Source organism: Chiloscyllium punctatum, chromosome 2 (assembly GCF_047496795.1).
Source record: "Chiloscyllium punctatum isolate Juve2018m chromosome 2, sChiPun1.3, whole genome shotgun sequence".
NCBI lineage: Eukaryota > Metazoa > Chordata > Chondrichthyes > Orectolobiformes > Hemiscylliidae > Chiloscyllium > Chiloscyllium punctatum.
The window spans coordinates 143762216-143867017 of NC_092740.1; the positions used below are offsets into that span (position 1 = coordinate 143762216).

The 104802-nt window shown below is 41.5% G+C and overlaps 1 protein-coding gene across 2 annotated transcripts; it reads right to left on the minus strand.

Moving 5' to 3' along the window:
* Window positions 1-20461: 20461 nt before the first annotated feature.
* mfhas1 (multifunctional ROCO family signaling regulator 1) lies at window positions 20462-102401 on the minus strand. Of its 2 annotated transcripts, none has more exons than XR_011963268.1 (3): window positions 99251-102400; window positions 29927-30150; window positions 20462-22287 (listed from the first exon to the last, which is right to left on the minus strand). XR_011963268.1 is itself a non-coding variant. In XM_072589250.1 (3 exons), the coding sequence occupies exons 1-3, from the start codon at window positions 102165-102167 to the stop codon at window positions 22283-22285; spliced, it is 3045 nt and encodes a 1014-aa protein (XP_072445351.1). In that variant the 5' UTR covers window positions 102168-102401; the 3' UTR covers window positions 20462-22282. The 2 variants fall into 2 exon arrangements, 1 of the variants encoding a protein (XP_072445351.1); XM_072589250.1 differs by having other exon boundaries at window positions 30028-30150; window positions 99251-102401.
* Window positions 102402-104802: the final 2401 nt, after the last annotated feature.

A 104802-nucleotide genomic window follows, 5' to 3' on the forward strand; every position in this document is an offset into this window, starting at 1 on the left:
TAATTTTAGAAAGTCTGCTCAATAATTAAATACTGAAAGAATGGAATCATACAATTGTAATGTGAAATGTTCAGTTCAGAGATGTTATCAGAAATAAAGAACTGTTATGTCATCAAAAGATCACACTTCAGTGCACCAGCTTTAACTTTATTTCTAACATGATACTGGGTAGGTATTATAGGAATTACAGCTTGCAAAGAACATTGTTCACATTTGTTTTTGAGTTGCTAGTAGCCGTGCCTAAACCTGGACCTTCATGTACAATTTGATGTGCTCGGTTCGGTGGAGGTACCTGTTATTCCGTTGAAGGTTTTGGGTTGAAATGCCACTCTGATGTCTTGAGTACATAATGTAGAATGAAACTTCAGTGTAGTCCTCAGGAAGTGATCTAGTTACTGAGATGCCATCTTTCAGAGGTGAAGCTAAACTGAACTGTCTACTGTGATGGATATTTGAAGAAAAGTGCCCTGATCAATTTTCTCCCAAAACCAAAAGATAGTTATCCAGTTATTTATTTCACTGTAGTTCATTGGATTTTGGCTGCTGCATTTCTATACCTTACAACAGTGGCTATATGAGCAAAGTCACCTTAGTCTCAGATGGTCACTCTCTGGTGGTGGTTTAACTGGAAGGTCACCACAATTCAGGCAAGGGATGAGTGAGAGACCTTTCTGGTAACCTCAGCTGGTGCAGGAATTGAACCCATGACATTGGTAATAAATCTATACCGCAAATCAGCCATCCTACTAACCAGCTCCCAGCTACATTACTGCATTTACTACATCATTCAGCACAAAGGTTCTGAAGTTGGAATTGACTTTTAATAAATGCAAATTCTTTCTCCCTTCTCTCCTTACTGAAGTTATCACGAAAAGCACGCAGTATTAGATTAGATTACTTACAGTGTGGAAACAGGCCCTTCAGCCCAACAAGTCCACACCAACCTGCCGAAGCGCAACCCACCCAGACCCAATCCCCTAGGTTTACCCCTTCACCGAATACTATGGGCAATTTAGCGTGGCCAATTCACCTGACCTGCACATTTTGGATTGTGGGAGCAAACTGTAGCACCCGGAGGAAACCCACGCAGACATGGGGAGAATGTGCAAACTCCACACAGACAGTTGCCTGAGGTGGGAATTGAACCCAGGTCTCCGGCACTGTGAGGCAGCAGTGCTAACCACTGTGCCACCCAGAGGCATCAGATGATTATAAATGGAATCATTGCAAATCCCTTTGCTGTTTGAGTGTTTTTACCACACCACCTGCTATTACAATCAACTCAGTAAATTACCTTCAACTACAGGGTCTATATTCTATTGCATTCTTATTTCTACATGAGCTTTAGTCTCTCGAAAGGTTTTCACTGAAGATGTTTTACTCAATTGTTTTTATACATAAGTAATCACATTTTTCCTGTCTACAGACAAGTAATTTTTTCTTGAAACAGCACTGCAATCCTTGGTTGCTCAGTGGGTTTGCTGCTCAACCTGAATTATTATCTCCAAGCCTATCTTCAACTCTATAGCTTCTAATTCTAATTCTAACCATAATTCTATCCTCAGCACTGTTGCTTCTAATTCTAATTCTAGCTGTAAGCCTAACCTTAACCCAGATATACATGCCACTAGTTTCTATTTCACACAATTGAATGTATTTAAGTTTAGAGTGACATGAAATGAAAATCATGGCTCTTAACCCGAGAGAGACTCCAAAACACTACAGGACTGTACAGAGAGATGAGTGTTCAAGTCTGTTTAAGGATTTGCTCTTGTTTATTGCTGGGAGGTGACTGACTGACCCTGCTTTATTCTGGCCTTCAAGGCAATTGGAATTTTCACCTAAGTGAAAGAAGATAAAAGATCAATTCTCCGTTAACAAAAACAAACACGTAAGTTAATATTAAATCCTTGTTTCACCCCTTCAGTCAACACAGGCTCAGTATTATCACCTGTCACTAAAACCACAGTTAATGTAATGCTTCCTTCTTTGACAGACCCATTTGTGGGAGACAGCAGTGACCTCACACATTTTTGCATTGTTGGGTTAACCCAGAAATGGGTAAAATCTTAAAATGGCAGTGTAGCATTTGTGCTCCTGTGTATCAAGTTCATTTCATTTTAATATTTTCAGATTAATACATGCTGTCTCTTTTACAATGAATAAAAAGTAAATGTGTTTACCGTAAATTTAATGAGGATGTGGTTCCACATTAGACTCATCTATCTCTACCTTGCATTTCTATCTAGTTTAAAACACTTCCAGGAGCATTGTCCCACTAAATTTGCCTTTTGTAACCTTGGATTTGTACTCTGAGAATACATTTGTACGTTTTTCATGATTTTATATGGTACTGGAGATTTGTCTTAAATTCTCTTTTTTCTTATTAGATTAGATACTGACCGTTATTCTGAACTTCTTACTTCTATTTACTTTTATAATCTATTACTGTGCTTTAGTACTTTTGAAGGTCTGTAATGCCAGACTTCCCATTTCTTTATTTTTCGAACTTTCTTCCGAAGAATTTCTACTTAAAATTCTTGGTATCTAAGATGCTGTACATCACTGTGACACTGTAAGTAGTGACTTGTAAACTTTTCACTGTACTCATGTGAATAACTGAATTCAATTCAACTCTGGAACTCATCCAGTGTGGTCATGATTGTGGTCAGTGTTTCATGAAAATCTCTTTTGTCTCCTCAGCATCCAGGGAACGTATCCAGCCTGAGAGTCAATTCCTCTTTGAGTGTCTCACCAATATTGTTCTCAGCTCTGAAACAGTATGTTTTGTGACTAGGTTTTATGCTGAAGAAGTTTGACCCCATAATCACTCCCTTGCACTCCTGAGGGAGTGCTACACTGTGGGAGCTGCAGTATTCCAGGTGAGATCTTAAGACTTTCCCTGCGCTATGACATGGACAGAGCTTTGCAATGGTCAGGAAAGAGAGATCAAATCTGGAGTGAGAAACAGCTCAAGGGAGTATATAGTTCGGGAAATCTGGAGGCAACATGGAAATTCAGTGAAGAGGGGAAGAGGAGCTTCTTTTTGGCACATATTCTAAGGTTTTTTTTAAACAGAATAAATTGAGGCTCAGGATCAGAGGCCCAGTGCAAGTGAGTGACATCACAGGTAAACTATAGGTTCATTGGTTGCTATAGCTACTAATTTGACTATCTATTATAGATTACTTTCAGACTGAAGATAAATAGGGGATTTCTCCATAGGCTACAAACCAGAAGATCAGTATGAACATTTTAAAAATCAAATTAAGAACTAAGTAATTAAAATAGAGATGCCAGGCCAGGTGATGTGTTGTACCTGCATGATGTGGAGCTTGTAGATCCCATTATGGTTCATAGTGACCACATCCGTAGCAAGTGTTGATTACTTAAGGAACCTTGGCCCAGAGCTGATGAACTGGAGTCTAAGCTTTGAACACTGTGACTCATCAGGGAAGGGGAGAATTACTTGGACGCTGTGTTTCAGAAGGTTGTCACAACCCCTTATATTAACTACCTCAAATTGAGTCAGCAGTCAGGGGCAGGAGGGTGTGAATATGAGTGAGGCAGGTAGAGGGATCTGGAAGATAGCGCTGAAGAAGCCTCAGCCCTTGAGTTTGTCTAACAGGTTTGAGATTCCCGCTTCCTGTATGGATGAGAGGAGAGATGTAGGGAGGATGGGCAAACTGACCAAAACACTTTGAGCCACTCTTAAGTCAAAAAGATGTACTATAACTGGACTTTTAAAATTGCACATTTCTGAAGATCAGAAAGTAACAAATCTCCAGGAGTCGCTGTAGCCCCCTAAATATTCTCTTCAATCCCAAATGTGTAACTATTTTATTATTAGGTTCTTAAATAACAGTCATAATGAAACTAAGCAGTGCACATTAAACTGAAAACTTTGATAAGTTAATGAGCAGCTTCCAAGAATTGAAATTTAGCAGTTACGATCCCCCCCTCATACCTTCATTTATCTTTTCTTCACTACTGTTCCTATTTCCCTTTACTTTAACAGCTGCTGGTAGAAGGCCGATGGATCCTGTTGAATGTTCCTCTGCTATTTTTTCCTGAACCAAAAATGAGCAAGAATTCTCAGTTCTAAAAGCAACAATTCTAATTACTTCGCAAACAAATCCTAAATTAATGAGGAACCTCTTAAATAATGAGAGGAATAGATAGAGCCAATAGCCAGAGACTTTTCCCCAGGGCAGGATTGACTGGTACGAGGAGTCATAGTTTGAAGATATTAGGAGGAAGGTATAAAGGAGACATCAGAGGTAGGTTCTTTATGCAGAGAGTTGTGAATGCGTGGAATGCATTGCCAGCTGAGGTGGTGGAAGCAGAGTCATTGGGGACATTTAATCGACTGCTGGCCATGCACATGGATAGCAGTGAGTTGAGGGCTGCGTAGGTTAAGTTACTATATTTTACATTAGGATTAAATCTCAGCACAACATCATGGGCCTAAGGGCCTGTTCTGTGCTGTACTTTTCTATGTTCTATGCTCTAAATATGAATAAATGGGACTGGTTTTGACTAGACAGATTATATTTTACATATTACATTACATTAATTAACATACACAAAACTCTCAACCAGTTGGGAGGAATCGGAAGGAATGAGCAAAAAACTCTGGTCAATGGGCTGAGGAGTGGCAGGTATAGTTTAATTTGGATAAATGTGTGATATTGAATTTTGGTAAAACAAACAGGAGCAGGACTTATACAATTAAAAGTAGGGCCTTGGGTAGTGTTTATAGAACAGAGAGACCTTGGGGTTCAGGTAATTCTTTGAAGTTTGTGTCGCATGCAGAGAAGGTGATTAAGAAGGTATTTAGCACAATTGCCTTCATTGCTCAGACCTTGAGTACAGGAGTTGGGACATTATGTTGAGATTGTACAAGACATTGGTGAGGTCTGTCCTGGAGGATTGTGGTGCTAGAAAAGCACAGCAGGCCATTCCTGATGAAGGGCTTTTGCCCAAAACATTGATTTTCCTGCTCCTCGGATGCTGCCTGACCTGCTGTGCTTTTCCAGCACCACACTCTTGACTCTAATTTCCAGCATCTGCAATCCTCACTTTCACCTCTGCAGGATTGTGTCCAGTTCTGGTCACCCTGTTATAGGAAGGATTATCATTAAGCTGGAGAGGGTTCAGAAGAGATTTAGCAGGATGTTGCTGGGAATGGAAGGTTTGAGTTGTAAGGAGAGGCTGGATAGGCTGGGACCTTGTTTCACTGGAATGTAGGAGTTTGAGAGGTGACCTTATAGAGGTTTATAAAATCATGAAGGTTATAGATAAGGTAAATGGCAGGTGTCTTTTCCCAGCGTGGGGAATTTCAAGACTGGGGGGAATATTTTCAAGGTGAGAGGAGAATGATTTAAACTAGGTAAAAACAATGACTGCAAAAGCTGAAAACCAGATTCTGGATTAGAGACAGCATCTGAGGAGCAGGAAAATCGACGTTTCGGGCAAAAGCCCTTCATCAGGAATACCCCAGATGCTGCCTGAACTGCTGTGCTTTTCCAGCACCATTCTAATCCAGAATGATTTAAAAAAGACATGAGGAACAATTTTTTTTTACACATAGATGTGTGGATGAACGTCCTGAGGAAGTGTTGGAAGCAGGTACAGTCACAACGTTAAAAATATATTTGGATAAGTACATGAATAAGAAATGTTTGGAGGGATACAGGCCAAGCGTAGGCAGGTGGGATTAGTTTAGTTTGGGATTATGGTTGGCGTGGACTGGTTGGACCAATGGGTCTGTTTCTGTGCTGTATGACTCTATGACTCGGGGCTGATGTAAGAATGAAGTTAATGTTGGAGTGGAAGGGCTGATTATACCGCTGTGCAATGAATACTATAATGAGGATGGAAATCTCACTTCAGAATCCTGTGATCCCTCATGTAAAGAAAACATTGACTGAGAACAACAGAGTACATGCATATTTGAGAGAAGGGAGCAGAAACATCACTTGAAGAGCTCCTACATCCAGCCAAATCATTTTGGGAGCAATTCCAAAGAGGGATGGTTAAAAAAAGGAAGGTCAGGACCCAAGAGGAACCTCACTTCTCTATGACTGCCACAGAAGTAGCAAAGCAAATACCAGGAACACATCATTTGTCCTTATTCATAGTACGAGAGGAAGTGCACGTCGTTTCTGCATGATAAATTACACATCAAATGACTCAAGTGGAACATAATTAACTGCTCACAGGATTAACCAATTTACAAGAGTTGGACAGTAGTTGCAATAAGGAGAAATTTGACTTTTCTCATGTTCAAGTGCCAATATTCAGTGATTATGACGGGTTAGCGAATCATGTAGAAAGTCTCTTTGTTAGAATCTTAAGGCCAGAATGCCTTCCTGAGGATGGGAGGATATTATGAGTAAGTGCAAGTTCATTCAAAATATTTTTAAAAATATTTCTTTCAGAAGGGTCAGCTCCATCACTGGTGGCAGCTAGAAAATCACTTACCAGTTCATTGCCATACTTCTTTCTTGTAAACAGATGAGTGTCTAAATATCTGAGAAGAAACAAAGGCCATGCTGAGTGAGGAATTAGCTTTTTGTTTGCAGATTAGTGTATATTTTAATGGATTGGGTGTTTCTAATGCAGGAGAGCAGCACCACTGTTAAAAATGGCTGCCTTGATCTATCTGCACATGCACAGCTTCACCCTTGATGTCATGCCATTCATTAAAGGAAGTCAAAAAGAACAGCTATTTAACTCAGATCCTGATAAAGAAGTAAAGAGAGAATGCAGATATTCTGGCATCTATTGTAATATTTTGCTTTGCTCTGAGGCAATTTTAGCTTCACTATGTAATGCAAACTATATACTGTAACAACACTCAAAGAGATAGCATTTCAGCTTCATTGTAAAGCAAATCAGATTTTTGCAACAGAACTAACTCCAAGAGGTGTTGCTGTCTGCTGCATCACCATCAACGTTTGGATATTAATCAACAGTTTCTTGATTTATGGACATCTCATCAAGTGTCGCTCAATTTTATGGAGATGTGGCATTGGCCAAAAACACAGCTATCACAGAACAGAGAAGGACATCTGAAAACTGCAACCAAGTGACAATTAGAAAGCATTTTTTCTTGGGACTTGGCTACCAATGATTCCAGAGCCGTGTATGGTATATGAGCAATATAGATTGTAGATCATTGATGTATGGTATATCAACAATGTATGTAAAATATATCAGCAATGTATGGCATATTAGCAATGTAAGTATGGTATATCAGTGATGTATTGTATATCAGTGATGTATTGTATATCAGTAATGTATTGTATATCAGTAATGTATGGTATATCAGTGATATGTGGTATATCAGTGATATGTGGTATATCATGTTGTATATCAGTGATGTATAGTGTGTCAATGATGTATATCAGAGATGTATGGTGTGTCAATGATGTATATTAGAGATGTATGGTGTGTCAATGATGTATATCAGTGATGTATGGTTTTTCAACGATGTATATCAGAGACATATGGTATATCAGCAATGTGTTGTATATCAGTTACATGGTGTGTCAATGATGTATATCAGTGACATATGGTATACCAATGATGTATATTAGTGATGTATGGTATATCAGCAATGTGTTGTATATCAGTGATGTATGGTGTATCAGTGATGTATAGTTTTTCAATGATGTATATCAGAGACATATGGTATATCAGCAATGTGTTGTATATCAGTTATATGGTGTGTTAATGATGTATATCAGTGATGTATGGTATATCAGCAATATATTGTATATCAGTGGTGAATGATATATCAATGATGTACATCAGTAATGTATGGCATATCAATGATGTATATTGGTGCTGTATTGTATTTCAGCAATAATCACAGAATCCTATCGACACAAAGACCACATGGTCCATCATGCTGCTACTTGCTTTGGGAGCGGATTTGTCTTCTTTCCACTGTATATCCACAATGGCCCGACAAATTTTTCCTTTCTAATTATATATCGAACTCCCTCATAAATGTTTTATGGAGTTGATTTCCAAACACCCTTCTAGGGGTACATCTGCTTCAATAGATCAACTGCTTCCAGATGTCATTCAGCCCATTGAGTCTATGCCAGCCATTTGAAAGAGGCATCCAATGTGTCCAATTTTGTCGCCTCTCCTCTGTGCTGAGATTTTGTTTGAAATGTATTGTGGAGTCTACTTCCAAAAACCCTTTTAGGTGGAGGACTGCTTCAATAAAAATGTACATTACTGTGAAGGTTTGTAGCTCAGGTTGAGGCTTAGTGTGTAGGTTTGATATCCAGACGTTTCATTACCTGGCTTGGTAACATCATCAGTGGTGACCGCCAAGTGAACCGAAGCTGTTGTCTCCTGCTTTCTATTTATATGTTTATATATTTATAAAACATATAAATAGAAAGCAGGAGACAACAGCTTCGCTTCACTTGGAGGTCACCACTGATGATGTTACCAAGCCAGGTAATGAAATGTCTGGATATCAAACCTAGCGAGCAAACCTACACCCTAAACCTCAACCTGAGCTACAACCCTTCACAAACCTTGCAAAAACGTACATCGATTCACTAGGAACAAGCAGAACACCTCCAAATTCTAGATTGATTAAAGCATCTGAACCCCAAGTTTCTCTGATCTTTATGTCCTTTTAAATACAGAGTGAATGCTTCTTCTGATATTTTGTTTCTGAAAGTGTACCATCTCATACTTCAAGCATTAAATTTCATTTAATTCTCGGACTTATTTGCTAGCTTGTCAATGTCCAGCTAAAGCCACGTATAATCCTCTTCACAGTTAAACATGCTCACCATTTTACATCACCTGAAAACTTTGATGTCTCCTTACCTGATCAAATAAATATATTTAAGGTCAATGGTTCTAACACTAGACTGATGTTTTCAAGCTTCCAGTTTGAGTAAGGTCCAGTAACTTCCAGTCTCTGTAATAGCCCATTAATTAACTTCCTAACAGTTCTCCAACATTTATTTTAACATAGACAAATGGACCTTCATTTTATCAACAAACCTGGTTTATGTCACCTTATCAAATGAGATTTTCAATCTGACGTGCAATATTCACAGCAAGGGAAGATAGAGTGGTTTAACATCATAAAGCGTTTGTTACACGAACATTTGTTATCAAGTAAATGAGATGCCAGTGGCAAAAAAATGTGTTAGTAACTACTGTTATATTCCAGACCAGACCCCCTCAAAATATATTAAGAAGGTTGCCTAGACCCTAACGTTTTCTTATTTTAAAGGTGCTGTGTTCCAAATGCAACTTGATTGGTCAAACTACTTGACATTAAGCAAAACACAATTTATTCAAATACTATAGTTAAGATGCAACAAAAAAGATTTTTGAATAACTTAACTATTGGAAAACATAATAGAGTAATAGATACAGTAACCATTACTAACTAACATCCCATAAACACACCCCTTGGCAAAAAGTCAAATTCAAAAAGCAGATATTGTCTCACATGCAATTCAGCAACCCAAAAGGAAAAATATCAAAAGAAAATTCAGAGATAGTGGCAGCCAGAAGACATTTACTGCAACTTCCAATCCTGTTGAGACTCCAACAGCAGCTGCTTAATGCTAAATCTTAAAAACTAAAACAAAATAGAAATCCTGGCCTGTGAGAGCTGGCCACACCCTTCCAGGCTGCTTCTCATGTTTCAACTTAAAAAAAAAACCCAAGTTGTTTATGGGCCTTCACTAACCAGCCCAATACCTCTGCCTTAAAACCTCTCTTCAAACAAGAAAATAGGACAAAATAACTTGTTAAAGTCACAGCATCATCACAATACAGGTCACAGAATTACAAATTAGCAAACAAATCAGACAGCATTTTCAAATGCAGTGAAATTGTGATGTAAAATGCACTATCTGAAAAGGTGGTGAAAGCAGATTCAATTGTAAGTTCATTAATTACATAAATTCCTGGAAAGGAACAAATCGGAGAAAGAGTATAGTCTAATCGGGCAGTTTTGTCAAAGATGTAGCACAGGCACAATGGGGTTCAATGGCGTCCTATGTTATAACATTTTATGATGTTATGATGTTGCCTTTTATCAATATATTATGTTCTGTCAATTAAATTTGTCCAACACCACTTACCTCACAATAAACTAGATAAGCATTTGGAGGCCCTTGTTTTCTGGTTGAGCATTAGTTTTGTCCCAATATAGGTAAATTAATTTGATTTAGTATTGTCATATGTACCTAGGTACAGTAAAAAGTTTTGCGTGCAGTACAGGCAGATCGTACCATACAAAGTGCATTAGGGTAATAGAACAGAGCAAGGATTACAACATTATGGCTGTGGAGAAGGTGCACAAAGAGCGAGAGCAACATTTCAGGATTTAGTCATGGATCAACTCAAACAGCAGACACTTAAAGCAGCATGTACAGTTTAGCGCAAAAACGCAAAAAGATTGGAATGCTCTTAATGTGAGGGACAATGTGTCAATATATTCTGAGTTATTGAATCACTAGAACTGTCTGTTCCCTCCCAATAATGGCTACCAACTGAGTGATTGATGATGACTAGGCATCAATAAAAGTTTTCACTGCATTGCTTAGATCAACAGGCAATAACTCCACTTTTATCGTGAAGTAATCCTTCATAGTTAAATAAAGCATATAAAGCGCATCTGCAATTCATTGGCTTGGTTGATGACAATCATTATGGACGTGGGAGGTGAGGGTGAAGGTTTGGCTAGGATTAGGTTCCTTTTGGAAGCTGGAAACTCAGGGTCACTTTGCGATGTGAGTTCATTTGTTAAGTAGCTGCAGTGGATGATGGTAGATTCCTTGAAATCATTCTGTGATTATTCAGCCCAACCACCAGGTGGGGCCCTTTACTAAAGGCTGAAGCTGACACACTGCATACCCCACTGCATAAATTAATTAAATGATTAATTTAGTTTTGTCTTCACCGATGAAAATGTAAACAACTTCCCAGAAATGTTAGGGAGGCAAGGGTCTTTTGGGAAGGAGGGATTAAAGGAGCAACAATAGAAATTGCTGACGAAACTCAGCAGGTCTGGCAGCATCTTGAGAAGAAAGCAGAGAGATGGCCTTTCGAGTGACTCTTCACCTGAATTGACTGTTGCTGGGAGACAGTGGTATTTATGCTGAAGACCAGTTTTGGGGAAGGAGGGGGATAGGGTAGGTAAGAGGTGAGTGGATACGTGGAGATTTCTGGATAGTAGCCCCAAGACAGAAGGAAAGCTGAATAATAAAAATCATAAGAGTCATGAGAAGGAGAGAATGGGTGACTGTGCTAAAGCAACTCATAACAGCATCAGGTGTTGTGGGTGGGAAAGATGGAATCAAGCTCTAAAATTATTGCGTCCTAGAGGCTGCATTGTCTGTAAGTGGAAGATGAGATGCTGTTCTTTAAGTTTATGCTCAGGCTCGCTGGAACACTGCAGCAGGACTGAGTCAGAAATATTGGCGTTGGAACATGGTGGTGTGATGAAGTGGTAGGCAACTGGAAACTCAGGGTCACTTTTACAAACAGAACATGGGTGTGCTGGAAAGTGGGCACCCAGTCTGCGTTTTGTTTCCCCAGTGTAGTGTGGAGACCACATTGTGAGTGGCGAATACAGTCGACTAGATTGAACGAACTGCAGTTAAGATGCTGCTTCACTTGGAAGGTGTGTGGGGCATTGGATAGTGAGGAGGGACGGGGGTGGGGGGGGGGGGGGGGGCGTGGGGAGAGGTAAACATTCAGGTGTTACCCCATCTATGTTTGCAGGGGATGGTGCCGTGGGAAGGTGTTGAGAGTGGAGGAGGAGTGGACCAGATCCTGACAGAATGTAGAGCAGACTCAATGGGCTGAATGGCCTAATCCCCCTCCTTTACCTGATGGTCTCTAATGCCCACATAAACTGCCTGGGACTTTTTATTCTGGGAGAAGCGCTGTGTAAAGACAAGTTGTTGTTGTCGAAATGGGAACGGCATGAATCTGATTTTCAATCCTTACCTCTGTAGGTATGAAGTGTTCCTTCTTCTGGGAAAGTGATCCAGGGCCTCAGCTGAACCAGGTGACCATTTTATAGAAGTGTCAACACCCACTCCAATGTGCCCTTCCGCTCCTGAAGAGATCGGCATCTCAGGATGATTAAAATGGATGCATGCCTAACAGGCCAGTCTGCATTTCAAACGGCCTGGTGGGTGTACACACACTCTTTGTGCCCTGTAGGAAAGGCTCTGGTTTATGGTGCAAATGCAGCCTCTGAGTCTAACAGCGATCCTCCAAAGGCTGCAATCATTCCCAGAGTGTGGCACGAGCAGAAAGCGCCCAGACTTCCCCTGCTTTGTTACAGTCTCCATGGGAACTACATGCCCCGCCACTCACTCACTCCAGGGAACAGGGAGCAGTCAACTCCAACCAGCATTCATTCATTCACATCCTGAGCTTTTCCACAAACATTAATTCAATTAACGTTATGTTTTATCGGTTATGACTGAGATGGTGTTTTTATTTTCTAGAATGTGGGATATGTTAGTTATGTACTGGAGATTCTGTGGATATTTATAAGGATCAGAGTTGGGGAGGGGATTGGAAAAGACACTGTCACACATGGAGAAAGTGAGGACTGCAGATGTTGGAGATCAGAGTCGAGAGTGTGGTGCTGGAAAAGCACAGCAGGTCAGGCAGCATCTGAGGAACAGGAGAATCGAAGTTTCATCCTTATCACACATATCCCTAAGTTTGAATTGAGTCTTTCCAAATTGCAGCTTTCAGTGCAGTATCGTCATTGCCCAGATGAAAGAAGGCACAGCACTTCATGTGAGCTCTTGACGTGATAGAAATTTAATTGAATCAGTACCTCAGTTAAGAGCTTTCTAAATTCTCCAGTGGTTCTGGAGTCTTCCTGAATTTCAGATTAAATCCCTTCTGCTAGTACACCCGCTGCATTGCTGGAGAGGTTTTAACCAAAGTAAGATCCAGTCACAAATTTATCTTCTTCCCCGTCCAGTCTCTCTCTCCTCCATAGGCATGAGATTGACGGCTCAGATGTCAGACTTGTTGAAAGCTCTGAGCTCACCTTTCCCATCTTACAGCATGGATGCAGGCCATTCATTGCATCATACCTGTGTCAGCAGCCATGCCTTTTGTTGAAAATTACTGATGAGCAAACAATAAAAATATTTACAATGTACAAATCACTTATTTTGATAAACAGCTCTCAATAGCCTGGAAATAAATAGTCATTGACCACAGTAAATCAGTAACCCGAATATATCCAATTAAAAATGCCACAGGACCACACGATAAATGAAACTTACTGCATTGTGCAGGGTTTGCATCGACAGTTTAAACCCCTGTTCTGATTTTATTGGTAGAAATTTCAAAGTTGTTGATGCTAACAGGTCTCAGCTGGTTTGGGATTTATCCAACAATGAAGCAACCAATCTTTTCTGAACCCATGTCATTTACAAAGGTCAAACAGTGACTAATGAAATCTGAGTACCAGTTGAATGGCACTCCCTAATTTTGGATGCTAGCTTCCTTGGCATGGCCCGCAGGCTGGATATCGTTGTTCCTTATAGAATGCATTGAAAATGGAATTTCAAATGATCTTCTAAGACAGAGAAAATAAATTGATGAAAAGAAAGTGTTCACAGCGGTGTGATATTTAGGAGGAATCACTAATATTTAAGTCAGAATATGCTTCTGGGGGATTTTTGTGAGAGATTTTTCAAATGTTTGTGCCACCAGTATGGGAAAATGGGAGAAAGGGATGCACAGAAAGTTAGAGGAGACAACAGCAGCATGGGTGTGGAAAAGAACAGCCCCTGTTTGGGTTCCATGAGACAGCTGAAGACAGTACAGCTGATGACAACTTTGAGCATTTTCTTTTGTGTCTGGTATTAACTGTAATCATAGCGTTTCCCATTGATCCCAGATTTGACAGCTCTCACCTGGTGCCACACTTAGTTAAACTCACCCTTGACATTGAGGACAGTGATTCTTACCTAACCTCTTGCAACAATGTCAGATTGAGGCTGTAATGGATCACATGCAGATTCTGAAGCTGAGCATCAATAGTTGGTGTGGCTTGTTTGTGTGATGAATTCATTGTCAGCCTTGGTTCAGTGGCATCCTTCTGACATCTGAGACAAAGAAAACTCCAAATTCTTGTCCTGACAACTTCAGTTTATACTCCAGAGAGACCTTTGTAATGCAGTACTAAAGGGAGTACTGTCAGAAGTCTGACTTTTTGAGATGACATTAAACCAGGGCTATGTCTATTCTTAGATGTAACACTCCCACTGCACCATTCATAGGGGAACAAGGGAAATCTGCTGTGTCTCAGCCAACATTACTCCTTCAACCAACATCATGAATGGTTGTTTGGTTATTCTGTCCTTATTATTCACAGCACTTAGCTATGCATGAATTTGCTGTCGTATTTCAGGACAGCATCTTATATCTGAAAATATACTATATTTGGCTGTGAAGTACCTTAGGTCATGAAAAGTGCTCTATCGTTGCCAGTTCTTCTGTTATTCCAACACTAATATTTGGAGGAAGCCTAATTAGATTTATGCATTAGATATACTAAGCAGTTATTTACTTCTGTGGGTAAATGCTATTGTCATAGGTGACCTGCAATAGCTTGAGGAAGGTGATGGCTTCTATTACCAATGCACAACAGCAGCAGGGTCTCGACAAAAAGCACTGTAGCAACTCACCATGTCCTTTTGACAGTATATTCCGAATTCACAATCTCTACCACCTGGAGGAACAAAGGGTTGCAGACAGATTGGGAAAACCATCATTAGTTGCAAATTTCCCCTCCATGCTGCACACCAACATGACATTAAAATATATCACTGTTCCGGAGTTAAAATTCTGGGATACTCTCTTCAACAGGGGTGCACTGACATCAACAGCTCTGTAATGGTTTAAGCAGGCAGCTCAACACCACCATTTCAATTAGGGATTAGCAATAAATCTTGCTCTGTCTGAAAGCTGCCACATCACATGAAAAGATTTTAAAAACTCTAGTGCCTGTTTATGTATTGTTATACCTTCTTTTATCATTGATGTGATTCTTAATCATTAAGATTATTGCTGCCCTCAACAATTTTTCCTAACATTCCTGTACATTTCATAACCTGGTATAATTAATTCATATTCATGACCAGTCATTCTCAATAGTGGCTGCATATTTTCCAATTTTAATTTACATCTATGGTTCATTCAATTAGTTTCCTTTAATCAATGTATTTGTATGAAAAATGCTTAGTTACTTCTGTTCTAATGTTTTACTCAGATTTCTTTCTCAGTCCTGTTTAAATTATGTTTCTGTTTTTAAGTTTTCCCTTTACGAGTACATAGTTTCTGACTAACTGTACTCTATTATTTTTGTTTATTTCTACACGTGCTTGTGCAGTACAAGCCAACAAAATCAAAGAATGCAAATGCCTCAGCTGAGATTGACCATAAGCATTCAATACCAGCCATATGCCAGTGCCCTTTGTTTCATGGATCTCAAAATCCTACAAACAAGAATTTAATATTTGCACCAAGTTTAGAAACACCCTTGTGCAATCTGGCAATTTTGGAATTAGTTATTCCCAAACCCAGAACAATCAAGGCAACCCTGAGAAATAAAAAAAAGTGAGGATGGTGGAGATGTGAAAAAAGAAACAGAGTGTAAGCAGATCTGGCAGCATCTACGGGGAAAGAAACAGAGTTAAAGTTTCAAGTCCAATGACACTTCTTTTGGAACTGAAGGAATCATATTGGACATGAAACATTAACTCTCTCCCTCCGTAGATGCTGCCAGACCTGCTGAGTTTCTCCAGAATTCCCAACTTTGTTTAAAGGCACGTTTAAGTACGTTCAACTTTTAACTAAAGTTTGACTTCAATAATAACATAATCATTAACAATATAATGTGTACATTTTAACATAACGTTCCACTGTTATTCAGCGCCTCTCCATTCTCAAGGACAAACGCGATGAGACAGAACAAGTGACAAGTTCTTTGACATTTGAGTGGTCTGAACCCATGGATTATTTCCCCATCAAACAAGTTTGAGGTTTTACTCATTCTCACTGTTTGTTTGACTGATTATGGTCACTTTAAACAGTTTCTGGATCATTCCACTGGCCAGAAGTTTTACCAATCCTTGTGGAATTGACTGTGTCACTGCCAGCACCTCGTGCTATCTGCCAGCTCAGACAATGTGTGGCACAGTGTTTCTGAGGTAGTTCACTGTCATCAACAATCCTTCATCTATACACCATCGAGGGCCTGTATGATGATCAGAGGCAGAGGAGACACTATTGTCAAGTCTTTACAGAGACAGTTGCTTTCTTTAACAAGAGTTTATTGCATGATAACAATTAATACAACTACAGTACTAATCAGGCATAATTATAAAGGACTCACAGGCAGCTGTACAGAAAACATTTATTCCTGATGAAAGCTAATGTGGAACACCCTGTCTCCACCCGAAGATTGTGTGACATGATCAGATTGGGTGGCTAATGAAAATTAAACAATATTGGCAGTAGGAAGTCTAGACTAATGGTATAGATGGGTGTTATGGGGGTTGGGGAAACACTCAATATCTTCCCACTGCTGTGTTATTTTCCCAACGGTATGGCAATTAGCAGATCACCTGGCCAGCAGGAACCCAACTGAAACAATTAAGTAGCCAATTAAGGGCAATGTCCCAGCAGGGCATGCATTTTGATCATTGTCATTCCCCCATAGCTTATTCCTTTAAGATGACACAAGCCACTGAGGCACCCTCGACTACAGCTGCAGCATCAGCACTGGGCACTGCTGAGGGAGTTCAAGCTTTGATTGGGCTGGCAGCTCCTGGGGCTGGGTCACCATCTTTATTTGAAAAATACTTTTCCATGAAGCAGGGTTGCCCCTGCTCCCCATTTGCAGCTCCGTATCAAAAATGTTTTTCTTCTCATTAGGATTATACTTAAAAAATTTAAGGAGAATTACTTGCTCCAGGTCAAAAACACTGCTGGTGCAGGGTTAACAAGTTGGTGCTTGGTCTTTCTTTAACTCAATTTCAAATAGATACAGATTAAGAGCTAGTGCTAAATTCACCAACACTAATGGACTTATTGTAACTCTGTACACACAATAAAGGCCACCCAAAAAGTAAACATTTGCAGGACCATGGAGGGATTAATTGGATAACTCTTTCAAACAGCTGCCAGAGGGATGACAGGCTGAACTTCTTTCTGTGCTGTAAGATTCTCTAATTTGGTTTACTGCTGTTTGCATTAGCTGGAAAAAGAACAGAAATCATTAAAATAAAAACAGAAGATTTTCATCAGGCAAGGAAGCATCTGTAAGGAGGTGAAGGTCCAGAATCCATTAAATATTAATAGGACTGAATGGTCAGCATCAAAATAAACAGGAAACAGCGGGAATAAGAAATTGCTTCCAATTGTCATGCAGAAGGGCTCTCACCAGCCACGTTTAATGTAGAATATGTCTGGTGGACAAATGACAAAATGATCCTTCACTGAAAGAAATGGAGCATCACAATGTGGGGGAAGATGTCAATCTCAATACAGCCAAGGGTGTTCGCCAAGAGCTTGGACTAAAAACATTAGGGCCTGGATTAAATATCTGATGGATTCACCACTGGCTCTTAGCAGACTCACTGATGTGTCTTGTGAAAGAAACCTGCTGCCCTTCGCAGGTCTGATGTACATACGGCACCTCACCCTATCACAGTCCTTCAGCAATTTGACAACCTCTTAACTGTTCTTGAAAGTGGTCAGTCAAATCAGCAGCTCAGTTGCATCAAGTATCTGCTGAGGATTCAAAGAGGCAGCCACATCACTTGCAGAGAGCAATTTTTGGGAAGGACAGTAAATTGTTGGCCCTGTCAATGAGAGTCTCATCCTGAGGTTAAATTTTTAAAAAACCACAGGGGGAATATGAAAACAATTGCACATGAAACAGTTTACTGCCAGCCCTGATCGTGTTAGAGAGAGGTAAGCTCTAACTCGTAGAGTTATCATTCAATGGGGACGGAATGAGGTCCTTGTTGGGAATACACAACCATGTTTTGTAATACCCACCATGCATTCATGAAGATTTGCTGATACTGCTGTCCACTTCATGAAGAATCAACCTTCTTACTTGAAGAATGATCAATTAAACGACACTATTGGAAGGATGTGATGACACTAGAGAGGGTGCAGAGGAGATTCACCACAATGTTGCCGGGGTCAGAGTGATTCAGCTATGAAGAGAGACCAGGTAAGACTGGGGTTGTTTTCCTTAGAGCAGAGAACATCGAGAACAGAACCTGATTGAATCGTACAAAGTTATGAGAACCATAGATAGGATTGATGGGGAGAAACGAAGAAACTATTTCCATTAGTAGAGGAGTCAATAATCAGTGGGCACAGTTAAATGTGAGGAGTAAGAGGTTCAGAGATTTGAGGAAAAAGGTTTTTGGCAGAGGGTGGTGGGTATATGGAACTTACTGCTTTAAAAGTGTGGTAGAGATAGAAACTCAAGATATTTGAATAAGCACTTGAAATGCTACAGCATATAAGGCTATGGGCAAAGTGCTTGAACACTGAATTTGAACAGACAGATTGACCGGTGCAGACATGATAGGCCTAGGGCTTTTTTCCATGCTGTTAAAATTCAATGAAAGCTACTGCACTATCAAGCAAGGAGACCAAATATATGCACAGGACTAACTAGAGTCTCATCAGAGCCCTGTAAAACTGTAGCAAAACCTTGTTTTTTTTTTCCTAATGTGATATGGAACACAAAAAGCATCCAAGGTAAGGGAATCCAAGATTCAAATGTAAGTGAAGAACGTATTGGTGAAGAAATAGTGCAGAAGAAATTAATGAGAGTAAAAGCAAACAAATCTCTTTGACCTGATGAATAATACCATGGAATTTTAAGCGAAGTAGCTAGAGATAGTAGATGCATTGGTTTGATCTTCCAGAATTCCCTATGCTTTAGGGTTTAGAAGATAACCTAGCTGTTCAAGAAAGAAAACACGGAATTACAAGCTACTTAGCTTGACCCCAGCAGTAGGGAAAATGCTAGAATCTGTTATAAAAGAGCAATTTAAAAACCATACCCTGATTAAATACAGACAACATTAATTGCTGAAAGGGGAGTAGGGGTTCACAGATCTGTTAGGAATTTATGATGACGTAACAAATAGGCTTGATGGGGGAGCGGTGCGGAGAAGAACAACCACGGGATTCTCAAAAAACAATCAGTAATTACATTTAAAAAAACAAGCCTGTGAGATGGAGGAGTAGTTTATACACACAACCATCTGTCCAAACAGCAGGTCATTTTTCATGATTGCATCTATAACATAGTGGTTTACTGCAAGACTCTGTGTTAGGCTTCAGCAATTTTCAATTTAGATCAATGATATAAACAAGGGGAGAGAGTATATCATAACCAAGTTTGAAGAAATATAGTAATAAGAACATAAGCTATGCAAAGGGTACAGAGGGACTGCAAAGAGATTTAATTAAGGATGTGCAAGAACTTGGCAGATAGAGTATAATGTGAAGGTATCCACACTGGCAGAAAATAGAAAAGCAGAACATTTTAAGTGGAGACTGTCAGAGAAATGTTGGCATTCACAAGGACCTGGGTGTTCTCATACATGAATCATATACATTCATGTACAACTTAAATACAGAAAACTAAGAAAGCAAACAGTATGCTAACCTATCATCTAGTTGGAGTACAAGAAAGAAATTCTGGGGTTTTTTTTTTTGGGGGGGGGGGGGGGGGAGCCTTGCTACAGCCACATTTGGAATACTGTGTACAGTTTGGTTTCCTTACCCAAGAAAGGACAGATTTTCCCTAGAAAGTGTGTGCATTAAGGTTCAACAGTGATTCTCCTGGGGAGTTTAGCATTCTGGCTCAGTCTCTGAATTAGGGAATGGCCACCTAAAACTGTGAGGAGATGAAGGGTTTTCAGAATTCTCTACCGCACAGAAATATTGATGCTGAGTATAGGTGAGTCTAAGATAAAGTAAACAAATTCAATTATCTGCCTTTCTTCTTTGAGACGAAGATGACCATGTTCATTTCCCAGTGTTGGTAGGAAGCTGCTTCATGGGGTCACTGCGGATGCTGATGTGTGTCTGGAAGCTTCTACTTCAAATAGCACAGGAGACCACTGTTGACCAGAATTTGCCATCATTGTCATTTCCCTGTGAATCTGATATGCATTTTTCAAAGGAGGCCATTCCACTTTCATTTGGTTGCAGCAGGTGCAGCAATCCTGTATAAGTTTCTCCCAGGACTCCAATTGATATCAAAACTCCCAAATGAAACTTTCAGAGTAGAATATGTCACTGTGTGATCCTTTGACTGTTCATTCATTAGCTCTTGGTCACAAGGTCTTTTGGGTGGGGGGTGGGGGGGGGGGGGGTGGGGGGGGGGAAGAGGGAGGGGCCGGTTTGGAATTCAACTTAATACATCCATGATTCAAAGGATGGCATCAGAGGACAATAGGATGACCTTCTGTTATATTGTAAAATCACAACCAGTTCACTAATGTTACTTTATCTGTCTATATAAGATACACCACAATGATCTGTTAAGTGGCCTTACATTCACTTTAGTTGCAAAAGTGATACTTTAGGGTAACAAGGGATGGATAACAAATATAGCTTTGACAGTCTCATTATATCCTGGAATAAATATTTAGAACAATGTTTATCAAAACAACTTTCTACAGCACCAGCAAACTTATGAACTTCATTCAATTGTTGTACATCATTGTGTGCCTGCGTAGCAGCGATCATAAAACTGAAACAGAAAAGTTTCCACTGATCCTTTTAATGTGTCATTTATCCAAGGTGACTTATGTGCAAATGTTTCAGTTCCATTGCAATAGTCATTTTATTAGCAACATAAAAATAAAATATTTGTAAGCTGCACTGATTTTACTTCTTCTCTTCAGATGTGTTAATTTAACAAAAATGATTTGTAGGTGCATAACTTTGAAAAGCCCTTTGCAGCAGAAAGTACTTGTCCTAATAAATTGCTTTATCATGCTCTCAGAATGTCCCCAAATGGTTCACATTCGATTGAATACTTTCTGAAATGCAGTGACTATTTTGTACAAAATAGTCAATTGTTCTCATACAGCAAGATCCCACAAACAGCAATCAAAACAATAACAGGCAAAGCTTTTCTTTGGTGATGTTCGTTAAGGGATGAATGTTGCCCAAAACAACAGGATAACTCCCCTACACTTCTCCAAATAATGTTTTTGGATTTTTCTCAATACTAAAAGACAAAAACATTTTAGAATATGATACTCCCTTGGCGCTATACTGAAGTGTCAGCTGGATTATTAGTTCAAGGTCTAGAATAGGACTTGAATTTACAATGTAGCAACTCAGGGATAAGGAGGCTCCCAGAGAGAAGGGAAAACATACTTCAACAGGGTACAGATAGGATGAAATAATAATGCAGGTGTTGTGTGTCGATTAAGACATTATTTTGTCAAGAAAACGCATCTTCCAAATGCTACTTGCTTACCAGGATTCCACTTTAACTAATAACCCTGAACAAATAAATGGAAACAATGGGACCTTGCAGCTTTAACCCATTCCTCCGTGTAGTGGAAAGTATGAGGAATCAGATCAGGAACAACTGGGACCTTGCTCAACTATTAACAAGGAGGACAATGCAGATAACACAATGCAAGTACGATTATTTTATCACACTGAGTATTGCACAGACAGTTCCTTGAAAGCTTTAAAATTAAATCTTTCATTAGGTTCAAAAATCAAAATTGGTGCTGATATGCTCTAGACCATCTATGCCTCAGGCTCGAGGGCAGAACAGTTGCATTTGGCATTTTATTCGAACAGACAACACTGAAAGTATGGCTTTAGTAAAACACTGCAAAAGAAAATCCCTGAAGAGCCACCTATTCCAAAAAATAAGTTGTGGAACACTGTGTCTGCGCTATTTGTTGGAAGAATGGGTGTATCAGGTCAGCTTGCTTTCAAATAATGAAATCCATGGAAGGACAACTTGCAGTGGACAGGAGAGCCTCTTTCTATGCTGTGCGCAGACAATTATTAATTCATTCATGTACAACATCTCCAATGTAGTGGGCCCATCATGGAACTGCTGCAAATCCATTGTTGAAGAGCACCTGCAAGTTAGCCATTTCCTTCTGCATATCCAAATAAACAATCCACAACTGGTCACGAACACTTCAGATCAGTGTCAACCTGTTAGGAGAACAGAAAGAATATGAAAATGAAAAAGTCATATCAGCAAACAGTCCTTGGGTTGTATTTACACCACAAACATAGCATTGGCACAAAGTAATTTTCAACCTGAGAATATTAGTTAATTTTGGAAAAGGCCACTTTTGTCCATCTATGCAGAAAGATCCTAAAGTCTCCTCTTAATTGTGTTTTGTTAGGGTTTCAAAGTTTTTGGCTATTCTACCCAGACTGCCAATCCTCTGCCCTAGCCACAAACAGCTCCCTCATTTTCATTGGTTCCGTGAGCAAAAAGTAGCCATGTCAGTCAGAAAATTTGTACCATTTGATCATTACTTCCTCAGATTTATTCAAACCAAGAGTAAAGAAGGAAGTCATGCTGAAATGGTGGTTCAGACCTCAACTTCAACATAATATGAAACTTTAAACATAACCTGACCACTTCTCACTAACATTAAACCTGATTTTATGAAGTGAACTCTACAAAACACAGTCACCATTATCTACATGTCTGTCCAGTTCAAACTCATTCATCCCACCCAGTTTCTACAGCAGCCATTAAAAGACAGAAGGCTTCAGTACCTATAAAAGAGAGTTTACGGTAAACTGATGAGCGGCTGCTCTCGCTAGAATACATCCTCTTGACTGGAAGTCTAAAGAATTTCAGGTCAAGTATAAACCCTTTCTCCACTGCAGGAGGTTCCTGATACAGAGCTGTAAGAGCCTGGAGCATCTACCGACCTAACTCAACTTAGAAGAACTTTGTGACCTGGTGGGTGATGGAAATCTGGAACTCACTACCCATAAAGGTGATAGAGATAGAAACTCTTGATATTTAAGAAACATTTAGACACAAACTTGCAATGCTGTGGTGTATGAGGCTATGGACCAACTGCTGGAAAATGGGATTAGAATTAGTCAGTTGGTTGTTTTTAAACCAACAGAGATGTACAGGGTCAAATGACCTTTTTCTGTGTGCTGTAGATCTCAATGGCTCTAACTCAGTGAGACTTCACAACCTTGAAAATGAGTTCAAAAAAGAACTTGTAATCACTTGGCACCTGCTGCACCATAACTAATTTCAAAGTACTTCACAGACAGTCACCATTGTTATTTAGGGAGGGACAGATAACTGAACTTGAAGATCCCACACACAGCAATGAAAAGGAAAAAGCATATGCAGGGAACAAATTAGATAGCTCTTTCAAAGGACTGACACAAATCCAATGGACCAAATCATCTCTTCTATATAATATGGATTGAAATTCTTTCAGCATCGTTGGTTGATAACTAAATATTGGGAGGGGTGCTGGCTCTTTATAAAATTAGTTATTATTTCAGTATGCTTCACCTTTCCCCTTTGTTGTTTATTTTAAAAATACAACCACCAGGCAACAAGAATGTCCACAAGCCTGAATTTATCAATGTCCCCATGACATTCAATATCATTGCCAACATTGAATTGTCCACAGTCAATATCCTGAAGTATCACTGACCAGAATCTGACCTGGACTAGCCATATAGGCTCAACTTACAAGAACTTTTTGACGTGGTGGGTGGTGGAAATCTGGAACTCGCTCTGACCTGATGTTGTAGCCAAAATATTTTCGATGAGTAACTCCCCTCCTAACTCCCACAAAGCCTGTCCATCATTTAAAACGCATAAGTTCAGGAGTGTGATGGAATACAGCCCACTTGCCTCGATGGCTGCAGCTCCAAAAACATTCAAGATGCGCAATCCCATCCAGGACAAAGTGGCATACTTGACTGATAATTCCTCAAATGGCTTCATAATTCACTCTCTTCACCAGTGGCAGTAGTGTGCACCATCTACAACATGTACTGCACCAGCTCACCAAGGAGTGTATCAACAGCACCTTCCAAATTTGCAACCTCTACCACCTGGAAGGACAAGGGGAGTAGATGCACAGGGGCACCATCACCTGCAATTCCTACTCTAAACCACACACCATCATTATTTTGAAATAGATCATTGTCCCTTCACGGTCATTGGATCAAAATGCTAGAACTCTCCCCCTGACAGCATTATAGGTGTTACTATCCCAGATAAACTGCAAAAGCTTCAGAAAGCCGTCCTCAATACCTTTTCAAGAGCAAGTGGAGATGGGCAATAACTGCTGGCCTAGCCAGTGATGCCCATATCATGTGAACAAGTACACAAACCTGTTGGATTCATGAAGACAGAATCATTGGGCAGCCCTGCTGTGAATAAAGCTGCAGCCTTTCTGGTCTGGGATGAACTGCAAGGTATTCCTGATTATACTATCAGCTCAGTGTGGCATTTATTAATTTTAGCTAAACAATTTAGTTATAACCTTCGAAGGGACAATGCATTGGAGATTGAGTCACTGGAACAGGAGTAGATCATTTAGCCCCAGGATTCATGATTACGGCTGATCAAACACTTCAATGCTTTTTCCCCCATTCACACTATTCCCATAACCCTTTACATCACTGACAGATTTTTAAAATATCAATTTGACTTTGACCATTACCAATGACTGTATATAGTACTCCAGGTGCAGTTTTAGCAATGTTCTATCCAACTGAAGAAAGGCTTCACCGTTCCTCTAGTATCAATGCTAACAAACCTATTAGCTTGTTGCATTTGCATGTTATTTTTCAGTGAATTACTGATGGCAACACACATCTACACTTTACAACATCGTACCAATTAAGAAATACTCTGCACATCTGTTCCTCCAACTAATGTGGAAAACCTCACATTCTTTTCAGATTATATTCCATCTGCCATTCTTTCCTACTATTCCTATCCAAATCCTCTTGAAGCCACTTTGTTTCTTCCTCAGCACAAATTCCCAGCTAGTATGGCGTCATCCCTGCATTTGGAAATATTATATTAGAGTCATACAGCACGGAAACAGATCCTTCAGTCCATGCCAACTAAGTTTTCCAAACTAAATTAGTCCCAATTGCCTGCATTTGGCCTATCCCTTGAAACCTTCCCTATCATGTATATGTCTCTTAAATGTTGTAACAGTACCTGCATCCACCACTTCCTCTGGCAGTTCATTATACATACGAACCATCTTCTGCGTGAAGATGTTGCCCCTCAAGTCCCTTGTAAATCTTCCTCCTCTCACTGAGGGGTGACTTTATAGAGGTTTACAAAATTATGAGGGGCATGGATAGGGCAAAGAGGCAAAGTCTTTTCTTTGGGGTCAGGGAGTCCAGAGCTAGAGGGTATAGGTTTAGGGTGAGAGGGGAAAGATATAAAAGAGACCTACAGGGCACCTTTTTCCACACAGAGGGTAGTACCTGCATGGAATGAGCTGCCAGAGGAAGTGGTGGAGGCTGGTAAAATTGCAACATTTAAGAGGCATTTGGATAAGTATGTGAATAGGAAGGGTTTGGAGGGATATGGGTCAGGTGCTGGCAGGTAGGACTAGATTGGGTTGGGATATCTGGTTGGCATGGATGGGTTGGATTGAAGGTTCTGTTTCCATGCTGTACATCTATATGACTTTAGTTTTGAGTTTGCCCATTCTAGGGAAAAGATCTTTGCTATTCATGCTATCTATTCCCCTCATGATTTTATAAACCTCTATAATGGTTACCTCTACGTTCCAGTGAAAAAAGTCCCAGTCTATCCAGCCTTTCCTTATAACTCAAATCCTCCAATCCTGGCAACATCCCGTAAACCTTTTCTGAACTTTCTCCAATTTAATAATATCCTTCCTATAGCAGGAAACCCTACTAAAAGTGGCCTCACCAATATCTGGTTTTATTTGGTAATTATTTTATTTGGTTCCATATTCAAATTATTGCTATCTACTGTGGACAGATGGGGCCCAAGTACCATCCCCTGCGGTATCTCACTAGTCACAACCTGTCAATGTGAGAATGACCCAATTATTCTTGCTCTTGGTTTTCTGGTTGTTTGCTAATTAATCCATGTCTGTACATGATCCCAGCTACGTTGATCTTTGTGATTAAGGGATTCTGAAAATGTTCCAGCTTCAAAAACCCAACTGGTGCAACAATAACTTTTTCTTTAGGTTTTCATATGTTTTGATCTATTTTGGTTTGAGAATTAACTTTAAAAAAGGCAACACACAGCACTAGATATGAAACTTGCATGCCCTGCCATTGTTGCTCAGTATGTACTCTGCACACAGAGTTTATGATAAGATATATTTGCCAGCTTGTACAGTGTATAATGACACCATAGGGAATTTCATCAGTTTGGATATATTATGCGTCAGAAGCACAACTGGCAGATGAAATGCAAACTTTAAGTCCACAGACACTCCCAGTATGTACACAGATGCAAGATCAAAGTAATTGAATCAGTCACAAGGGTGATAAGTATGTTTACTCTATAAATGAACAGATCAGAGAGAAAGTCACGCAAAACAAAATGATTTTTTTATCCATATGAAGAAATGATGATAACGTTCCTCACATTAACAGAACTTCTCAAGGTCTTGCTTGAAATACTCCAAGAAGTAGATGACAACAGAATACAACTGAATGGAGCTGATGTGCCCCACCTCAGAGTTTTCTATTACAATACAAAATCTGCAATATGAAAACTAATCAAATTAAACATCTAACAGTTAAAGAAAACAACGTAACATTCCTGCATTCCAGAAAGAATTCCCCAATGAACTAACCTACATTGAGCATGACGTCAGTGCATGTGGAAAATCAGCCTCTTTAACCCTGTAGCAATGCCTATTTGTGGCAGCTCTATACTGAACCTCAACATTTACAATGCAATAGGGACCCAACAAACCTAAAACTGAGAGAAGTAAGGGCCATGTTATGGAAATCACTGATTTGCAGTGTACAATTCATAGCATTCTGGGAATCCTATGATGAAACATGTACCTAGTTACTTCATTTCAAATGGGGAGTATATCAGTAGCAGCTAACTACAGTCCTAAATATACAGGAATAGGCCATTTGGCCTTTTACGCTTGCTCTACCATTTAATCAGATCGTGGTCTCAATCCCATTTTCCTGTATGTATTCCATAAATCTCAACATCCTTATCTTTGCAAAATCTATCCAACACATCAATGAATATATTAAAGACCCAGTCTCCAACGTGGAAGCAATGGACCAAAGGGCTTTTTCTGTGCTGTGGATCTCAGGATTTCTATTTCCCCAGAAGGTAATCATTGAGATTTCTATTAGGATTTCTATTTCCCCAGAAGGTAAACATTAATATCAACAAACCTCAAAAAAAACCCTTCATCATTGTCTCAAAGGGGAGATCAGTTTTTCTTAACCTATGTTTTTAGTTATTCTCTCTCTCACAAGCAAAGCATCCTCCTGGCATCCATTCTATCCCATTCTCAGAAATTTGTAGATTTCAATAAAATCACCACTGATTTATTCTTCTAAACTCCTTTGGAAATCGGCTTGACTGGTTCAACTTTTCTGTGTAAGCTTATTCCTAAAAGGATTATCTGAGTGAACCTTCACTGAACTGCTTTTAAAGCAACTATTCTTAAATAAGGAGACTGAAACTGTGCAAAATACTCCAGAAGTTGGCTTGCCAACATCCTGTAAAACTGCAGTAAAACCTCCTTAGTCACATTCCATTTCCCTCACAATATACAACAATGTTTCATTCACCTTCAACCAGTTGCAATCATATTTACAGTCTTTAGATGAGGGGACTGAATGTAATTGAGAACTCAGAATTGATCCTAGTAGCACAGTGCTGGTTACAGCTTGCCAACCCAAAAAGACTCACCTATCCATACTTGTTTAGCATTAGCCAACGCTTCCTTCAGATATTCACCTACGTTTCCATAGCCCCCAGGACTTTGGGCCAAAAACTGGAAAATGGTATTGGGGTTGTCAGATTTGTTGACTGATGAAGACATAATGGGGCAAATGGCATCGTTCTGTGCTGTAAACCTCTGAGTATGCCCTCTGAGCATCTGTGTTCTCAAACCTCAAGAAGAAATTGCAACCTCAAGAAAATCACCTCTCAATCTTTCATACTCCCACTAAGTACTGATTAAATATTTCTACCTTTCCTTAGAAGGCAATCCCTTCAGCCAAGAATCAGCCTAGTTACATTCTTTCAACTATCTCCTTTTGTAAGGAGACTGAAACTGTGCACAGTAGTCAAGGTGCATGTACCCTGAACAGCTGGAGCAAGTTTTCCCTACATTTGTATCCCATTTACCTTGCAATACAGGCCAATAGTTCCTTTGCCTTACGCATCCCTTGCTGTACCTGCATGCTAACTGTGTGTGATTCAATTACAAGGCCAAAAAGATCTACTTGTACCAAATTCTACAAACTCTCTCCATTTGCATAATATTCTGCATTTAACATTTTCTTAGATTATGTTTGATTTGCCAAATGTTTGCACTTAACCCATCTATATCCACTCACAGGATTGAATTTTATGAAAAAAATAAGGGGTGAAGCCTAAACTTGGAAGGTTCATCCCTCATTATGAGGGGGCAAGGAAGAGGTTAGGTTGTGCTTCACACATGTACATTTTGCTGTCCATATAAAGCAGCAACTGCGTCCTTTTACGTCCGATTTTGGTGATCATGGTGTGAGAAATGTGACGTGTGCGAATTGGACCAGACAGGATCAGCTCTGATCTTTGTAGATTCTTTGGAATAGTCATGGCACTCTTTTATAGAGATGGGATATCCCTTTGGATATGGCCCTGGGACACCTTTGGGAGACATAAGGTGCCCTATGCATTTGTTAAAATTAGAGTTAAGTATATGTAAGTAAATTGCAAAAATGTGTTGACTGTTCTGGTAATTGGAACTGTCAAAAGTGTCAAGATACATAAAATTTCTATCTTTTAAATATTGGAGAAAATGCCTGGAGCATTAAAAAAAAATCATTGCTTGCTACTTCACTCCATCTCTCATTACACGATTAGTGTTGCACAACTGATGACACAATCCTCCATTATTACAGTACAATCCCTGCCATTCCACACCTTAATTGACAGTTCCAAGTAGAGATGAACCCTCTGAAGTGGAAAATAAACTCCAATGCTTGTTTGTACATGGCAAGAGGGCTTTGAATAGAATCCCTACAGTGAGGAAACAGGCCATTTGGCCCAACAAGTCCACACTGACCTTCTGAAGAGCATGCTTCCCAGACCCACGTCACCCTGCATTTCTAACCTGCACACCCCTGAACACAATGATCAATTTAGCATGGCCAATCCACCTAACCTGCACATCTTTGGATTGTGGGAGGAAACAGGAGCAGCCAGAGGAAAACCAAACAGACATGGCGAGAATATGCAAACTCCATACAGTCACACAAAGTTGGAATTGAACCCAGGTCCCTGGCGCTGTGAGGCCAGCACTGAGCCACATGCCACCTTGGCTTTGGTGATGCTTTCATTGCAATTTATCAGACCAGCTTTTATTAGTTATCCTTTTTCTTGAGTTTGCTTGTTTTGAATTTTGTTTGGCAGCTAGAATCTGAATAATCAAACCATTGGATTGTGTTGAGATTGGAAGATCTACTCAAACAAAAACACAAATCTATTTTGTTTCTAGTTTAGCCTCTAGTTGGGAGGGGCTGTTACATTGCATCTTTGTGGGTGATGGGAGAGCACTGTACAAAACTGTTATTTTAAGCATACACACCCTACCTTATTCTTTCCAAAACCTTGTTGCCTGCCAAATAATTGAACAGAATTTTAAAGGTTTTGTTTTTGATGAAGACTAGCCCGATGGCCCACTGCTCACTTACAGCAGGGACTGATCACAGTGGGGGTCGGAGGATAGACCAAAGCCACATCCACTCGCTCACTCCCATTTTTGGGACAGATGATCTCAGTTACTCCTTCTGGTCTGGACTGGGTCAGTAGCTCCCCTGTTGGTAAAAGGAAGAGAAAAAGAGGTTCAATCACTAGTAGTGTTAAAATTCTTCATTTTAGATTGTACTCCAACTCACATTTGCAGAGTATTCACTTGCAGAATTAATAAATAATCCCCAGTCCAACTGTGAGATGAGCAGGAACAGTACCTGGAGCACCTATAGATTGACAGCATTTTGTCCTTAACTAAAATACTTAAACTTCTCTCATTGCCAGCTTGGGAAAGGAAACTGTCAATTACTCTGCAAAACAGCAAAAAATTAAATTCCGAATTGGGACTGTGATTCCTACTTTATGAGTAAATCCAACTTTGGTTGACCATTATACATCCTATTCAATTCTTCTTTCTATTATTTCAGAGTAAGCGGTCTTACTTGCGTCCCACCATTGATGAATGTTACAAATATCTCCACTGAAACAAGCGACTGTTGATTCATAGGTGCAGAATAGAAAAATGGCTGTCTTATGGGGTATTTACAGATGAGGGCATCTTAAATTGTTATTACTTTCGTTAGAAATGCACCATTGAATGGCTGACAGCTATCTTCTTGAGTTGAAAAAAGCACATTGTGGCTACATGCTCTTTCATCTTCAAAGAACAGGGGCCGGTGTATTAATACATGTAGCTTCCAGTCAGCACAAGCATACCACAATGTAAACCCAACTGACAATTCTGGACAGTTTTCAGCATAATTCTTTGCACACTTGGGATTATTCAGTATTGATTGTCCAATTGCAGAATTACATTTCACCTGCATTTTAAGTCGTGAAAGTACAGGCTGGTTGGGTCCATTCCGTACCTTGCCTGTTGCAAACAGTCAAAGGATTAGGCTCAATCTATCACTCACCAGGCATCCTGAGATAGGTGTTACTAAAATTCTTATACAGGGTCATTCTCTGTTATAATGCGCATTTCATCAATGCAAATTCGTTATAAAGTGATTGACGAATTGGAGACGCCATTTCTAAAGCATGATTTTTCTATAATGTGAGGTTGCACAAGAATGCAACCATTTCATTATAAAAGTACCAAATTTCTCATTTGGGAGACAGAACACGACTTGTGCTTCTACTGCATAGTAGTAAGATGAAATAGCTAGCTTCACTGGTTGCTCAAGACTTTAAAAATACCCGATCTTTCCAGGGTAATCCAACTTGGCACTTTTAGGATTAAAGGTGATAGCCTTAGAGACAGACATGAGTTTGTGTGCTCTTGTGAGAGCTGATCCAAATCAGGGTTACCATTATCCTGCAGGATGGCTCTGATGCTCTCCATACCACAATAAATGAATGGTTTGGATACTATTTACAAGGTTGCTGATAAGGCCAATCAGATGGCGCCTTGAACTGTAGAAGTAAAATTGTTCCACTTGTTTGTTTGTTTTAAGAGATATCTACCTAAGTATTTGGACATTTGCTCATATTATAAAATGTTTTTTATAGCTTAATTTATTAGGAAGAGCGATCTCCTTTCTAGATAGATTGCAGAAATTTGCAATCAAATTTCAGTGTAATCTTGCCTAACAAAATCTTAATACAGTACTTTGTCAAATTAAATGGTTGGAACCAACTTTTTCTCCAAACAACTCAATGTCAATGAAATGATAGAGATGTAAGGGCAATTGAACAGCAATAACCTACTTACTAAGAGTCTGATTCAATCACGATGTAATTTAGTGGTCCCATAACTCTCAATGCTTTGTTTGCTTAATATTGATCCTTGGTATCTTTAAAGGGCCAAGAAGCAAATCGATTGCAATGAAGAATACTGGATGTGATATTGGGCATCAAGATAAAACCCTAACTTGGGCTAATTGTGAAGGTGGGAATTCTTTGATGACTGTGAATGTGAAATGGAAGATACTCGTGAGCTTATTAATGCAGGCCGACTCTGCATGGAGATGAGCGTTTACACTGAGTACGACAGTGGTCTATGTGATTAACATGGGATGAGTTAAATCAACTTTCTTCTGATCTTGGGTCACGTGTAAATAGACCAACGGTGAGGAGATACCTTCTTAGAAAAAGGGGAAGGTGAATGTTTAAAAATCACACAATGGTGATCTGGACTACGTTGACGTAAAAGCAAAGTTCTGGACATGCTGGAAATTTAAAGTATAAACAGGAAATGCTGAAGAAACTCAGATGTCTGCAGCATCTGTGGAGAGAAAACACAGTTAATGATTCCAAATAGATATGATGATTCTTCTGAACTATATGGAATATGTTCACTTAGTTGCTCGTATTTATGGTAATTAAAGTATTGAGAGAACAATCTAACTATGGTTATAATACAAAAGGCTGTGGAGGACTAAGCACAGTGGCTCATTGTATGCTATTATTTTGTTGTAAATTTTATGCATATTGATAGAAGGTGAGAAGAGAGACATTTAAAAAAAGACTTGGAAGTGGTTTGCATGCTGGATGTGGGCACAATTACAACATTTAAAAGACACAAGTTCATGAATAGGAAAAGTTTGGAGGGATACGGAACCTGCAGCAGGCAAGTGGGACCAGTTTAGTTTGGGATTATATTTGGCACAGACTGGTTAGATCAAAGGGTCTCTTTCCATGATTATTGATTATTAGTGGTATGAAAAAGAGACTAAAAGTAATATTGAATTAAGTGAGAGTCATGCTGAAATTGCACAATGAGGTACTCAAACAACTATACTTGAAGTATGAAGAAGATCTGGTTTAATGAAGTCCTGATCTTTCATTATTAAAGCAGCATATATGTAGACTCTGGTGTTTAAAGCAACTGCATAAATTAGAACAAGACAGCACTTGATGGCTGAGATAGTTAAGTAGGCAATCTTTAGTAAAAGAATTCTTTTGAAAGGCCCATAAGTAAATGAAATCTGATGATTTGCAGAAGGGCAAACAAACTACAGAAAAGTTGATACATCACTGAATGATATGACTCAAGATACCGGATAGTTAATAGGAAATTTTGTACAAGGAATAATAAAACCAAACAGACTCAGCAACAAGAGCCCATTCCCAATCGAAGTAACAACAGTCTCTAGAACTACACCAGAACACCAGATAAATGAATTACATCCACTTATCTTGCAGTCAAAGAAATATTGCAGTACAGAAGGCAGCCAATTGGCCAATGGAGTTCATGCTGAATTCCAGTACTTTGTAAACTATTTTTTTTACCAACTTGTCTCCAGTTAGCCTGTATGCCTGTACATGCTAATCTTACCAAATTTCTCACACAGGGCTTGAACACATTGTAACTGCAAGATTATATTGGTTATTTTTCATTAGGTAGGTACAAACTCTGGTGGAAAAGAGAACAAATTTAATTTAAACTTCCATTCCATTTCACTCCCAAGTGTTTTCTAGTGATGTGTTAAAGTGACCAGTATGGGTACGGACCTGGAGTCAGATATAGTCATATCGGATAACGATTGGCGGGGAGTGGGGGGGCGGTGAGGTGTGTGTTCTTTTCATAGCCAAAACAGTAGAACATAAAACATACCGTTTACATGAAAATCCTTATAGAACATTTATAACAGCAAGCTGCCTTTTCTATCAAGTAGCTCAGTCAGTGAAGGTGACTACTGTTTAATCTGTGCGAGGGTTTCTCAAAATGCTGCTCTTACAGTTTGAAAGAAAGTACTTGCATTTACACAGAAGTGTTGAATCTCAGGCAGCCTAAAGCAGTTTGTGGCCTATGCGATAGGTTTTTAAATACAGCAACTATGCATGAATCCAGCAGCTAAACCTTCCACTGTAAGATTCCATCAAACAAATCATCTATTTTAGTGATGATGACAAGCACTAGATCTTCTTTGGGATACTGTAGTGATTAAAACAAGGACCAGGTAGATCTTATTGACGGAGATCCTTGATTGGCCCAGGTTAACAACCACAATCAGGCGGCTCTGGCTGACAGATATAAACAGGACGTGGGGTGTGGACGTTTGCACTCCCTTTTTGATTTTCTTAAAAACCTTCTCCTCTGCTTTTGGCTGCACTTCAGTCCCACGCTCCTGATCTTCGGGCACCCGGTACGGAGGAGGGAGGGCAGGTCCGAAGACCTCCTCGTGGGTCTGCTCCTGGGCCTGGCCAAACTGGCCATCAACAGGTCCAGGCAGCAAGCCGTGGAGGGGGTCGTTAGGGCCGACTGCCTGCCCCTCTTCCGGGGTTACGTTAGAGCCCGGGTGTCCTTGGAGAAGGAGCACGCGGTGTCCACCGACACCCTGGTGTCGTTCAGGGAGAGGTGGGCGCCGCAGGGAGTGGAGTGCATTATTTCTCCCTCCAACTCTATTTTGATTTAGTCCCTACCCTCCCCTTCACTGTTTTGGTCACACAGCATTGCCCTGTGGTTTGAAGGGCAGTGCTTGTCACTGGCCACTCAGGTGTTTTTCCTATCTTCCTGGTGGTGGAAATCGAATAAAGATTCGTGCACTTTGTGTCTTTCACTGTGTCTCACACCTGCACGCACACACCATGGGTGCTGGGGTAAAAATAAGCACTACCGCAGTTAGGTGGTAGTGTGGGGGTTAAATTAAAAAAAGAAGAAAAAAAAAAAAATTAAATAGGAATGCTAGAAAAAAAAAGAACAGGACTAAAAAAAAAGAAAAAAAAAAGAAAAAAAAAACTTCAGAGAAATCCTACACTTAATTAAAATAGTCAGTCATTATTAACAACAGCCAATCAGGCTAAAAAAAAAGGAAAAATAAACAGGACGTGGGGTGTGGACGTTTGCACTCCCTTTTTGATTTTCTTAAAAACCTTCTCCTCTGCTTTTGGCTGCACTTCAGTCCCACGCTCCTGATCTTCGGGCACCCGGTACGGAGGAGGGAGGGCAGGTCCGAAGACCTCCTCGTGGGTCTGCTCCTGGGCCTGGCCAAACTGGCCATCAACAGGTCCAGGCAGCAAGCCGTGGAGGGGGTCGTTAGGGCCGACTGCCTGCCCCTCTTCCGGGGTTACGTTAGAGCCCGGGTGTCCTTGGAGAAGGAGCACGCGGTGTCCACCAACACCCTGGAGTCGTTCAGGGAGAGGTGGGCGCCGCAGGGAGTGGAGTGCATCATTTCTCCCTCCAACTCTATTTTGATTTAGTCCCTACCCTCCCCTTCACTGTTCTGATCACACAGCATTGCCCTTTGATGTAAAGGGCAGTGCTTGTCACTGGCCACTCGGGTGTTTTTCATATCTTCCTGGTGGTGGAAATTGAATAAAGATTCGTGCACTTTGTGTCTTTCACTATGTCTCACACCTGCACACACACACCATGGGTGCTGGGGAAAAAATAAGCACTACCGCAGTTGGGCGGTAGTGTGGGGGTTAAAAAAAAACAAAAAAAAACAGGACATGGTCCCGTACTTCCCGCGGGAGCCTGTGCCCCACAACCTGAACCGCCTCCGAAATTTTAATTTTGTTCCCTTCAAAGATGTGAAAAGAAAGACCCTGTATAGACTGCTGCTGCACACCGTCCACCTCTTCTCTCTCATCCACCGCCCGGACACGCCTTGGCGTGCCCATTTGCCACCGGGCGGTGGAGATCCCCAGTGGAGGGCTCTCTACGCGGGAGTCCTCCCCCTTTCTCTCAGGGATCTGGGGTGGAGGGTGCTGCACGCAGCAGTCCCCTGCAACCGCAGATTGCGGTGGTTCACTGACTCCCAGCCCAACTGCTTGTTCTGTGGCGCTGTGGAGGCCGTGGACCATGTATATATTGGTTGTGGGCATTTGCACTCCCTTTTTGATTTTCTTAAAAACCATACCTCTGCTTTTGGCTGCACTTCAGTCCCACGCTCCTGATCTTCGGGCACCCGGTACGGAGGAGGGAGGGCAGGTCCGAAGACCTCCTCGTGGGTCTGCTCCTGGGCCTGGCCAAACTGGCCATCAACAGGTCCAGGCAGCGGGCCATGGAGGGGGTCGTTAGGGCCGACTGCCTGCCCCTCTTCCGGGGTTACGTTAGAGCCCGGGTGTCCTTGGAGAAGCAGCATGCGGTGTCCACCAACACCCTGGAGTTGTTCAGGGAGAGGTGGGCGCCGCAGGGAGTGGAGTGCATCATTTCTCCCTCCAACTCTATTTTGATTTAGCCCCTTCACTGTTTTGATCACACGACATTGCCCTCTGATGTGAAGGGCAGTGCTTGTCACTGGCCACTCGGGTGTTTTTCACATCTTCCTGGCGGTAAAATTGAATAAAGATTCATGCACCTTGTATCTTTCACTAAACAAAAAATAAACAGGACGTGGCCACTGAGGCGTTTTTCCTATCTTCCTGGTGGTGGAAACTGAATAAAGATTCGTGCACTGTGTGTCTTTCCTGGTGTCTCACACTTGCGCACACACACACCATGAGTGCTGGGGAAAAAATAAGCACTACCGCAGTTAGGCAGTAGTGTGGGGGTTAAATAAATGGGGGAAAAAAAAATCAGATGATAGCACTACTGCAGTTAGGCGGTAGTGTGGGGGAAAAAAAAATAATAAACAGGACGTTGGAGTCCGTGGACCATGTATATATTGGGTGTGGGTGTTTGCACTCCCTTTTTGATTTTCTGAAAAACCTCCTCCTCTGCTTTTGGTTGCATTTCAGTCCCACGCTCCTGATCTTCAGGCACCCGGTACGGAGGAGGGAGGGCAGGTCCGAAGACCTCCTCGTGGGTCTGCTCCTGGGGCTGGCCAAACTGGCCATCAACAGGTCCAGGCAGCAGGCCGTGGAGGGGTCGTTAGGGCCGACTGCCTGCCCCTCTTTCGCGGTTACGTTAGGGCCCGGGTGTTCTTGGAGAAGGAGCACGCGGTGTCCACCAACACCCTGGAGTTGTTCAGGGAGAGGTGGGCGCCGCAGGGAGTGGAGTGCATTATTTCCCCGTCCAACTCTATTTTGATTTAGCCCCTACCCTCCCCTTCACTGTTTTGATCACACAGCATTGCCCTTTGATTTGAAGGGCAGTGCTTGTCACTGGCCACTTGGGTGTTTTTCATATCTTCCTGGTGATGGAAATTGAATAAAGATTCGTGCACCTCGTGTTTCTCACTGTGTCTCACACCTGCACGCACACACACCATGGGTGCTGGGGGAAAAATAAGCACTACCGCAGTTAGGCGGTAGTGTGGGGGTTAAAATTTAAAAGACAAAAAAACCAGAGCTACACAAAAAAAATTAACACAGGACGTTGGGGTTAAGAGAAATTAAAAATAAAGAAAAAAAAGAAAAAATAAACAGGACGTTGCATTGCCCTTTTGTGAGGGGCACTGCTTGTCACTGGCCACTTGGGTGTATCCTTTCTTCCTGGTGGCAGAAACTGAATAAAGATTCGTGCACCTTGTGTCTCTCACTGTGTCTTACACGTGCTCACACACAACATGGGTGCTGGGGAAGATATAAGCACAAAAAAAAAAGAAAAAAATAAATAAACAGGAGTGTCAGAGGTTCGGGTCACTCAGAGCTGGCTCTTGAGGGAGCTGGACCAAAAACAAAAAGGACATTATTGCCCTTTGATGTGAAGGGCACTGCTTGTCACTGGCCACTCGGGTGGTTCCTTTCTTCCTGTTGGTGGAAATTTGAATAAAGATTCGTGCACCTTGTGTCTTTCACTGTGTCGCACACCTGCACACACAAAACATGGGTGCTCTGGGAAAAATATAAGCACTTCTGCAGTTAGGCGGTAGTGTGGGGGTTTAAAAAAAAGAAAAAGAAAAAAAATAAACAGGACGTTAACAGGTCCAGGCAGTGGGCCGTGGAGGGGGTCGTTAGGGCTGACTGCCTGCCTCTCTTCCGCGGTACGTTAGAGCCCGGGTGTCCTTGGAGAAGGAGCACGCGGTGTCCACCAACACCCTCGAGTTGTTCAGGGAGAGGTGGGTGCCACAGAGAGTGGAGTGCATTATTTCCCCCTCCAATTTTATATTTATTTAATCCCTGCCCTCCCCTTCACTGTTTGATCACACAGCATTGTCCTTTGATGTGAAGGGCACTGCTTGTCACTGATCACTTGGGCGTTTCCTTTCTTCCTGGTGGTGGAAATTGAATAGAGATTCATACAACTTGTGTCTCACATCTGTACACACACATGGGTGGTGGGGAAAAAATAAACACTACCGCAGTTAGGCGGTAGTGTGGGGGTTTGAAAAGAAAAATAAAAACAAAACAAAACAAAAACAGGGGTGTCAAACATCCTGTTCACTCTTAAAAAAAAATTTTCAAAAATAATAAACAGGACGTTATTGCCCTTTGATGTGAAGGGCACTGCTTGTCACTGGCCACTCGGATGGTTCCTTTCTTCCTGGTGGTGGAAATTGAATAAAGATTCGTACACCTTGTGTCTCACACCTGCACACACACACCATGGGTGCTGGGGGAAAAATAAGCACTACCGCAGTTAGGCAGTAGTGTGGGAATAAGAAAAAAAAAGGAAAAAATAAACAGGACATTTCTCTTGGGGATCTGGGGTGGAGGGTGCTGCACGCAGTGGTCCCCTGCAACTGCAGATTGCGGCGGTTCACGGGCTCCCAGCCCAACTGCTTGTTCTGTGGTGCTGTGGACCATGTATATATTGGGTGTGGGCATTTGCACTCCCTTTTTGATTTTCTCAAAAACCTCCTCCTCTGCTTTTGGTTGCACTTCAGTCCCACGCTCCTGATCTTCAGGCATCCGGTGCGGAGGAGGGAGGGCAGGTCCGAAGACCTGCTTGTGGGTCTGCTCCTGGGCCTGGCCAAACTGGCCATAAATAGGTCCAGACAGCGGGCTGTGGAGGGGGTCGTTAGGGTCCTGGTGTCTCTGGAAAAAGAGCACGCGGTATCCACCGACACCCTGGAGCTGTTAAGGGAGAGATGGACGCCACAGGGAGTGGAGTGCATTATTTCCCCCTCCAACTCTACTTTGATTTAATCCCTGCCCTCCCCTTCACTGTTTGATCACTCAGCATTGTCCTTTGATCTGAAGGGCACTGCTGGTCACTGGCCACTCGGGTGTTTCCTTTCTTCCTGGTAGTGGAAATATGAATAAAGATTCGTGCACCTTGTGTCCTTCACTGTGTCTCACACCTGCACATACACAACTTGGGTGCTGGGGAAAAAAATAAGCACTACCACAGTTAGGTGGTAGTAGGAGGGTAATTAATAAAAAAGAAAAAATTAAACAGGAATATCAGAGGTTCTGTTCACTCAGAATTGGCTCTGAAGGAGCAGGATCAGTGTCAAGGACATTTCATGTGTAAATAAAGGGAGACTTGGTGATAGGATATTTGCATCTGTGGAGTTATTTCACAAAGAAAAAAAATAAACAGGACATTGTTTGATCACGCAGCATTGCCCTTTGATGGGAGGGGCATTGCTTGTCACTAGTCACTTGGGTGTTTTTTTTCTTCCTGGTGGTGGAAATTGAATATAGATTCGTGCAAAGTGTGTCTTTCACGACGTCTCACACCTGCACACACACATGGGTGCTGGAGGGAAAAATAAGCACTACTGCAATTACGCGGTAGTATGAGGGTAAGGGGGAAAATTTTTTTTTAAAAAGATAAAAAAGAAAAACAGGAGAGGGAAAAAAAAAGAGAAAGAAAAATAAATAGGACGTTCAGCTCTGAGGGAGCTGGTTCAGCGTCAAGGACTCTCCATGTGTAAACGAAGGGTGACTTAGTGACGGAATACCGGCCTATGTGGAGTTATTTCAGTTACGAGAAAGAAAACAGGATGTTCAGAGAGACACACAGTCTCCGCATTCTAGGGACTGGCTCTGAGCTGGCTGGTCACAGCCCTGCACTGTGCACATATAAATAAAGGGTGACTTGGTGACAGGACCACTGTGCAGCTATTGCAGATACCAAGAAAACTTCAAATAGTACCCTGGGACTTATGAGAGACCAGAAGGAGCCTTGATTTAATGTTACAGCTGAAAGAAAGCACTTGTGGTTATGCAGCAATTTCTCAACACAGCAAAGTCAATATCTATCACTGTCCCGGAGAAAAAAACATAATTCCAACTGATGCTAGTGTTTTCTCAATTCTTATAAAGCCAATACCTTAACTCTGCCGTGGTTATTATTATCAGCCTATGTCTAGATTGGGACTAGAACACTCAGTCTTCCAATTTAAAAGGCAAGTGTCACAGTGTGACTGGGAATGAACTAACTGCAATTCTAATACAAGAGGGCTAAATGTTAGCTAGGATTATACCTCGAAATATCCTTCACTGGGCTTCCTTTGTACCGGAAACTGCAATGACCTGCTTAGGACTAAAGAGAAGTCTGATCCCTGCACCAAGCAAAGACAGCCATCACTGACATTCCTACCTCATGCAGTAATCAGGCCAACGACAATTACTCAAATATGGAATTTTTCCAAATGGCTATTAGAAAGATGTTGCCAGGTCAATTATCTAAGGGAAGCGACAACAAATACTTCCTGTATTCCCATAAGGCAAGGCACATTACAAACCATAGCTCATTCCATAATGATGACAGCTTTTAAAGTAAATTTCTCTTTAATAATGGGTGTGTTCCAGACAGCATATCATATTCCCACATCAACAAAGAGAGAGCTAGGAACTAGGGTATTCAGTGCATAAAAGCTTTTAACATATCTGATTTACCAACATTGATCTGGGTCAACAAAAATGCTTTTTTACACATGCAGATTGGACAAGTTCTAACTGGCTGAGAACTGACATTTTTCCAAATCCACAAGGTAACTACATTGCAGTCTGTTAAAGGAATCAGCACTCAAATAATCAATCACTAAACCTGGAATTAGCAACTATATAACATTGATATCAGAACCGCCTAGAAACTGGAGTACATTATTCAGGTTGACATTGGAGTGCTGTACTGAGGAAATGCTGGACTGTTGGAGGTGCCAGCTTTCTGATGGGCCATTAACTGAGAATTTATCTAACCTCTAAGGTGAATGTTACGATTTAAAGACGACATGGGGATTTTTCCTGCAATAGTTTCCTTCAACTGAGGTCAGCTGAGACAATGAGCTCATGTCTCAAGATTGGAGCTGGAACCCAGAAACTTCTGACTCAAGTGAGATGATACCAGTTGGCTACAGCTGAGCCCTGTTGCCTCAGCCTTCCACCCATTTACTAATGTATTTATTACATGACTAGAGTTATGAGAAAGACATTGCTTCTGATTTAGGATTATGAAGAAAGACTGAAACAATTCATGGAATATGAAAAAGTGCTGTGACAGTTCTTATATCAACAAGGTCTCATCAGAGGAACAATTAAGCAAATCTGTTTCAACTACCAAAGTGCAACATGTGGACATTTGACATACTAACGGTAGGCTGATTAATTCTTATGCAATGCTGTCATAGAATAAGTGATCCTTTGCTTTCAACAAGATACTTGTTTGTGAGCATAAACATTGCAATGTTATTTTAATTACAGGGCTAGTGTGCTTTTCATCAGGCAAAGTCTAATAGTAGCAGTGGAGAACTGCAGACAATCGCCATTTTAAGGAGCTCCATCAAAGCAGTGTGCTGCCAGATCTCCCAGTTCATTGAGGCAAAATTTGTCATTGCACTTGCTGACATGAAGAAAATGTCCCCACCGCCAACAGCGGTGAGCTAGAGACCAGCAACGCTGAAGTACTGATAGCGCCACCAGGAGCAGTTGCCTTTGCTGGTACTACAGATGAACAATGTTGCTAGAATCCTTGAATGTAGGGGAGAGACCAAACTTGTATTTAGTAATATCATTAATTTCTCCCATTTGAATATTATTTAAAGTTAGTACTATTGAAGTTAGTATCGTTGAGTTCAAGTAGGTTATTATCACTTCTAGATGTAAGCGACAGAACTCAAAGATCTAGTATCTCATTACTGGATCTAAGGTGAGCTACAAGCTTATCCTGACAGCTACCTAAAGGATATTGTATAAGAACAAAGCTGGCAAATCGAGACTATCACGACTCAAAAGTACAATCCAGCCATTGCTAAGAAAAGGTTGCTCTCAAATGACGCCTTGGTAACTATCAATTTGCTCCAACTGAATGGAGCATTTTCATAAATTCACTTATCCGCACAATACTTCATGCACCTTTTCAATCACTGCGATGCCAGTGTTTGCTCGTGCAATGGTCACCAGGAATAAATATGCACACCGTGTATGCTTCTTGCACTGTACTTGTGCCATTGGTCATTTCCATTGCTCACAAATAATCATTGACTGTGCAAAACTTTCCTTAAATGCAATACCAGTGAACAAAAAAAATTCCTGTAATTTATTTCTGAGTTGATCAGCACTGCTGCAATATCACTACCAGAATTTGCCAAATGAGGTACACATCATCAAAGAACCCAATGTAAAGCAGCACGTGACCAGCAGTCAGTTGTGATGTGGAGGTGCTGGTGTTGGACTGAGGTGGACAAAGTTAAATATCACAGAACACCTGGTTATAGTCCAACAGGTTTATGTGGAAGTAGTAGCTTTCGGAGCGCTGCTCCTTCATCAGGTATAGCAGTCAGTTAGTGCGATTTGAGTTGCTGCTGTTACTGCAAGTATGTATTTGCTGAATCCCTAGTGCAGACTAGTCTGACAGGCTAACATGTAATGCATATGCATTATGTTAGTTGCAAGCTTCAGAGTGGATTTAGTTACAGTTTACCAATTGTGTGTCTCTGACTGGTGAGTTTTCTTAAAAAGCCAAAAATGCAGTTTTCTTTAAAAGGAGTTCCAGAAGGCCAACCAATGATAGAAAACATTGTAGCTGCCTTTCAAATGGCGTGCAGAGGTGAATCCCCACAGTCAGAGCTCCTAAATCCTCAGAGAAGATCAAAGAAAGATTTAGCACAGCAACCCATTAACAGTCAATCACAAACACTCAGAGCAGGAAGTTGACTTCAAACTCCTGAAGCCTCTTTCCTATGAAAAACGGATCTGCATGTTTAACAACTGCTGTCAAAATGAATTAACATCTTGAATACCTGAAGTTTGAGGCTTGGGTAGTTTACGGTGGGAGATCATGTGACAAAACCTGCAGGAATAGGCAAAACCAGAGCTGGTAACATGAACCCTACAGCTGAACAGTACCATTCCAATCTGGGTTCCCAGCTGGCAGTTTTCCCAGTAGGATACATCCTGGTAACATTAACTCCATATTCATCTCACATTGGTGTATTGTTCATAATGCAAGGTGACAGAACACCTACTGAAAAAGTTCTACACAAACTACAGCTCACAGCATGCTGCAGCAGGGGACGACACCCAATCAGTTGTGAGTACCAGCTCACAGCATGCTGCAGCAGGGGACGACACCCAATCAGTTGTGAGTACCAGCCTTGCTGCAAGAGGAACTGGACCCTAGTCTTGAAAAATGGAGACAGTCAACACTTATAAAGTGGGAAATGTAAGCTTATGCACTTTGGCAGCAAGAATAGAGAATCTGAATGTTATTCAAACAAAGAAAGACTGCAGAAAGCTGAAGCATAGAGGAATTTGAGAGTCCTTATGCATATATCACATAAAAGGCTGGCATACAAGTTCAAAGGTAATAGGGAAGGCAAATGGCATGTTGGCCATTATTTCAAAAGGGAAGGGAATGGAGTATAAAATTAGGGAACAATTTATTAAACCACATAAGGCACCATTAGACCATACCTAGAATAACCTTGGTTCCTCTTATCTAAGGAAAGGTGTACTGGCATTGGAGGCAATCTAGCAAAGGCCCACTCGTTTGATGCCAAGTATGGAGAGACTTTTCTCATGAGAAGAGTTTGACTAGGTTGGACTTACAGACACTGGTATTTGGAAGAATGACGCAAGACCTTAATAAAACACTCAAGAATCTTATGGGATTTGAGAGCGTAAATGCAGAGAGGGTGATTCCCTTTGTGGAAGTGCAGAGGATCAGAAACTATAATCTCAGTAAGAGGCTACCCAGTTAGGGCAATGATTGGGAGGAATTGCTTCTCTCGAGTTAGTGAGTCTGTGGAATTCTTTGTAGCAGAGGACTGTTGAAGTTGGGCAATTAAGTACATTCAAAGCTGAGCTAGACTTTAATCTGAGATAGATTTTAATCAGTAAGGGAATCAAGAGTCATGTGGAAAAGGAAGGGAAGTGAAACTGAGGATTGTTGGATGAGCCTTGATTTCATTGAATGGCAGAACAGGCAAAATGGCCGACGTTTGCTTCTATGCCTTACGATCTTCCAAATGATTTCATAAAAATTGGGTTCCATGACTAAAGGGTCAAATCTCAATGATCTCTTTCTGCACTGTAAGGATTCTATAACAATAGGCATTACCACATTACACAGAAAGTGCGCAAAACACCATTGCTCTAACTCTCCATTCCTCACTTCAAAATAAGGACTCAGAAAACGTTACTCAATTACAGAACTTGTGAGTGGACCATTGTTCAAATTACAGCAGAACATGAAGCATAAAACAGTGTTTCAAACCCTACTCTCTGGAGACTGGAGAATGAAATCTTAATGCATTGAGTAGACACTGCACTGTTGATGGTCTGTTCATCATTGCTCTAAGGAGACTTCACAAGCTTGGTTACAAATTTCAATCTACATTTTAAACTCAAGACTCTAGAAAACCCAAGTGCCACACAAAAAGCTTTTTTGATCTTCTATTTATTATCAAGCTGCCAGCACATTAGCTGGAATGAAGCATAATCCAAACAAGCTGGAACTTGTTCAGTCTAAATTCGATGTGAATGATTTGTCTGACTGCAATGATCTGTTGCAGCTTTTATTGACTTCGTGTTGCTAAATCTAATCTAATAAAATTGCAACAATGCTGGTTAATGGAACACCGTAAATTCATTGCGAATCCCTCAGTATGACTGAGCTTCGATTCAGCAACAAATTTACCCAGTTATCAGGAGCAGCAACTCCACAGCTTACAGAATAGGTAGCTCAAAGCAGTATTGCCAAATGTAAGGCAATGAAAAGCTAGAACTGGAGAAATGTTAAAATCTTGGAACGTTGAAGGACTGAGAGACAGCTAAAAGAGAGATGTGAGGCGGTAGAGGTTTGAATACTAGTTTCAAATTGAAGGTGTCACTGGACTGGGAGTCAGGCTACGTCAGTGAGCATGGGGAAATGCGTGGATGGTACTTTGTGGGAAACAAGATTTCTCCTACCTTTTTACCGTATGTACGTACAATGCTTCTCTGCTGTATTGAGGGGGCGTGGAAGATCCTGTTGTAATATTTGATATCCTAGCCAAGACTTATCATTCAACCAATACCACTGCTTATTTATCTCATTGTTGTTTGCATGTCTTTGCAATTTGGCTACTTCATTTTTCTATTATACTTGACAAATAATTGGTTGTGAAGCACTTCTATATACTTGGATGTCACAAAAGGCACTATAAAAACGCAACTTGTCTTTTTGCAAATACATCCACAATGTGAATCCCATCTCTCTTTGATTTTGGACAGACTCTTTCAAAGAACTGTCACAGGTAGAACGGCCGTTTATTTGTCCTGTAACACTCAATGATCTTGGTAGTTATTTCCACAGCTCGTTTCAGCATTTGAAGACCAGCATCTGTATCCCTGAGCAACAATACCAAGGACGACTAAACATGAGGCGTAAACCTGGTGCAACTGAAAAACAACATTAAATGCTTGCCAAAAGGAGAAAGCAGCAGACAGACAGCACAAATCAATCCTACAACTAACAGAACAAATCAAAGCTCAACCTTCCGGCCTTAGCCAGTCACTTGAGGAGAAAGCACCACAAATCTCTCCATCTTCAATAATGGGGGAGCACTACACATCAGATCAGTGTGAAAGATTGAAGCATCCGAAACTATCTTCAGCCTCCTAGGATGTTCACCAATCTTTAGACACTTTCATCCATTCCACATGATAGAGAAACAGCCAACTGTACTGGATACAACAAAGGGCACGACAATAGTGCTGAACTTGTCTGTTCCAGAACTTGCTGCACCCAAAGTCAAGTTGTTCCAGTACAGCTACAACACTGGCATACACAGAGTGAAAAATTACCAAGTTGTACCCTATTCACAAAAAATACCAGACCAAATCCAAACTACCCCATCAGTCTACGTTCACTTGTCAGTAAAATTATGGAACAGGTTTGGTTTGAAACACACAATCATAGACAAGTGTTTGTCCTATTCTACTGTAGTTCAGTAACCGCTACCATGAGAAAGATATCTTGAATTTTACTTCAATACAGTCTTCGTGATGAAAGCATTGTTGTGTTGCACTCTCAAAACTGAAGGGATGGTCAAATGAGCTATCAAGTGGTACTTGCTCAGCATTAACTGCTCATTGATGCTGTTTTGGTTGCAATAGGACCACCTAATGCTTGAACTATTTACAGTCTTGGTCCAAACATGCACAACCCAGCTGAATTTTTTTTTAATCCCTACTCTCTATGTCTTTCCAAATTTGTTGAACTTTGCGAATGTTAACACTGCACCTTTTATGATCAGAAGGGCCATGTAAAGGGAGTCACGATCTTAAAGGATCACCAGTTCTTGAAGATACAATTCAATCCAACTATAACGACACTGACAAGTTTTAAATGAGGTAGCGCAGAGGGAACAGTTTTGTGTTCTTGCAGAAGAATACTCAACTGGTTTTCTGAAGAACCATGGGGACCCTCAGGTATAATTTCCTGTTCCTTTGGATCTCCTATAGGCAGCATCCAGACCCTACATCAGGAATGAGCCATCATTTCAGATTAGCCTCTGCTGCACTGATGCCAGCTCACCCTGCAGGGTAATCATGCTGGGAAATGCATGCTTCACAGCCAGAAAACTTGATTTCCTGGCTCTAATCCTCAGCCAAAACACATTGCGAGTCATCATCACGATTTGAATCACAACCACTGAAAGATGGAGTTATTCAATAATCAGGGAGTGCTCCATCCTGCTTATCATCTACTTTGACCCAAAGCATGCAATTGCTTCGATCAAATAGCATTATCAAATCAATAGTTCTTCTAGTATTCGCACTGCCTGATCATACACAGCCTTCATCTTGAGGTCAGTCAGATGACAGTCTATCAAATTAACCCAGCTCATTGTGGAACTCTTCAAAGTCAGAGGATCATGGACTCAATTCCCACTTCAGAAAAGAGGGGACATAACCCAAATTGACATTTCACTACTGTATTGAGGGAATGTTGCATTCTCAGAAGGGTCACACTCTACACGTGGTCATAAACCAGCCTGCTGTCTCTGATGAACATAAAAGATCCTATGGTGTTATTTTGAAGGGTAGGGACAGTTGCATCGTGTCCAGGCAATATTCATCTCTCAACAAATGCCAGGCTCAATATTTCATTGTTAGGTGTGTTTTAAGACATTTAAGTTATACGTCTCAACCATTTCCTGTGGGAACAAGTTCCACATTCTAATCACTTTCAGTGTGAAGACTTTCTCATTTTATTCCCATCAGATTTACTATTTTATGCTTGCTCTTAACTTTACAGTCTCCCACTCCTACCCTGTCCAACCCATTCATAATTTTAAAAGACTTTCATTGGATCGTTTCTAAGCACATTGTTTTCTAAAGAAATCTTCCACCTGTTCATCTGTTCTCAATAGGTGGAATCCCCCGATTCTGGTACTGTCTCTAAGAGCGTTTTTGCATTTTCTCTTGTACTTCCATGTGCTTATAGTCATAGAGATGTACAGCACAGAAACGGACCCTTTGGTCCAATTCAGCCATGCCAGCCAGATATCCTAACCTAATCTAGTCCCATTTGCCAGCACTTGGCCCACATCCCTCTAAAACCTTCCTATTCATGTACCTATTCAGACGCTTTTTAAATTCCATTGGTAGAGAAACCAGAATCATATGTAGAATTTCTAAGTGTGATCTGACCAATATCCTATACAAGTTCAACATAACTTTAGCATGTTTAAATCTTATTGCTTGAGAAATAAATCTCAGGTTTGTTTTTTTAATGCCTGTGCTGACAAGAAAAGCTGTTTTTAATGATTTGTTCACATGTAACTAAATCCTTTTACTCTATTCAGTTTTTACCAAGATGTGTGTCAGTGAAATATATCTAGCTTATCAAAGTGCATAATTCCACATTTTGTCTACATTAAAGTTTGCTTGCTATTTAAATTCCCAGTCTGTAAAGTTCTAATGTCTACTTGCATTATGTTACATCTTTCCTTAGTGTTAACTATGCCTCCCAACTTGATACCTTCTGCTCATCTTGATACCATGTCATTTGTTCCCAAATCCAGATTATTAATCTTAATTATGAAGCACTGATTCTTGGGGAGGACCATTTTCTATCTTCCTCCAATCTATTTAACTAGGTTGCACCTCTTCTCTCGGCTTTCTACTGTTAAGCTAATTTTCGATCCATTCAGTGCCTTATTCACATTCCCTAACTCCGCATACTCTAACCTTTATCAAGGTGCAACTTAAAAAATACCATTTTTTAATGAATCCAGGAAGGTTACATCTACTGCATTAGCCTTCTCTGTTCTTCACGTCACCTTTTAAAATAATCTTATTAGGTCAGTTAAGCATGAACCAGCCTTTGAAATTCTGAAAAATTATTCTTTATTATATTTTGAATCTGCTATTTTGAGAAGCTATTTTCTTTCTTTCTATCACAACTGCATTCAAATTTTTAAAACTCATCCGAAGTGCATTACAGTTTGAGAGATAGCACAGATCCAGCCTCCTTCAATGCTATAGCAATTCTCAGATTTGTTTCTCTTAAACTTCATTGATTGCCCTTTTAATGATTTCCACTCTACCTTGTTTTTAAAAAAATCCTGGTTTAGCTTTAATTTCAGCCTTATTTCCTCATAACATTCTTTTTTTCTAATCAATAATGTCAAAGTTGTCCTACCAGTGTCTTGGACCCTTACATTGCAGAGTCACTACCCTCCTGCTCTTAAATTTAACCTGTTCTGGTCCATTATCCAATATATGATCCAGTGATTCTTCTTTCTTTGGCCTTTTTATAGTGTTTCCCTGTTCCCAATGAACTTCAGCTAATTTACTTTGAGGGGGGGGGGAAGGGATTATTATTCGATACCTGCTATTCACCTTGTTTTGTAAATTTCTTCATTTCATTTCCCAATATTTGATCGAAAGTAACTTAATCTATACAGTTCTGCATCTCCAGCACCAAGTTATATTTAACTAGTTAAATCACATTCCTTGTTAAATGTGCTATTATGGCAATAATTAGTAGCCAATTTCTTTTCTATGTAGCCAAACTCCAGTCATTTCAACTATATCCAGACCCTTCTATAGTTTATCCATTTTGCTTTGAATATTATGAACACTTCTGTACATTTCATTCATTCCTGTGTGGGTAGGTCATTTACCGTCTATGACTTTTTGACATCTAGCCATTAGAATTATCCTTATCCCTTTAGTTTGTCCTTTGCTCTCTTTACCAGACAGTTTTGTCATTATTAGCAGCTCCCTCCTAAACAACAGTCAACACTTTATTACAGTCCTAGATATCTACCATGATCTTAGTCCCAGCCCATTCAAATGCAACCCACTCCAACCATTGAGCTCCTTTCAGTCCTAGTACTGGTACCAATATTGCATGATCTAGAACTCCTCTTTCTGAAACCACTTCTGTTGCCAGATGTTGACTTCCCTAATCCATTTGTCTCTTTACCAATTTGATCATGACTCAACTGTCCTGAAATTATTACTTGCTAAACCTAGCTTTTCAATTTAGCTCCATAGTACATAACTTTGATTAATTACACTTTACTCTTCATTCTTAAGGATCGTGTGGCACAGTGATGACTCCAGAGATGTATTATAACACATCTAAACAGATTTATTAAAATAATCATTCCTCACTTATCTTTTTCTATCCTGCTTACTCTAATATCACTCCCTATCTTACTCCTTAATGTTCCTTCTAGTTTAATCATACTTTCGTGATTAAACCCACACAAGTTAATTTTCTACCAAGTCGGAGTCCAGTATCCTGCGCATTCCAGTTCTGTTTAATATTATACTTTTTCAAACCACTCAATTTAAGTAGATTTATTGACTATTTCAGCAATATTTTGAGGCAGAGAATACCAGTCTAGCCATTCTATATATAAAAAAAAGTTCAGACCTTCCCTTTAATCTTGTTCCGATTCTCTTAAAATGTATTCCTTTTCATTACCATCTCAGTGAATGGTAAAAACAGCATTTACTGCTTATTTAATCAAGACTCTTTATGAACTGGAAGGCCTCAGTTAGATAACTTCTCAAACACAAGTGAAACACAGTGACTACTCTTACTAACCATAACTAAGCCATTAATTTAAAGTTTCTTGTGTCAAAACTGAAATGTTTCACATTTTAAAGGAACACTCTGCATCTGTGTACTTGGAGAAAAGAAGAATGTTCAAGTACTAGCTCATGTGATGACAAATTAATATTGCCATTACAAGAAATCAAACTTCTGAAGTGGATCAAAACATTTCTATAAATCATTAGATAACCAACTCAAAATAAAATTGCCAATTCAGAGACTAGACTCAGTCAGTTCTTTGTTTTTAAAAAATCCAAAACATACTTGGCCTCCATTAACCACTTCGGTTACAAGACTCAAGACTGAGAGAGACGCTCCATTCACAGGCACGGTCTTCATCTTTTCAAAGAGTTATCAGAGTAAAAATTAAAGCAACTCATCCCACTTCACTTCAACAAACTGTGGACTAAAATTAGGATAAAGAAACCACATTTCCCACATCCTACAGCAGCAAGAGAATGGGCTGTCCTGTTTGTACTGCAGTTATTCCAACTGCAAATGTTGCTAGGACATTATATCTGATGAAGGAGCAGCACTCCAAAAACTAATAGCTCCAAATAAACCTGGGCGATAACATGGTATTGTGTGACTTTTAAACGTTATCCACCCAGTCCAACACTGGCACACCCACAACATTATACACGAGGAAACCTCTTGATTCAGTGTCCTGGTTAATCCCAGCTATGCTTGTGGAAGCTTTGCTGGCTCTGATAGTTGGGTCATTGACTGACAGATTTTCCCTATAGGCTTAAATATTAGAATAGGAGGCAGGGATGTTGTACACGTGTAGAGTGGTGTTGAGACAGAAATAGAGGACAAAATAAGACCATAAACAACAAAAGCTTCCTTCATTCTGATCAGATAAATGCTGTCATTTGAAATGCTATTAAATACTTTTAAAGTAGTGCAAATTGGTTACCTGTGATTTTTTGCATTTCACAAACATCTAGGCCTTTGCCTCTCTATGCAAAACTGCACTCCAATAACATGCTGCTGTTATTAGTTTCCAGGTTGCTACAGTAAAGACTGAAACATGGTGCCCTTTCACCATTACCACTGGATCTACTTCAGACAGCTTTATCTGAGAAGTGACCTGGTAAGATGCCGAAATGTTAGGGTCTCACAGAGTAGGTCTTTTGCCAAACTTTTTATCGTGACCTACCTAATGGAAAACTGGCATCCTCTCAAGGAAACTCTCGGCCTTCGTGTCGGCCCTGCAAACATCTGGGGCTTGTGCCAAAATTGGAAGAGGTGGCTCACAGACTAGTCAAACAACAGACTGACACTCAGACACCAATATCACCATCCTTGGGCATGTCAAAATGGATTTTAAAAAAGGGGTTACTGTCAACTGCAAACGAATAATCTGTTCATTATCCTCAACTTCAGTTTCACTTACTTCAGACATCATTACAGCCGAAGTTCAAACATGAGCAAAGACTCTAGCACCAAGGTGCAAGTGACATCCTTGACATCAAGGTAACACTTGATTGAGCTTGGCATCAAAAGCCCAAGCAAAACTGGAGTACATTGGAATCAAGAGGAAAACTTTCCGCAGTTTGAAAGCATACCAAGCAAAAAAGGAAGATGGCTGTGGTTGTTAGACCAGCCATATAAACCCTGTGGCCACATCAGACAAGAACAAAATTAAAGTTAACTTAGTGCAAGTAACAGTTGAATAGCTAAAATATGTTTTAACTTCAGGAGTGCTGTCTATATGAGTTCTATATGCTGTCTATATGAATACTTGTCTATATGAGTTCAGCTCCAACCACTCAAGGAGCAACCAGACGGAAGCATCCTGCTTGACTGACACACCACCTTCAACATTCATTCCCTGTATTGTAGCAGCAGCATGCACCACTACAGGAACTCACCATGGCTCTTCCAACAGGGGTGGCATGGTGGCTCAGTGGTTAGCACTGCTTCCTCACAGTGCCAGGGATCTGGTTTTGATTTTACTCTTGGGCAACTCTCTGCATGGACTTTGCACATGATCCCTGTGTCTGCATGGGTTTCCTCCTACTGTCTAAAAATGTGAAGGTTAGGTGGATCAGCCATGGGAAATTGCCTATAGTGTCCAGGGATGTGAATTAGCCATGTAAAATGCAGGTGTAGGGAATGGAGGTGGGTCTGGGTGGGATGCTCTTTGTAGGGTCAGTGTGGACTTGATGGCCGAATGGCCTGTTTCCACATTACAGCACCATGCAAAACCCACAATTTCTATCACCTTGAATGACTAGGACACACTTATCTCCCGGTTCGCCTCCAAGCCACTCACAAACCTGACTTAATAATGTATTGCCATTTCACTATGGTTGCTGGAATTCCTTTCTCTGTAGGAGATCAAGGAGACAGCTGATCATCACCTTCTCCAGGTCAGTAAATGCTGGAATAGGTAGGGATGTCCACATCCCATGAACAAATAAAAGTATTTGTCAATTCTACAAAGAAGCTGTTCCTTATTCAGCTATGATGAAAATTAAATCTAACTTGTTCCTTCATACACTGGTTCCTGCTATTAGTCCAGTCCTAGCACTAACAGTTGTCACTTTCAAAATATATAGAGTCATAGAGGCGTAGAAAAGTACAGCACAGAAACAGACCATTTGGTCCAACTCGTCCATGCCAACCAGTTATCCCAACCCAATTTAGTCCTAGCTGCCAGCACCCGGCCCATATCACACTAAACCCTTCCTAGTCATATACCCTTCCAGATGCCTTTGAAAAGTTGCAATTGTATTAGCCTCCACCACTTCCTCAGTTATTTCATACACGTACCATCATCTGCGTGAAAACGTTGCCCCTTAGGTCTCTTTCATATCTTTCCCCTCTCACCCTAAACTATGCCCTCTAGTTCTGGACTCCCCCAACCCAGGGAAAAGACCTTGTCTATTTACTCTATCCATGCCCCTCATGATTTTATAAATCTCTATAAGGTCAGCCCTCAGCCTCCAACGCTCCAGGGAAAACAGCTCTAGCCTACTCAACCTCTCCCTATAGCTCAAATCCTCCAACCCTGGCACCATCCTTGTAAATCTTTTCTGAACCCTTTAAAGTTTCACAACATCCTTCCGACGGGAAGGAGACCAGAACTGAATGCAATATTCCAACAGTGGCCTCATCAATGTCCTGTACAGCCACATGATCTCTCAACTCCTGTTCTCAACACTCTGACCAATAAAGGAAAGCATACCAAATGCCTTCTTCACTATCCTATCTACCTGCGACTCCACTTTCAAGGAGCTATGAACCTGCACTCCAAGGTCTCTTTGTTTAGCAACACTCCCAAGGACCTTACCATTAAGTGTATAAGTCCTGTTCAGATTTGCTTTCCCAAAATGCAGCACCTCACATTAATCTGAATTAAACTCCATTTGCCACTTCTCAGCCCATCGGCCCATCTGATCAAGATCCTGTTGTAATCAGAGGTAACCTTCTTCACTGTCCATTATACCTCTGATTTTAGCGTCATCTGCAAACTTACTAACTAAAGTTCTTATGCTCACATACAAATCATTTATATAGAAATGATGAAAAGTAGTAGACCCAGCACCGATCCTTGTGGCACTCCACTGGTCACAGGCCTCCAGTCTGAAAAACAACCCTCCACCACTACCCTCTGTTTTCTACCTTTGAGCCAGTTCTGTATCCAAATGGCTAGTTCTCCCTGTAGTCCGTGAGATTTAACTTTGCTAAACCAGCCTCCGATGGGGAACCTTGTCAAATGCCTTACTGAAGTCCACATAGATCACATCTACCACTCTACACTCATCAAGCCTCTTTGTTACTTCTTCAAAAAACTCAATCAAGTTTGTGAGACATGATTTCCCACGCACAAAGCCATGTTATGTTGACTATCCTAACCAGTCCTTGCCTTTCCAAATACATGTATATCCTGTCCCTCAGGATTCCCTCCAACAACTTGCCCATCACCAACATCAGGCTCACTGGTGTGTACTTCCCTGGCTTGTCCTTACCACCCTTCTAATAGTTCAGCAAGGGGTCCAGCAATCACTTCCCTAGCTTCCCACAGAGTCCAAGGACACACCTGATCAGTTCCTGGGGATTTATCCATTTTTGTGTTTCAAGACATCCAGCACTTCCTCTTCTGTAATATGGACATTTTTTAATATGTCACCATCTATTTCCCTACATTCTATATCTGCCATGTCCTTTTCCACAGTAAACACTGATGCAAAATACTCATTTAGTATCTCCCCCATCTCCTGCAGCTCCACACAAATGCCACCTTGCTGATCTTTGAGGAGCCCTATTCTCTCCCTAGTTACCCTTTTGTCCTTAATGTATTTGTAAAAACCCTTTGGATTCACCTTAACTCTATTTGCCAAAGCTATTTCACGTCACCTTTTTGACCTCCTGATTTCCCTCAAGTATACTTTGTATTGCCTCTTTATTTGTTTAAGGATCCACTCTATCTATCCTGTCTATACCCAATATGTTATTCCTTTTTTCTTAACTAAAACCTCAATTTCTTTATTCATCCAGCATTCCCTACACTTATCAGCCTTTCCTTTCACCCTAATAGGAATATACTGTCTCTGCACTCTCGTTATCTCATTTCTGAAGGCTTCCCATTTTCCAGCTATCCCTTTACCTGCGAACATCTGCCCCCAATCAACTTTTGAAAGTTCTTATCTAATACTGTTAAAATTAGCCTTTCTCCAACTTAGAACTTCAACTTTTAGATCTGGTCTATCCTTTTCCATCACTATTTTAAAACTAATAGAATTATAGTCACTGGCCCCAAAGTGCTCCCCCACTGACACCTCAGTCACCTGCCCTGCCTTATTTCCCAAGAGTAGGTCGAGTTTTGCACCTTCTCTAGTAGGTACAGCCACAGTTGAACCAGAAAATTTTCTTGTACATTCTTAACCAATTCCTCTCCACCTAAACCTTCAACACTATGGCAGTCCCAGTCGATGTCTGGCAAGTTAAAATCCCCTACCATAACCACCCTATTATTCTTACAGATAATTGAGATCTCCTCACAAATTTGTTTCTCCACTTCCCTCTGACTATTAGGCGGTCTATAAGACAATCTCAGTAAGGTATTCCATGTTTTCAGATTGGGATCTCTGAAACTTCAGGGGCGATAGGTGGTGCCAGAGACATCTCTCCAAGGCTCCTAAAACGATTCTCCATTTGTTGGTTAGGAGTACCTTTTTCTTGGGACCAACAGGAACATTCCTTTTCAATCCTTTCACGGTTCTGTAAAATCTCCAAACTTTTTGTGATTTTGTAGTTTGAAAGCATGCCTTGCCTAATGTTATAAACAATTAAAATGTTTCTTGATTGTTTTAATGAAAATTCATTGTAAGATCAATCTTTCCTCTTAGTAGGAATTTCTCTTGAGCATACAGCAGTCATTTTGTGACATAACAACACTCGAGAAGTAACCAAATAAACCTAACTTTGCCCTTTTGACAATTTTAAGTTTATATGTCTAGCTCCCAATCTCCAAGCATTGGAAAGCAAATTCATTACTTTATCTCATCAAATGCCTCAATTCTCAACATTACTGAATCTCATGACCGTCTGCTCTAACAATGTAGTTTCTGCAGCCTGTCGTCGTACCTAAAGATTCTCAATCCTAGTATTATCTTAAGCTGAATCATCCAGCACACTCTCAATGGCCTTGACAGCCTTCCTAAAGCAAGATGCTCAATTTGTCATTGTTCAGTAGGTGCCACTTTGCAGATGATCGAGAATAGCCTGACAGGGTAGTAGTCAGCTGCGTTGGATTTGTCCTGCTATTTGTGGATAGGACGTACCTGCAAAATTGTCAATTGAATGCCAGTGTTATAGCTGTACTTGCACAAATTGGGTACAGTAACGCTAAGTTCTGAAGCACAATTTGAGAGTACTATAGCCAGACTGCTGTCAGGGCCCGTAGCCTTTGCAGTACCCACTACTGACAATCATTTTTTGATATCATGTGGAATAAACTCACCTGGCCGAAGACTGGCATCTGAGCCTGGGAACCTCAATGACTGAGATGGATCATCCTCTTGACACTTCTAGCAGAAGACAACTGCAAATGTTTCAGTCTTGTCTTTTGCACGGATGTGCTAGCTCATCAATTGTTCATGATGGTGATATCTGTGGAATTTCCTCCTCCAATGAGTTGTTTAATTGTCCACTATCATTCAAACTGGATATGGGAAGATTGCAGAGCTGATCTGATCCTTTGACTTGGAGGTTGCTGAGCTCTGCCTGGTGCGGTTCCTGGCCTGCCCTCCTCTAAGTACTGGAAGGCGCCAGGGAAAACAAAGTAACATTGAAAATGCTAAATTGACAGGAAAATATCCCACAAATGGACTGACAGCTCACAGCTCCTCCGATTCCTTGTAATAAAGCAAAGCACTATGGATGCTGAATATCTGAAACATAAAAAAGAAATTGCTGGAGAATCTCAGCAGGTCTGGCAGCATTTGTGGAAAGATAGAATAATTTTTTCAAGTGCAGTGACCTTACTCTAGCAATTTTTGGTTTACTCTAATTCCTCATCATGGCTTTCGCTCACAGTTCACAGCACTTTCACTACATGGAAGCATTGTACACCTGATCTTCATTCTGAGCTGTAATCTATCACAGCCATCAGGGGTAGCACATTGGACCTCAGGTTAAGTGACAAGGCGGCCATTCTCACAGCAGCAAGAGCAGCCATTTCCTCAGAAACCTGTCATTCTACAGGAGAAAGCAAAGTAGGCAATTACACTTCAAGGGTGAACAGACAGACACCTTGTTTCTTGGTCATGTCAGGATGGTGTTTCATGAGGCTCAGGGTCTAATGCCAAATGGTGTGAGATATTTGTAGCATACTGGGAGATAGTCCTGGTGATCAAACTTTAGCAGGAACTGTCAAAGTCACCTTCATCCTCAGCTTCCTCGTCTTTGGCTCCTTACAGGGCACCACCAGGGACATGGGTGCACAAATACAAAGGACAGGGCGACTGATAACTGCTTTCACAGGGCACGCTATTTTGTACACTTTGCCAATCAGAATGAGTTGGTTCACAGGTACTTGCATTGCTTGCCACTGGTAACAGCAGTCACATCTGCACAATTGGAGCAAAAATGACACACCCCAGATTACCCAGGAGTATTCATTAACCTCAAGCATTTCCACTCCATCACGCTACAGGTGGCACTCAGCCACAGAAAGACATCCATTCAAAAGTAAAATGCAGCAGAAATCTGAAAAGACCAAATATTCTAGAAATACTCAACTGGTCTAGTAAGGCCGATGGACAGAAAAATAGCTAATATTTCAGGTTTGTGATCTTTGAACAGAACTGGAAGGAGCTAGAGAGGTAACAGGTTTTAAACAAGCATGTGAAGTGGCACAGTGTAGTACTCCTACCTCTGAGCCAGGAGACCTAGGTTCAAGTCCCACCTGCTCGAGGTGTGCAATAATATTTCTGAACAGGTTGATTAGGAAAACAAAATGGAGGAAAAGAACAAAAGGGATGGTCTATGTTGAGTGAAGACAGGAGAGATCAGAGATGTTATGGTAGAGATGCGCTAGTCAGCCAGACAGTTGCCACACTGCTTCCATTCTGAATCAGCCTATCCTCCTTGATCTGCTCACACCTTGAAGCAAAACTCGTCTGAAAAAGTATAATGTGGATGAATGTGAGACGAGCCATTTTGATCGGAAAAACAGGCAGGCAGATAATTTCCTGAATGGGGTCATAGAAAAAGGGGGAGGTGCAATGAGACCTGGGTGTCCTTGTATATCAATCACTGAAAGCAAACATATAGGTGCAGAAGGCAGTGAACAAAGCAAACCTTTATAGCAAAAGGATTTGGATACATAACAGGGTGTCTTGTTGCAACTGTACAGGGCTTTGGTGAGACTACACCTTGATTACGTACACAGTTTTGATCTTCTTATCCAAGGAGAGACACTCTAGCTATTGGAGAGGGAGTGTAGTTAAGGTTTAACCAGACCGATTCCTGGGATAGCAGGACAGACATACAAATAGAAACTGGATCAGTTAGGACTGTATACACTGGAGTTTGAGAGTGAGAGGGATCTCATGGAAATCTATAAATTTCCAGCAGCACGAGACAGGGGAAACGCAAAAAGGTCATTTCTGAAGACTTGAGAGTTTAAAAACAGGGGACATGGTCTAAGGCTGGCCATTTCGGACTGAGATGAGGTAACATTTCTTCACCCAAACTGGTGAGCCAGTGGAATTCTCTACCACAGAAAGTGGCTGAGGTCAAAACATTGAATGTTTTGAAGAAAGGGATAGATATCATTCATCGGGCTAAAGGGATCAGAGTATAAGGAGAAAGCAGGAACAGGATAGAGTTGGATGATCAGCCATGCTTCTAAACTTACAGCTGGCTGCTTGCAAACTAGAAATACTCACTGAAACCATGACTGACAAGGAATCCAACCTGAAAGACCTTTCAATGATACACTGAAAGCCAGAAGATAACTAGACATTACTGAGCAAGACATCAGGATGCTCAAGTTCTGCTTCAGGTATGTGGCGAGATCTAGATGCTCTTCAGTACACAAAAACCAGTGTCTCTAGAACAGCTCAACATGGTCTGGCACAACAATCTGGACCATCAGAAGGAATGAGACACACAGTAATGATTTTCAATTTTCTTCTGAACTGGTTGCACATGCTTAAGTTTGAAATGCCCATTTTATTGTGAGGTCCTTACCTCAACAAAGTGAAAGACTACAAGCAGATTCCTCTAAACTCAATCACACCACTATTTCTAGGAGTGTTTCTTATGTACTAAAGTTGAACCCAGCTAATGCCCTCCAATTGGATGAAACTAAGCACAATTAATCTAACAAACATGGTCAGGGAACAGGCTTTAAAACTAGCAGGCATTTAAAGTAATATGTAACTTTGATTTTGGCTAAAATGTACCTACTATTGGTTCAGAGAAGGTTAAACAGTGGGATAGGAGACTGGATAAGGAATGTCAAAGGAGGCAGTGAATGGTGAGGAGCTGTCTAGCAGTCGTCTTGAACTCCAAAAACCAAGCATCCCTGTCACAACTAGCTCCATTGCTTAGTCTTCATGTTCAGCAAGGCATTCATTGCAAATGAAAAGGCCTCATGCTAGGAAGCAGCCAAAGGATAGCAAATCAGGTCAGTGGCATATACAAATAATGTGGTTTAAAAAAGAGAGAAACTTCACATTCTCACAGCGTGTAAACCACCTATATACAACGACAAGGTTGTACGTTCAAATGTCATTTCAATAACTTGATCACAAGTTAGTATACAAATCTTTACTCTTTTACCTGGGATGTTTACAACCTCAATAGCTTCAGCAGTTCAGATCTCTGCTCTGGATACAGAATTGCTCTTTGTCGCCGACCTCTAGGTTTTGGGTCTTATGAGCGCCAGAAAAGATTTTGTCTGTGTCATGGCAGACTTGGTCGCTTGGAGATGAAGCTACACGAGGTTTTGATTGGGAATGGGTGTAGATGTTCTCCATGGAACAGAAGGTAGCTAATGCCACTTAAACTTTCAATAAAGCAGGGAGAGACAAAAGGAAATTTCAGGACAGACAGCTCAACCAGTGACGAAAATGCTGGAATTCACTATTGGTGACATGAAAATATTTAGGCAAAGTTAACATTAATAAAAAAAAACAAATCTGGCAATGTTTTTTGGGAAGGTAACTAATAGGGTAAATAAAAAGGACCCAGTAGATTGCCAATAGGCATTCAACAAGGTGCAACAGAAAAGGTTCACAGACAGAATAGAACCCAGAGTTAATAGCATAAGGGATTGGCAGAGAGTAGGAACATACAGGCATTTTCAAGTTGGTCAGCGATAGCCAGTGGAGTGCCACAGGGGCAATGATGAGCCTTGGTTATTTACTATTTATATTAGATTTTGAAGAGGAGATCTAGGGTAGTGTCCAATTTTGCTGACAATACAAAGCTAGACGGGATGGAGACATTTTAAAATAGGGGGCAGAGTCTAAATGCCAATTTTTGAGGCCTGATTCCCATTCCAAAATACCCAGCAAAAATACAGCTGTTTTCCTATTTTAAAACCTTGTAATATGAACAGTTCACCATCTCCACTCTCACAGCTCTCCTTGCTCTCTGGAATCACAGCAATTTTCAGTCAAAACCGGATCACAATGGGAACAAAAATCAGGAAGCAATGCTCCAGGGGAATGCAGTCATGATGGGACCGGGCAGGGGAGTGGAATTGAGATTCAAGATCAGTCAGAATCTTACTGAATGCCAAAGGAGGCCTGAGGAGCCAGATGGCTGACCTCTGCCCCACTTTGTTACTTTCTTATCACAGAACCAGAGAGTGGCCACAGGGGCCTGAAAACTGAGCTGGGGCAAAGTGAGCTCATTACCTCATTTAAATTCCATCTGCTGCCCAAACTAACAGTGTGGTCATAACAGTTGACCTTTACACAGTGACTTCACACAAAAAAATCTTTCAGGATGCCTTTGAGGGACAAGCTATATTTCAACGGTGTTTTAGTGAAACAAACCACAAATCACATGCCCCAAAATTCATGACAAACTATCAAACTTGAATACAGTAAAAGGTCCAAGAACTTCTAGAAGATTCTTCCTTAATCCAAATCCACAGGCAGAGAGAGTAAGAGGGAACAGTTAGGAGTGGTGATCCAAAACTTGCACAAAACAAAAATCTGTCAGTGGAGATAAAAGCAGCACACATTGTTTGAATTACAGTGAACATGTTCTTACAGTTGATTGGAATGCTCCATTCCAGATGCCAGATTCAAAGTTATGGATGTGGTGCTGGATTCCACTACTGTAATCATGAACTCCACTGATATCCTGCTCAGCCTGGGAACTCAGCCAGAAAATTGAGAATATGCAATAGTCTTCTGGAAGTTTTTTGAGCTTTTACTGTAAATGTGCATGACCGGGTTAGCAGAACCTGGATTATTTGATCAGCTGGTGTAGGGTAAACCCTTTCAAATCCAGTAAATGCATACAAACATAACTAGTGTGAACATGCTTTAGGTTGCCGTGTTTTATTAAAAGTAGCAAATCTTGTTTAACTATGCAACTCCTAGTTTTGAATCACAGTCAGAAATAACAGAATTGCTGGGAAAGTTTTTTTTAAATGATGTGGGTGCTTTGAAAAGGCTGGCATTTCTTACCCATTTTTATCTCCTCTCAAAAGAGCGAGACTGGGCTGCTTTCTTACAGAAATCTGATAGAACACAGCGGGTTACCAGGTCCTTCAAGGGTTCAAATGAGACTAAATTCACATATCTGACAGGATAAGCGGAACAGATTTTCTCCTTTAAAGTGATAGAGCTTACAAACAGTGTCACAGTTCAATTTGCCAACTTCTTGTTTCCTAATTTTTAATAACTGAATTTATGCCTTTAAACTGCTGTGGTAGGACTGCATCTCTTGCTCACTGGATTATTAGTGCAGACCTCTTAGAATTGCTAGCTCAGCAACATATGATAACCTGAAAAGCATACTTGCATTGACATTTACCAACAGCTAAACCATTCGAACCCACTCCACTGCTCATATCAGTATCTCAAAGTTCCAGAGGTTCACCTCAGTTCCAAACAACACCCACTTCTCTGCTTCTCAAATTGTCACAACATAATCCTCACAACATAAATCAAAAATATTCAATAAACGTTGGGACAGCTTTTAAAATGGACTGTGAGCACCACCTCGCACATTGTCCAATGATCCACTCCCATTCACTCTGCTCTATGTTTGGCATTGTTTACTTGTGTGAAAATTGACTGCAGAGTTTAAAACAAAATTTACTGGAGAAAATTGACAAGTAGATATACATTTTGATAAGTGTCGCAATTTTGAGTCACTCAGTCCTTGCTGACTTACTACAATTACTGCAATCTTTCCAAATCTCTTCAATTTTGCTATGATCCACAGGGTAGCATGATATAAATTGAGTCCCGCTTTTCCCAGAGTTGTACCAAATCGCAACACAGGAATTAGGAGCAGGTATAGGCAATTCAGCACTTTTAGCCCACTCTGCCAGTTAACATGATCATGGCTGATCTTCTCCTGGTCTCAATTCCACTTTCCTGTCTGCTCCCCATAGCCCATTATTCCACTTTTCATCAGAAACATATGTATTACTTTCTTGAATGTGTAGATTGATTTTGTCTCCACTGCACCTTGGAACAGTTGAGCTCTGCAGATTCACAACCCTCAGAAGTCGTTTCTACTCAGTTCAGTTCTGAACCTACCTCCTCTCACTCTATATCTATGACCTCTGTCTCACAAAAGGGGAGCATCTGTTCAATATCTACCTTATCAATCCCCTTTAGCATTTTATATACCTCAAATCAGATGCCCCTCATTCGTCTGAGCTCCAGAAAGTACAAGCACAAGCTATGTTACTTTTTTGTGAAAGGTACAGTATATATACCTCAATATACCGAACTTTCACATTGAGGTTGATAGAAAGCATAGACCAAGTTTCTGTACAGAGAAAAAGAATTATTTATAAGTGACTGGATTATAGCTACACAAATATAAATTACTGGTTTATAGCACTATTAGTTAAAATTCTAATCCCCTTTTACACACACAGGGGAAATAGATGATTGATGGAGGTAGAGAAAAATGGGAAAGTCAGTTCAGTAGTCTTTGCTTCCAGATTCCAACGGTGAGATAACCTTACTTCAGCTAGCCAGGTCCTTGGTGTTCAGATCAATTTCTCCGAAACATTCCTCCAGTTTGTAAGTACAGAGCAATTGATTCACTTGGAAAATGTTTCTGACCTATCAATTCTAAAGTCACAGCTCACATGCAACTGCTGCAGGAAAAGTAATAGAGCTGAAACAGAGTTTTCTTCCACCGCAGAGAACAGGCATCTCAGGAAAACAACTACATGCCCATTAGTCTTTTCTTTCTTTGTCTCTTTAAACTTGTTTTCAGTTCCAGCCTGCTCAGTTAGCTGAAAACTAATCAGCTTTCCTTGTAATCAGCTCCTTGGCTCCTGATTGTCTACAGGAAGTCAGTCTCAAAAAACAGAATTCACAATAGGCATCAAATCCCTTACTGTGAAATTTTACAGCCATGCTGGTAATTAGCTGTTTTTAAAAAGAATTATTGCTCATTGGAGTCCACAGTTTTTAAAAACAAAAATAAAAAGACAAGATTATCACAATTTATCTGTGCAGTAAGATGTATTTTCCCCACAAATTAAAACTGGGCAAGTTAAAATAGGCAAAAATACTTATACAACTTCAAGCTAACTGTAAATGCAGCAAAGTTTAAAATTGTTAACATTGATTCGTACAATTCTGATAACTTACACTTTTCTGCCTCCTGTAACTGGGCTGTCTTTTGAAGTTGTAAAATAATGTTAACATTCCCTGTGCGTCATCAGCTCCCTCTCCCACAGATCTGGTCCACAGCCTCTGCTAATTTTTAATTAACATGTCAATCTAACAAATGTGGGGCTCTGCTCTGGACTCTAATCTGCAATGATGCAGTAGAAGAACACAAAGCCCTAAAGCAAGATGCAGCACAAGCATCACTACAGAGAAAATGTCTTATAGCAATTGCAAATATCCAGGAAGACATCAGCACTTAGCACACGTGCAATCACACAGGCTTTCACAATGAAACAAACCAGCTTGTTACAATCAGAAGAACTAAGACTTTAAACAAAAGCCTGAAGATTCTGGATTAGTGGTGCTGGAAGAGCACAGCAGTTCAGGCAGCATCCAAGGAGCTTCGAAATCGACATTTCGGGCAAAAACCCTTCATCACTGAAGATGCTAGTAGAAAATCTCAGCAGGTCTGGCTCCATCAGTAGAGAGGAAGAAACGAGTTAATGTTTCATGTCCACTATGGCCCTTCTTTGGAAGGTTAATGGTAGATTGATATGACTGAGGAATTCTCTATTCTACAGAAATAGTGGCTTCTCCAAAATTAACTCCCCTAGGGAGTTGCAATCATCACAGTTCATTGCCACTAGAATCATGTTAATTTGTCACACAACTGCCACTTATAGCTTCCTGCAAATATTTCCCTTCGTATATTGCAGTAAAATCCAGTGGATAACATCTATTTCCCGAATAAAATATTAATAAAATAAATACTTATTGCTAGACTGTTATTTGTTCCATGTGTTTTCATTTCCAACTGATGTGTCAATCACGATATGCTGGGTTACAAGTCACAAAATTCAAACCACAAGGTCTTAAGGACTGCATGACCTATATGAACCTCTGACCTAGGGGACTCTGGGTAATGCAATAGTTGTCCACATACACATAACATTTCCCTCCTTGCAATGGTGGTGGTGGTATTGACATAGGACCAGTAATCCCAAATCTAGGGTAATGATCTGGGGACATGGGTTACAATCACACTGTGGTCGGTGGCAATATTTGAATTCAAATACAAAAAACTGCTCTGATGGTGACCATGGTAACTAGTGCCAATTGCCATAAAAACCTATCTGGTTTTTTCACCCAATGCTCTTAAGTGACAAAAACCTGCCATCCTTTTCTTATCTGACTCTAGACCCACAGCAGTGTGGTTGCCTCTTAACCCTGGGCAATTAAGAACAGGCAATAAATGCTGGCCTTGTCAGCAACGCTCACATCCCATGAATAAATTTTTAAAAAGTACAAACTCTACATTTGGAGTGTTGTACACACTTTACCAAGGGGGGCATAATTACAAAACCCTCAAGGTTATGCTGGGTATGAGGATCTGAAATCTGAATAGAGGGTGAAGTAACTAGTTGTAATCAGGAATAACCATTTAAAACATGTCCTTACTAACATAGGCAGCAATAAAATGGATTCTTAATGCAAATAATATGACAAAATGGTTTCTCTGCCACAAATTGACAATTCTGCTTAAAGCTGCATAAAATGGCTTCAACAAAGATTAGCAGACAATGCTTCCTTTACAGCATAGAAATAACTAGAAGATAAAACGTTACTAGCCATCCTAACTGACCTTCAAGTGCAGGTTCAAAAACTCTGTTCATGAGATAAGAATGGCTTAAGTTGTGGAAAACAAGGTTGGTTCCCAGGAAATATCTTTGGGCTAAGATGCTGTCAATGAAGTCATTTAATTAAAATTGATTGGAAATTGTTTGAATGTGCCCTGTGATTATGCCCTGTACTTCTCTCAAAAAAAAGTATAAAAAGTCTTTGTCTTAAGCAATGTGCGCAGTTTCTCTGAGGAACACGGAAGTGTTTCACCTGCATTACTGGACAACCTGTGCCTGGCCGATATTCAATAAAGTGTGAAATCTTACAGAACTAGACCAAATTGCTAGTGTTTACTGACCGATCATGGAACAGAGAGACGCCCCCCACGGATCCAGATCTTCACATACAGGCATTCACATACACAACATCCATGGATTACACTGCATTTGCCTGTATTCAAAATATTACACTGCATCTAAGAGTGGGTATGTTTGCGTGGGCGGCAGGGTGGCACAGTGGTCAGCACTGCTGCCTCACAACGCTAGAGACCTGGGTTCAATTCCCACCTCAGGCAACTGTGTGTGGAGTTTGCACATTCTCTCCGTGTCTGTGCGGGTTTCCTCCGGGTGTGCTGGTTTCCTCCCATAGTCCAAAAATATGCAGATTAGGTGAATTGGCCATGCTAAATTGCCCATAGTGTTAGGTAAAGGGGTAAATGTAGGGGAATGGATCTGGGCGAGTTGCGCTTCAGCGGATCGGTGTGGACTTGTTGGGCCGAAAGGCCTGTTTCCACACTAAGTAATCTAATCTAATCAGATGTGATTTGCCTGTTAAATGATGACGGCTGGTACAATGCTTTTCAGACTTTATGGTAAGTGTTAAAATGCCACATTAAAGATGGTTGAAGCATGAGAAAAATCTAATATAAAACATTTCTGGAGGAGGATTTGTTTGACTAAAAAGTAAAAACATTAAGTTGAACTTCAGTTTCACTACCGTGCAGTCATGTGATTATCTCAGTCGTGTGCCATATTAACTTTTCATCTTGCATAATTGGACTGGAGGCTCTGTATTTCATGCATGTTCTGAAAAGGCATGCCAATTATTTACACAGCTCCACCGCTTCAATACTGACTGTAGGAATGGACTGAATATTAATTAGTTAACGCTCATGCTCTAATTTGATCAAATTTGATAACACTGATACTGCAAAACTGACTACTTGCCAGATTGTTGACTGGTTAAGTATTTCTTTTCTATTCATTCATGGGATGATAATGCTGGCTAGGCCAGCATTTATTGCCCATCACTAATTGCTCAGAGGGCAGTTAAGCATCCACCACATTGGAAATTTGCGTTGCAGATGTTTCGTCCCCTGTCTAGGTGACATCCTCAGTGCTTGGGAGCCTCCTGTGAAACACTTCGGTGATGTTTCCTCTGGCATTTATAGTGGTTTGTCTCTGCAGCTTCCGGCTGTCAGTTCCAGCTGTCCGTTGCAGTGGTCGGTATATTGGGTCCAGGTCGATGTGCTTATTGATTGAATCTGTGGATGAGTGCCATGCCTCTAGGAATTCCCTGGCTGTTCTCTGTTTGGCTTGTCCTATAATAGTGGTGTTGTCCCAGTTGAACTCGTGTTGCTTGTCATCTGCGTGTGTGGCTAAGGATAGCTGGTCGTGTCGTTTCGTGGCTAGTTGGTGTTCATGGATGTGGATCGTTAGCAGTCTTCCTGTTTGTCCTATGTAGTGTTTTGTGCAGTCCTTGCATGGGATTTTGTACACTACATTGGTTTTGCTCATGCTGGGTATCGGGTCCTTCATTCTGGTGAGTTGTTGTCCGAGAGTGGCTGTTGGTTTGTGTGCTGATATGAGTCCTAGTGGCCGCAGTAGTCTGGCTGTCAGTTTGGAAATGCTCTCGATGTATGTTAGTGTGGCTAATCCTTTGGGTTATGGCATGTCCTCGTTCCGTTGTCTTTCCCTTAGGCATCTGTTGAAGAAATTGCGGGGATATCAGTTTTTGGCGAATACATTGTAGAGGTGTTCTTCTTCCTCTTTTTGCAGTTCTGGTGCACTGCAGTGTGTTGTGGCCCTTTTGAACAATGTCTTGATGCAACTTCTTTTGTGTGTGTTGGGGTGGTTACTTTCGTAGTTCAGGACTTGGTCTGTGTGTGTGGCTTTCCAGTCTACCTTTGTGGCGAATTCTCCGTTAGGTCTTCTCTGTACTATTACATCTAGGAATGGGAGTTGGTTGTCCTTTTCTTCCTCTCTAGTGAATCGGATTCCTGAGAGTGTGGAGTGTGTCAATAAGCACATCGACCTGGACCCAATATACCGACCACTGCAACGGACAAACAGAAGCTGCAGAAACAAACCACTATAAATGCCAGAGGAAACATCACAGAAGTGTTTCACAGGAGGATCCCAGGCACTGAGGATGTCACCTAGACAGGGGACAAAACGTCTGCAACACAAATTCCCAGCTCAGCAAACAGAACCACAACAACGAGCACCCGAGCTACAAATCTTCTCACAAACTTTGATCAACCACATTGCTGTGGATCTGGAGTCACATGTAGACCAGACCAGGTAAGGATGACAGATGGCCCTCCCTGAAGCAGATGGGTTTTTCTGACAATTACAATGGATTTTTGGTCATCATTAACCTCTTAATTCCAGATTTTTAACTTGAATTCCAATTCCACTATCTGCCACTGTGGGATTCGAACCCAGATCCTCAAACATTACCTGGGTCTCTGGATTAATAATGCCACTAGGCCATCATCTCCCTAATTAGCCAAATTTTGCTGATACTGCAAAACTGACATAAAGCTGCCAACATGAAACACATCTTCTCCACCCCATCTCTCTCTCAGGCTTCCAAAGGGTCCATTTCCCTGCACAACACCCTAGTTCATACTTCAATCACTCTCAAGCTCTCCTTGCCTTTATAAGGCAGCTCCCCATTCCCCATTCAAAAGCAAAGATACAACACCTGTCCCTTTTCCCTTCTCACTGTCCTAAGATCCAAACACTCCAAGCAGAACAGCAATTTTACTTGTATATATTTCAAATTTATTATATTGTAAACACATTGGAGAGAACAAACATTGATTTGGCAATCACTTTACAGGGAATTCCTCTATTCGGTCCGCAAGCATGACTTTGAGCTTTCTGTTGCCTGACATTTTAAATCTCTATTTTGTTTTAAATCCACTCAGACCTCTGGCCTTCTCTACTGTTCCATGAAGCTCAATGTACACTCAAGGATTTTGAGGTATTGCTTTAGTTTTGACAACCCCAACTACGTGATTTTTTTGTAACATTCAGTTGCAAACTAATGAGTAAATCAAAACTAAATAGAACACAAGATGCTATATAACTGGCAATATTGAAAGTGACGCTACTGCAACAGGATAATGATTATCACTGCTTGTGGACAGAAACAGTCAACAAGTTACAGGAGGACATTAATAAACTTACAAATAATTGGGAAATGAAGCTCAGCACACATAAATGTGATGTAGTACATTCTGATTGGCAGATAGGAAGTTTTTTTTAAGTTGTTCGTTGGATTTGGGTACAGCTGGCTAGGCCTGTATTTATTGCCCAGAGTTAAGAGTCAATCACATTGCTGTGGGTTTGAAGTTACATGTAGGCCAGACTAAGTAAAGATAGCAGATTTCCTTCCTTAAAAGGACATCAGTGAACCAGATGAGCTTTTCTTGCAATAATCAACAGTGGTTATGTGGTCGTTATTAGACTAACTTTTAATTTCAGTTTTTTTTAAAAATTAATTTAGATTTCATCATCTGCCATGACTGGATTTGAACCCATGCATTCAGAACATTAGACTAGGATTCTGAATTAATAGTCCTATGATATTAATCAAGTGCGAAAACAGTCCAAATAACTATCAAAGTGCTCAGCAGCAGCTCCCTTTATCTTCCTTCTGAACTGATCAATCCAGAATTTCTGAAGCATGTTTGTGGGAGGGCAACGATCACGTTTAATTGATAATTGGTAAAAGAAGCTCCGATAAGCAAATTTTCTGGCAATTACTGATTTAACGCAAAATGTAGCTCAGGAGGAAATTTTTTAATGCTCCAGAAAGCAAATCCAAATACTGTTGCTTCACATGTGAAGTGGTTTCAACAAGAACAGTTCAATTTGAGAAAAGTCACACTGACCAATCGTTGCTTGGATCATAAAGCAAGAGATTGATCACAGACAACAGATTAAAACATACACAAAGCACCAAAAGTCAGAGAATAATGAGGAGACACTACAACAATAGACCTATTGGTCTCAATGGAAACAGATTTGGGGAGTAATACTGGTTTCTGTTATGCTCAGCAGGAATGGGAACTGTGGTTAATGGTCTCTGGAGGTTTCATCATGTGACCTCTTGCCCCCATCATCTTTGCTCCACAGCTCACCATTTGGTACTTGATAATCCTTGATGTCCTTGCAGCACCCCATGTAAATATTGTGGTCACAACAGCATATCAGAGGCTAGGCATTCGGAAGCAGATAAATCACCTCTTGTCTCTCCAAAGCCTGTCCACTATCTACTAGGCCCAAGGAAAGATCATGATGGAATACTCCCCATTTGGCTGGTTGAGTGTGTGACAATAAGGATATTGTGTCCTTTGTTTTGGAAGAGAGATGCCAAACTAGCTATTGAAGATGGCTTAAATAAACAATTTAGGAGGCTTTCAGGTTCTTTTTAAAAACTTTAAACAACGGAAGCAGCTTGAATGGGAGTAGCCAGCTCTCTCAGACCAGGCTTTCTAGTTTTTTTCTTTTAGCTTTAACAGTCAAAAACTGTTTTGGGTGCCAGAAGAGATGGAAGCTTCAGTGAATGATTCCTAGCTGCTACTTTCTCAGAAATCTCTCAATGTTTCCTCCTCAATTGGAGAGCTGAATGCAAGAATCTGTGCTTGAATTTGCTATTTTGTTAAGGGATGTGCTGATGGGAAGTTACTATATGGGAACAGTTAATTAGTAATTGGCACTGTATTAATTATTCGGTTAAGTTTTGCAATAGTTTAACTTATTCTAAATTCCTCTTTCATTTGTTTGTATTTTAATTATAGTGCTTGAATAAATTGTGTTTTGCTTAACGGAGAGTAGTTTGACCAGTCACATCCCATCTGGAACATGTACTCCACATCTACATTTAAAATAAGAAAAAGTTAGGTTGTAGGCTACCTTCTCAAAATATTTTGAGGGGGTTTGGTCTGGTCTGATCTGATCCCATGACAAATGCAGCTCCATCAACATGAAGTCTGACACCACTCAGGCAAAAGCAGCCCACTTGACTGGCATATCAACCACTTTCAACATTCATTATCGATGCAGTATAGCAGAACGTACTATCTACAAGGTGCCAATGCCACAACTCACCAGGCTCCTTTGACAGCACAATCCAAACCTATAACCTCTGCTAACATCTAGAAGTGCAGCAGATGCATGGGAATGCCACTACCTGCAAGTTCCCCTCCAAGTCACTTAGTATCCTGGTTTGGAACTTCATTGCTGTGCCTTTAGTGTTGTTGAGTGAAAATCCTGGAATACACTTCCTAACGGTATTGTGGGTCAATCTACACAAAATGGAGTGCAGCAATTCACAAGGCAGACCTCACCACCTTCTCCAGGACAATTAGGGTTAGGCAGTAAACGCTGGCCCAGCCAGTGACATCTACTTTCCACATGAATAAGAAAGTCCTACCTTCCCATACACACGGGAAAAAGAAGAGACCTATTGCCTGATGGTACGACTATTTCCATTCAAATATTAGAGGCCAATTCCCAAATTCCACATCATTTTCAATGTTTTTGCAACATTGACAAAAAATGTTTAACGAAAATGAAAGTTTTACAATTTTCCTTTCAGGCTCCTCTCTGGAGAATCCTGGAAATTATCCATCTTTATTTCAAGTGTAAAGACTGTTATTGCCTAAATTTGCTGCTGTGCTTCCAACATCAAAACTGTGATAAAATTTCTTAAGTGTACTTTAGGACATCCTGCAGTCATGAATGGCACTAAATAAATATGAGTTATTTCACAACATTAAAACAAAACTTCAAATACACATAAACATGCCATTTTAATAACTGTAGGAAACACACTAAGTTAAAATCTCACCCAGAATGCCATGAGAACAGCATCTAGAAATTCTGAATAGACAAGTATAATTGCAAATAGTTCCCAATAACTGAGAATGTAGGTAAAAAGTCACACTAATTCATATGACTTGCAACGAGCCAGCGAGTGCATTAAGGACATCTGCACGGTTGCCAAGTTTTGATTTAATTGGATAAAGAATTGAGCAAATTTCCATTGCTGATGTTCCCTCAGAGAGGGAACATGTATCAAATGAGCCAAGACAGTATGAGAGATGCTCAGTGTCACAGACTGGTAGATAAGTTAATGCTTGAATGAAGAATGTTTCTGATGTCCTTATTGCACCATTTAAAGGCAAATAAATAGTGAACAGCACTAAAGCATCTTGATTCAGAAAGGATATAAATCGCATTTTAAATAGGATGTTGTGGTTATGGTATCATTCTAGTAATCCAGAAGGCTTCAGCTCAATTCTCAGCATGGGCAAGCAGTGAAGCTAATCAAGTAATTTGTGCCTGCACCAAAGTAAAAACAGATAGTAAAAATATTGGATTGTTATCAAAAGAGTATTGGATCATTATCATTCTTCAGGGAATAGAACCAGATAGCACAACTCAGAGTGGCCTGTATGTGAATCCAGTGGACATGAATAATGTAAAGAGAATATTGTGAATGATGACTTTTATAATAATGACTTTTATAATAGTAACTTAAAGTTGGAAGGTTCTCTTTCTTTCCGTCTCCCTTCTCTCTTGACTTCTTTCCCATAAAATTGACCAGATCATTGTTTAAAACCAACTGCTTCATTCTTGTCCTACATAAAAGGGAAAGGACACTCCTTCCAGCCTGGACCTTCACATATCCCCATTCCAACACATCAAAAATTGCAGCGTTGGTAAATAGGGAGGAAGATAGCCTTATATTACATAAGGACATAGGCAGGCCGGTCAATGGCAAATGAAATTCAATCTGATAAATGTGAGGTAATGCATTTGGGCAGCACAAGTCAGTCAAAGGGATACATGATAAATGGTACGACCCTGGGAAGCGGTGAGGACTCGAGAGACCTGGTGTGCATATCCACTGGTCCCACAAGGTATCAGGACAAGCAAACAAAGTGTTTAAAGAGGCATTTGGCTTACATACCTTATTTGCCAAGGCACAATTTAAATCCACATTATAGGAGGCATGTGACAGCACTGTAAGGTTGAAGAGGAGATCAAGCAGGATGTTGCCTAAGCTGAAAAGTTTTAACTACGCAAAGAGATTTGATAGATTCAGGTTGTTGTCCTTAGAGCGGAGACCGAAAGGGGACATAATCGAGATGCATAAAATTATGAAGGGTATAGATAGGGTAGACATGAAGAAATCTGTGCTCCTGATGGAGGAATCAATGACTGGGGGCAGAAGATTTAAGTTAAGGGGCAGTAGATTTAGAGGAGACGTTAGGGAGGGAATCTGGAACTCAATATCTGCAAGGGTGGTAGAGGCAGAACCCTCATAACATTTAAGTAGTATTTAGCTGTACACTTTGTGATGAAAAGGTATTAAGACTATAAGCCAAGTGCTGAAAAATTGGATTAGAATAATGAGGTGGTTGTTTTTGACCATTGCAGACTCAATGGACTGAAGGACCTTTTCCTGTGCAGTAGATCTTTATGATTCGATGACATCACAGTCAACTTAATGCTCTCTGGACAACTAGCAACAGGCAATAACACAGCCTTGCCTGTGTCACCCATATCCGAGAAATATATAAAAAGGCACAAGTATTAGCCTCACAACTGGGACCTACAGGATTTATTAAGAATTTACAAGTTACAAAATGATCACATTCACTGCAAAATACATCACTCTCACTCAAATCCAATTTTTTACATAATAACAAAGAGCTCCCCTCAGAATGCCTGACAAGAAGAAATTTTAATTTGTACACAGGTTCCTTCCAGTTTTATCTGACTAGTCCACTGAGGTAGTTAATCCTTTGGCTTAGTGATAGTATTCAGACTCAAGTCAGAAGGTATAGGATTTGAATCTCACTCCAGACAGTCCTTGCAATGGACAGCAGAGTTCCAGGTCTGAAGTCCTGATTGATATTTAGCATGAAACTTGCATCTGAAGAATGGCCATTGTGTGGACTGCATGGCCCATTAATGTCATGTCAAACCCCCAGGTAATTCACCTTATCAGATAGTAACAGATGATACAGCTATTAAAAGAACATTCGCGTTACAGTAACATGAATGTCCTTTCTACAGCAGTATGATCTCTTACCATCTGATAGGGTGAATTACCCGGAGGGCTGGCATAAGGGATAATGGGTTCTCAGAGTCTATAGTATCAGTCTATAAATCCTTCCACTCTGTTCTCCAAGGGATGAAAGAGGATACAAAATTCCATTTCTTGCAAGATTCTTGATTGTAAACTTTTCTTAAAATTTCCAGAGTAATGTTTTACAGTTTTACAAGGAGGGGAAACACTATTAAATCAATAGATCACCCTCTGGACTATCCCCACCATTTCAAAGAATTAATGTCTCAAACCTTGCTATGAAAAACCCTAGAGAAAAGTCATTGATGTACTAAGTAAAATTTTGTTTACTGTCGCTTTTCTTTTTGACTACCAATTATTAGCTATAAAAACATTCCAGAGGGCCCCAATTAAAACAAAATAACTTAACTGGGCTGGGGGGGGTACTGTTGGAAAGTGGGAGGTCATATGAATAAGCCTCCAGGAATATATCTAACTAGAGTTGACGTGAAAGCATTCTTTTACAGACAGATGTCAAAGTTTGACATGTACCAGATAATATAAAAGATTCTCACAGAACAAGTTCTTCAGGAGCCAAATTGCAATATCCTCACTGTTCCATTGCTTCTCCCCAAGAGAGACATGGATGTTTCTCATCAGAAGTGCACGGTATCAGAAGAATCCGTAGAATCACAAGGAAATCAATGAAAAACAAATTGGTCTCAAAAGTTCCTTATACTGTATTCATTGCAAAGACTGCTCTGTCAGCAAAGTTTGACAGGAAAATATAAAGTTGGTCTGTTGGATTGACCCTGAGCAAGAGATTTTAGCTTTGATGAGTGACACACAGGCAGAGGAACTCCCAAGAAAATGATCTTCATTGATGTTGGGTTCCACAGGCCATTTAAGAAAGGAAACCTACTAGCTTAAATGAGAAATTGAACACTCCCATCAATCAGAAGTTGGTCCTAGCATCAACGACAAATGGACAACAATTTCCTGTGTCAGATTTCCTTAGGAGTAGGACATTATAATAAAGATACCTTGAAATGGTTGAGCTGTGTAATTTGTTGACAGTGTATCAAGTTTATTCAGGGCATTCAATGAGAAGGCAGCTCTGGTCATCAGTGCTCCCAACAATCTCTCACTGTTCTACCAAGTGATAAATGCACAAGTTCTGTTAAACAAAGACTAACACTTAAAAAAAGGAAATGCTGCCAAAGCATTTTACTAGTATTAAAGAATTCTGATTAATAAATGGATTTAACAAAGTTAACATCAATCTGACTTCTGGTTAAAGCTGAATAAACAAAGGCTATTTTCCCTGGAGTGTCGGATGCTGAAGGGTGACCTTATAGAGGTTGGTACAATCGTGAGGTACATTGATAGAGTGAATAGTAAAGGTCTTTTTCCCTCAGTGTAGGGAAGTCCAAAACTGGAGGTCAGAGGGTAAAGATATAAGAGGGACCAGAGGGGTAATTTTTTCCAAGTAGAGGATGATGCGTGAATGGAATGAATTGCCAAAAGTTACAATTACAACATTTAAACAGCATTTGGATGGGTACATGAATATGAAGTATTTAGAGAAATGCTGGCCCAATGGGACACCCAGATTAATTCAGGATATCTGGCCAGCAGTGACAAGTTGGACCTTAGGGTCAGTTTTCTTGCTGTACAACTCTATGATTCTGAAAATAACAAAGTGCTGGCAAGTAACTCAACGCGACCTGTGAGGAAACAGAATAAGCCCATTCTGAAAAGGTGGTATGACCTAGCTTTTATCCTGATAACAGGTCAAAGTTAATGTGGTAGACAGCATATTTTCTCAGTCAATGATGGCTATTATTAATGTTCATATTAATTGCAATTATTGTGTATTTTTCCTCTAATGAAAGGCAGTTGTATCTTCATCAGTCACCCTCAAGTATCCATGTACTTTATTTCAAATTTGAGTAATGGAGTTCTGGAAATCTGTTAACTTTTTGGACAGCAGGAAGGAGCTGGAGATAGTGTATGAAGGTAATGGTTCTGAAAGCATTAACGTTGAAAACTGCATTTAATCACCACTTGATCCGATGCTGGGTGGAGAATTAGGATTCTAGCTCAAGATATTGATGGGGTCAGATTTGTTACCTACAACTCCTGATAATATTAATTATGTTTAACTAGCCAATGTAACTCGTACCTATTTGTTATTATGCAATAAACTACACGTGGTATGCCTGGAGCAGAGACTCCTAGTATTATCAAGGAAGCTGTGGAACTCTGGGCTCCCAGTTGTTGTCTCAATAGACGCGGAGTGGGGACTCCTGGTCATCAGGGAGGTAGCAGCAGCAGGAGAGCAGAGGACACCTGGTTGCAGGGCAAGTGTGGATTCAGCACATGACTCAGCAGAGGCAAGGTGGGCCCAGCAGCAAAGAGATGGCACCTTAAGAGTGGCAATTCCTACGATGGTGGGTCTGGCACAGGTGGGAGAAGTTGCATGGCACGGGTCACTGGTGAACTGCCTCAGGACTCAAGGTAGAGGCGGCGAAATGAAGATATGCTCTTTTTCAGTGATATGTTTTCACTCTTTATTCTTAAACTATTCAAAATGGTGCCAGGTTGTGGAGATAATTGAAGCTTTTCATTGAATTTTACTGAATTATTCATTGCAGAATGGAAGTGACAATAAAACATTCAAGTTCAAATGCTGTTAAGGAAGATAAATGCAATGCTTCTTTAGGATTATTTTTGTGTTCACCCTCGGCTACTATTACCAAATGACCTTTAGACGCAGTACAGAAAGGAAGATTTCCCCATCAGGTATGTGGCACAGCATCCACTCTCTTCACCACTGACACTCAGTACATACTGCTGCTACTAACTACAAGATGCACCACAGAAATTCACCAAAAATCCTTAGATAGCACTTTCAAACCCAAGATCACTTCCATCTAGAAGGACAAGGGCAGCAGATTCAGTGGAAACACTAACACCTGCAGGTTCTCCTCAAAGCCACTCACCATCCTGACTGGGAAATATATCAGAGCTGAAAATGTGTTGCTGGAAAAGCACAGCAGGTCAGGCAGCATCCAAGGAACAGGAGAATCGACGTTTCGGGCATAAGCCTCGAAGAAGGGCTTATGCCCGAAACGTCGATTCTCCTGTTCCTTGGATGCTGCCTGACCTGCTGCGCTTTTCCAGCAACACATTTTCAGCTCTGATCTCCAGCATCTGCAGTCCTCACTTTCTCCTGGAAAATATATCACCCTTTGACAGTGAAGGAATGGTCAAACTCCCTTCATAAGGGCATTGTGGGTTAACCCACAGCACGAAGATGGTGGCGAGCTGTTTTCAAGGACAACTAGGGACAGGCAATAAATGCTGGCCAGCCAGTGGCATCCACATCCTGAGTAAATAAAACAAAGGGGACTATCCAAAGCATTGTTATTATGTGAAAGAGTTGAAAAAAAAATTGGTAGGAGAACTAGTTCACAACCATAGTGACTGGTTCTTCAAAAAAAATGCAACTGGGTTTGAATTTTTTTAATGCAAAGTCAACATGTAACATGAAAGCAAACAATTTGCAGTTACAGCCAGTTGAGGCAGTAATTACTACTGTAACATAGGGTAACGGAGTGGCCAATCTATGTGGCGCAATGGCATAAATGACCAGTTATTATGTTTTAGCCCCATTAGCAGAATCATGATCTTGATCTTGACATAGGGAGGAATCCCCTGCATCTCTTTGAAAAGTGCTATGGAGAGTTATACTTCCTAGGTTATGTGCTCAACTAGGTCTGCCTCACCACCTCGTGGTTCTTATGTCAATCATTTGATTTTTTTTATGGGTTTTTTTTCCATGAACACAATTTAACATGGATTGGCAGATGGTTTACAGACCTTAATGGTAGCTTACTGAATTCCTAATTGACCAGAGATATATTATAAAAACTACATTATTGCATCTGAAAATTCTAGACAACAATCAATAATCCTCTCTTCCACTTTGGATGTGCTCATGGCCCCACCTGAAGAGGTGGACTTTCTTCAAAACCAAGACTCTGGCAGCAAAAGGCAGAGGCTGCAGACCCTGGGCTCTGAACACAGGATGCTGGTTAAAGGGGAAGGTAAGGGTGAGTTGCAAAATCATAGATGTTTGCTGGATCACTAAATCCTTTTCATAAGGAAGTTGAGAAGTTAATACAGGTACACAATCCTTTATCGGAAATGCTTCGGGCCAGTTGCTTTTCAGAATTTTTCAGATTTTGGAAGAAATGACGTTTTCACAGTGAAATCAAAAAAAGTTACCTAACAGCAGATGCACGTGTGAATAGCACGAGTGCTGAGACACAAATGACACTTGCCAATGCTGGGCCACGCCACCAAGTCACATTTGTGACGTGGTTTGAGTGGGTGTGGAGTTGGGTCACCTGTTCACACGCCAAAATGACACTCCACACTCCCCAAAAAAGAATTTCAGATTTCGGAGCTTTTCAGATAAAGGATTGTGTACTTATATTTATCCTTTCTGGGCATGTTAGTTAACAAAACATAACTTAATTATAAATGCATACTCATGTATGTCAACATGACCACTACAGCATCTCCCCAGAGTCGGCAACATTATGGGAACAAGTCTGATCATGAAACATGAACTTTCAGACTTAAGAATGCTGTACATCTCTTTATTATACATATCAATTAGATTTCCCAGGAATAAGCAACTTGCAAACAATTTATTTCTGACTAAAGAGACAAGAGTACTCCATACACCATGACACTCAAAATATTGAGCTTTCAAATGTTGGCTGATGTGCTGCTTTTGAATGGTTTTGGATTCAGTTTCGGTATTAAGTCATTCTGGTCAAACTCTCTTGCAGCGGAGATAGGGAGTTCACACCCAAGTCAAACGCACAGACAAAATGGGTTGAAAAAAGTAGAGTGGCAAGTGTTTGGGTGACTGAACTAGACTGCTCAGACGGAATACATTCTCCATCTTAAAGTCTTATATCTGCCCTTCTTATATTTCCATCCTAATTTCCTCATTTCTAACTCAAACTGCCTACTTAAATTGGTCAAGCTGTAACTATACATTCCTGTCAGTAATGACACTGTAACATAACTCCTGATGGAAGGGTATTACAAAGGCAGTTTTCATAATTAATGGAAACAGGAACTTACAGGGGGATTATTGGCAGGAAGTGCAATTTATGTCAGATTTTTAACATACCACTTTGATACATGTACAAAATGCTCAGGCTATTATAAGTAATATATACAGATTTTAAACATCGGCAACCATTCAAAACCATGTTTAATAAAAGATTTGTTGCACTAATGATAGCCAGTTTGGAAATTATTTTTAGCTTTTATATTTAGCATCCTAATTTTGTTAATGCTGAAAAGCAGCAAGACTCAGCAGTTTGCAGAGGTTAATACAAAAGAGCCCTGGAACCTCCTATAAAAGGAAGAAATAACTTGGTCTGCAACATATCAGAGCTGTGAGACATGGCCAATAACTGCATTGAGACTGTACGCCAGGCCCCTAAGAGAGAAACATACCTAATTCAAAGAGGCACCATACAGCAACTGAAAAACATTCAACTGTCTTATGGCCACCCAATTTTCAATTAGCAGCAGTTACTTTCAACCATTATTAATATGATCTCAGACACCCAAGCTGCAGTATTTTTTCTCGAATTCATGTCCAAATGCATTTGTCTTGAATAATTCCCTTTTCTCTCAAATCTCCTCTACTTAAGTTTCACTCTTGTATTCATTATCAATGTTCACCCTGTGCTTCCTGATATCTCACTCATTTCTCTAAAAATGTTTTTTGCAGTGACTGCAGCTTTCTCAAAACTGTTACAAGTTCTGGACCATCAGGGATGAAATAATTATCATGGCAGCCAGCTGGAAATGGAGCATCTGGGGCAGCAGATTTACTAACCCCTGCTGCTGGCTGGTTTAATTTCTGCTGGTAGCACTCTCTTTCTTACTCTCTCAAACAAGGTTTGAAGTCAATTACAAAAATGGTCCTTTATTACCAGTGGTTTCTTTCAATGTAGCTACCAACTCTCACAGACTACCAACTACACTGCATTGTGTTGCCATCTCAGTAAAAGTTGTTTAAGAACCAAATTGCAAAGACATTGTACCTCTGATATAGAAAAAAATTATAAGATGCTTCACAAAGGCATAAAGACAGAGCCTAACAAGAATACTTTAGTTCCAACAATTTGCGTTCAATATTTCTTTCGTTATCTTCTATGGCATTTGTAATATTTACTTAAAACACAAATAGTTTATTCATTCTTTTGATTACTTTGCTCAATTATGAAGATAATTATAAAAAGATTCATCCTTGCTCCTGAAAAGCAAAAATGCTAAAATGTCGAACATCTGAATAATAAAACTTGTTAGGACTCTGCAGGTTCGACAGAATCCGTGGAGAGACACAGACAGGGTTAACATTCATCACCATAATTAGATTAGATTAGATTACTTACAATGTGAAACAGGCCTTTCGGCCCAACAGGTCTACACCGACCCGCCGAAGTGCAACCCACCCAGACCCATTCCCCTACATTTAGCCCTTCACCTAACACTACGGGCAATTTAGCATGACCAATTCCCCTAACCTGCACATTTTTGGACTGTGGGAGGAAACCGGAGCACCCGGAGGAAATCCATGCAGACACTGGGAGAATGTGCAAACTCCACAGAGACAGTCGCCTGAGGGGGAATTGAACCCGGGTCTCTGGCACTGTGAGGCAGCAGTGTCACCGTGCCGCCCACAAATTGTTAACTCTTTCTCTCAAAAGACCAGTCAAGAATTTCCAGAAGTTTCTATTTATTCTGCCTACTTCACTTCACAAGCCACATGTAAATCTTTGTGAAACATGGCCCAGATGAAGCAGGTCATTGGTGAGAGACTCCAAGAATCAGTTACTCGAACAAAGGATCAAAAGCCATAGTACAAGCAGTGACTGGATGTGATCAAATTCAACATAGCAATACTTTTTATCTTTAGATAAAACTCACTTAGAATTGCCCAAGCACATAAATGCAAAAGAAAAGCTCTCCGCCCCAGGTTATTCCATTCTCTCTTCATAAATGGACCAACATGTTCAGCTGTAATTGCTGCAGATTTTATAAAATAATTTGTTCTTAGGGTGCATTTATTGCAGTTACGTTGGTCAAGTGGACACGAGAGTCAACCATATAGGCTAACTACTCCAAGGAAAATTGTTGAACAGATTGGATTTATATGACAAACCAATTTTTGTGATAGCTTTCCACTGGCGACAGCCCATAGAGAAACACTTTTACAGAGTTCTGTTGCCCAGCTTGGTGTGATGAGATTGCACACTGATCACTGGATTACCAGGCTATGGCACCTCCATACTATATTCAACCAACAGTTTACAGAGGATGTTTAAACCAAGACAGGTGTGTGGAAGTGATCATCTGTAATCAGTCTTGATGGGCTGAACGGCCTAATTCTGCTCATATAACTTACAGTCTTTATAAGCCTCAGATGAACTAACTGAGTAGAAAATGGGCACAGACCACCACAGTGACAATATATTTATTGATCACTGGCTACAAGTTGGAACTTAGCTGAGCCAATATTCAGAGATGAATAATTAGACCTCAGGACTCCAGTACAGACTGCGCTTCTAAAGCAGCCAGAACATGCCAGACAGCTACCAAAAATGGTTAAAACAATTCCTAGCATAAGATGCCAACATTATCACTATCACTCTGCATTAACAAACACGACTCTCACTTCCACATGCAGTCATCAATCATCACTGATCAAAACATGGGCTGCAACACAACCAAATTTAGTAAGACTCCATACAAGAGTTTAGATCACTTGTCAGAGCAGGACTTGAAAAATTACATCGAAAGTACATGTAATTCACATTTGGAACGAAGGATAAACACAGCTCCTTGTAGTCAAAGCGGGATGTGAAACACTACTGTAATCCAAAAATTCACAGTTGTAGACAAGGTGGTGACATAATCAAGGTCTTGAAACGACAAAACGGTTTTGATCAGAAACTTTGAGAAATTATCTGCCCTCGTGCAGGAATTCAGAACAAAGGAGCACTATCTTTAAATTTGAGCTAGGCCACTGGCACTGAAATTAGAAAGCACTTTGTCATACAGAGGGGTGTGAAAGTCTGAAGATTTCTCCTGCAAAATGGTGTGCTGATATGTTCAGCTTCTCAACTGCATTAAAATTAGATTTCTGTTTGTTAAAAGGTATAACATTAATGTCTAGTTGAATGAGAAACAAACTTGATGGTCTATTCCTGTTTCCTACTTTTGACAGAAAAAAGCAATTCAAGTATATCAATGTTTCAATTATATTGTGTGTTGTCATTTGTTCATTTCTAAGAACACCATCCACAAGGAGGCTTCATGGTAATTTTGACAAACACATGGCAGATGCAGTTTAATATGGCTGTGTTAAGTGATACACTTTAGTGTTGAAAACAGAAGGAAGAATATTATTTAAAGTTATATATTATGGATATACAAAGAGATCTGGGTCACCTTGTGCACCAGTCAATGAAAGTTGACAGCCAGGTACAACAAGCAATTAAAAAGGCAAATGGTTTACAAGAATGAGCCATGGAATTAATAGCTTGCCAGATGAGGAGTTTTACAGGACTCTGGGTCTGTACTTGAAGGATTGGTGGTGGAGGTGGTGATTTCGGGGGTGGGGGAATCTCACTGAAACTTAGAGAATACTGAGATGCCTGGACAGAGTGAATATGTCAAGAAATGTTTCCACTCGTAGAGAGTTGAGCACCTGTGAGCATAGCCTCAAACTGAATGAGCAACCCTTTAGAACAGAGATGAGGAGGGTTCCGTACCTAAGGGGATATTTAGAGACAGTGCAGTGAACGCTCACTCGGCTGACTTTGGGCATAGCCGGAGAACTGAGGGAAAAATTGATCAACTGGCCTGTATTTGTGGGTGCACTGTGGCACAGTGGTTAGCATTCCTGCCTCACAGCGCCAGAGACCCGGGTTCAATTCCCTCCTCTGGCGACTGTGTGTGGAGTTTACACATTCTCCCCGTGTCTGCCTGGGTTTCCTCCGGGTGCTCCGGTTTCCTCCCACAATCCAAAAATATGCAGGTTAGGTGAATTGGCCATGCTAAATTGCCCGTAGTGTTAGGTGAAGAGGTAAATGTAGGGGAATGAGTCTGGGTGGGTTGCGCTTCAGCGGGTCGGTGTGGACTTGTTGGGCCGAAGGGCCTGTTTCCACACTGTAAGTAATCTAATCTAATCTACATAAATTTCTAATCGTGCTGGACAGATGAAATGCAGAGAGGATATTTTCAATGGTTGGAGAGGCTACAACTGGAGATAGACTATTTCATAGAATCCCTACAGTGTGAAAGCAGACCATCAGTCCACCAAGTCCAAACTGACCCTCCAAAGAGCACCCCACCCAGACCCTCCCATATCCTATCCCTGTAACCCTGCATTTCCCATGGCTAATCCACCTAGTCTGCACATCCCTGGACACTATAGGGGAGTCTAGCATGGTAAATCCATCTAACCCGCACATCTTTGGACTATGGAAGGAAACTAGAGCACCCAGAGAACACTGTAATAATGAGCAAATTCCACACAGACAGTTGCCTGAGGGTGGAATCGAACCCAGTACCCTGGCATTGAGAGGCAGCAGTTCTAACCACTGAGCCAACATGCTGAATAGGCTTGTGCTTTTTTCACTGGAGTATAGGAGGTTGAGGGGTGACCTTCGAGGTTTATAAAACCACGAGGAGTGTACTTAAGGTAAATGGCAAGTGTCTTCTCCTGAGAGTGTGGGCATATTTTTAAAGTGAGAGGAGAAAGATTTAAAAAAGACAAGAGGCAATTTTTTTTTGTTTAAAAGGGAGTGGTGCATGTAAGTATCGTGACAACATTTAAAAGACATTTATGAAAGTTCATGAATAAGTAGTGTTTGGAGGGATGAGAGCCATGAACAGCCAGGTTGGACTAGTTTACCTTGGGATTAAGGTCAGCATGGACTGGTTGGGTTGAATAGTCTGTTTCTGTGCTGTATGACTACAATTTATAACACATCAGATTTTGTCCTTAAGCTGGGAAAAGCACAAACTAGCAGCAGAAATGAAACCTGGATGACCATGACCCCACTAAGCAGAATAAACACATCTCTTAACAGTAGGCAGGCTCTGATTGCAGACAATATCTAGATTCAAATTTCGCAATTGATGCTTCTCCCAATGTTTAATCGAGTACATGAAATGCTGCTAATCACTAGTTGGAAGGACAGCAGTACACAGAATCAGAACATTACTAACTTCAGGTATTAAGATTTGAGCTCACTAAATCAACTCTAGCCAATGCCCCCAAATTGTACTTAATTGCTAATCTCAAGATCACCTCACATTCTGAACTGCAAGATTTTTGTTCCAATCATTCGGACTGACAGTTATTATCAGTTTTGTGCTGTGCACTAATATCAATTCGTAACTGAATTGTAGTTCTATTGGACCAATGCATCCAGCATGAGTTCAGTTCTACTGAGCTGAATCTCTATTCCAAAAAGGGAAGAAATTCCTCATTGGTTTTAAATGTGCAATCCTTTATTTTAAGGCTATGCCCACTGGTCCTCGGCTCTCCTAAAAGGGAAAACAGCCACAGTCCAGTGGTTAGTTATTTGTTTTAAATTTGAAAAAAAGACAGACCTGCAATCTGCCACCTCAGGACATCTAAAGCATTTTTAAAATGTTGCAAGTGCAGCTGAATTAGAACTAACAATATTAAAGTCAATGGGAATTACGGGAAAAAATCTCCATTGATAGGAGTCATATCTAGCACAAAGAAGATGGTTAAGATTGTTGGCAGTCATTCATCTCTGCGGGGGTTCCTTAGGTAGTGTCCTAGGCCCAACCATCTTCAGCTGCCGCATCAACGATCTTCCTTCTATCATAAAGTCAGAAATGGGGATGGTCAATTGTAATTGCACAATGTACAGCACCATTTGTGATTCATCAGATACTGAAACAGACCATGTGCATATTCAGGAAATCAGGGCACGATCCAACTTTGGGCTGACAAATGGCAATTAACATTTACATCACAAAAATGCTAGCTAACAATCAGCTCCAACAAGAATTACTCTAGCCACCGTCCTTTGACATTCAATGGCATTATCATTACTGAATCTTCGACTATCGACATTCTTAGGTGGAGAGAGACAGAGAGACAGAGACAGAGAGAGAGAGAGACAGAGAGAGAGAGAGAGAGACAGAGAGAGAGAGAGAGAGACAGAGAGAGAGAGAGAGAGAGACAGAGAGAGAGAGAGAGAGAGACAGAGAGAGAGAGAGAGAGAGAGACAGAGACAGAGAGAGAGAGAGAGACAGAGAGAGAGAGAGAGACAGAGAGAGAGAGAGAGACAGAGAGAGAGAGAGAGACAGAGAGAGAGACAGAGACAGAGACAGAGAGAGAGAGAGACAGAGACAGAGAGAGAGAGAGACACAGACAGAGAGAGACACAGACAGAGAGAGACACAGACAGAGAGAGACACAGACAGAGAGAGACACAGACAGAGAGAGACACAGACAGAGAGAGACACAGACAGAGAGAGACACAGACAGAGAGAGACACAGACAGACAGACAGAGACACAGACAGACAGAGACACAGAGTATTATTAAGAAGAAAGTGACCTGGAGTAGCCATCTACATACTGCGGCTACATGAGCAGGTCAGAAGCTTGGGATCATTCAAACTCACCTCTTGGGTCCCTAAAGCATGTCCATCATGGCACAAGTTAGGACGGAGACAGAACACTCCGCATTTGCCTGGATGAGTTCAGCTTCAGCAACACTCAAGTAGTTTGACATTCTGACAAAGCAGCCACTTGACTGGCCCATTAACAAACATCCACTCCTTTCACCACCAATGCTCATTAGTAGTACTTGTGTCATCTACAAAAACATTGCAGAAATTCATCAAGGCTCCTTAAGACAGTACTTTTCAAACTCTCAGCCAGTACCATTAAGAACACCATCATCTGTAAGTACCCCTTCAGCTACTCTCTATCCTGATTTGGAAATATGTTGCCATTTCTTCAGTGTTGCTAGGTGAAAATCCTGGAAACACTCCCCCTTAGGATATTGTGGGTATACCTTCAGCAAGTGGACTGCAGCGATTCAAGAAAGTGACTCACTACCACCTTCTCAAGGGCAACTAGTGGTGGGTGATAAATCCTGGCCAACCAGAAACGCCCATATCCCAAGAACGAATAAAAACATTACAACAGTGACTACGCTTCAAAAGGTATTTCAATGGCTTTAAGCACTGCAGGATATCCTGAGGCTGTGAACAAAAATAACTAAAAAAAAAGAAAGTTTTTTTTAAAAGCAAACAATCAAGTCAGGAAATTCATCTGAAAAGAGCTGCAAGTGCAAGTCTTGGTTTATAGCATCCCCAAAATATCACTGTCACATCACTGCCTTGGACACTTGCCAAAGCTTTGGTTTTAATTTACGCATGAGATTTCCTCAACTTCAGGTCAGCTTTTGTGCCGATGGTCTCAATTTCTTCTACTTGCTGATTCAACAGGATGTGTATCAACTTGAGGAACAACTAATACTGTTTTAATTTTTTGTTAAAAGATTTTAGTAGATAATTCTGAACTCAGTACTCAAAAAAAAGAAGTAAATCTCATTGAAAGCTAGGGTGTTGCAGAGTTCAGTCTTGAGCTACAGAGCAAAGGGAATTTCCAAGCTCTCCCCCTAGAAATGAACAGGCAATAGTAACACAAATACAGTTAAAAACCTAACCAACTGTCTATAATTTCTACATGACAACAGTGACGACACCTCAAGATCTTATTGGTGGTAAAAACACATTGAAAATCTTGAGAAGATGAAGGGTGCTACATAAAAGACAAGTCTTTATTTTCTTTCAGAATTAGAGAAATTCTGACGATGTCAAAGACAATTGGCTAATTTAATATTCACAGTGAAACTCAATGGTGCTCTTGATGTTTGGAACAGATTCACTACAATGACAGTATTCAGGCCATCAGTTGACTCGGACAGAAAGAAAAATGACACCCTACAGGAGAGTCCAATACTAAGTAATGCAATGAGTGTGCAGCCTGAACAATGGCATCTGAGATACGGCAACACTGTTCGATAACACAATTATTCAATCTGTGAAGTAGTGCAGGTGAGAAGGTTAAGGGTCAAAAGGTTGTGGGCTGAAGCCCCACTCCAGAGATATGAACACATAATCCAGGTTGATGCTTCAACATTACTAGGGTATTGCTGCACTCAAAGGTGCTATTATTTTGCATGACGTGTTAAATAAAGGTATTATCGACCCTCCTGAGTGGATATAAAAAAAATCTCATGGTATGACAGCAAAAGAAAAAGACCATTCTTCAAATGCCCTGATCAATATGTATAACACAACACATATCATTAGCACACATTGTCTGATCATTTATCTCAGTACTGTGTGTGGGATCTTTCTTTGCACATATTGCAACCACTGTAGGAGACTTAGTAGCCAATGTGGTTCATTACCTATGAAGAGTTGTATGGTGTGCTGAGATCATAAAAGGCACCATAAATGGGAGTGCAGGTTCATAGGTCCTTGAAAGTGGAGTCGCAGGTAGATAGGATAGTGAAGGCAGCATTTGGTATGCTTTCTTTTATTGGTCAGAGTATTGAGTACATGAGTTGGGAGGTCATGTTGCAGCTGTACAGGACATTGGTTGGAATATTCTGTGCAATTCTGGTCTCCTATCAAAAAGATGTGAAACTTGAAAGGGCTCAGAAAAGATTTGCAAGGATGTTGCCGGGGTTGGAGGATTTGAGCTATAGGGAGAGGCTGAACAGGTTGGGGCTGTTTTCCCTGGAACGTCGGAGGCGGAGGGTGACCTTATAGAGGTTTACAAAATTGTAAGGGGCATGAATAGGATAAATAGACAAGATATAAAAGAGATACAAAAAGAGATCTATGGGGCTATTTTTTCCACAGAGGGTGGTACGTGCATGGAATGAGCTGCCAGAGGAAGTGGTGGAGGCTGGTACAGTTGCAGCATTTAAGAGGCATTTGGATGGGTGTATGAATAGGAAGGGTTTGGAGGGATATGGGCCAGGTGCTGGCAGGTGGGACTAGACTGGGTTGGGATATCTGGTCGGCATGGACGGGTTGGACCGAAGGGTCTGTTTCCATGCTGTACATCTCTATGACGCTATAAATGCTTGTCCTCCTTCATTTTTTAAACATACAGTAATTGGCAAAGCACAGTAGTGTGCAGCATTGCATATTTTAAATAAATTAGAAAGCAGTAAATAAAGGACAAAAGCAGATCTTCAAAAGTCAATTATGAAATTGTCTCACCCTAAGTACACTAACAACCCCTTACCCTTTAAAAGATTAATAAAGATCAGCTTCATCACTGTCAGAGAGAATGAAATAGTTAAATATCTTCAAGAAGGCAGCGTGACAAGCACCAATTCTGCAAATCCGTCGACCTTGGAATTCCAGGCAGCGGGAAGAAATACTGAACAGAACGAAAAGGTGACAGGTTTCCAACCAGGAAGATCATGAAGTTACTTGTTACTTTGAAGATTCATGGAATTATCATTCTTGAAGATAGTGATATGATCCTAAGAGATTTAAAAGATTAGGACAAATACAGTATTTACAGTTTAACAGCATGCAAGGAATTTCACAAGATAAATGACTACTTGATTCTGTTCACCGATCATACAACATGTACTTAGTGGAAAATCCTAAATCATTACCGCAAAAAGACAAACATTTCAAATATACAACTTCTACAGATTAGAATGATAGAATCTGAGATTGCAGAAGGTCTTTTGTCCCATTGCTGTTTAAAGAGCTAATTAGCTCCACTTCCCCTTTCAATGCATTCCTTTGCACATATTTATCCAATTCATTTTAATAGACACTTTTAGATATGCTTCCACGATCCGATGACAGTGCATCCCCAGGTGGCCTGTATTCATCTCTAATAATTGGCCAAGTGGCCCAAACTGTAATAGTGGGGGGGTCTCATTTTCCCCAAATGAGGAAAGAAGTCACGCTTAAGGAATACAGCTGGCTCCTGTATTCCAGGAGACCAATGAGATCACGCAAAATGCTGCAGATTTTCTAGTATTTCAGCTTATATATGACAGCATATGAATATTAGTGGAATGTAGGTGTGTATTAGCAAGAGAGTCTTTTGTGAGACTACATGTTTGAGAGTGTACAATTGTATCACTATGGAGCAAGACAAAGTATATCAGTAGGGGAGTCTGGATATTCATCCAAGTGTTAATGCATGGGATGTGTGTGTGCTTGTAAGAAAGATTATTAGCTGTTTAAGTGTAAGAGCGAATGTTAACAAGAGCCTGAATACCAGTAAAATAATAAATTCTATTGTGATTGTGACAATTGCCTCTAAGATTAGGACAACCTGGGCAGCTGCCTCTGCCGGCCCATGGCCCAAACTTGAAGAGCTTCCTTCTGCCCTAATCCTAAATGTGCATCTTTCTCCAGCTTCTCTCCTGACTCCACTCAAGCCCTCTCTCATACACATCTTGTCCATAAGAACCACTTCCAGGTCTGAACCATATTTACACAAACCTGTTAATGACTCACCTTCCTGAAATGGTCCCCATGTTGCTGATAGCTGTCTTTTCCAGGTGTTGTTCCTGTTTTTTTCCCCCCAATTTGGCATTGTGCAGCTTCTTAAAAAACTGTCAAATTCTCACAACTGACAAACTACCAATCTCCCTTTCCTCTACAAATTCCCTGAAACAACATCTCAAAGATTCATGCCCATCTTTCCCAGAACTTAATGTCTGAATCCCTCCAATCAGATTTACTCCCCACCACAGCACCAAAGTCACAATTGAGTAAGCAAGTGACAATAGTAAAGCATCTCTCCTTACCTTTCTCAGCCTTTGATTCAACTGACCACACCACTCTTCCCTCAGTAACCCCAACCCCTCATGTCAGTCTGTCTGGGTGGGACCTGGTTGCATTTTACATTTGTAATCAAAAACAGAGCATCATTTGCAGTTACCGTTAACTCTGGTGTATCTTAGCTTCTAGATGAGGAACAGCAGGACAGCAATCTCTTGATGGCAGCATCTGAAAGTTTTAGAATTTATGCTGGTAACAGCTCATCACCATCTCTCCTGACTACTCCAGTCTTATTAAATTATCAGACTGTTTATTTGACATCTAGTACTGTTGAGTAGAAATTTCCTTTAATTTAATATTACAGCACCACTTCTGGCCTCTCATCTAAACTCTGTTACTTAGAAACCAACACCATCCCTCCGTTCATTGGTCATCAGGACAACATAGACCAGTACAGCACAGGAACAAATCAGGCTGAAAATTTGATGCTATGTTTAATCCCTAGATGAACTTCCAACCACATATTTGTCCCATCATAATTTTCCTATTTCCATCTCAATACTATCACATGATTTTATCATCTCTCATCTTATCTGCTGCTAAATACTCACTTGCAGTCTAATTACTTCCAGACTCGACTGTTCAAATGTACTCTTGGCTAATCTCCCACATTTCACCCTTCTTGGGATGATTGCAAAAAACTTTGCTGCCTGACACTTTACTCACCCAAACTTCCATCGCCCTGTCACTCCATACTCATTGACCTACATTGGTTCACATTCAAACCTCACCTACAATATTCAAACTGTAGTATGGCCCATCCCCACCTCTATCATGTCCTCCAACTCTCCGAACTATCAGCATGCCTTTAACTTCATTCTCAAGGATCCCTGATTTTAACCATACTACCATTTGCGGCTGTGTCTTCTGTTACCAATGCTCTTCGACATACTGGCTTCATGCTCACAGATGGAATTCAACTTCAGACATCAGCTTTGAAAAGACTGGAGGTCGGACTTTAAAAAGATACTCGGGTCTCCATTCTCCCAGCTATAAAGCCAATAGGGATGCCACCATTAATTGCTGTGAGATAGCCATCAGGTTAAGTGCCAGACATAGCATTCATTGCTTCAAACTGAGACTGCCCACACTACAACCGCATGTTTCCAGAGGAAAACCCACTGACAAAGTGGATAGTCAGCAGCTCTAGTACCAGGCACTAGTAAGACAACAGGTAATCTTGGTGCCAAGTTAAAGTCAGGATTGAGTGTCTCAGTGAGGGGAAGTGAAGGTCAGGTTTGAAAGGCTGGGGGACCACTAAAATGAGGGGATTTACCTTGTACAACTTGGGGTTGGGACTCCTGGCAGGTTCCGGTGGGCCCAGAAAGTGCAAAGGGGCTTTTCTAACCAACAATCCCCTCAACCCTGTGCACTCCATTCCCAAAGACACATATATACTTTGTCAAAATAATCAGACAGCTAATGTTACTATATGGCATGGAAATGCAAATTTTTAAATCAGCCAGAGTTGGGAGAAACCCCACACATGACAAGCATTTTACTGTATATGGAAATCAAATGGAGTAAGCTCTCTAGCCAAGTTTAAGAATTTTACACATCCAGGTTGAACATAAACATGAATGTACACTTCATGCAGTGTCAAACCAAAGCAGAACTTTACTGTTTTACTCCAGAGGCAGATCAGGACCCGCACTTATATGAGAACTACATATGTTATTGCATAATAGACAATATTACATAAATGGTTAAAAAACAAGGAATGCCATCTCCAACTAACTACAGTAAAATATATCCAAAAAGATTTCCACCCTGAGGATAAAGAAGGTAACCAACTTCGAACTACCATGATAAATAAAGGATATTAAAATTTGCAACCAAAAATAATTGAGGTTATGGAGGAACAACGTAAATTTAACAGGCTCTTACTGGTAAGGAGAGAGGAAAAAACTGGTTATGTTTGATCTTTTAGGATTCTAGAGACTAAAGGGCAAAAAAGAAATTATAGATAAGTTGTTTGAACTTGTTTTGAACAACAGGACTAGGTGACAATTGTGCATGTAGCAGGGGAAATTCTAAACTAACATACAGAAATATGATTTCAGTGAACGGGTGGTCCAACTACAGACAGGCACCTGAGGGAAATGCTGAAAGCTGCTGACATTGATTTATTTATATGCAGATGAGATAATATCTTGCGATGCAATATAGGAGTAATGTGAGACATGACATATGGCTCAGTGAAGGCAACTTTAGACCAATGGATCCTAAAGCTGTCTCCGCAACTGATTTTCCCTATCTCATGTCTGGGTCTTCTGTAGACGAATTGACAAGAGATTGATTATCATAATTAATCAACAACTCTGACATCGTATCATGTGACAATCAGAATGGTAGAAAGAAAACTAAATAGAACATGATCTTTTCCTAGCACAACAATTCCTGTTCTGGCTAAAAAGGCTTGGTGCACTGCCTGAAATCATTTGGACAAAGTTAAAAAATCTCAACACCAGGTTAAGTCCAACAGGTTTATTTGGAAGTACTAGCTTCTAGAGCGCTGCTCCTTCATCAGGTAGCCATGAAACAGGATTATAAGCACAGAATTTATAGCAAAAGAAATTATTTGGACAAATGCAAAAAAGGGCTTGGCCTCTACAGAAATTCATCTACAGGATCTCTCTCTTTCTGAAAAGAGTCATGGCCTTTATCCTAGAGAAGGGAAATAGTATTGTGCAACAGAATTACACCCAATATCACCCAAATCAGGATATATTCACACTAGTTACATAATCCCTGGCAGGCTACATTTGGCCTCAGCGCCCTTGGATTCATTAAAAGGGCCAAAAAAGACAACCTTATTTTAGAATCTGCTAACATCCATTTATTAGGCAGCCCGAATGTCCTGGATTGAGTTGGTCTGTGCAGGCAGACTGTTCCAGTGCAGCTGTATCACAGAAGGGCCAGTCTGCATCCCTACTCCCAATTACTATTGGATATCAGTAACAACGAAGGCCAGTGTTATTTACTCTCCTTGTTCTGATGGGGTAACTTCCTTTGCTCAGTTGCTTCAGATCCTTTACACATGTGCTGATCCAAGGCATGGTTCTTATTGTTTCCATCTGGCAACCCACAGCTGGTTAACAGCTGCACAAGAGGAAGGACATCTGGAAGCTGACTAGCATCCAACCTACTGAAACACTTAACCACTCCACGGCAGTGTTTTCAGGCAACACACAATTCCTTTTAATGCACCATGGGTGCATGCAGTTTTATACAGGATGCAATGCTAAACACTACATTGGCTGCATACATGGGAGGTATAAGATAGCTCCATAGTCAGAGTGCTTTCCTTAAACAGTGGGTTTCCACCAATGCTAAACTTACACAGAATAAAGTCTGTTAGAATCTCATTCTACTTCACCCAAGTCTCAATCAAATTTGCTCATGTGTCAGCTCGAATGCTGGTTATAGAGTCGTACACTACAACCGTATTGATGGTACAAAAAAAACATTTCTCATTGTTGTTGCAAGGAGAATGGGACTGCAAATTTAGTTGTTATTGTTATTTATGCCTTGGATGACAAGTTTCATTTATAGAGCATCTTTAAACCCTTGGGTTAAACATCCCAAAGTTTCAGCAACAGGAAGTCAAAAATGCTTGGCTCAACCATGAACAAAAATGAGTAGTCAACCTCTATGTTGTTAAAGTAAATTTGATTTAAATGTAGATCTCCTTCTTTGAATGTCTGCAGCAGACTGAAGTGCAATATCGAAGTTGTTTAGTGGTGGATTGGCACTGGAATACTCGCTCGACTACTGTGAACTCATCCAAAACACTGCTGCCCACATCTTAACACCCAGCAAGTGCCACTCACCCATCATCCCTCTACTATGGATTACACTCAATGAGTGAATTAAACAAAATTTTTTAAAAAGCACTAATTACTTCAGTCTTGTCCAGCCCAAAATTGCCTTTAAGAATTCTGCACTCCTCCAACTCTGACCTCTTGTTCATCAGTCTTTCTCTTAATCCCACTACTAGTGGCCAAGCCTTTAATTGTGTAGATCGCATGCCTTGATACTTACCCCCTAAACCTCTGCCTCTCAGGATTTAAAGCACTTGTTAAAGCCAATCTCTTTGATTTATTTAGCCATTTGGAAAATTTCCTTCTTGGGCTCCATTGTAACTTGCTGTCGCCATAGTCCTAACAGACCAGAGGCTGCTGTCTTATTAGAGAAAGACACTTCACGGTGGTTTAACCTGAAGGTTACCACCAGGTAAGGGGAAAGAGGTTGAGACAGATGAAGCTTCATAACAACTTCAGCTAGTGTAGAAACTGAACCCATGCTGCTGGCTTCACTCTGCACTTGTAAACCAGCCATCTGGCCAACTGAGCTAACCGACCCTCTAATAACTTGAATAATCATTTGAAATGGAGCATGAAACTAGTGTGAAAATAATCTCCTGGGAGATTAAAGTTTTGGCATTTAAAAGTATGCCAGGTGTCATTACATAACTAATGCACAAAATCTAAAAACATTAGAAACTACCAAGGGGACCTGAAGAACATAAAAATAAGTAAACTTTACATCCAATTAAAGATTACATTATAAGACCGTAGCACATTGGAGCAGAATTAGGTCATTCGACCCATCAAGCCTGCTCCAACATTCAATCATGGCTGATGTGTTTCTTAACCCCATCCTCCTACCTTCACCTAATAACCGTTGACCCCTTATAAATTTCATTCCCAGTAAAGTTTTTTAATGATACAGCATCGTTGATCAGTCCTGATTGCTTAAGCTGAGTTATGCAACTTGCAGTGCAACTGTTTTGCATCAGTGATTTTCTTTTCTCATCTACTCCAGTGCATCATTCAAGTGGTTAAACCCACTTCTGGTGGTATATTGATACTGCTGTACCATCTTCCTCTTACACTGCCAATTACAACTGAGCATTTTCAAGTGAGAAACCTACTACCAAACTTGAGACCAAAATGCAAAATGAAATAAGTTTGCTTTTAATAATCATGTTTCACATAGTCCGGGTGTCACAAAGCACTTCACAGCAACAGAATAATTCTCAAGTGTTGCTATGTTTCCCTCAATTTCAGACAATATGCACACATCAAGGGCCTATACAGAATAATGAAAAATATTAAGACTCTGAATTCATAGTCTAGCAATAATACCACTAGGCCATAGCTTTATGCTTATAGCAGGAAGCAAATCTGATTGTTGCAAAAACCCATATGGCAGAGCGAGGATCAACTGAGGCTTTCAAAAGGAAATTGGATCAGTTGCAAAGAAGAAAACATTTTCAGGGCCCCAGATAAAAGGAGGGAGCAGCACTAGGCAAATTGCTTCTTCATAGGGCTAAATGGCCTGTCTTTGCTGTAACCATTCTATAATTTGTCAATATCCTTTAAAGGAGAAACTCCAAAAATATAAGCACTACCACCAGGGACTGACTTGGAGCTGGCTGGTGCTACAGTCAGTGTGTTCCTGTTGCAAAAAACAAAAGAAATCCATACTTATCAAAGCTGATCTACATGGTACTTCAGCATATGACTGTTTCCTAGCTACTCTTTAAAAAGGATAGGCAAGCCATTCAGTTCTCCTAATCAACTCCTGAATAGTCACAGTTCACGCAACCACACTGGATGAGTTGCAGTGGGCGGAGAAGGTAGTTCACTCCCATCATTTTGAGGGCAAAGAATGAGCAACAAATGCTGCGAGTGACACACTCATCCCATGAAAGAATGGAAAGAAAATGGAAAGACTGTAGCTCAGATTCTGATAGAGCAGGTGGCAAACCATCATTAGCATCCTTCATGGATTCACATTCACGTTTTAGACATTTATTTTGTCCGCAAGATTGTTGGGAACTTGAGACCTCTGAATGGATGATGGAGCCCAACCCCTCGCCCCCCCACCCCCCCACAGTAACTCTAAGATTCCACTCAAAACAATAGAAGGTAAGAAAGGCAAAGAAAAATATATTTTTAAAATTCCTTAAGTAATTCAAAACTTGAAGGAAATAAGACTTCGTACTTAATCACCACTAACTCTTTAGGCATGGTTTGATAATCAATTGTCATCATATATTTAAACAATACTGCCCATTAACTACACAACTTAAATTGTCCAAGAAACTTTGGAGAGTTACCTGAAACAGAAAATTCATGAAACAGAGACATTACACAAAGGATGCTGCTCTTGTGAAGGTGGCAGCAGCAGTGTGATTCAAATTTGCAAACAGATTTGCAATCTTCCTTACCAGAGTTTGCTGGCCAATTTGCACATGCTTCCTTCAGATGCACTTCTTTTTTCAGTAAGACCTAGAGCCACCCATTCAAATCTTTTCGATAGGCTTGAACCCATGACCTTCAGGAATGTCACTGTACTGTAATTTACAGCTGGTTTAAAAGCATGTGACACTGCACCTGGTTCTGACTCAGTGACCACAAAGCATGAATTTCTGATCAAAGCTTTCAACCAAGATCAAGTTAGTTGGAAAACTACTTATCATTAAATTGAGTGAGGCCCCAGATCATTTTTTCTAAAAAGGAACATCTGCTTGGCCAGTATCTCCCTATAAATTCCTCAGCAGAAAACAAAGCCAGGCACCAAAAAGACTGACATAGCAAACTAATGGGTGTTGGCAGAGTGCGGGGGGGGGGGAAATGGGGAAAAGGAACCTGGGCCATATAGCTAAAGAATAAAAGTATGCTTGCAACAAGGCAGTTTAAAGGAATAACAAAGTGAAGTTTGTTACTGACAGAACATCATAGCAAGGCTACTTGCTTAATACTTCTACATGCCATCCACAACTAAGGTCACATATGAACATCACTGGCAAACCCCCGAGTGAAAAATCACCTGATGCATTCCCATTCACGACAGGAGGTTAAACATTAAAAGGAAAAACCTTTGTAGTGCAAGTCTTAAGTTTGGTCCAGTACCCACAAAACGCACTAAGTTGAACAATGCATAGGACTTTAAAAGGAAACTATTGACCGTTGCAGGATGAATCCTTTGTGGATCAGTTAAACATTAAACAGAGGTCATGGACAAAGTAACCAGAACAAGCCCATTCTCCCTGTCTGGCCCAAGTGAGACACTGGACCAGTCAAACTCCATTCTCGTAAGTGTGCTTTAATTACACCAGGTTAAACATAATCCGAACTGGTAGGTGGTTAAAAGGCACACACATGATTGGTTATTTAAGCGATTTAGTTAAAAGGAGCAAAAAAAATCAACATGCTCTGGAATGATTTGGTGAGGGATACAAATGTACAGGGCTACTAGGCAACAATAGGAACAAAGGGCGGTACGATGGCTCACTGGTTAGCCCTGTTGCCTCACAGCGCCAGGGACCCAGGTTAGATTCCCACCTCAGGCAAATGTCTGCGTTGAGTTTGCACATTCTCCCTGTGTTTGCGTGGGTTTCCTCCAGGTGTGCCAGTTTCCTCCCACAATCCAAAGATGTGGTCAGGTAAACTGGCCATGCTAAATTTCCCATAGTGTTAGGTGCATTAGTCAGGGGTAAAAAAAGATAGGGGAATGGGTCTGGATGGGTTACTCTGTGGAGGGTTGCTGTGGATTTGTTGGGCCGAACAGCCTGTTTCCATACTGTAAGGAATCTAATCTAAAGAACAAGAGTGGGCCATTCAAGCCTTTGAGATTGCTCTGCCATTACACAAGATTATAGTTAATCTGAATGTGGTCTTAACTCCTTGTTCCCACTGGGCCCAACACATCCCTAGAATCCCTGGTTTAGGGAAAGGCTGTTCAACTCATCCTTGAGGATATGTGATGACCCTGCCAGCCCTGCTTCCAGCGGAAGAGAATGCCACAGACTAACCACCTTCCCAGATCTCCACTTCAAAGTCTGTCATTGCATAGGCTCCCCTGACACATATGGCTCCTGACTTTATATCTGAGAGTCTGGAAGCAATGGTAAGTCTTTCCCAAAGGCATTGGGGTTGATCTTACCTCAATCCCTCATCTGAACCAGTAGGTTGCTGGATACAGGAATGAGAATGCAGGGTTTTACTCACCCTAAAGGAGAACTAGCTATATAGAGACCCACCTTGAATTTTTAATAGTTGTGTGGTAACTTAAACGTTTTCAGGACTGGGAACCTCAGATAATTCACTTTCCATTACAGGGAATAACTTTAATTCTAGCACTCTTCTTGCCATGAGAATTCACAAGCCAGGACTGAATCAGAAATGTTTGTTCAAACACGATTCGACAATTCAATGGATGAACTCATTGAGCCACAAAGGGAGCCAAAACACTCACCGACTGGAAGATTCTACCAAATCCAAGTCTTGTGACAGCACTGCTTACCTTTGCTCCCAATTAGTCAAGAATCTAAATTTATAACACCTTTTAAGCATGAATATTAAAAGGAGAAAACAAGAATCAGTGCTGCATGCAAACCAATGCAGTCAGTGAAGTTGTCATACCTAATCATATGTTCCACAGTCATTAAACAGTTAGGAAGTAGACACTATACCTTTACCATAAAAGCAGTGCATGCCATTAGCAAAATATTCCAACACACAGTGAGGAATAGTTCTGAATAGACCTTTATAGAAAACACTTCAAAGCAATAAAGAGCTTAGAGCACAGAAGTTGTCAGAGAAGTGACAATGACTATGAAGAGAGAAAATGAACACTGTGGGAATTAAAAAAAATAGAACATGCGGGAAATACTCAGCAGGTCATGCAGCGCCTGTGGAAAAAGACCCTTCCTCAGCGCATCTGCTTTTGTAAGATGTGTGTTAGACAGTGGGGTAATTTCCATTGGATGAGGCAAGACAAGCCAAAGGAAGACTGCATAGTTTGTATTGAGAAAGAGAGGCTGGGGATTGTGGAAATATGCAGATTCTCAGAGACACCCACAAAGTTTCTCTCTCCTCTCTCAAACATTTACACTCTCCTAGCTATGCAAAAATCACAGTGGACATGATAACAGTAAAGGTTTGCTAATAAGACATATTGTTGTAGCTTTCAGTTCTCACAGCCTCTGCTACATCTGAGAAAGTTATTCTGGTTATAACATCATGCAATTGCTAAGGAGAATGGTTAGCACTGGTGCAGCTCACGAATCATAAGAAAACCGGGCAGAACCAATGACTTACACTATGAATCAGAGTCGAGAATCTGGTGCGGGAAAAGCACAGCAAGTCAGACGCGTCCAAGGAGCAGGAAAATCGATGTTTTCGATAAAAGTCCTTCATCAGGAATAAGGATAAAACTGACCTGCTGTGCTTTTTCAGCACCACACACTCAACTCTAATCTCCAGCATCTGCGGTCCTCCCTTTCACCTGACATTATGAATCAGCCCATGGATCATATTTCCAAAATTATTGACCATGGAATAAGGAAACATAGTTACAAAGTCAGGAAGGGATTCAAGAAGCATCACATCTAGAATTGCAAAATGAAATTCCACTGCTGGAAGTATTTGAAAGACCTAACGTTCCTACAGCACAAATAAATATACGTTAAAGCCTAATGAATCACACATACAAGAGGTGTTGAGATAGTTGCTTCTAATTATCAAAATATCTTACCTGGAAAGGTGTGAGGATTTGAAGACCCTCTTTTAAGGCACTTAGAGCACAGGACATGCACAGTGAAGTATAACCCCGGCCATTCCTGGAGGAGTACATTCAGTTCTTCCATCAGAGGAATTATGGCTTGCCATGCAGTCCAAATATTTGGCAAAGAAGCATGACTAGCAATAGATAAGGTGTCTGCTTGCAAGCTACTTTGGGTTGGTCTGTAACTGATCACCACTGGAACCTTGCCCCTGTAAGCAAAGATCTGGTACTTGCCATCTGACCGGTGTACAACATGAGAGTTGATCTGGACACTATATCTGGGAAATAAGCCTGGTGGGAACAAAAAAGGGAAACTATACTCCACTTGGAGCTGTTCGATTGCCAACTGTTGTCCAGAAAGGTTGGACCCATTGATCCAGGCTTCTGCATGGGGAACTTCATTTTTCACATAACAGGGGAATTTAAACCAAATGGGTACACCATTTATAGGGGTAATTTTGGGTTTGTTGAGGCAGTAACAGAGTCCCATTTTCTCCAGTAGTTCCAGAATCAAATGAAGATCCTGCTGAGTTTTAATATGCGGCTTGAGAAGCAGACGAATAATGTGCAGAGGGAGCAGTCCATGAAGCAGGAATCCCTCCACATAATGGTGCAGTTGTGTTGCCCTCAGCTCATCAATATTGGCATCTGCCAAGAGTTTCTGGAGCAGAACGGAGGCATCGCGCTGGAAGAAGACATTCAGGATGTCAATCAGCTTGGTCAAGTTATGAAAGACGCACTCTTTGAGAGTCAGACTGTCCTCAAAATACAGCAGCTTGCCACTTTCGTGCAGATAGGACAGGGCGCTTTGGAGTCGGTCCTCAGTCAGACCAGCTTGTAATCCCAACCTGGCAGAATCCCACCAGGAAAGCCAGAGCTCTTGAGGTTTATAATGCAGTTCCTCCAGCCTCTGCCAGGATTTGGGTAAGACTCTATGCAGATTCGGGAAAATCTCTCTATGTTCAGCCACAGAAAGAAGCTTTTCCTTCAAGCGAGTAATTCCAACATGGTCCCCCTGACAGCTGACAGTGATAACTGGGGACAGGATCTGAAGACGGTTGTTCAATAGGTACTGCACCTGGGCCTTCTTCCTCCTCAAATTCTTATCAGAGACTCCGTAAAAGGGCGCATGTGGGCTTGTAGCTCGCAAGTCAAACTCTTGCCCCAGTGCCCCATCCACCTTCTCGGCCACAGCCTGCATGAACTCAACATCTCTCTTCTCCTGCAGGGCGATCTGATGATGGATGTCCAAGCACTTTTCCTCCACCTCTTTCTCATTGCATTGGTCCACATGCGCTCCTACCACACACACGACCCCGTGAGGGACCCTGGCACCGAGCAAGTGCAAGAAATAGCCAACCAGCTCGTAAAACCGATCGGGGGCATAGGCTCTCAGGCTGACCACCAGCACGTACAGTGCGCCCGGGGAGAGGAAGAAGGGCTGGATAAGATCATAGTTCTGGTCCCCAGCCAAGTCGTAGACAATGAAGGTCAGGTTTTTCTCAGCATCCGCCACCCACTGGGTCACCTCGATTCCCTTGGCGTGAGTTGCAGGGGCACCCGGTGCGTTCCCAACCAGGCACTGCCTGAGAGAGGTCTTACCGGCGCCTTTGGAGCCCATCAGCACCAGCTTGAGCCTGGGTTTGACGGCGGGCTGCGAGAGCGCCAGCTCCTTCTGGTAGGCCGCGATGTAGGGGATGCCCTTCATGCAGACCTCGTAGGGCGGCTGGATCAGGGGGTTGTCCTTGATCTTCCAGAGGCTGACTTTGGAGAGGTTGCCGAAGGAGTCGGGCAGGATGGCGATCTGGTTGCCCTGCAGCACCAGTTCCTCCAGGTTGGAGAGCTCCACGATGGAGTCGGGCAGGAAGCGCACCTTGTTGTTGTCCAGCCACAGGGCGGCCAGGTTGCTGAAGGCGGCGATGCCGGCCGGGATGACGGACAGCTCGTTGCGGCTGAGGTAGAGCTCCTCGAGGCCGGTGAGCTGCAGCAGCGCGCCGGGGAACTCCTCCAGGCGGTTCGACGACAGGTTGATCATCTTGAGGCGGCGCAGCTCGCCGAAGCGCTCGGGCACGGCCCGCAGGCCGTTGTTGTCCAGCATGAGGCTCTCGAGGGCGGCCAGGCCGCAGAAGGTGTCGGGCAACGCCGACAGGCGCAGGCTGCTCAGCCACAGGATCTTGACGGAGCGCAGCCTCGGGATGTCCCGGGGCAGGGCCCGGATCTGGTTCCCGGAGAGGTCCAGCTCCTCCAGCTCGGCCAGCTGCAGGATCTGAGGCGGGAAGTGGCTCAGGCGGTTGTGGTCGACGTCCAGGGCGCGGAGCCGGGCGAGTAGGCCCAGGCTGGCCGGCAGCTGGCGCAGCTCGTTGAAGCTGACGTCGAGCTCCTCGAGGGCGGACAGGCCGCCGATCTCGGGCGGCAGCTGCTGCAGCTTGTTGTGGCTGAGGCACAGGCGGCGGAGGCGGCCCAGCGCCCCCAGCTCGGCCGGCAGCGCCGCCAGGCAGTTGTGCGCCAGGTCGAGCTCGTCGAGCAGCGGCAGGCCGCAGAGCCGGGAGGGCAGGCGCCTCAGGCGGTTCCTCCGCAGGATCAGCGCCCGCAGCTCGGACAGCGACGAGTCGAGGCCGTCGGGCAGCTCGAGCAGCGAGTTGTTGGCGAGGTTGAGCACCTGCACGTGCCCGATGTCCGAGGGGAGGCTGAGGCGCGGGCCGCTCGCGCTCAACTGCCGCCAGTTGCCGCGGAGTTTGCGGCAGCGGCGAGCCGCCTCGCGCCAGACCCGCACCGTCTTCAGGCCCCCCCCGCCACCGCTCCCGCTCTCGGACATCCTGAGAGACTCGGCCTGCCTCCCTCCTGCCCCTACATCTTCAGCCGCTCCCTCCCTCCTCCTCCCTTCCATGGCGGCCTCCCAGTCCCGGGCGGCAGCCGCATCTTACCCGGACTCTCTCACTGACCGCGGTGGGCTGGGGTGGGGTTGGGTAGGTAGGGGGTGAAGAGGAGAAGCCGCCGCCGCCGCCGCCGCCGCCTTCACCCCCACCCTCTCGGGATGGAGCCTGTCGCTCTTACCCCACCTCCAGGTTCAACCTTTAGACCGGCCCCGGGAGGAGGAGGAGGAGGAGCTGCCGCCGCTGATGCCTGTCCTCTTACTCCCGCCTCCTCCTCTGCTCCTCCCCCTTCCCCATTTCTCCACCCTCACCCTCCTTTCCCCTCCCCTGCCCAACCTCCTCTGCATCCATCCCCTTCCCCATTTCTCCACCCTTTCTGCCAAACCTCACCCTTCCCCTTCCCCTCCCCTCGCCTCGCCCCTCTCTCCCCTTCCCTACCCCACCCCTCTGCATCCTTCTCCACCACCCTTCCTTCTTCGTCCCCACCCTTGCGTCCCCATTTCTCCACCTTTTACCGCCCCCTCCCCTCACCCCTACCCAACCCCCTTCCCCTTCCCCTCCCCCATCCTTCCTTCCCCATTTCTCCACTCTTTCCGCCCATCTTCACCCTTTACCTCCCCTCACCCCTACCCAACCCCTTCCCCTCCCCATCCTTCCTTCCCAACCCCCTTCCCCTCCCCATCCTTCCTTCCCCATTTCTCCACTCTTTACATCCCTCCCCTCGCCCCCTCTCCCTCCTCCCTGTCCTCCCCCTCCCAATGATTAATGCACAACTCATCTGAGACTGCATGTTTGAATCTTTTCAATCAAATTTCTATCCTGCCATAGTAATGAAACAGCTCTGATCAAAAATCATAGATGACATCCAGTGTGACTCTGACAAAGAAGAAGGAAAGTTTATCTTTGTCAGAGTCACACTGAATGTCATCTGTGATGGAAAAGGAAGGATAGCTTCTCTTCCAACTCAGCCTGCATTCCCAGGACCTGTGCCATCGCAGTCACCTGGGCCATCTTCCATTGGAGATCAAAGATGGCCAGGGTCCAAAGGGACTCGATGTATAAAAGACCTGGGCAACGGGGGAAAAAACACACCCAATGCCATCCTCACCCTGATGGCCACCTTTGTGTGTGGCTGCATCAAGCTGTGCTTGGATCCCCAGTACACAAACACCATGTATCACTACGTACTGAGGTTCTACCTGTCCCCGGTGTTGTGAAGGATGGGCTTGGCTTGGCCTCGCTGCCACGGAACGCTCCAAGTAGTTGGACCGTTCCGTATCATCTGTCCTTCTTCGAGAAATTTATGAAGAAAAACACCTTTGATCACAAGTTCATGAGGAAGTGGTCAGCACATAGTGTCCTTGAGACCCTTCGGGAAAAGGAGAGGGCGGATCCCCTCGAGCAATTCCCTGGGCAGACTGTCAAAATCATTTGGCAGAATGCCTCATCGCCAGAACTTTCCAACAAGCACCAAGACATGGCTAGTGGTAAGAAGGACTCTGCCTGTGAGATCCTTTATGCAGGCCCGGACTCTCTGCCACACCGCACGCTGCCCTCGAAGTGGCTGCGGAGGGAATGAGACTGTCACACACCCTTCTGGAATGTGCCTACACAAAGGAAGTCTGGACACGAATGCAGTGGTGTTTGTCGAGGTTCGTCCCGAACAGCTCCGTGACGCGGGACTCCATGCTCTATGGTCTGTTCCCCGGGACGCACACCGAGATGAACATCAACTGTGCCTGGAGGATCATCAACTCGGTGAAAGACACTCTTTGGTCTGTCCAAAACCAGTTGATCTTCCAGCTGAAGGAGCTGATCCCGACTGAGTGTTGTGGACTAGCACATTCCAAGATCCAGGACTACATGTTGAGGGACACGCTGAAGCTTGGGGCCAAGGCACGATGGGGAAAGACCACCGTGTAATGTCTGCCTGCCAAATAACAGGGGGCCCACGCAGTAAGTGGGCTCTGCTGACACCTCAGCTAGATATATGATTGGTAAACATATCCCAGCTGGACCATTGTACCATGAAATGTATAGAATATTGTGATATGTGCTCCAAGGGTGAGAGAAGGGTCGCTGCTGACAACCGTGCTGGCAGATGTTTCTCCCTCTCCCCAGAGCTCCTGTTTCTTTGTACAATAAACTCTCTCGCTGAATCCCGATTCTGAATCCGAGACTGGTGATTTTCCCCACAACAAGACAAACTTCCAAACGCATATCCATGCCATCACCAACTCTCTCTATTCTCACTTCCATAACATTGTTCACATTCACCATTGTTTCAGTTCACTTGTTGCTGAATCCCTCATCCATATTCTTGTTTTCTCTCAACTTGACTATTCAAATACCCCATCGGTTAGCCTTCATGTTCAACCCTCCATGAACTTGGGATCATTCAAAGCTCTGTAGTTCATGTCCTAACTCAAACCAAAATCCTACCAATCTTGTTGTGGGGGCGAATCAACAAATTGATAAGACGACTTCAGGGAAACATGTCACAACCATTTATTTCAAACTCATATATGGGTAGTAAGCCTTAACATTGAAGGATAAAGTTCACTCTAGTAGGTTACAGAAGACCTTCAAACGTTATACATATTACAGCATGCACTTCAATATATGTGCCCCTTACTTTCAGTTAGATAG

Excerpts from the sequence above, each read along its gene's own strand:
- mfhas1 (XM_072589250.1), bottom strand. The coding sequence starts at position 102,167 with ATGGAAGGGAGGAGGAGGGAGGGAGCGGCTGAAGATGTAGGGGCAGGA. Across the intron at positions 30,151-99,250 it reads AAATCCTCACACCTTTCCAG|GGGAGCTACTGACCCAGTCC; the intron begins GTAAGATATTTT and ends TTTTACCAACAG.